At 36.5% G+C, this 138,028-nt stretch overlaps 4 protein-coding genes across 8 annotated transcripts; 3 read left to right on the forward strand and 1 right to left on the reverse strand.

The window, feature by feature from the left end:
- Window positions 1–3,851: 3,851 nt before the first annotated feature.
- tmem167b (transmembrane protein 167B) lies at window positions 3,852–9,066 on the forward strand. Its single transcript, XM_067387499.1, has 3 exons — window positions 3,852–3,973; window positions 5,567–5,698; window positions 7,547–9,066. Exons 1-3 carry the CDS (start codon window positions 3,964–3,966, stop codon window positions 7,627–7,629), a joined length of 225 nt encoding a protein of 74 aa, XP_067243600.1. The 5' UTR covers window positions 3,852–3,963; the 3' UTR covers window positions 7,630–9,066.
- Window positions 9,067–10,583: 1,517 nt separating this feature from the next.
- On the forward strand, window positions 10,584–59,704 carry mapk14b (mitogen-activated protein kinase 14b). Of its 4 annotated transcripts, none has more exons than XM_067388628.1 (12): window positions 10,584–11,105; window positions 26,986–27,115; window positions 34,250–34,308; window positions 41,118–41,229; window positions 41,843–41,872; window positions 42,882–42,929; window positions 43,129–43,243; window positions 44,745–44,816; window positions 51,443–51,522; window positions 55,226–55,304; window positions 57,450–57,623; window positions 57,729–59,704. In XM_067388628.1, the coding sequence occupies exons 1-12, from the start codon at window positions 11,068–11,070 to the stop codon at window positions 57,794–57,796; spliced, it is 1,005 nt and encodes a 334-aa protein (XP_067244729.1). In that variant the 5' UTR covers window positions 10,584–11,067; the 3' UTR covers window positions 57,797–59,704. The 4 variants fall into 4 exon arrangements, with proteins under 4 accessions (XP_067244729.1, XP_067244728.1, XP_067244726.1 ...); XM_067388627.1 differs by having other exon boundaries at window positions 10,590–11,080; window positions 57,450–57,642; XM_067388625.1 differs by lacking the exon at window positions 51,443–51,522 and adding an exon at window positions 52,687–52,766 and having other exon boundaries at window positions 10,633–11,080.
- Window positions 59,705–69,540: 9,836 nt separating this feature from the next.
- Window positions 69,541–130,574, forward strand: srpk1b (SRSF protein kinase 1b). Of its 2 annotated transcripts, XM_067388630.1 has the most exons (16): window positions 69,541–69,642; window positions 72,237–72,291; window positions 107,025–107,140; window positions 110,343–110,451; window positions 110,549–110,636; window positions 110,912–110,999; window positions 111,324–111,430; window positions 111,514–111,679; window positions 114,684–114,709; window positions 114,919–115,135; window positions 116,819–117,226; window positions 120,772–120,872; window positions 121,104–121,211; window positions 122,747–122,816; window positions 128,794–128,886; window positions 129,075–130,571. In XM_067388630.1, exons 1-16 carry the CDS (start codon window positions 69,630–69,632, stop codon window positions 129,257–129,259), a joined length of 1,950 nt encoding a protein of 649 aa, XP_067244731.1. In that variant the 5' UTR covers window positions 69,541–69,629; the 3' UTR covers window positions 129,260–130,571. The 2 variants fall into 2 exon arrangements, with proteins under 2 accessions (XP_067244731.1, XP_067244730.1); XM_067388629.1 differs by lacking the exons at window positions 69,541–69,642; window positions 72,237–72,291 and adding an exon at window positions 92,168–92,273 and having other exon boundaries at window positions 129,075–130,574.
- Window positions 130,575–131,872: 1,298 nt separating this feature from the next.
- On the reverse strand, window positions 131,873–137,661 carry lhfpl5a (LHFPL tetraspan subfamily member 5a). Its single transcript, XM_067387562.1, has 3 exons — window positions 137,250–137,661; window positions 132,840–133,079; window positions 131,873–131,883 (listed from the first exon to the last, which is right to left on the reverse strand). The coding sequence occupies exons 1-3, from the start codon at window positions 137,659–137,661 to the stop codon at window positions 131,873–131,875; spliced, it is 663 nt and encodes a 220-aa protein (XP_067243663.1).
- Window positions 137,662–138,028: the final 367 nt, after the last annotated feature.

Below are 138,028 nucleotides of genomic sequence, written 5' to 3' on the forward strand. Positions count from 1 at the left end.
TCATGAGACATGAGGTCATTTAATGCCGTCTAGAATTGCAGACACTGCTGTTCAGAGGTGTGTTTGTGACTTTTTGTACTGCTGTTGTACAAGAATACAATTGAACAAAAGCCTTTACTATTTATTTTTTTCAATGAAGTGGGGTTTTATTTTGAAAAACATGACACAATATAACATCACGGCTACTTGAAAAGAGCTTTAACTGTTATGAACAATGTTGGGCAAAGTTACTTTGAAAAGTAATGCATAACAATATTGCATTACTCCCTAAAAAAGTATCTAATTGCGTATTTAGCTACTTTTTATGAAAGTAATGTGTTACATTAATTTTGCGTTACTTTTTCCTCACCTGGGCTGGGCTTGCTTGTTTGTTTTTTAATAAAAACAAAAAAGTTCTTTCACACCAAAAGTGAGATGAATAAGCCTCAGGTTGAAGGAAATGCATATTTACGCCTGTACAATAGAGGGCGCAGCTCAAATAATCCTTTCATTTCCTGCCATTCGAGATTAAAGAAGGAAGTTCAACACTCTTATTTCTAAGTCTAATCTAAAGTAATTTTTGCTCATTAATATGGTTCAATTTGATCATTGAAGACATTGGTTAATAAAGTGAGATTAAATACATAAAGTATATTTGTGTAATTTAATATAGTTAATTATTACAGGTTTGCATAAAATTCTGAGATTGCATTTCACTGTTTTTGTTCATTTTGAGGATTACTGAAAGTTTTTGTGCAAGAGAGATGAGTAAATGTATGTTCACATTTAGTCTATATAGAACTACAACAACCATCATGTTCACACAGCGCACACAACACCTCTGCACTTTATTTCTCTGAACATGAGGACAGGAGAGCTGTCAGTCAAAAAATGTGAAAAAGTAACTAAAAAGTAACTTACTTTTAAAAAGTAAAAGTAAGTAAAAGTAATATTTTTTTGTAAATTGAAAAAGTAATGTGTTACTTTACTATTTACTTGAAAAAGTAATCTGATTACGTAATCGAATCCAGTCAATGGTGAAACAGCTGTGTCGTCCTCAGCGCTCGTGCAGCTGTTCTTGATTAGATTGTAATAAAAAAAAAAAAAATTGTTTTTGACTCAGTAGAATACTCTCAAATCACTTGCACGGTACTTTGATGCCATACGTCACAGTCACATGATGGAAGTCTCAAGTCGGACAAAATTTCTAACCGGCATGTCTTTTGGAGGAGGCTTGACATTGGAGACGCTTTGAAGGGAGAGTGGGACCTCATGTTCTCAAAGCTAGCTTTCTATTGCTAGCCTCTCTGAAATTGGCTACCCTACCTTTAAATGATAACTGTGACTGTTTCAACATTTAATATGGTTGACAAAAAAAAGACGAGACTAAAATGTAGTTTAAAAACTTTACCAAAACCTCTCTTTATTTTTGTCAGTATTACAGACAACACAACGCAACCTCTGTGTTATAATACACATTTTTTTGCTGTTTTTTTCATACAAAAATATTAATGCAATTTGGAATTACTATTAGGAATTTCATTGTTTTATTTTTGAGAGAAGTTTCTTGTTTTAATAGTTTTCATAATGTACAGAGTGTGTTAATTTATATGATAAATAGCCTATAATAAATCAGGAAACTAGATGATGTAAAATAAACCATGGGTTGACATTCTCTTGATTTGTGCTTATACTGTAGGTGAAAGTGCAATAATTCTGTTGAAATGTAAAAAATACACTCTAAAAAATGCTGGGTTGAAAATGGACAAACCCAGCAATTTGGTTGTTTTAACCCAGTGGTTGGGTTAAATGTTTGCCCAACGTGCTGGGTAGTTTTATTGAACTCAACTGTTGTATAAAAATTACTGAATTGCTTGCTTAAAATGAACCCAAAATATGCTGGAAATTAACATTTATTAATATGTTTAATAAATGAGCATTTATTAATAAGATAATGAATAATAAACAATAAACATTTATTAAATTGCTTATTAATAAATGTACACCTTTTGATTATTATTGTTGCCTCTAGTAATTATGTGTCTGATTTTTAATTTCTCACCTATTTTGGATTCATTTTAAGCCAGCCATAAAGTCATTTTTAATCAGTAGTTGGGTTAAATAAAACTACCCAGCACGTTAGGCAAACATTTAACCCAACCACTGGGTTAAAACAACCCAATTGCTGGGTTTGTCCATTTTCAACCCAACTTGGGTTGTTTTTAACCAAACATTTTTTAGAGTGATTTCTCAATTTATTATTATTATTGTTATTAAGGAAATAAAACTCTTGTCCTTTTACAAGAGAATTTAGTCAACATTGTCCTGTTTTTGTTTGAAAACAATCATTGTGATTATAATTTTGAACTAAATAATCGTGATTGTCAATTGAACCATTATGCAGGGTGACAGAATTGTGACTAAGTTTGCATTAACTAAACTAGACTAGACCAGACATTTAGTAAACTAAAACTTGACTAAACAAAAACAAGACAATGTTGACTAAATATAACTACATTTGACACAGGACCAAGACTGAGACTAAACTTTAAAAAAGCAGACAAAATTAACACTACTTTGTTGCTTAGAAAAATGAAGCTGCTACACCCTATTGTCTCAATATACAAGCAGAAACGTGTTTATAGCGAATCAAATTTATAGCATGTGGAACAAGATTCATCGATTTTTCTAAAGGTCCACATGAACAATTTTACCATGACGGAAGTTATCTTAATACTAATACTAGTACTAACACCATTCTAATGTGGCACTGATATTAGGATGGACACATACGAATAAAACATGCCAATAGAAAGGCTGCCAAGTGCTGTCAGACGACAGCTGAGCGCACCTTATGGTCTCTTTCTCTTGCCAACTAATGTATTGTCATGGAGAAGAAGACGCTGCCAGGATCTGCAGGATGCCATTAGAGATGTCTTGTGTCAGTGTATATCAGTTGCATTCAGCATTGATTTCACAAGAAGATCACGTTAAAGTATTTAAATCAGTTGAGAATTTAGTAAACAAGCACAACACCTGTGAGTCCTGCTCAAATCATCAGCAGACACACTTATGAGGAGAAGAGAACTGCTCTTTTCACAGTTTTGCTGCATTAATGGTTTGTGATCTTTACTTAGTAGTTGAAAAGAAGATATCTTGAAGAATGTTGGTAACCAAACAGTTGATGGACCTCATTGACTTCCATAGTATGGAGAAGAAGAAGAAAAAAAAAAAAAAAATACTAAGGAAGTTAATGGGGTCCATCAATTGTTTGGTTACTGACATTCTTCAAAATAACTTCCTTTGTGTTCAGCAGAAGAAAGAAACTCATACATGTCTGGAACCACTTGAGGAGGAGTAAATGATGACAGAATTTACATTTTTGAGTGAACTATCCCTTTAACAATATTGAGTTTACAATAAATTGATTTAAAAAACGTATACAATCTATTTATTATTATTTTATCAACATTTATTTTATCCAAACATTATTAATAATAGTAAAAGTTATGTTTTATACATAAAATATAAAATGATGTATATATTAATAATGCTAGTAATAATAATAAAGCTAAATAAAATTACAACAATATATATAAAATATTATATAAACTAAATTTATTTTATATATAATGTTGTAATTTTATTTAGCTTTATTATTAAAAATATAAATATATTATATAAATATATTAAAATAAAAAAAATATATATTAAATAATAGGCTCATAAAAACAAATATGCACGATACATTTTATAACATTATATATCAATATATTTTATTATTACACAGTACTGCAATGAGTTGTAGAGAGAGGGAGAGAGAGAAAAGAGAGCTTTTAATCTGTACGGCGATTTCCCATAGTTCCTGGTACCGGAAACGTATCCGGAAGCCCGTGTTGTCTATGCGGAACTGATGAAGACAGTAAATAAAAAAGCATTGGTAACTTGCGCTTCGTCTCAACACGGGATTTAAAAGCTGCAAAAATGACAAACGGTATGTTAATAAACGCGTTATGAGGTAAACTATCTGCTGCTCTGTTATGCGTCAGATAGCGATGAATGCTGTCAGTCAGCTGAGCTGTGTGTGTGTCTGTGTGTGTGTGTGTGTGTGGACGTGGCTCTTGAAGGGCCGCAGCTGCTTTAATATTTAACATCATTGCAGCATGATATCTTAATGCCGTCTAAATCAAAATGCTTGTATAAATATTATAGTTCACCGGCAGGCTGAGCTCAGCTTTAACAGGTTTATTCAGACATCTCTGTGTGAACATCATTAAATCAGCCATTACATTTACATCTCAACTGCTGTCAGATCTTCACATTCACATAAAATATATCAGCCGTCGTGTTTGTCCACTTTTCCACTACAAACATGCTGCATTATTATACTATGTTGAGGATCTCTGTTTTTATTCTGGATAACTGCATTTGTTGTTTATGAGTGTGTGTGTGTGTGTGTGTGTGTATATGTGTCAGGGGCGTTTCCTTCGAGTAGGCAAGGGTGCCTCCTCAAAAAAAGGAGGAGGCAGTGCCTCCTAAAAAAAAAAAAAAAAAAAAAAAGTGAGAAAATAATCCTTATTACATTTAAAACAACACAATTATTACAAATTACGACATTAAAAAGAGCGCAAGTCACTCGTATTTCTTAAGGAACACTGTCCAACAGCGACACCTGCAGGTGGAGTTACAGCAGGAGTCATGCCTCCCTTTGCTCTCATAGAAAACCATTAGACCCCCGGCGTGCGGTGGGTCTTGTGGGGGGTAATTGAGAAAGAATGGAGGAGGCAGTGTCTCCATCGCACTATAATTGGATGTAATTGGTTATGATTGGATGATTGATTTGTGTTATGTTTACGGAGCATGACTGATGATCCAAAATAGCCAATTGAGTTGACAATTAAAAAGAAAAACATCAATGCACAAATAAAATATATTAAGTTATTACAGCCTTTAGGTATTATTTTGGAATGATTTGTTTTTTTTTTCTTTTTTGATGTAATGTAAAGTAATGTTCATTTAACAAGGAAGATGTGTCAACTTTAAGAGTAATGCACATGAATTTACATTGATTTATAAATAAATAAAAAAAATGTGCCTCATCATTTCAGAGCACCACTGCACACCACTGAAGTGTGTGTGTGTGTGTGTGTATTATATATATATATATATATATAATGCAGTTATAAACATTAAAAATAATAACCAAATTTAAACAAACTATAATGTATTTTATTTATTAATCACTAATTGTTCATTTTTAAAATTATTTGAATTTAGTCATATTTATTATTAAATATGAATATCATGGAGAAAGCTTGTCCATAAGGTCACAGAGAATACGACTGAATGGATAGACTGTATTATTAAATATATACATTTAAATTTGATTAATGTAAAAAAGGATATTATAACCCAGGAGCCAGTTCTATTAGTTTCTGTATTATATTATAAAATGTATTTATTTTTGCTTTTAGTAAGTAAGGTCTAGCTATAAAAGACAATTTAAAAATTAGCCTGCTTTTATTTATTTACTTGTAAATTTAATTGTTAATTAATTGCTTGTTAATTATGTTATCTGTATTCACAGTGTACTCTTTCGACGGCATTCTTGTATTCGGACTTCTTTTCATTTGCACGTGTGCGTACCTGAAGAAAGTCCCTCGTCTTAATAGCTGGCTCTTGTCTGAGAAGAAAGGTGTCTGGGGAGTATTTTACAAAGGTAAGTGATCTGTAGGGTCTGTTAGAGATCAGGATTCTGAACAGACAACTAAACAAAAGAGGTTCTGACGAAAGGTTAATTGCTGCAATCAATTTAAAAATATTCTGAATTATTTAAATTCAGTTTGAATGATTCAATGACTCGCTCATAAATACGTCACTTGTTTCGTTACTGGATGAATCAGTAGTTTTGAACGAATCTCTTGAATTAATGATTCAATGACACATACATTTTATAAAGAGTCACTTGTCTCCACCTGGTGGCGTAATGTTGTAATTGATACAATCATTATTTGAGGCACTAAGTTACTTTCAAAAGCTGATTTTTTTATTTCGATCTCTACTGTAGACATCAGTGTCTATGGTTAAATCATGAATTTTCAATGCTGGAAACTTTCCATGGGAATTAACGGGAATATATGGGAATTAATAGGAATTAATGGGAATAAACAGGGAATTTGCAAAATTACAGGTTAGCCTATAACAGGGTACTTGAAATGTAGTTGAAAAGAACATCTCGCAGCATAATTTTGGTTAAAACAACCATATTTAATTGCAGTTTTAGTTGATTTTTTACCCTGCACATTCCTCAATCACATTCACACAGCACACTACTTACTGCAGTGCTATTGAGGACACACCCCCTGCATGCACTGTGCATTCCCCCAGTCCATTACATGCACATTTGATCAAAAATACAGAAAAAAAACAGTAATATTGTGAAATGTAACTACAGTTTAAAATAATGTTTTTTGTATTTTGATATACATAAAAATATAATTTATTTCTGTGATGCAAAGCTGAATTTGAACATCATTTCTCTAGTCTTCAGTGTCACATGATTCTTCAGAAATCATTCTAACATGCTAATTTGATACTCGAAACAGTTGTGCTGCTTAATATTTTTTATAACCTATGATACTTTTTTCAGGATTCTTTGATGAATACAAATTTAAAGAACAGCTTTTATTTAAAATAGAAATCTTTTGTAACAATATAATTTGGGGGTCAGAAATTTTTCTTTATTTCCTTTTTTGAAAGAAACAAATACTTTTATTCAGCAAGGATGTGTGAAATTCTTTTAAAAAAAGGTGATATTAAAGTGATTTCTATAGAATTCTATTTCTATTCTTTTTAACTTTTTATTAATCAGTGAATCCTGAAAATAGTGTTACAGGTTCCAAAAATATTAAGCAGCACAACTGTTTCCAATAATGATAATAACTGAGTTATCAGCATATTAGAATGATTTCTGAAGGATCACGTGACACTGAAATAAATAACACATAACAATTGCTGCAATAAAAATATATTTATTTGTGTTCATATTTACTAAATTAGAATTAACTGAATGCGAAAAATAAACTGTTATTTCATGCTATGACCAAACAAAATGTTTATATTTGTTTTTACATGATACATTTTATGTAAATATTATATACATTTCCAATGAATTCCCATAAATTCCTGTTAAGTTTCCAAATTGGAATATTTTCAAAATTCCTCAGGTTAAGTTCCCGTGGAAAGTTTCTGGAAATTTACCAGAAACTTTCCGGCCCTTTGCAACTATATGTATGGTTGAAAAGATCATACAGTTTGATACTTAAACATGACAACGGCTCTCTCTGGATCAGCAGCAGCACAAACACAGATTTCCAGTGTGATTTTTTTTTTTGTCAAAAGTATATTAGACACAGGCGAATCGTTGTCATTAGGAAATGAGATTGTGTGGGTGTTTGAATCAAGATCGCGATCTTTTCACGATTAATCGTGCAGCTCTAGGATCTGCATTGAAGATAATTATCTTGCAGTGATTTTCTTGCATATTTTCCCCCTGTGTTCTCTGTAGCTGCGGTGATAGGCACACGGCTTCACATTGCTGTGGCGGCGTCCTGTTTGTGTATGGCGTTTTACCTGATTTTTCTGAAATGACCTGGATGAATCTGTCTCTTGGACACTGGACTAATGAATGCCGATAGAAATGCAGTGCCGGCAGATATCGCCCGCTCCTGGAGAAGATGCACAGAGACCCGACTCCACCTGCACCTGGTTCAGGACCTGCTTTCCATTTTTGTAAATGTTTAACTTAAGATGGGATTTGGGGGGAATTCGGCCGTAGATCAAGGTTAAGCTGTGATTTCTGCCCAAAATGGAGCACCTACTTAGGGACTCAAACTTCACATCTGTTTGTTGTGTTCTTCTCTCAGACATGCACATGTTTTGCTTGGGCTTATAGGGGACCGTAAAGACAGTAGACACAATGTTATCTTGTACAATTATTGAATACAAGTTGTGTTTATAAAAAAAAAAAGTCATGCTTTAGGCTTTTGTTGTTATAATTGGCTTTACTCAAGTTATTGAAAAGAAAACCTAAAAGTCATTTAGTTTAGGAATTGTAATGTATTAGCTTTAACATTATTTTTTGATATCACATATGTGCCTAGGTACATTAATTTTGTAATATATGTAAAAGCTAATCATCTTGAGCCACACCATGTGATTTGATTCTGAGGACGCAACTTGCATAAACATAGACGTAGATGCAGCTCTTTCCTGAATGGACATGTAATAGCAAAATACACTACAATTTAAATCTTTAACATTTATAAGAGGGTTTCAGCCTCCAAACTTGGTCTTATTCGTCCTGTTTAGTAACTGTGATCTTTTAAATTAGGAATTAATCAAGAATTAAGATGAGAGGTTTCTGTAATATAGCCTCAGGATGATAAATGTATAAACTCCCTTTTCATATGCTGGTGCGGTTTTGTCTATTACACAGCACAGAAGTGTACATGCCAAGATGTTCTTTTGTATTTCTGTATTCAGTTGTGTGCCCTAAAGCGTATCCACACCTATCACCAATTATTTAACTATCCTATTTCTCTCAAATCCTTCGTTCAGCCTGTAAATGTACACAGTCGTGCTCTAAAACTGCTCTATACAAAATGATAGCTGTTGGGTGTTCATATTTGTAAACGTGGAACATAATAAATAATTGATATAAAACCCTATGCAACACAATACTAATATGTGTGAAGAGGTTTTGTTTCCATACACTGTTAGATATTGTGATGCTTTTGTTTTGATGATTCCTAATTATATAGTATATGTAACTCTTCTTGTTTTTAATCACAACTCTAAAACAGCGTAGTTCAGAGGTCAAAGTCCTTGTATATAATGTGATGGGTTACATTAGATAAATTCAAATTTCTGTAAAGATAGCCAAAGAACTGATTTTGCACGTTTTTTCATAGATGCAATAAGATATAGGCCATGAATACAATTAAAACATAAATATTGTGTATATTTAAAAATTTGTAAAATACTAAAGCACCCTTAATATGAAATAAATCAAATAAATTACAGTAGCCTCCGAAGCATTTTGTTATTCCATCTGCTTTCTTTTGCATTTACTCGTGTTTGACCAGCAGATGTCCTCAGTGTTTTGAAACAGCGAATCATTGATTAAACTGATTCAAAGATAGAGAAATTGTTCCATTTACTTTCCAAGTGATTTAAATGAAGTTGGGGAATGGTGATCGTTTAGTTGTTGTTCTTTTAATTTTAGTCGTGTAGTTGTTGTTTTGTGTTTTAAATGTGTAGTCAATTAATTTGATCTATTTTATATCTAAGGTCCGGGCGGGAGTGTTTTAAAGGGTTAGTTCACCAAAAAATGAAAATTCTGTCATTTATTACTCACCCTCATGCCGTTCCACACCCGTAACACCTTCATTCATCTTCGAAACACTAATTAAGATATTTTAGTTGAAATCCGATGGCTCCGTGAGGCCTCCATATATAGGGAGCAATGACATTTCCTCTCTCAAGATCCATTAATGTACTAAAAACATATTTAAATCAGTTCATGTGAGTACAGTGGCTCAATATTAATAGACCTATTACAAAGCGATGAGAATATTTTTGGAGTGCCAAAAAACAAAATAACCGCTGATTCGACGCGCTGATTCATTGTGCTCCGAATCTTCCTGAAGCATTGTTTTGAAGTCGGCCATCACTTTATAAGTCGTTATTTTGTTGTTTTTTGGCGCACCAAAAATATTCTCGTTGCTTTATAGGCCTAATATTAATATTGAGCCACTGTACTCACATGAACTGATTTAAATATGTTTTTAGTACATTAATGGATCTTGAGAGAGGAAATGTCATTGCTGGCTATATATGGAGGCCTCACGGAGCCATCGGATTTCAACTAAAATATCTTAATTTGTGTTCTGAAGATGAACGAAGGTCTTATGGGTGTGGAACGACATGAGGGTTAGTAATAAATTACATTATTTAAATTTTTGGGTGAACTAACCCTTTAAGCAGACTGTTTGTGCCGTTAAGATTAAGTTTAACTAACAATTCTATATATTTCTATATATATTTTCACTGTTCACTTTGATTTCAGTGACTAAAAGTCTACCTATAAAGGATTTGTTTATCTCGCGCTCAAATCAACGTCATGTGGTAACTGTTACTTTTCTCAGCGATTTTAAAGGATGACCCAATCATACCGTTTGTGATGATCCCCGTCCTTCCATTTCACCAGCACTAAATGTAACGTTACCTACTATTACTGTTTTGTTTTTTTCTTTTACTATTATTATTAGACTACTTTTGGAAACGCTGTCTTACAAAATGTTTGCATTACCAATAAATGTTTTGTTTTAATGACGACACGATTAGAAAGTATCAAAACAATGCATTTAATATTTACATTTAATCTGCGTTTTTGAACTGGTATCTGAAAATATAATATATTTCAATGTCCAGTCGAAAAGAAAAGGTTAAAAGCATATAATTTTATATATTTATTGAAGTGGCTCCAATCGATTGATGAAGTTTCCCATTTTCTTATATTTTCCTTTTACATTTTTTCTTTTTCTTATTTTATTTTTCACGTAGCATAAACAGTTTGCAGTCTCGCGAGGTTTGGGGTGAAGTCCCGAGAGTTGCCCTCATGCAGTGACGTCACGCGTGTTCGTCAGAGGAGAACCTGTAACAGGAAAAAAAAAAAAGAAAAAGAAAAGAAATCCGCACAAGAAATCTCACGCTTTGCCACCCAGCGACTCCTCAAGGATCAGAGTTGGAGTTCGTGCACGATCTTCAGCGCTCGCGCCTGTGCATGTGACTGATGTCCTCTGATGCACGGGCACAGGACTGTGAACGCGGAGGTTGCGCTTTTGTTTAGTTAGTTTTTTGTTTTTATCAAAGCACTGAGATCAGGAGAGCAGCGCAGAAGTTTCCACTCCTCTACAGGAATGTCCCACAAGGAGAGACCGACTTTCTATCGACAGGAGCTCAATAAGACCATCTGGGAGGTGCCGGAGCGGTACCAGAGTTTATCGCCCGTGGGCTCTGGAGCTTATGGATCCGTATGGTAAATATCTATACTGGACGATATCGTGCGTAAAGCTCTTGCATAACACGATCTGGCCGCTCGGGCCTCTTGCGTTGATCCACAGTGTGTTTCCATGGTCTGTTTGTGGAGAGTCATGTTGCAGCGCTGCAAGTTGAGCCAGAAAACACTCTTTGCAAACCGAGAACGGGCTCGCGCTCTTAATACGATTGCATTGGATTTGCAGAAGTCACCGACGGGTGTATGTTCAGTGCATTGATATATATATATATATATATATATATATATATATATATATATATATATATATATATATATATATATATATATATATTATGATGATATATATATATATTGATATATAATGCATGTGTGAGATACGAGTGGATGCATGAATCAAATGAGCATAAAATGAAAGTGCATTTAGGAGTCTGTCCGGCTGCATTTTTAGACTTCGCAGGCGCCTGGAGCAGTTTTGTGTGTTTTGTGAGGGCGGGAGATTGGTTAATAATAACAGCAATAATAAATTATTCATAATGCATATTCGTTTTTTTTTGTCTTAGTATACTTTTTTAATATATAACCAATATTAAATCTCTATTGTCGATTTTTAAATTTGATATTATAATATATATATATATATATATATATATATATATATATATATATATATATATATATATATATATATATATATATATATATATATATACAGTTGAGTTTTAATAGTAAACTTTATACTAGACACTTAATAACTAATGCAACTTATATAAGTTGCATTAGTTATTAAGTGTTTAGTATAAAAAGGTAATCATACATAAAAGTAGTATATAATAAAATGATTTTTTAAAATAAATTATATAAATTAGTAATGTACAAATAATAATGTAAATAATAGGTGGTTATCAATGTGTACCAAATCAATAAAAATAATTAAAATGTAATTAAAACTCAGTTTTGGATATTTTATTGACCATTTAATATAAAATAGTTAATCGTGCATAAAAATAATCTATAATAAAATATAATTAATAAGTGATATCAATTAAAAATATACATATAATAAACAAAATAATAATAAAATGATTTAAATTTTAATGTGTGTATGTGTGTGTGTATATATATATATATATATATATATTTAATATATATATTTTATGTATTATTTAAACCATTACATAAATGGTTATTGTGTAACAAAAACCAATAAAATAATAAAACTTATTTAACAAAACAAGTATACATAAAAATAATCTATAATAAAAGAGTTATTTCAATAAAAAATGTAAATTAATAATATAGATATAAATAATGAAGTAATATCAGCCATCTCTAATTTTGACTTTGACTATTTAGGTGTAGCCAAAAAATTGAATGAGCCCTGTTTGAGTTTGAATAAAGTTTCAGTGCATGTGAAGTGAAGTCCTGCTGAAGGAGTCTCATCATGAGGACAGAATGAAGTCACTCTCGGCTCTGACTCATTATTCCAGGATTAGGTGGTCTCCTCACTGCTGAGCTGGGTTAGTCATGCATGTGAGGACTCCTGTTAGAAACCTGTGCTAAATATTACATCATTTACATGAGCTCCTCGAGAGGTCTAGATTAGTGGGTTTCCTTCAGAACCCAGATTTTACATTAGTACGTAAGTGTTGGTGACTCAACACAGTTTCAAAACTCTGTAGGAAATGCATTGATTGTGCTTGAGTGTTCATCTAATGCAAGGCTGAATAAGAGAAAAACATTAGGCGTGTGGCTTTTGGGGGGTTTCAAGGAGGGAAAAGTCCAGTGCTTTGGACATCAAAGATGAGCCAAAGGAGGACGATCCATTCTGGTGTATTTCATTTTCCTGGACAGTCCCTAATAATGTGGGCGGATCCTGTCCTAGCGGTGTCCTCTGTCAGGGATATAAATAGCACTCCATTGTGTGTGTTCCCAGGACATTTCAGTCTGGTAAATCAAGCAGTTCAAGTCTGTTCGACGTCAATCATTCCCACTCCTGCTTGAAGCTACAACACCCTTGCCACGTGTTTCTAGGCATACAGGAAGCACTCTGTCTGTCGTACTGAATATAAAGCTGCTTTTTATAACCCTGCCATGAGAACCGTTTAAAGTCGGCATGAAATGGAAGTTGCAATAGTTGTTTCTTCCTTATTGTGACATATATGCATGAGAGAAACGACTTCTCCAACAAGAAAAAATGTAGGTCGGGACTGCTGTTAAATACATTTATATAAAGGGGACCTATTATGTCCCTTTTTACAAGATGTAAAATAAGTCCCCATAATATGTATGTGAACAGATAATTTTTTATAGAATGTTAAAATTGACAAGTTGTGGGGGTGAGCAAAAACATGCCTTTTTTGTGTGTGTCCCTTTACATGCAAATGAGCTGCTGCTCCCGGCACCCTTTCAAGAAGAGGGCAGAGCTTCCAAAGATCTCATTCTCCGGCATACCAGCAACAACAAAACAGGACAATCTCACGCACTGAAAATGTCTGAAACTGTCAGTAGTGGTGTTCGAACCGGAGTCGAATAATAATGATGGAGAGACTCAAGAAGTGACAACATGTAGAATGCAACAAGATTCTGAATGGTTACTTGATGAATTTATGTAGTTGATGTGGAGTTAACTATCTTCAAGTCATCGCTGTACTGGTGCTCATGTGGGATCTGTTGTAAGATGCCTACAGAGCCAGAGAATATATGCTGCATGAAGATAGAACAGGTATAGTTTAGTTTAATTACGGTTGTTGTCATCTTGCTTTGATGACATGCTATTGTGTGTGTTGTGTACATAGACTGCAAAAAAGTATGGACATAGTGTCCGTGACGTCACTCATAGAGTTCTGAACATGAGCAAATGAGGCCGCGGCCATCTTATATTCGCGTCACCGCACGTCACTCCCGGATAACTGAAAATGGGCAAAGAGGCGGGATGTAGTTGGAGCCCATGCGACTTGTTGCTGAAACCACGCCCGCCTAATATATCTATCTTAGATACTATCTAAAATATTAAAGGAACACTCCACTTTTTTTGAAAATAGGCTCATTTTCCAACTCCCCTAGAGTTAAACAGTTGAGTTTTACCGTTTTCGAATCCATTCAGCCGATCTCCAGTTCTGGTGGTACCACTTTTAGCATAGCTTAGCATAGTTCATTGAATCTGATTAGACCGTTAGCATCGCGCTTAAAACTCACCAAAGAGTTTTGATATTTTTCCTATTTAAAACTTGACTCTTCTGTAGTTAAATCGTGTACTAATTATTACGCCTGAACTCTCATTCAGGCGTAATAATCAAGGAACTTTGCTGCCGTATCATGGCTGCAGCAGTGCAATGATATTACGCAGCGTCTCTCACAAACGTCTCCATGGTTGCAAGGCACGTTCCCTGTGCAAGCAGGGGCTCACGGGCGCTGCGTAATATCATTGCACTGCTGCAGCCATGGTACGGCAGCAAAGTTCCTTGATTATTACGCCTGAATGAGAGTATAGTTCCTAGCCATATCAGCCTAGAAAATCACAACTTTTTATTTTCCATCGGTCTTAGTACACGATTTAACTACAGAAGAGTCAAGTTTTAAATAGGAAAAATATCTAAACTCTTTGGTCATTTTTAAGCGCGATGCTAACGGTCTAATCAGTTTCAATGAACTATGCTAAGCTATGCTAAAAGTGGTACCGCCAGAACCGGAGATCGGCTGAATGGATTCGAAAACGGTAAAACTCAACTGTTTAACTCTAGGGGAGTTGGAAAATGAGCCTATTTTCAAAAGAAGTGGAGTGTTCCTTTTAATAAAGATAACAATATCATTAGAAAGTACTAAAGGTTTACTGTCAATCTGCAGTGTTTTTTTAAGATGTGTTTTTTGTGTGGGGTGTGCAAATAACACAAAAAAATCAACTGGGACTTCATACCTTTTAATGAAATAGAGATCGCAAGATGAATCCAATCCGTTGCACTTGTATAACTCTCAAATGTTCTCTCAAACTAATGAGCACGTTTCCAAAGTATAATTTTTCTAAATAGTGCAGCAGTTTTAGTTATATTCAAGCAGTGCTGTCGGAGTTGTACTATATCCTCCTGGTATTGTCATTGTAGTAAATCTCAGGAACAAAACTTTTAGCCAATGCCACGACGATCCAACAACATGTGTTCCGCATGCGAGAACATGTACACAGACTGACATCTGTCTCGAGTGTGCAGCAAGCCATATATTGTATAAAATAATCCAGAAAAAAAGGCACAAATACGACTGAGATGCCAAATTCAGTGGCTGAAATGAGCTGAGGTAACATGACGGCTCACAGACCGCAGCGGCATACCTGTCACTCAAGTGACCACGCCCTTAATTATGCAGAACTTTAAGGCTTAATATAATTTAAACGGATGAGTTATAAAAAAAATTCACCCCCCTCAGAGTTGTCATGAAGGGCAAAATTAGCAGTATAGACCAAAACTCAATTTGAACCAGAGTGTAAGCATGTTTTTTTCTGCTGTAAACTTGGCTGTTTTAACATTATGGTCCATGAGATTCTGCTCCCTTTTACAGCCTGTCCCTAGCGGCCAGTCAATGAATCGCAGTTTAAATTACTTCCGTATTGGCTTCATGAGAAACTGGGGGAGGTTGCCGCTTGGTTATGTACTGTATTGTATCAATGTACCAAGAGGTTATCAATGTAATGTTATTCAGTGAACATTTCTACCTGTTTTGATTGTTAGAGGTGTGTTTTGTTGGAGGGCCAGTGGAATTTCTAGTCTGTGAGATGGACAGAAATTTCATGAAATTCCAGGCTGTGAATGTTTGCAGACGTCCTACATTGTTGAGGTCACAAGTCTTGTTGTTTGAAACGAATAGATCTGGATTCTGACTTTCTTTTTTTAAAATTATTATTATAATTTGAGTGAAGAACAGTGTTGTTTATCATCCAAGTGCATCTTTCAAGAACATGATGTACAACAGCAGAGCAAAAGCACATTGTCAGTTTTGTTCTTCACTCATTCAATCGGAGCTATTTGTGATCTGGTGCAGGGCAGAAGGAACACAGCGGTTGACTGGCGCTCTTGATTGGAAACTCCTTTGGCCTACTTTGGTCCTGTTTTGCTGGGGTTTGTTTTTCTTGCTCTGGCACAATTTCTTCATGATTTAGACAAGGTTGAACTGAAGCCACAACTGTCTCCCTTGCTACTGTGTTAAAAGCACATTCCGGGTTGAGTATGTAAAATAGTTTTCCTCTGTTCATGAAAGTTTACAAAATCCCACTGAAAATGCTTTAATGTAAATATTTTTTTTTCCTTTTAGAAAAAAAAAAAGATAGGATAGATGAGTCAAAACTATTTTTGTTATTTAAAGTCCCCCTGTAGTCAATAATTTTATCCCTAAAACTCATCTTTGATCATAAAAATGACACATTTTAAGTGTTTTCCTGTGAAAACAAATTCTTCATGCCTTAAAGGGGACATCGGATGCCAATTTTCCAAAAGTTAGTATGATTCTTTAGGGTCTTCATGAAAAGTCTATAACATACTTTGAATAAAATTTCTTAACGGTTATGTAAAAAAAAAACACCCTTTTTACCTTGTCAAAAACAGCTCACAGTGAGCAGTTTCGGTGCATGTCCCTTTAAATGATAATGAGCTACTGTTCACCCCACCCCATCTTCCGTGGACGGGCTGTAAACACTATTTGGCAGGTATTGCTTTGAACTCACCATTCTTATTTATGCAGTTATAAATGCTCAAAAACGATAAAAAAACATTTGAATATTACTTGTTCGTAATACTTTATTGTAGTGTTACCATGTTATCTTTACATAAAACGTACAGAGTTTGTAATAAGACAATCATCTTAATGCATCGTTCATTATAAACGTGCAGTTATGAATTACATTGAGAAGGTTCTAAATTGTAATGACGACATATATATTTGCTCGACTGTATTATTTTGATATGAACAAGCTGAGATGTCATGTTTGCAGTGCTTTGTTGTGTGTGCGTGAGGCGCCGGCGCGATCAAACAGCAGTCTTTGCTTGGGACTTGCCTCACTGTCATGGCAACGGTTTGTGGCCAGGTCAGATTACGTCAGAGTTTGTTGGAAAATCATAACACACTGCTCAGACATTCCCCGACCCAACAAACGCCGATTAACCATGTTCAGTCGGGTGACAACAAACTCCGACCAACGGCAACAAGCGCCGATAGGGGTATCGCACTAGCTGCATCTAATTTCGGAGGCTGCGTTCTGAAAACATAAATTTATTAGCGCAGACATAAACGCATATATAGGTAGATCCGGGGGGCGCATTCCCTTCAAAAACCAAATTAATCCACTGCGTCCTCAGCGGCTCAGATGTCAAGAGTAAAGGACGACCGCTATGTTCATTCTTATATCCAATAAGAAAACTCCTCAGTTGCTTTGAAGATATTCTTGTCTACACCTGTGCGGCGGCGAAACAATGGCGGACTGTTTACAGCTCACTCAGGGCGGGTCTATGCTAAAACGGCAGTGTCCGTCAACAGTCGTGGGAGGGGCATGTGCAAATTTACGCCACTTTGCCAAGAATCTGTGAACGGCTTGATCTGACAAAGTGCTTATGATTTGTGGGGATTAAAAAGAAGCACTGGGTGGATTTTTATGATTATAGGGTGGTTGTGTAGACACTGCCAACACACATTTAAGTTCATTGTAAAAGTGAATTTTGCATCCGATGTACCTTTTAAAATAGCTTGAATGTAACTCCACACCCTTGCCTCATTTAATATACATGGATCTATGAATATGCAAATCAGCCCCACCTTACTGTGCAATGGTGTTGACTTATGAATTTGCACATGGTTTGTCTTAAAGCATATTAAAAACACCACATAGACATACAAACAACATTAAAATGCTTTAAAATTGACACTTTTTTTCCCACTAGACCACAACCCAGATTTGATCAGGTGCAAATTATTTTCCAGAAAACACCTTCATTTGTTACAAGCTTGTATAGGAGTCAATAGAATTAATAGTCAAGTTAAGTCACGTCACGTTTATTTATATAGCGGTTTATACAATACAGATTGTTTCAAAGCAGCTTTACAGTGATAACAGGAAAATAATTCATTTCGGCTGTTGTTCAGTTCAGTGATTCGGTTCCATTGTAAAGTTCCACTTATTAAATTAGTTCATTATATCTGCAAAGAAGATATAAGAAAAAAACATGTCATCGTCCAGCTCAGTTCAGTTCTCAGCATCAGAACAGTACAGTATAGGCTGTTCATGGGTTTTGAGTTAATAGGTTAATACAGAGGAAAACCTGTGGCTTCATAATCCTCTCCAAATACTAATCTCTCTGTCCAGTATGATCGAGAAATGGGACTTTTCCTGCGCATTGTGGTGGTTTCCCATGTTTCACAATCAGCACAGAGTCATCGGCTTGACTCTCTCTCTTTAGTACTGCTAGATCTTTCTTTTGGATTAGACCCAGCATGCATGTAGAACACCGATCCTGTACCTGTGTGCTGTCTAGCGTGCAGCTGTCTTCCGTTTCAGCAGAACGACATAGCTGTTGTATATCACTGGCTAACTGTTCTGTCTGTAGCCGTCTGTTCACAATGCTTGTAAGTAGATATCTCCCATAAACACCACACCCATTAGCGTCTGTTCGTTATGTAAGAGAAGAGAAACATTAGTGCAAGACTCAACAATAAAGCTGCACGGATTTTGACCTCACTGTTGGCATTGTGTGTCCGTCAAAACTGTGTCTGAGCGTGATTTATCTTAGTAAGTCCTATCAATACTTTTGCATCACACACATTTGCATGTGTTCCTGTGTGGCCTCACATTTTTTCCAAGGGTGTGATCTGATGGTACAGTCAGTTCGAGCAAAATGCATAATATAAATAATTTTAAATTGTTATAATAGTTTACAATATTTTTTTTTTAAATGTTTAGAACTTTTTTTAAATGTATTTTTGATCAAATAACTACAACCTTTGTGAACAAACATTAAAAAAACTTATATAGCCTGTATTTATTTATCTATCAGTGTTGTTTTAGTTTGATTATCATGGAAGCCCGTTTCCGCAGCTAAAAAAAAAAAAATATTAATTGCGAGCTTATATCTCACAATTGCGTAATAAAAGTCAGAATTCTGAGATATAAAGTCGCAATTGCGAGTTATAAAGTCAGAATTCTGAGATATAAAGTCGCAATTGCGTTATGTCAGAATTCTGAGATATAAAGTCGCAATTGCGTGATATAAATTCAGAATTCTGAGATATAAAGTCGCAACTGCATGATATAAAGTCAGAATTCTGAGATATAAAGTCGCAATTGCGTTATGTCAGAATTCTGAGATATAAAGTCGCAATTGCATGATATAAAGTCAGAATTCTGAGATATAAAGTCGCAATTGCGAGTTATAAAGTCAGAATTCTGAGATATAAAGTCGCAATTGTGTTATGTCAGAATTCTGAGATATAAAGTCGCAATTGCGTGATATAAATTCAGAATTCTGAGATATAAAGTCGCAACTGCATGATATAAAGTCAGAATTCTGAGATATAAAGTCGCAATTGCGAGTTATAAAGTCAGAATTCTGAGATATAAAGTCGCAATTGCGTTATGTCAGAATTCTGAGATATAAAGTCGCAATTGCGTGATATAAATTCAGAATTCTGAGATATAAAGTCGCAATTGCGAGTTATAAAGTCAGAATTCTGAGATATAAAGTCGCAATTGCGTTATGTCAGAATTCTGAGATATAAAGTCGCAATTGCATGATATAAAGTCAGAATTCTGAGATATAAAGTCGCAATTGCGAGTTATAAAGTCAGAATTCTGAGATATAAAGTCGCAATTGCGTTATGTCAGAATTCTGAGATATAAAGTCGCAATTGCGTGATATAAATTCAGAATTCTGAGATATAAAGTCGCAATTGCGAGTTATAAAGTCAGAATTCTGAGATATAAAGTCGCAATTGCGTGATATAAATTCAGAATTCTGAGATATAAAGTCGCAATTGCGAGTTATAAAGTCAGAATTCTGAGATATAAAGTCGCAATTGCGAGTTATAAAGTCAGAATTCTGAGATATAAAGTCGCAATTGCGAGTTATAAAGTCAGAATTCTGAGATATAAAGTCGCAATTGCGAGTTATAAAGTCAGAATTCTGAGATATAAAGTCGCAATTGCGTGATATAAATTCAGAATTCTGAGATATAAAGTCGCAACTGCATGATATAAAGTCAGAATTCTGAGATATAAAGTCGCAATTGCGTGATATAAATTCAGAATTCTGAGATATAAAGTCGCAATTGCATGATATAAAGTCAGAATTCTGAGATATAAAGTCGCAATTGCGAGTTATAAAGTCAGAATTCTGAGATATAAAGTCGCAATTGCGTTATGTCAGAATTCTGAGATATAAAGTCGCAATTGCGTTATGTCAGAATTCTGAGATATAAAGTCGCAATTGCGTGATATAAAGTCAGAATTCTGAGATATAAAGTCGCAATTGCATGATATAAAGTCAGAATTCTGAGATATAAAGTCGCAATTGCGTTATGTCAGAATTCTGAGATATAAAGTCGCAATTGCGTTATGTCAGAATTCTGAGATATAAAGTCGCAATTGCGAGTTATAAAGTCAGAATTCTGAGATATAAAGTCGCAATTGCGTTATGTCAGAATTCTGAGATATAAAGTCGCAATTGCGTGATATAAAGTCAGAATTCTGAGATATAAAGTCGCAATTGCGTGATATAAAGTCAGAATTCTGAGATAAAGGTTTTTTTTTTTTTTTTTTTTATTGGCAGAAACGGGCTTCCATAGATTATAGTTTTTCTGATATTTTGAATTGGCTTTTATTTTTATATTTTTACTTAATATATTTAATTTTACCTCAGTGCTTTGTAATTTATGTGCCGTTGTCATTTTATATTATTTTTTTAACAAATACTGCTGTTTTTGCTCATGGTTTCAATTTATTTTTAATTCAGTTTTATTTATTTATTTATTTATTTTACAGTTAATAATTTTAGTGCATCAACTTAATCATATTTCAGTTTATTGCCAAGGCATCACTTTTAATTTTTAAGTTTTTTAACTTTATATATATATATATTATTTTTTTTTTTTTTTCAGTTTTAATTCAATAAACAAATGTTTTAAATAGTTTTAATTTTTAGTTAACAATAATAAACCTGGTGTGTATTTTGTATGTATATTATGCATATACAAAAGTTTTACTACCGGTTTCATATTAGAATGATTTCTGAAGGATCATGTGACACGGAAGACTGCTGAAAATTCAGCATTTGATCACAGGAATAAATTACATATATTCAAACAGACAACAGTTATTTTAAATAATAAATTAAAATTATAATAATATTTCACAATATTACTGGTATTATTTTGTATTTTTGATCAAATAAATACAGCCTTGTTGAGCATAAGAAGCTTCTTTAAAAACATTAAAAATCGTAATTTTTCCAAAAGTTTGACGGAAGCGTGCATACATAATGTGGGCTGTAATCCTAGCTGATTAATTTTAGAGTGCATGTTTGTCGTTCTGTAAATGGCTTGTCTGTCCATTGTGGTGTCTTGTGGGTTTGTCTGTGACAGTGTGTTATTATTTGTCTGGGCCGGCAGACGCTTTGGCGAGGTGTGTTCTTTGGAGAATGCTAATAGTGCAAGAAACTTAGGCTGCTTCCATCTGCGAGACTGGCCTACTTACACTTCCTGGAAAGCCTGTTGGCTCTCCTGACCGCAGCAGCCTGGGCCGCCATGGTTACTGCACTTCCATTGTTCCAAAGCTTATGTGGAAAACAGAATTGGGGCTGGAGGCTGTTTGGTATGATGACCATTTTCTTACCCATGTTTTGTGAATTGAGCAGATCTTTGTAATGTAGATGACTTTTTGTGGTTAAAATTGTAAATAAGGATTATCCTACATGTTACAAGTACATGAATATTCTGATATTAAAGGGGACTCTAGAGCCCCTTCCACACAGAGATTCCGGAAAATCATCCAGTGCCAGTGATTTTCTGGAATCGGTGCGTGTGTTCACACACGTCCCATAAAGAGTTGTGAATTAATTGGGGTGTGACAAGACAGGTAGCGCACGAGAATGAGACGAGACAAGATTTTTACACTGTATTTTTTAAGAAATCCTCAATGATGAAATACATGACAAGAAAAATAGTCTGCAGGTGCATTTGAGATGGTTACAACTACACAGCCCAGCCTAATATCATATTGGGAGATATTTGCATGCATCAGGGAACTGCTTTCAAAATGCAGGGTATTGAAATCTCATTTGAATGTGCGCTTGTGTTTCACTTTCGTGATCGTACGTGCTCTGTGAATAGGGAGTGGCGGTCCTGAGCACACTTTCTGTAAGATAAGACATTTTTCAGGCACTTAAGCCCTGTTCACACCACCAGCGACAAAGCGACAGGATCCCATTCATTTCAGTGGAGCGCTGGCGACTTCCGGCGACAAGATTGGCGACGGTGACCATTGGCGACAGAATGTAGGCGTGTCAAGCGACGGGAGACATGCAACAAAAGTTCATATGTTTCAACTTTATGCAAATCAGGAGCGAATTTCATGAGTGACAACCAATAGGAGTGAAGGCTATCTGGAGCTCACATTGTCTCGAGTGCAGGCAAGACAGACAGGAATAGTTCCAGAGCGATTTCACCGTTTTATATGATTTGACTGTACATACATGGATATAATAAAATGATGGGGCTTTAGGCTCTGTTGTGCAGCGAATACTCCTCCATGGTCTTGTCAGTCATCTCGTCACTTACTCTCATCATGTGATTAGTGAACTCTGATTCCTGCTACACTGTGTACGACTCTGCAGCGTGTGTTGAATGAGCTGGATGGAATTGAAGCGACCTTTATCCAACTGAATTAATTCGTTTTTATTTCTATAAAAAGCTAAACGACAGTGGAGGCATAATGTAAACATAGCAGTGCCATATCCTGTCGTAATTTCACCCTCACACTCCGTCATGCCAATATCGCGAGACAGATTTTGACCTCAACGAGACATCTCGTCACATTTTAATCTCGCGAGATCTCAAGGCACGACATCTTATTACTAGGGTTGTAACAAACTATTATTTTGATAATCGATTAATCTACCGATTATTGGAGCGATTAATCGACTAATTATCGATTATTATACTGGTTAATCAGAATGCTTTGTTTGATTATTCCACTAGCAATTAGTTAAAATACTGAGTTATACTTTAACTAATAATTAAAACAAGGAAATCACTTATTTTTAATGAATTTGTTAAAGGGAAAATGTGATGTTTATCTGCTTACCCCCAGTGCATTCAAGATGTAGATGCCTTTGTTTCTTCAGTAGAACACAAATGATGATTTTTAACTCCAACCGTTGCGGTCTGTCAGTCAAATAATGCGAGTCAATGGGAACTCTATCAATAAGAGTTGAGAAAACTTGCATAGACAAATCCAAATTAAACCCTGTGGCTCGTGATGACACATTGATGTCCTAAGACACGATGACAAAATGTCCAACTGCGTTCAGCACTCGGTTAGTGACGTCTGATCGCGCTCTGACAACGGCAGTGATGTCTCGCGCTTATACTTCAATGAGTGCTAGACATCACTGCCGTTGTTAGAGCGCGATCAGACCTTCCTAACCGAGTGCTGAATGCAGTTGGACATAGTGGTGTATTAGAGGTAAAAAATGATATAAATACTGATACAAACTGATCGTTTCATGTCTTAGGACATTGATGTGTCGTCACGAGCCGCAGGGTTTAATTTGGATTTGTCTGTGCATATTTTTTGGACTCTTATAGATTGTGTTCCCATTGACATGCATTATATGACTGACAGACTGCAACAGTTGGAGTTAAAAATCATCATTTGTGTTATACTGAAGAAACAGTCACCTACATCTTGGATGCGCTGGGGGTAAGCAGATAAACACCACATTTTCATTTTTGGGTGAACTATCCCTTTAAAAATGCTGTTAAAATTACAGGTACTGAGTTTTTATTAAGTCTGGGAATTGTAATATCTTTTTAATAAGAGTAAAAATATGAATATGTAATATTGTGCAAAAATTTCTGAAAAAAATCTCCTCTCTAGATTTCTTCTTTTTTTCTTTTTACTAACTATCGAGTTTATGGTCACTGAATGGCTTTCCTGAGGTAAATGTAACATTTTGTGACATTTGTTTGCAAGCTGTTTCATTGACGTCTTTCTGCGATTGAAACTCTGATTAAGTGATTACATTAGAGCTGGATTCATTTCAGTAAATTGTACTGTATCTTTCAGCATACTTTTTGATGTTCATTCATGCTTATTTTGTGCTGTAATAGCAGAAAAGAGGAAGAGATAATAGTTTAACGTGCCGCTTGACCTGAGGTGTAACAGCGATCTGTCACTCCACATTAAAGCAGGAGCACAACAAAGCCGACGGTCGGCCGTCGGGCAGTTTTTGTTGGTCCGCCAACTAAGTTTTCTCAGTGTGTTCTGCATCGTCGGATGAAGTTGGTCCTCATCGGCTTTTTTCCGGCCGATTCGACATGTGGAATCGGCGTCGGTCCGTCAGGCCCTCTGATCATTCTGATTGGCTGTTCAGCTACTGCCACCTGCTGGTACGGAAAGGCATTTCATCTCATGCAGGCACAGAATGGACGTGCTACTTGGCCGTTGGCTGTCGAGCGTCGGTTTGGTGTGTCAGGCCAACTTTGAACACAGACTCTGCTGACGTGAGCCAACCCCACAGTCTGCTTTCATCACCACTCGTTCGTCGGCATCGGTTTGGTGTATTTCTGCCTTCAAAGAGCGCTAAAACCACATGTATTGTTTGAATCCCGTCGTAAAATTGACAGAATTTAAAAGTTAAGACTTTGTTTTCAAAAGTAACCTGATCTGTCTTACCTGTCGGCGCGTTGTCTGTGTCCTTTCACTGCGTGAGAAAATGGACGTGTGGCAAACAGTGAGTTTGAATGAGAGTTGGTGGCCCTGCATGACAGCATTTTTTTTGTAGTTATGCTAAACGCTATGTTTTATGCTATGTTAAACTCCCACATTTACGGGTTCGACTTCGTTTGCAATATGCACTCTTCTTATTCTTCTTAGTTTTATGGCAGATTGCAACCATGGCTTATCAGGTGCATACCGCCACCTACTGTATCGGAGTATGTAGCATGGATATGAATCTACTTTAATCTAAATTCTATCTAAATCCTATAATACATCCCTGTATCCTTCAAATATTCCACGACAGCATCCTGCGTTTTTCTTAACCCCTTCTCCTGTTGTTCCCAAAACACCTTCAAGGTTCCATTTCCTTCCAATCTGAATTATCTTTTGTTTTAATCTGTTCCTCTCTTCCCTTTATTTCCTACAATGTAACAGTATATGTTCTGCATTTTCTGTGATTTTACATTCTATACATTCATCTGATTTACATTTACCTATCAAAAACAATGTTTTATTTAACCCTGTATGGTCTAACCTCAGTCTGGTTAAAACAGACTCCATTAATACCCTGTGCATTTATACATTTCTGTATACTATAATATTTCACTATGCACACCGAAGTCGTCTTCTATTGGATTCAATCCGGGAGGGCTGCATTAGAGTATTGCGCTACAGCGCCCCACTGGTCAAACTGCGTTATTGCAGGCCCTTCAAATAGGTCAGATCAAACGACTATTCGACAGCAAAAATCATTTCAGCCCTAATGACGAACAATCTCAGCTTCAGCGCCATCACTACAACACACCCCTTATGGCATTGGTCTTGCTTTCTGTTCACACAGGGCGCATTCCGGGACTGATTCCGGCAATGTTACAAGATCCAGGGATGGATCTATTTTAAAGCTTCGTTCACACTGCCAGTGACTTTATTGCTGCATGTCACCAGCAGCTGGAGGTTAAGGTCGCTTGTGGTTAACCCCACTACTGGTTGCCTAGTAACGTTTATGAATGACATTCACGGATGTCATTACATTGGATGTCTGCCAACAACAATCAGTTTTCTTGTAAGGTTAAATTTATTCTCTATATGGTTTCATTTGCTGTTCAACCCAAATGATTTAATATTTAACTTTACAGGCTATTCGTTGATTTAAACCCACCTGGAATCTCAGATACACCTTTCCACACACCTTTTTTTTTTTTTTTTTTTCTCCAAATATGTCCCTACACGTGGGCAGAGGCATATCATATAAAATTGGAAAATTGCTGACAGCGAGTATCAGTCTTTCCACCATCTTTCCGTCACCGCAAGAGCTGAGAGGAGAAGAATCACATGAGCTCTGCTGTCTTCTCTTATATTGGCTGTCGCTCCTGAAAGTCGCTTTTCATTTGTGTAAAGTTAAACATTTGTCAACTTTGTCACGTCACACGACTCGCTGTCGCTGGAAGTCGCCAGCTCACCATTAAATGGGATCATATGGTTTTGTCGCTGTGTGACACTGGGTTTAGACAGAACTGTTAAAGACTGTATACTAATGAGAACAGGAGTTCATGCCTGTCTGTGCTCAGGGTTCTCATTACTGTTAAGTATTGTAAGCAGGACTTTTATTTTATCAGCTAAACAAGAAAAACGTATTGGCCAGTGCTGATATTTAAAAACCACTAATAAGGCTTTCCAAACAAAGCTGTTATTAGATCTAGATGGTTGTGAAAAGTGACGTTTTTGGAGGAGGGAGGTATATGAGAATCTAGTTTGCATATGATAATTTTGTTCTTACCACTTTTATTATGGTAATGGAGCATTTGATGCTTTTGAAAGAAACCATTTATTCCATTTCAGATTCTTAGTTTTTTTTAATAATGTTTCTTTTAACAAAACTTTCCTACAATATAATTTTTCCTTGGAGTGCTTGTGAAACTAGGAGTCTCCAGTAATCTTGTGGTCTTTTTTTCCACAGCTCCGCGTTAGACTCAAAGTCAGGCCTGAGGGTCGCAGTCAAGAAGCTGTCCCGGCCCTTCCAGTCCATCATCCACGCCAAGCGCACATACAGAGAACTGCGGCTGCTGAAACACATGAAACACGAGAATGTAAGAGAGATGTTTTACCTGCGCTTCCGCAGCTCTTTTTTCCACCTTCATATACAGTATGAATCATCTTTTGACAGGGTTGTGCTTACTGTATTACTAAACTTCTCACAGAAACTGTAAGCGGCTCTTTTCTTTTCCTTTTCTTTTCTCTCCTTCCACTTTCATGACTATTAAAGCAACCTCACATGCTCTGCCAGCCCAGATCCCAGTGGGGGGTTCATCTGTGCATTATGAAACCTTATTGATCGCTGTCTGCAAACTAATGAGGGAGTGGGGAGAGATTATGCACTATTAAAGGGAACCTATTATGCCCCTTTTGTCAAGATGTAATATAAGTCTCTGGTGTCCCCAGAATGTGTCTGTGAAGTTTCAGCTCAAAATACCCCACAGATCATTTATTGTACCATGTTGTAAATGCTCATTTTTGAGTGGAAGGAAATACATGTATACATGTATCCTTAAATGCAAATGAGCTGCTGCTGCCGGCCCCCTGTCCAGAATATTGCTTCCTTCATTCACAGCTCCTGTCTGCGTCAGAAACTCTGCCAAAAACTAACAAAACATCTGCTTGGTTTTGATTATCATCTCTATCGTGATCACACTCACAGACATTGCAGTTCTTCTTCATCGTAAAAGTTTATTAACTGCATGCATTTTAAAGCTATATCAGTTTAAACTTCTAATTTATAATTTTCTGAGCGCACGCATATAAAGCACGTGCTCAGAAAGCTGGCTGTCAGATGGTGAGTATTAAGCTAAGTTCTCTTTCACATCTTAGGGGCCGTTCACACCGAACGCGTCTTTGCGTCTAAAAACGTGAGACGCAGCGCTCAGGAGTGGTTTTAAAAAAAGCGCAGCGTAGAACGCGAGGGTCTCGAGACGCGCTTTTGAGACGTGAGGCAATAACGACAATAACGGAAATAATAGAAATAGGCAAACAGCAGAATTGACAGATACAAGTTTTGACTTGGAAAAAAAGAAAATAAGATAATAATGAGCGCCCCCCCTCCGCCATGTTGGCGTCATATAAAACAGTTGTCATGCCAACTTGCTACTGTAAACAGAAGCTTGCAACATTTGCTCCGCCTCCGAGTTCTTCTGATTGGTCCACTGCTTTGGAACTGACATTGATGAGCGGCGCTGCGTGTAAAGGTTTAAATGCTTTTTAACTTGACACGGCGTCTTAAAAACGCGGCGCTGCAAAAGACGCGAGACGCGAGCGTAACGGTCATGCACGTCCGTCAAGCGCGTGTTTACATAGAAAAACAATGGGAAAGTAGCGCATTGGAATAGAAAAACGCGTTCTGTGTGAACGGCCCCTTATTGTGTTTAAACTGTCAAACACACAAGGTTCAAACAAACACAGCCGGGCGGGTCTATGCAAATACGGCAGTGTCCATCAGCAGTTGTGGGCAGGGCCTGTACAATGTGACATCACATTGAACAGGAAATGAAAATTGCTTGTTCTCAGGGTTCCTATGCAGTTTGAAAAAGTATGGAATTTGATTTGACTAATTTTCAGGTCTGGAAAAATATAGAAAAAAGAAAGCAGAGTATGGAAAAATATTTGCATTTCCAGACTATTGCCCCTATTTAGAAAATTAAGAATTTAATGAAAATAAATGTATCATGTAAGAAGTGTGTTTTCATGGCAGCTGTTTAGTGATGCTTTAGTGATTGTCAAACACGACACGACAAAAATGCAGGTTAAAAGCGTTTTGGGTTTCTCTTAGCACTGTATCACAGAGCCTCTAAAAGGACCTTTGCGAAAAATAAAAAATATACAGACTTTCGTATGCGCATGAGAAACCATTACATTTAGCATGTAGGATACTGAGCCACCTATTGTACTATCAGGCCTTTTCATGGTGTTGTTTCTTGGCCGCCACAGAGTATGCATTAAAGCAGACCTAAGGCCTTGAAATATGACGTACTGCCCTAACGAAAGCCAATTTTTTTTTTTTTTTTTACAGTACCAGTCTTTTTTTATTGATCCACGCAGCCGTATTGTGCCATCAGCCCATTTCGTTGCATGATTTCTCTGCCACCACAGAGGATGTGTTAAATTGGACATTAGGGTAGTACCTCTAATATCAAGGCCTAAGGAAAGCAACATTTTGAGCAAATAGATCTGTATTAAAGGTGTGGTTTATTGCAATTTCACTTTAACTTTAGTTAGTGTGTAATGTTGCTGCTTGAGCATAAACAGAATCTGCAAAGTTACAGTGCTGAAAGTTCAATGCACACAGAGATATTGTCTTTTGAAGTTATGGCAGTTTAATGCCTATAAAAACGACCGGTTTGGACTAAAACAAGCTTCTTGACATCATAAACTCTCCAATTAACATAAACCCTGCCCACGAGAACACGCGGCAAAGTGGGTGAGGCCATGTCGTGCGGCATTATGGAAGCGGAAGAGTTGTGTACACCGGATGCAAGCGACGCGTCAAAAGATAACAGAACCCATTATAATAATCAGTGATATTGTCTACACTGGATGTGGCGCTGAAGACAGCTTCCAGAATATACACAAGTTCAATACTGGATTTGCACAAAGGCTATTACTGAAAGATGAAGCAGGTCCCACTTTAAAAGCAGAAACTGCTGTTAATGGGCCCCAACCTGTCAGTATGTTTTATTGTTTTTACATGTCTTTTAAATGCATTATGTTGCTATTTGTTGGTTGCATCAAGGATGTAAACAAAGAGAAGTATCCAATAGATAAATTCTATTGCACACTTCTCCAACAAACACCAACAAACTTATATGTTCATAGACAAACAATTTTTCATGCTATAAATTAAACGATACCTTTACAAAAATGCTACTACTCAGTCATGTATTCAACTACAGTAAAGCTTTAATCAGGATAAAACCGCTAACAGCAGTAACATTTACAAGTGACAACATATCTAAACACTTTAACACAAATACAAAAGGAAATACTCACCATTTATAAACGTCCTTTAAAAACCGTGCTTGCAGAGGTTCTGCTTGACCCTCTTCATCATTACTGCTATCTGGGTCTGATTCGGGCTCAATTTGATAATATAGACGCCATTATTTACATTATTACCGAAGCACATGTAACAACTAATGGTAAGGGGTGTGTCGTTTCTGGACTCTTCAGCAAATCACAATACACTGGGCCAACTAACCAATGTGAGCACATTGTGCATTTCGGAGGGAGTGGTATCATAGAACCAGGAAGTCAAATCGGCCGTTCAAATGACAATGGAAACAGCAGTGTAGAATAAAGGTAAAGTATATGAAAAATGCAGCATTTTTTTTTTAAACGAAGCATTAAGACATGTTAAACTGCACCCCATAAACACAATCAAGCCTAGGAAAAAAAAACAGTGAACCACCCCTTTAATTCATGTGCATTCATGCTCTTGTTTTCTACATAGTAAGATGGCAGTGATGTACAAAGGAAATGGGTTATAGTATATATAAAACTAGAAATTGTAATGTGTAAGCACGCAAAAAATTCCTATGTGCATGTGAATAGTTTCTCGAGGGCACAAAAAAGTTTCTTGTGGGCATGAAAAAGTCTGTATATTTTCTAATTTTTTAGTTTTAGGGATGTCTCTGTATGCTGTCATCAAAAACCCTGAGAAAATACAAATATTTACAGATGACTGTACTATGTACCAAATATTAAGCTTGTATGAACAATTTATGTTAAAGGGTTAGTTCACACAAAAATGAAAATTCTGTCATTTATTACTCACGTTCATGCCGTTCCACACCCGTAAGACCTTCATTAATCTTCGGAACACAAATTAAGATATTTTTGTTGAAATCCGATGGCTCAGTGAGTCCTGCATAGGGAGCAATGACATTTCCTCTCTCAAGATCCATAAAGGTACTAAAAACATATTTAAATCAGTTCATGTGAGTACAGTGGTTCAATAATAATATTATAAAGCGACAAAAATATTTTTGGTGCACCAAAAAAAACCAGATTGGCCGATTTCAAAACACTGCTTCATGAAGCATCAGAGCATTATGAATCAGTGTATCGAATCATGATTCAAATCGCGTGTCAAACTGCCAAACAGCTGAAATCACGTGACTTTGGCGTGCCGAACAGCAGATTCGATACTGATTCATAACTTTATGATGCTTCCTGAATCAGTGTTTTGAAATCGGCCATCACTAAATAAGTCATTATTTAGTTTTTTTTTTTGGTGCACCAAAAATTTTCTCGTCACTTTATAATATTAATATTAAGCCACTGTACTCACATGAATGATTTAAATATGTTTTTAGTACATTAATGGATTTTGAGAGAGGAAAGTCATTACTCCTTATGGAGGCCTCACTGAGCCATTGGATTTCAGAAGATTCGAAGATTGTTTCAAAGATGAACAAAGGTCTTACAGGTGTGGAACGATATGAGGGTGAGTAATAAATGACAGAATTTTCATTTTTGGGTGAACTAACCCTTTAAATATGGTCTGATGATCTAGGTTTAGAAATTTGAGTCTGAAAAAGTATGGAATTTTGAAATGGAAAATGTGTAGGAACCCTGTATGAGACTGTTGAGGTTTTATAGGGATTAAAAAAAGGAGTGGGTTGTTTTTTTTTTGTTTTGTTTTTTTTATCATAATAGGGTGGTTGTGTACACACACTGCCAACACACATGGATTAAAAAAATAGATTTTACACAATAGGTCGCCTTAATGTATAAATAGTGCAAAATCATAACATATAATGTACGTGTTGTTTTCCACATTTCTCATTATTTTTATTTAATTAATATTTGTTTTTTAAAGAGTTTTGTGACAGATATCTCTTAATTCTTTGTTCAAAATGCCTAGGTCAAAGGTCAAATGTGCATTTAAGAGCTGCTTGTTGTGTTTTTCAGCAGGCATGCAGTAGTTCCAATGCGATGTGCAGATGTTCTAATTTGCCTGCTGTCGTCAAGGCACTCACCATGTTTTTGCATAGAAAAAAACGCCCTTAATTTTTTTGCCTTCTGGCCAGAGTCCATGAATCTGTGCTGCCTCTGTTTGAGCGTGGGTGAAACTCTATGCTGGATCACAGCCACCTACTCGCTCTCTATTTCTCTCTCCCTCCCTCCACTTTCCTGCATGCACGCACATTTTGGTTCCCTGGCATTGTCTGTTAGTCCGTCTTACAGATGTTAATGTTTAATAACACTCAAATCCCTGAACAGATCGGCTCTTCAAACATCAATCACCCTTTTTCATATTGCGGCGACTGGCACACTGCATCCAAGCTGCGAGTTTTGGTTCTTAGCCCATTTTTTTTCTGTGTGCAGCGAAATATGATCAAAATGAACTGTAAACCTATTTATCGACACTGTCTTTTGCAATATAGGCTTTTATGAACAACATAAAAAGACTTACATGTTAAAAAGACAAAAGACTTACACACTAACAACATTTTCTCAGTAAATCTGACTGAATCCAGATGATGATGAGCAGTTTATTGTGACACTTAGGGGATTTTGGTACCGTTCCATGTAGATTAATACTTACCATTTGGATATAAGTATGACCCACCTCCGCATGTAAATTGATTTCATTAAGATCAAGTTTGTGATTAAATCTCAATCACTCACTCCTGATGAAAACCTGTTTTGTTTTTTTTTTGTTTGTTTTTACATTTATTTAAACATTAATGATATATTATATTGTATTTCCTATTTTTTAAAAATTATATGTATATTTTGTATAATGTAATTTTATATTTCATAATATGTATTTACAAATACACTACCATGTTTGCAGCTTGGGGTCACTAAAATTCTTGCTTTTTTTGAAAGAAACTAATACTTTTATTCAGCAAAGACACATTAAATTGGTCAAAAGGGACAGTAAATACATCTATAATATTACAGAATACTGTCAGCCAGCGATGGCCAAGTTACACGAATGTTACCGTGGGCAGAAGTGCATCAGCAGTTTAACCAGTATGAAATGCACCTCCTCCTCCTCCTCCTGCAGAGAGAGAGAGATGAAGGTGATGCCCACACAAAATATAAACGAGTTTCACAGAGGATGTTCATGAGTGGAAGCATCACATCTCGCTCTGTGTGCTGTTTCCTTTGAGGGGAACCGCAATGGGCCGCGTGCTTACCAACAGCAAGAAAACAACTTCAGTCATGACAGATGATGAAGTACAGCTTACTTTCTTGTATAATGCATTTATGATACAACCTCCACTTGAAGTGTACATTCAATGAATAGAGCAAAAACACTTGATTTAAAGAAGTCTTTAAAAGGGTTAGTTCACCCAAAAATGAAAATTCTGTCATTTATTACTCACCCTCATGTCGTTCCACACCCGTAAGACCTTCGTTCATCTTCGGAACACAAATTAAGATATTTTTGACGAAATCTGAAAGGTTTTTTTATATCCCCAATAGAAAGCAACCATCATTCAAGGTCCAGAGAAGTACTAAAGACATCATTAAAATAGTCCTACAGTGACTACAGTGGTTCAACCTTAATGTTATGAAGCGACAAGAATACTTTTTGTGCGCAAAAAAATAAAACAACAATTTCTTCTCTACCCTGTCATTCTCCTATGCTGTTTACGTTGCAGTGATTCCATGTTTATGTCTGAATGCCGAATCAGGTCAATGCTGTTCGTGTGAACAGCACAACGCATGTATGTGATGCTAACGCAGGAGATGACCAATAATGAGTCGCCGTTCGGACATAAACACTGTAGATCTGAACTGCGTTAATTGTGTAGAAGACGAGACGAAGATTGTTGAATAAAATCGTTGTTGCTTTTGTTTTTGCGCTCAAAGAGTATTCTCGTCTCTTCATAACATTAAGGTTGAACCACTGTAGTCACATGGACTATTTTAACGATGTATTTACTACTTTTCTGGACCCTGAATGTGGTAATTTTGTTGCTTTCTATGGGATATAAACCTCTCGGATTTGATCAAAAACATCTTAATTTGTGTTCCGAAGATGAACGACGGTCTTGCGGGTTTGGAACAACATTAGGGTGAATAATAAATGACAGAAATTTCATTTTTAGGTCAACTAACCCTTTAAGTCCATAGTCTTTATATGATTTGACCTTTAATCTTCTATTGTTGCCATGATTCAGACTAATTATCTATGACTCTTGTGCTTGTTACAGGTAATTGGGCTTCTAGATGTTTTCTCGCCCGCTACCAGTCTAGAAGAATTCAATGACGTGTGAGTATTTGGTTCATTTCTAGATGGTGGCCTCACTTGTACCTGATGAGGATTTAATATGAACCTATTTCATCCTATCAGGCATATTTCAGGCCACCTTGCATGTATCTGTGAGTACTTGCCATCACGGCACTTCTGAAACATGCAAAAACAGTTTTGCAAATCATCGCAGGCTCTTCAGAATATAGTTGACAACTTCTTTGAGTCCATCCCTGCATCCAGAATATCGACTCTTTCCCTCTCCTCTGTGCTAGTTTCTAGAACAAGTTGAAAGGGCATGTTCTGTGTGGCATTATGGGTTACAGCTCTGTGGATTCTGAGCCATACCGAGAAAAAGAATTACAGAGTACATAGTGGCACGCTGCAGCAATTACTCAGGCGTAGCTGCCACACCTCAGTTGTGTGCGGCCCCATCTAATTACTCCATGTGTAGGTGTCTCCACTGCACAACCCTGCATTGCTCAATAAAAGCTTAATTAGATGTAGCCCTGATGATGCGGTGTGCCTGCTGTGTGTTGAAGGGCCTGTTAAATCCAGTAATGTTCCAGCACTTTGCATCCAGTTGTCGATAATCAGACAGCGACACCTGTTACTTCCTGTCGAGTTCTGCTCCAGGAAAAGAACATCGTGGCTGTGTACATGTTGGGAATATCCTTTGTTACCATGGCAACATGGCTTCATCCGCTAAGCATAATTTCCTCGTGGCACACAGGCAATAACCTGCAAACTGTTATCGCTTCATATAGTTTCCTCTAAAAATTATCAACACAAAAGAATAATCACTCATCCAGGGAATAGGTAGAAATTGATTGCCTTGGAAAGAGTTTCATATGACTGAGCTGTTGCAATTATGGAATTTTGGCTAATTAATTGTCATACTAATAATTACAATGAATGTGTCACTTGCTTTGTACACTGTAAACCCAGATAAGTTCTACTAACTCAAAAAATTTGAGGCAACTGATTGCCTCTATTTTTGTAAGTTTGCAAACATAAATATCATCAGTAAGCATAGCTAGTTTAAAAAAAAAATACAAATAAACATTAATTTAAATCAAAATATATAGTGTTTTGTTCATCTTAATTTAATGCAACTCAAAGATTTAAGTTCACTGTAAACCCGAATAAGTTGGTGAGACTTAAAAAGAAAAAAAAAAGTTAAGAAATTCCGTTTAAGTAAGCAGAACTGGCAGATTTTTATTTTGTACTACTCATACATACCATGATGGTAACTCTCCAAAAACCCACATTAACAGAAACTCTTCTAGCATAACAAAACATTAATCACTACTAAATCTCCCACTTAACATTAATCTTGCACAAAAAAACATTATATTACACTTAATTTAGCATTTACTCTCCCATTCGAGTTTAATGGGCAATGCATGCTGGGAAATGGAAATCCCAGCCCAGTTTCAGTTAAACATAAGTTTGTCTAAATTAAAAGAGATAAGTTCATGAAACTCAAAACAACAAAACAGCTCAGTTAACTTAAAATATATCAGTTCTGTGAACTTGAAAGAAAAAGATGGTTCTAAATACACATAAAAGTTAATTTGACTGAACTAATTTGTTTAATTTAAGTTTGTCCTACTCAAACCAATTAATTATTTTGAGCGTTAGGGTTTACAGTGTAAGCTTAATGCACACATGTACCTTTTAACATGCATAATCTTGGGGGGAATATAATGATTAATTATCACTAGTTATTAATAAGTAAATAATGATTATGAATCATACAAGTAATTATTATTGTTGTAAATATTACAATATAATACATTTTTGAAATATTTCTCATTTGATTACTTTAGTTCACTTTTCACTCATGCTGGAGCTCAACCTGAATATTTTATGGTAATTTTATCATTTAAAGGGGTGGTTCCGGGTGTGTCTCATATGTCCTGAAAAGTGAAGCTGCGTGCTCTCTGGATCGCCCCCTGGAGGCTGGATGCAGTACAGGTCATAAACCCCGCCCGCTCAATGCAGACGAATGAGACTTAAGTTAAAACATAAAAATAAATTATGCTTCAAATAAAATTTTCCGAAAGATGGTTTTGGTCATTTAAGGTAGTTGTTATCACGCTGATTTATATTCAGTTGTTCGTTTTTGTGATAAGTTTGTTTTTAGCTAGCAGTCTGGGTAAATGCCACTTCAGAAGTGCTTCTGTGCCACCTGTGCAGTGTAAATTTGGCAATGGTTTACAGAACCAAAGTGAAATCTTGAAACCTGGCTCTCCTTGATTACTAGCCACACAGTTTCCATCACCCTATTTTAATGCGAATTTTGACATATTGCGTCAGAAACGAGTGATGGAAGTGCCAAATTTCAAATTCAGAATCCCTTAATTTGCTAAATATTTTTGCACTTGCTTGTGGTTGTTTTTGACTTGTGCAAAAAAGTTAATGCGAATAATGGGAAATTCAAACGCATTTTCCGAATACATTCTGATGTAGCGAATATTAAATCCACGTGACTAATCGGCTGTTTCCGCTGATGGTGTTGTAACAGACTTTTTTGATTCTGTTCTGATGCATTAATTCAGGATGTACTGGTGCTCGTCGTATATGTGTGTGCAATGCATTTTCCCCTCAGGGCTTGCCGTAGATAGGCAAGGGTCATGCGCACTTTTGTACTGGAGTGTCGCAGGTTGTTCAGGGTTGTCCTTTCACGTGTGTGAAGCTTAAAGTCAAGAAGAGTTCAGATGGCTCTCGTTTATTAAGTGTTAAGTGTTTAGGCGAACCCTTCACAAATATTCACAAAGGCTCTGTCACAAATATTTATTTACTGTTAGTTACTAGGTTACCAATACCACCGTCATTAGCTCAAAAAACTTGATGGAAACGCACCTAATTCGCATTTCTTTTTTTGCAGACCTTGAAAAGATTCACTTCACAACCCAAATAGTTGTGAAACATGGAACAAGACAATCCCGGGTGTAACACCCATGGCCTGGCTTGCATAGAAAACTTTGCATGTCCAATGTAAAATCTAGGTCATTGATGCAAAGACACTAGAACATAGATGCATCGAAGCTAATCAACATAAAAGTCCCATTTTAATCTCAGGGGTTCTTTAAGGACTGCACTTGTACATGTCCCATGTGCTGTCCAAATGTTGAGATCAGTCTCAGTACAGTTCATTTATGTCGGTTGAGAGCCATCTGAGGTCACGACTGCAGGGAGAGAGGAGGAAGCGCACCGCGAGTTTCCCTGGAACAAGAGCACCAGTGTGAGTTGTGTTTGGCTGCAAGGAGAGTGGGAACAGGAGCTAGGACTTCTACACACATACACTGAAGGAAGGGGCTCACTGTGCTCTTTATTTGCATCGAGCGCTTGCACAAGCTCTGCAAGATGCATGGAAACAAGAGCTAAGAATACTATAATATACTCCTATAAATACCCTGTCCCCAAAATCTCATCGAGAATGAGTGTGAGAGCAGAGCTCGGGGCAAGAAGGAGGAGCATGTTTGGCAAGAGATATTTCTGAACCACATGTATCCATATACTAGAGTTTCTGCTATGCAAAGCTCTCTGCAGAAGTGCTCGCCATTAATGGAAGACATTTTCACTACAGTCAGGTTGTTTCTCCCGATGTGCTTAAGGTTAATGATAGGGCTCATGGCCGGGTCAAATGAGAGCCTCTTGGATTGCTTTCACAGTTCAGCAGAGCTTTCAGCAGGCAACCCTGAGCCCAGCTGGCTCCGCACCAGACGCATTCCACTGTTCCCCTCTGCTGGATGTCGATCTTGACTTTTCCCCTTTAGATGCTGGTTGGTTGTTCTGAGTCAATGCTGTACAAATGTAATGATGTTTATTTCCCAGTTGTGTGGTTATAATAGTGTTGTCAAAAATATTGATATTTTGATGTGTATCTCTACTGAAATATCTGAAACGGTTCCGATACTCCTTTTGTGCAGTATCAATACACCAATAGCAGCTGCGCATTCTCACTCTCTCTTCACTCCGACAGCGAATTGACACACACCCGCCTCCTCTCACTTGTCTCATTTGCTCTGGGTCAATAGTGCTTGTATTGCACATAATTTTAGTCATTCCTGCAGGTTTCATGCTCACATCAAAAGCATGCACACCACTGATATATATAAGTGGCGTTCTCATAAAGCTGCCTCTCAAACAGCTCGCGAGTACCAAATTGAGCCCTTTTTCGTGGCTTTTTGCGCTTAAATGGGCAAATGCGTAAATTATGTCAAAAATACCTGTCTTGCTGAGTATTCAGGTAAATACATTCAGTTTTTGAACGTAAATAGATGAGAGAAAACGCATGTTGTGTAACAGTATATTGCATCCGTGCATTAGCTCTTAAAGCGATAGTTAACCCCCAAAAAATAAATTCTGTCATCACTTACTCATCCTCAAGTTGTTCCAAACCTGTATGAGTTTCTTTCTTCTGCTGAACATGAAAGTATTTTGAAGAATGTTGGTAGCCAGACAGTTTCTGGTCCCCATTGACTCCCATAGTATTTTTCTTTTCCTACTATGGAAGTTAATGGGGACCATCAACTGTTTGGTTACCAACATTCTTCAAAATACCTTCTTCTTCTACCTTCTGAAAACTTATGAGATAATAACAGATTATTTGTATGGCTGTATATATGGCAATTTTTCCGATGGCATTGAAAATGGTATCGAATATCGAATATGGTATCGAATATTTTCAAGGTATCGTATCGAAGGCTGTAGGTTTTAAGGATTGATTGAGTGTGAAAACTGGAAAAAGATGAAATTCAGTTGTCTTTCAGCTAGAGTTGCACCCACACAATCTCATTCCTAAATGACAACTATTCGGCCATGTCTATTTAAGCTTTGGCAAAATCACACCGGAATATTCAAATATGCGTTGGCGCTGCTTCTGAACCAGAAAAAGCAGTTTGGCTTTCTAGGTACGAAACAGCTTCACAAACATATTTCCGTGTTACAAATATGCAAATGATCACAGAAGTACTGGGATAAAAGTTTATAGTTCAGAAATAAACACTGATGTCTATGGTAGTCACCTTTTGAAAGTAACTTGGCGAGAAACCTCAGCATGCGGAACTGGATTTGGCTGGACAAATATGAAGCACAAGCTGTTTCCCTCAGCATGTTACTTGCAAAACGTCTGATTTTACAACATTGGATGTCATTGTTTGTTAGTTTAATTGTTCGATTTCTTTTGTTTTGTTTTATTGTCCCTGTCATATTAGTGTGTAACCACCATATGTAAGGAATGGTATTATAAAAAATGTATAAAATGGGGGGGGTAACTTGGTGCTTCAAATAATGATTGCATCGATTACTTCGTTACACCAGTAGGTGGCGACAAGTGACTGTTAAAAATTGTTTGTCACTGAATCATTCATTCATGAGATTTGTTCAGAAATGCTGATTCATACAGTAATGAAACAAGTGAAGTCATAATGAGTGAGTCATTGGGCCCTATAATACACCCGGCGCAATGCGACGCAAGGCGCAGCGCAAGTGTGTTTGCTAGTTTGCGTCCAGCGCCCTTCGCGTTTTCCCGTTCAGCGCCACGTCCTTAAATTAGTAAATGCATTTGTGCCAGTTAGTGCGCCCATGGGCGTGCTGGTCTAAAAAATAAGTGTGTGTTCAGGGGCGTTGCCGGCGCATTGCTATTTTAAGGAGCTGAAAATAGACTGCGCCATAGACCAACTCAAACCTGGTCTAAACTCTAAAGTCAATGGTGCAATATTTTTCTGTTAGAGAGTGTTGGTAGAAACTGCACCTCTTGGCGCGCGTTGACTTTGCTTATTACACACAGGGATGCGCATCACACAAACATGCCAAATATTAAAAACAAAAGGATTACAGTGTAAAAGAATATTATTGTGTAGCCTACATAAATATAAAAATGTAATGATGAATAGACATTGCGTGTATTAGAATTAGGATACCTATTTTCAATTCAGCCTATTACTACTTATAATGATGAACGAAACTGGCTAATTAATTGAACAATAGTGCCAATACACACACATATATATTAACTGACTCATTGTGCGGAGCTATTTGAAAGCCTGCATTTGCAAGCCCGCTTTAACTTCATGCACGAGCAGATCGCTTTCTTCGCTTGAAAAGCGTTCAGCTTTTCCGCCAACAAATTCCACCATGTAAATAGCAATCCGCCATGGCGCGAGCGCATCTCGCTCTTAAAGTGAATGGGAGATGACACTCTGATTGGTTTATTGAACGTTACGCCCATTACTCATTAAGAGAATAGGGACAACCCATTTCAAAAATGCGCCCCGGCGCACGGACCGTTTTTCCGTCGTTAAAATAGCAAAAGTGGATTTGGACACGCCCTGAATGCACCTGCGCCGTGCGCTTTACACTTTGCGTTTAGATCGTTAAAATAGGGCCCATTGAATCATTCATTCAAACTGATTTTTTTAAATAATTTTTTCTTTTAAGTTTAATTAAATATTTTAAATAGACTACAGCAAATAACAAACGAATTGGTCAAAACTGTGGTGATGTGGTCTATGGAAACTATTTGCACTTCATGGTTATTGAAAGAGGTTGGAGTTAATTGTTGGAAAAAGCAAACCCCAGTATACTCAAATTTTTCCCAAATTGTTTAGTCAAGGATTTTGCATTGAGTCCTCAGAGTTAAAATAATATTTCTGCCTTTCCCTGCTATAAGCAACCCATGTCATCTTGTGAAAATTCCTGTCTTCAAAGCGTAATATGTATCACAGGAAAATTATTGTGCAGCCCTAATTCACACTACTCCTTAGTCTTCAGTGTCATGATCTGTGAAGTTGCTGTGTCATGATGACTGTGTTTAACAGGTATCTGGTGACTCACCTGATGGGAGCAGACCTCAACAATATCGTTAAGTGCCAGAAGCTGACAGATGACCACGTCCAGTTCCTCATTTATCAGATCCTTCGAGGATTAAAGGTTAGGCCCCTGTTACTTTGCCGTAATTGCTCACTGTAATAGGAGCTTAAAGGAATATTCTGGGTTATTGACAGTATCTGTGGCAAACCATTGAGTAGGGCAGACAGTACTCTGCTGTACTGTTTATACTGTGGTATATATACATGGCATGATTTAAAAAATCTCAATAGTGTGGCAGACAGACAAAGTATAGACAGCTTTATTGACTATAATGGGAATGATGTTTTGATTTATTGTTCAGTTACCAAGCATTGCAACTTCACACATAATATTCTTATATATCCACACATGATAGATACATACATACATACATACATACATACATATATAGATACATGCATACATACATACTGTACATTGTGACTCTAGTTTTCCTTTATCTCTGATGTTTAATATCCTGTCCAGTGGACAATTGCTATGATTCACTCTCTAAAGTTATTTTAAAAGATAACCGTGTAAGGTTCTTCTAGTGTAATACTTCAAGAGTATGAAAGACTGTTGATGTAAAGTGTGCTTCACTCAGATGTTTAGCCTGCAGGTACACTAATTGCTTCTTATTGATCACTGTATTCGGTTAAAGTAAATCCATCTGTCTTTTCTTTTCTCCCCACAGTACATTCACTCAGCAGACATCATCCACAGAGTGAGTAGACCACACTTTCTGACCATAACACCATTTATTTATGGCTGTGTGTGTGTGTGTGTGTGTGTGTGTGTGTGTGTATGATATATACATATAATAAATTGATCAAAAGGGACAGTAAAGATATTTATAGTGTTACAGATTGATGCTGTTCTTTCTGTTAACTTTGTATTCATCATATGATCTTGAAGAAAAAAAAAAGATCACTGTTTCCACAAAAATATGAAGCAGCACAGCCGTTTTCAACATTGATAATCAGAAATGTTTCTTCAGCAGTGCATCATCATATTAGAATGATTTCTGAAGGATCATGTGACACTGAAGACTGGAGTAATGATGCTGGAAATTCAGCTCTGACCCACCGGAATAAATTACATTTTAAATGTATACATTTTATGTATTCAAATAATTGGCTAATAATTTTAAATATTGCTCAATATTGCTGTTTTTTACAGTGTTTTTGATCAAATAAATGCAGCCTTGGTGAACATAAGACATTTAATCATTAAAATACCTTACCAGCTAAAGTTTTAGAATATATATTTATATAATATATATTTATATTTATATTTATATATATATATATATATATATATATATATATATATATATATATATATATATATATATATATATATATATAATATATATATATATATATAATATATATATATATATATATATATATTCTAAAACTTTAGAAATACAATTCAGAAATAAATTTTTTCCAGTTTAATTCAAACATACAGCTGTCTGTACGGAGTTTTTCTCATTAGTATGGAACGTAAGTTTTATTGCAGATTTGCAGAGGTAAACTGATTTGGTTTTAGGGCTTCATCTGCACCACTGCTTGTGTAAACACCTTTATGGTTCATAATTAATTTTGACTGACTGATTTTAGCTGCCAGGATGATGTTTATTAGTTCATGAAAGCGTAGTAAAACATGATGCAAATTCAAAGCGATTCCCACTTATTCAGTCTATCTGCTCACCTTTTTCTTTCGTACAGGATCTTAAACCCAGTAACTTGGCTGTAAATGAAGACTGTGAACTTAAGGTGAGACCGTGCTCTGTTTGCCAAGATCTCTGCCATCATAATCATCATCTGATGCTTTTTCCACTGTCACATCTGTTATTATTATCCTCTGTTGACCAACAGTGAGTTTATAGTCGGGCAAACACCGAGGCACACAGGGTAATATGAGCGGTGATAAGTCTAGTTTATGACTAATGCTTATTCTGATACCTATGCTCAGATTTTGGACTTTGGTCTGGCCAGGCTGACTGACGATGAGATGACGGGATATGTTGCCACCCGATGGTACCGTGCCCCAGAGATCATGCTCAACTGGATGCACTACAACATGACAGGTCAGGATTACCCAGAATCCTTGCTTGTGTATTGATGAATAAAATATAATTCATTACATTTTGTAACTGAAGACAACATGAAACGGCATTCACAACGGCATTAACTTTCATGTTGTGTATTATTTCTGGCTGAAACAGAATATTCAGCTGGAAATAATGGTGATGAGATGGGATTTATATCATCCATGAGAATTTGATCGAATGTTAAAAAGTGGGCAATGTTATTGGTTAATATAATTTTCCCCTGCCACATAATTAGCAAAAATGCCTATACTTGATTTTGGATAAATTCTTGATTCATATTGGTTGACACACACATTTATTAAGTTTCTTCACAGCTACAGTTGCAGATCACCTCTTTACCTTCTTTTTGACTAGTTTAAAAGTTTGGGCTAATTGGTTTTGTTTGGGATGAAAATCTAAAATGTTTCCTAAAATAATATTTGTGTTGACTGTATAAAATAATAAAGGAAATAATTAACTCCTCACCTCCAGTGTTGCTATTGTAAGCTAAAACTATTGAAATTGTTTTTAATGCTAAAATAAAATATAAATATATTAGTTGAAAAACTTAATCCTAAAATTCTTTCTGATAACTTTGTGAAAAATTAGAAATGTTGCTTTAAAATTAAAACTGAAATAAAAAATTAAAGCTACATCAAAATAAATTAATAAACATGAAAAGGGAACATAATAAATTGATTACAACTATAATACTATAATAGTATGTAAGTAATACTAAAATAACACTGCGTGCCACTGAATTATTGAAAATGAATGCGCATTGCAGCTGATTCACCACAAATCAGTCATTCCTTATTTAATGAAATATAAGACAAACATTTATTTTTCAGTAGAATAACGTGCACTGAGGAGTTTTATGCCCTTGGTATTAAGAAGCATTTTCGTCAATCCAGTCACAAGTGGACGAAACTAAATACAGGTGTAAAACGTTTTGAGTCCATTTTCAACCACTTCCAGAGGTAGTCGAAAACTCATTGCTTCCGTAGTGTAGATGCTCAAATGTGTTCGAACAGCCACTAAAGACCTTCCACTCTCCACCAAACAAAACGTACCAAGCACAATGTTGTCTCGCCATTTCGGATTTCTAACACGCACTCACCAGTGTTCAGCGTGGTCTCGCATCTATCAGAGCAGAAACCAAAGCTGATGCTCTCCGTGTTTTTCCATTGTCTCCTTTCGCGCACATTTGTAGATTGCATCCATTAAATCGAACGGTCTGAAAAAGCCCACCCTCCTCTTGAAGAAATCAGGACAGAAGTGGTCAAAACAAAAGTGGACAAAAGAGACTCCAGGTATAAACTGGTGTTTCTCCCTCGTCTACTTGTGATCCGATCGACCAAAACTCCTCTTAATACCAGGTGGAAACGGGGCCTTAAACAATTTATTAACTGAAAAGTTCAAGTTAATATCGTGTTGTCTTTAACAGAATGTATTTTGTTTCCACGAATGAGAACAGGGTTTTTGTTTTGTGTTGTAGTGGACATCTGGTCGGTGGGCTGCATAATGGCTGAGCTCCTCACAGGACGGACCCTGTTTCCCGGCACTGATCGTATCCTTCCCCCTTCATTCATCCCCTGCACAAAATCTCTCTTACTGGAAATACCCCTTTAGCGATGTGACATTTTTGGCATGTATTGCCCTAGCCCCCCTCCCTATCTGTAAGTGTGAAAAAACACCTACGCGTGTCAGCCGGTTCTAATTCATAGAGAGAGGCAGTGATCCTGAGGGGAATGAGTCAGCTGGTGTCGGCCCGCTGCCTCCCAGTGAGTCACACTGCCTGATGGTCCTGTTGACAAAAAACATGAACTCTGCTCAGTCTTAAAGCACAAAGATTCTAGCGCAGTGTGTGGAATCTTAATGCAGTGCTGCCTCACGAGGTCGTTGAATCAAACCCCCTGTGAAAAGTACAAAACACTGACACATTTGGGCCACATTAATGGGGTCTTGGCCTTTCTAGAAAGGAAGTGTGATCTGCATTTCAAGGAAGTCTGCAAAAGAATAGATTAGGATAAAGTAGTGGTTATTTGGTTGCCAAAACATGCAGATAAATCTGCTATCTGTGTGCATTTGTCTTTTAGTGTGTATATGATCATTTCTCCAACTTGGGTTTAGATGTGTAAAATAGCATAAATGAAGTGTCAGGTTATACATTCATAAATAACAGATATATTACAGAAATAGTTAAATAGTTTGGGCAGAAATAAACGTATTATTCGTTTACTCACCCCATGTCGTTCCAAACCGTGTGTGTGTATAATATATATATATATATATATATTTTTTATATATATATATATATTTTTATATATATAATATATTTTTATATATATATATATATATATATATATATATATATATATATATATATATATTTTATATATATATATATATATATATATATATATATATATATATATATATATATATATATATATATATTTTTATATATATATATATATTTTTATATATATATATATATTTTTATATATATATATATATTTTTATATATATATATATATTTTTATATATATATATATATTTTTATATATATATATATATATATATTTATATATATATATATATATATATATATATATATATATATATATATATATATATTTATATATATATATATATATATATATATATATATATATAAAAATATATATATATATAAGCAAACATGTATACAATCATCATTAATATTCAACTTTGTGTGGCAGCTTTTCGGTGAATAACAATTTGAACTTTACTCTGTTTCTCACACAAACATGACTTCAGAAGACTTGATATATATAGCACAAATCATATGGACCCCTTTTATAGTGTGTTTTTGTTTATTGAGCCCAATATTTACTTTGATTGTAAGAAAAAGTACAACGTTCTCCAAAATATCTCCTTTTGTGTTGTGCGAAAGAAAGTCACAGAGGTTTGAAGCAACATGCGGGTGTGTAAATGATCATTTTAATTTTTTGCTAAACTACTCCTTTAAATCCACACACACACAAACAGTTTAAAGTACACAATACACACGTGGGGTTTGATGCATTAAAGCTTGCGTGTGTGAGCTGCATGTTGACTTGCTGCGTTTGTTCTTGTTTCTAACTGGACTGCATTAATGAACTGCCCCGATCGGCAATCTACTTGCTTGCAAACACCTTTCAGTCTTCAAACAATGATACCTTTCTACCTCAAATTTTCACTTACCTTCTGACGGTTGTATGTGCTGTTCAGTAACATCCACCTGTGCCAGATTTGAATAGAAGTCAGTGTGGATCTGGACGTGTGTAGAATTAGTCCACTTTACTGTAGCTCACACCTGTTTCTCACACTCAGTTGTTAAACATATTCACACGCTCTCAGTGACTGCATTTACATGCATAAGAATATTCCCATATCAAGAAGAATTTGGTCATATTCCAATTATGTAAGCAACCATTTTTGATAATGTAAGAATATTCTGATTTTGTAAAATTCATCTAAACGCATTTACCACAACCAAATTAAGACAATATTCTGGTTTAAGGACACATTAAATTGATCAAAAGTGACAGTTAAGACATTTATAATGTTAAAATATATTTGTTTCAAATAAATGCTGTTTTTATGAACGTTCTGTTTGAACCCTTAAAAAAATCTTGTATCACAGTTTCCATTACTATAAATTACTAATATTATAAAAATACATAGTTATATTACTTTGAATTACTGAAATGAAACCTACATTAGCCCTAAAAAGGTCAAGAGCATAAAGAGACATCAGAAAATTAATTCTTCTTAGGACACCAGTAATACAATTTCATGAGGTATGTATGTATGTATATATATATTTAACATGACTTTTATTTTTTATTTTAATGTTTGTATCTCCCAGGATACGTTGCCCATTTTGGGCTATAAATTAAGGTAAAATGAAAAAAGAAAGGTAATGCATGTTACAACATTTTAGCCACGTTTTTAAAACCATTTATGCTCTCATAACTTCAACTAAACATTCTTTGTAAAATTCTGTTGAACAATAGGTATAATGCCTATTCATGAAATCTTTAATGATTTTTATAAAGTAAATGTAAGATAAACATTTATTGTACTGAAGCAACTTAGATTTACTTTATTATTCATACACCATTTTTTAATGTTAAAAATGAAAACTTCCTTTGACATTTTTTTTTATGTCCATGTAACTGTCAAACAGACTTTTGGAGAACATCTCCCAATTTGCAATAAATTGCATATATGTGCCATAAAAGCCTGATGTATAAATATAATACTCAAACATATGCATGCATACAGTATATATATAAGTTTGCATGTTTTTTTTTGTTGTTGTTGTTGAGTACACACACACACACAAACACAGAGATTTGTTTGGCTATCAGAGGCATAATTTTACCTAAAGCCTGCCTGTTCAGACCATAATACACAAATGTGATTGTCCACATTCAAGCATTTCATACAATGCGCTTTAACAGCTTGCACATTTTGTGACCTAAACATGATGTTCATTACAATAATAATTCCTAAAATTCAGCATTAGTAACTTAATTTTCGCACTCAGTCGCATACTCAAGCTCCGAGGAACTACTGTTCTTGGCTCATTTTGAGTCAGACCTGTGAATGCAGTGAGTCTTTAACTGGAGACTCACTTTGACCGGATCATTTGAATCAGTGAGTGGTTGATCGAGAACAGATGTAATCGGATCGTGTACAGTGGTCCGTAAAGCTCTTTGATGGCACTTTAGACTTCTTTGATTGTGTAGTACATTCAGGGTCATTGCATCCCATCACAAAGCATAAAGCCTGACATGCTGTTGCATTAACTCATATTTTGTGTGCCGCTTAATGCAAGTGTAATTCAGCAGTGTTGGGAAAAGGAATGTGTTACAATGTTGCGTTACTCCCTAAAAAAAGTAACTAATTGTGTTATTTTTATGGAAAGTAATGCGTTTTGTTACTTTTGCGTTACTTTTTCTTACCTGGGCTGGGCTTGCTTGCTTGTTTTTAATAACAAAACAACAACAACAACAACAACAACAACAAAAGTTCTATTTTTAGTAAATGTTAAGGCTTTTTCACACTAAAGGCCCTATCATACACCCGGCACAATGCGACACCAGACGTGATGCAAGCATTTTTTGCTAGTTTCAGCCTGACACAAATGCACTCAAGCCCATCTGTTCACCTGCGGATGTGCTGGTCTGAAAGCGAGGTGTGTTCAGGGGCCAGTTGCACCAGCTGTGCGCAAGTTACAACGTAGACTAGTTTTGACGTAAATGGGCACTAAGTTACAACTTACGCACTACTAAATATTTTTGTGTTGCACCATTAAACTTAGTTGAAGCGTAACTCTACGTATACACTAAATATTTACGGAAACCTCCTATCAGGAGTAACGGTTGGAATAAAATAGCAGACTGACTGAACTGCATCAATAAGCTCTTGTTTTACCTGACAGACTTCATTCTTTACACATATATGATGCTGCTGACATTTACACTCTCTTAAATTTAAAGAGAGAGAACATCATGTGAAAAGATTACTTTGTTAGACACTCTTCAACACGAACCCGTTAAACAGCGCGCCGCTGTGTGCATCGGTCCTATCACTCCGTGTTGTGCATGTCAAATAAAATCAGTCATAATCAATAAATGTAATTTCTTATGTTTTTGTTGTTGTTTCAGTATTTATTTATTGATCCTTATTAATTTCGTTTCAAATACAGTTTCTGAATGTTATTTACATATAAAAACATTTATGATTAAGTAGTAGGCTATTATATTTAATGGGAACTTATTTTTACTGTTAGCTACGTGAGGCAAAATAAGTCAGAATGAAGGATAAACTGAAATTCACAGAATTTCAACAACTTCCGCTCCTGTATTTGAAGGATAACTGAAGGTAAACGTCATATTATGCGACTACGCATTACTTTACGGAGACCTTACAAGCTACTAGCTACGTTCTGCCTTAAGAACAAATGGTGCAACCGAATAAAGTACAGAGTTAGTTACAAACTAGCTAGTAGTTACTAAGCCACTAGTGTGGACTTTACGTTCCAATTTAAGAAAGAACTTACAAACGGCTGGTGCAACCCTACCCAGGTGCATTGTTGGCGTGTTGCTATTTTGAGCCAACTGAAAACAACTGCACCATTGACCAACAAAAACCTGGTCTAAAGGCAATGGCACAGTATTTATTTTATTTATTTTTTGTTATTTATGACACACACAGGGATGCGCAGCAGCACACAAACATGACAAATATTAAAAATAAAAGGATTCCTCTCTGGAGAAGTGTTCAGTCTTTCCACTTGCAAATTCCGCCATGTAAATAGCAATCTTCCATGGTGCAAGTGCATGTGGCTTTTAAAGGGAATGGGAGATGACACTCTGATTGGTTTATTGCACATTACACCCGAAACACACCCATGACTCATTAAGAGACTAGGTAAAACACTTGGACCATGCGCCAGGCGCTCCGACCATTTTTTCCGTCATTAAACCAGCAAAAGTGGATTCGGACACGCCCTAAGTGCACCTGCACCATGCACTTCAGACCATGTGCTTAGATCATTAAAATAGAGCCCTAAACGTGAAATGAATAAGCCTCAGGCTGAAGGAAATGCAAAATCATGTCTATGGGCAGCGCAAACAAACCTTTCAGCTGTGCTTTCAGATGTTTAACTAACAACATTTTTGGTTATTAGTATGATTGATTGGATCATCAGCAGTATAAAGTGAGATTAAATACATAAAGTATATTTGTGTAATTTAACATGTAGTTAGTGTAATATTCTGAATTTGCATTTTAGTGTTTTTATTCATTCTGAGGAATACTAATTCTGTTTTTTGTGCAAGTGAGATGAGTAAATGCCTGCTATAACCATCATGTTCACAGCGCACACAACTGCTCTGTACTTACTTCCGATTTCTCTCAACATGGGGACAGGAGAGCTGTCAGTCAATAAATTAGGAAACAAAGTAACTTTTGTAACTCCGATATTATGTTGTGAATTTAAAAGCAATGCATTGCTTTACTAGTTACTTGAAAAAAGTAATCTGATTACGTAACTCATGTTACTTTTACTGCGTTACCCCCAACACTTTAATTCAGTCAGGTAAGTGTGCTAGCTTAGTTCTGCTATGCTGACTTACTCAATGAAACAAATGAAGTAATGAATCAATGAAACAATTTAACTTAAAATGTTAGTTCACCCAAAAATGAAAATTCTGCCATTTATTACTCCCACTCGTGTCGTTCTACACCCGTAAGACCTTCATTCATCTTCAGAACACAAATTAAGATATTTTTGATTCAATCCGATGGCTCTGTGAGGCCTTTATAGACATCAATGGTACTTTCTCTCTGAAGATCCATAAAGGTACATATTTAAATCAGTTCATGTGAGTACAGTGGTTCAATATTAATATTATAAAGTGATGAGAATATTTTTTGTGCCCCAAAAAAAATAATGACTTTTTAACAATATCTAGTGATGGCCGATTGTAAAACACTGCTTCATGAAGCTTCGGAGCTTTGCGAATCAAATCAGTAGATCGGAGCACCAGAGTCACGTGATTTCAGCAGTTTGGCGGTTTGATATGCGATCTGAATCACTGATTTGACTCAAAAGATTCATAACGCTTCGAAGCTTCCTGAAGCAGTGTTTTGAAATCGGTCATCACTAGATATTGTGAAATAGAAAGGTCTTTTTTTGCACACAAAAAATATTCTCGTCGCTTTATAATATTAATATTGAGCCACTGTACTCACATGAACTGATTTAAATATGTTTTTAGTACCTTTCTGGATCTTGAGAGAGAAAATGTCACTGCTGTCTATGCAGGCCTCACTGAGCCATCGGATTTCAACTAAAATATCTAAATGTCTTACGGGTGTGGAACGACATGAGGGTGAGTAATTAATGATATTATTTTCATTTTTGGGTGAACTAACCCTTTAATGAAACTTGTAAGCTCCATACATTATTGCAGAATGCATGTTGGCTTTGAACCAATCATGGCTCAGTTTTATTTATTTCTTTATCCCATTTTCCTGTGCAGTTTTTATTCTTTATTTTAAAAATTCTTTTTATTATTATTTTTTTTTTTCCCTCCAGTCCCTGCTTTCATAGTCACCCCATTCCCTGCATTTTCCTTTATTTTGCTCTTAAAGATATTGATCAGTTGAAGCTTATCTTGATGCTCGTCGGAACCCCAGGGCCAGAGCTCTTGATGAAAATCTCTTCGGAGTCTGTGAGTTTTTCTGTTCTGCCTGAGTTTGACTCCCTCTGTTTCGCAATGATGGCCTGACGGTCTGTTCTGCTTGCTTCATTCACCCTGATCACACTTCATGAATGTTTCGTCATTTTTTTCCCAATTTTTCACTGGCATGAACCACTAGTTATGCAATCACCTTAAAATAGTCAGCAGTAGTCAGACAGCTGGCAGATGAATTTGTGAAATCAACCCATGATTACGAGTGTGTATGAATGGCTTTCTCAATTCTCGCTCTCCTGTTTCCTGCACTTCCTACTGTATTTCCTGTCTGTCTTAATCCTGATTAACATGGGGAGCATGCACTGCAAAAAAATTAATTTTTGTCTTGTTTTCCAGTACAAATATCTAAACAGTCTCTAATCACGATACATTTACTTGAGAAGCAATGTACCTGAATAAATCAAGCTTTTGCATAAAACGAGAAAACATCTGCCAATGGGGTAAAAAAACAACTTTTTTCCCATTCAAATTAAGTTTAATTTTCAGACCCCATTGACAGATATTGTTTTAAGCACATTTTGACTCATGTGACAATAAGTCACGGCATGAAATGGAAGTTGCGTTTACTGTGACGTATATATCCGAGTAAAGCGGCATCTTAAATAAAAACAAATGTAGGACGGGGCTTGATTTTGTCTGTGAGGAACTGATTGGATGGTTGTGGTTTGCTATTGGTGGATCTCATGTGAGTGACAGGTTGCCCCGTCCTCATCATCAGATAAGAGATGTCGCTGCAAGAGTAGGGGAAGTGATTTTGATTAAGAGGCACATGAATTTTATAAAAATAATGACAAACATGTATAAATCATTTACAATAAATACTGCAATATTTTATAAAAATTAAGAATTGCCAATTTTGATTTCATGGTGAGCATGTCATTTTGCTTTTCAAGCAAATTAATCATGATTCAGATACTTGAACAAGACGAAAATTGTAACTAAGAAAATTAATTTCTAATCTAATATGGCATGCATTTGTTTCTCCCCTCCTCTTCTTCCTGTCCTGTTTTTACCCTCTCAAATGATCAAGCTGCAACATAAAGCAACCGAAGATCGCAGAAGCGGCGTTGTTATTCTGTTTTTTCCACTCATGTTTGTGAGCGCATTTTAACCGTACACCCCTTGACCTGGGTTCCCAAGATATAAACCAGCTTCAGCAGATAATGCGACTGACAGGAACCCCGCCGGCCTCTCTAATAAGCAGGATGCCGAGCCACGAGGTGAGCACGGACCCCCTCCGAACTCGTCAACGGCTGGCCGTAGAATGTCGCAGAAAATCCTTCAGACCTGGCCGCTCTGGAATGAGTGACTAAGTTTCCCCATGTGACTCTTTTCTATTTGCCCTGGGTCATTTTTAATTTTCCAAACCACTCCCAACTTTCCCAACTACTTCCTGCTTTTCATTTTTTATACCCAACTTTTCATATATACCTAATTTCTGCCCACAGCACTGAGCTTTTAGGCGAATGCCGCCTCTCATTTTAAACCCAGGCATGCTTTAGACTGCTCTAACATAAAATGTCGAATGTTCCATGTAGTCAACAATAGATGCAGTGTTTGTTTAACATGCAGTAGCGCTGGTCTGTATTGTCTGAGGTCCACTGGAAAACACCAGGTCCTGATCGAGATTTCAACCGAAATATTATGTGTTTGTGGCCTCTGGCTTCTAGAACAACAGAAAATGGCACCAAAAAGTATTCAGGCATTTAAGCCACACTTAAAAATGTCTGACTGTCATCGCATTAGATATAAAATATCAGTAGCCGGGTTTCCATTACAAATTTGTACAAATCTTTTGCAATATTTTCTAAATGTTGATAAAAAAACTTCCAAGTTTCCATTAACTGATGTTATGCGACTTGAGCATAATTTTTTCCTCTTGCAATAAGTCATTCCAAAACAGATGTTAGTAGGTTTAAGTACATCGCAGTCGCTGCACTAGCCATTATTTTGAATCGAAGGAGACGCAGGCGTGTTACCCAAGCTTTAATGGCAAGGAAAGCCCCTTATACTTGGGAGCGGCCACATATGAGGTGTTTCCAGGTGTTTCTTCCTCATATCTGCTTCAAGATCTTGATAAATTGTGGCATTTCTTTGTTGTTTAGAATACAGTTTTCCTGTAATTCTTTTGTCTTGATGAGTTTAACAAAGAACTTCTGTACAAAACATACTGCGCCATCTTTAAAGAATGACTGACTTGTACATACATCAGGTGACCTGTAAAGGCAAAAAACTGTTTCCATTGCAGTTTTGCGAAATATTCCTTTTTCGAATTGCCTGAAAAACCACCTCATGTGAGTGTAAACATTTTTGCGATATATGGGAGTTTTTGCGAAATTCACGTTTCCATTGGCCGTATTTTCAATTTGAAGTTTGAATTTGCGCAATTTCAAGGGTAATGGAAACACAGCTAGTGACATTTATGTATTTTTGGTGTGGCTTAATTGTGTGCAAAATATTTTAGAGCAAATGTATATTAAGATAATTCTTATTCTTAGTAGAGCGCTGTAGTGATTATGTATTTTTGTAGGCAAGTTTGCATCACCCTGGTTTCCACCACAAAAAAAAAAAAAAAATAGGTTTTGGATTTTTGCAGATAAGCTCTGTGACCAACAAAAGTTCATAATTGCGTTTTGTTCACCATGAGAAGGAACACAACTTGAATTTTGAAGCCTAAATACAATCGGCAGAAATAAAAACGTAGGCTATAAATGAACGCCTTCACTAAGCTTCCGTCAACTCTTTTTTTTTTTTTTTTTTTTTTTTTAAAACATTTTCCCTGAAAGTTCAAGTTAAAATAGTTGCAAGAGTGTGATTATAAACGCAAAGAGGCTGTGAAAGCGACTAGTGAGTAGATGAGTTAACCTGTTTGGCTGATGACTGTTAATGTCCCAGACAACCTGTGTGGTCCCATTTAGTTTAGTTTAGCAATCTCCTTTTTCAAGACAAGTAAAAGCTTTAAAAAGCTTTTAGTGATATATTTTATGTTGTAAAATAAAACATGAAAATATCTTGAGCTTGTGTTCATCACAGACCTTATTTCAGGCATTTAACCAAAAACCTATTGACTTCAGGATGATGGGACTGGAACTGCTAAAATGCAACTTTTGGCCTTCAAAAATACATTTTTCCTGCAACACTCTTATGTTCTCATGCTCTTTTCTTAGCCATTTGTTTGCTTTACTTCATCCTCCTTATTATTGCCCTTAATTTGACTCTTTACTAAAGGGATAGTTCACCCAAAAATTAAAATGTGATGTTTATCTGCTTACCCCCAGCGCATCCAAGATGTAGGTGACTTTGTTTCTTCAGTAGAACACAAATGATGATTTTTAACTCCAACCGTTGCCGTCTGTCAGTCATATAATGCATGTCAATGGGAACACAATCTATAGGAGTCAAAAAACATGCAAAGACAAATCCAAATTAAACCCTGTGGCTCGTGACGACACATTGATGTCCTAAGACACGAAACGATCGGTTTGTGTGAGAAACCGAACAGTATTAATATCATACTCTTATAGATAGCGTTCCCATTCACATTATATGACCGACAGACTGCAACAGTTGGAGTTAAAAATCATCATTTGTGTTCTACTGAAGAAACGGTCACCTACATCTTGGATTTCCCTTTAATAATTCTGTAATCCTTTTAATGTTTTTATTTTTTTATCAACAGGCAAGGAACTACATCAATTCCCTTCCTCATATGCCCAAAAGGAACTTCGCAGATGTGTTTATTGGTGCAAATCCATTAGGTAACAATTCTGCCTTTCTATACCAATTTTGGCCTGACGAAAACTGAAACTCATCTGGGAGATATCCACACATCTTTCAGAACCGGCCCACATGACTTGAGCACCGAACAATAGGGGTCTCATTGGGGTGCTAGGGGATCCCTGGAACATGTATGAAATGTATTTTTAAGCAAAGGCGTAATTTGTGGGTGGACGTCCCCACCACTTTTTGAAACATCTCATGGCATGGATGTATCAAAGGAAGCATCTTCAGCTGACTATCAGAGTATTCATTTAGTTTGTTTGTTAAATAAGAGGCAATCTGGCGCTGGAATGTGGTGCTTTTGAAATCATGCTGAGCGCTTGTTGCTATTATCAGTGGTGGAAGACAACAGTGTTCTCTTGTGGCTTGTGCACAGACTCCACACAGATGAGTGCTTCAGTCTATTACTTAATGCCGTTGCGGAAATCACAAACAAATTGCACACAAACGTGTCCATTCCATAGACTGTAAAACGTATGGACGTAGTGTCCGTGACGTCACCCATAGAGTTCTGAACAGCAGTTTTGAAGCGAAAATGAGGCCGCTGCCATCTTAGCTGCGCGTCACTCCCGGATAACTGAAAATGGGCAAAGAGGCGGGATGTAGTTGGAGCCCATGCGACTTGTTGCTGAAACCACGCCCGCCTAATATATCTTAGATACTATCTAAAATATTAATAAAGATAACAATATCATTAGAAAGTACTAAAGGTTTACTGTCAATCTACAGTGTTTTTAAGATAACATTATAGATGCTCTAACACCAGTAGGCTAATTAATTTGTGTGGGATGTGCAAATAACACAAAAAAATCAACTGGGATTTCATACCTTTAATGAAATGATGAATCCAATCCATTTCACTTGGGTAAAATGTCCATTTCAAAACATTAAAAAAACTAATTTTTGTTCATGAAAGCGTTAAATCCATGAAATCTTTATATATTATCCATCGTTTGCATTACATATCGTCGGAATGATTTGCTCTCCATCATCGTTCTTCAAGAAAGGATGCAATCTGAGCATCGTTTATAATGTAAGACTCTATACGCACATATATAACTTAGGTAACTTACCAGATATCTGTATAACTCTCAAATGTTCTCTCAAACTAATGAGCATGTTTCCAAAGTATAATTTTTCAAAAATAGTGTCACAGCATTAGTTATATCCAAGCAGTGCTGTCGGAGTTGTACTATATCCTCCTGGTATTGTCATTGTTGTAAATCTCAGGGACAAAACTTTTAGCCAATGCCACGACGATCCAACAACGTGTGTTCCGCATGCGAGAACATGTACACAGACGCACATGTCTGAAGTATGCAGCAAGCCATATATTGTATAAAATAATCCAGAAAAAAGGCACAAATACGACTGAGATGCCAAATTCAGTGGCTGAAATGAGCTGAGGTAACATGACGGCTCACAGACCGCAGCGCCAATCCACCTGTCACTCAAGTGACCACGCCCTTAATTATGCAGAACTTTAAGGCTTAATATAATTTAAACGGATGAGTTATAAAAAAATTCACCCCCCTCAGAGTTGTCATGAAGGGCAAAATTAGCAGTATAGACCAAAACTCAATTTGAACCAGAGTGTAAGCATGTTTCTGCTCTAAACTTGGCTGTTTTAACATTATGGTCCATGAGATTCTGCTCCCTTTTGCAGCCTGTCCCTAGCGGCCAGTCAATGAATCGCAGTTTAAGTTACTTCTGTATTGGCTTCACGAGAAACTGGGGGAGGTTGCCGCTTGGTCCATTCTCTTGTTATAAAATCACTGATGAACATCATTGGTTTTAATGAGAAAAAAAATTAAATAAACTATACGAGGGTGGATTAGAACCCAGAACCTCTGACACGCTTAACAAAAGTTCTACCACCGGACCATTAGGGCACACGTGCCTTGTTTGCGGATCTATGTATTTGTTCACTGATGTGAAGAATCTTGGGACTAAAAACATTGTATTATTTAGATGTATGGATGAAACTATCATATTAAACGAGTTCTATGTTGATAAATTAAGCTTGGTGTACTCTTGAAATTGATTTCTGGATATTTTAATGTTGTTTTTATCAGCAATTGTTATTGTACATGATACAGAACTTGTCGTACTTTGTGTTTCAGCTGTGGACCTGCTGGAGAAGATGCTGGTTCTAGACACGGATAAACGGATCACTGCGTCACAGGCTCTCGCGCACCCGTACTTCGCCCAGTATCACGACCCAGATGACGAGCCCGAGGCTGACCCGTACGACCAGAGCTTTGAGAGTCGCGATCTAGAGATCGAAGAATGGAAACGTAAGCCTGCGCATTAAATGTACTAGTTTTACTGCCTGATCTCTCCATAATGAAACGGTTGTTCTTGTTGCTAGCGCTTTCAACGGTACGTGTCTTTGCCCGCAGGACTCACGTACGAGGAGGTGGTCAGCTTCGAGCCTCCCATGTTTGATGGAGACGAGATGGAGTCGTGAGGAGAATCAGGACCTACAGGACCTTCATCCGTACAGGAAAATGACATTCAAGTGCCTGCCATCATCAAGTGCTGGCTTCCCCGTGTTCTTATCCATGCCTTCATACACACTCAAAATAAGAGATGCAATCTTTCCATAAGGACACGGAGAAAGTAATGTTTTAATCCCCAGTAAAATGAACTACTTTTTTGGCCAGAACACTTAAAATTAGAGAGAAATGTGCATTCTCATATCAAATTCATATCAGCGATTTAAGCTCACAGTTGCATTTATTATTCTTTCACTGGGGAAGCGAAACATTTACCTCCAAACTCCGCTTGTAGCCTATACAATATATAAAGGCCAGAAAAACTCTGTACTGTCAGAATACTAAGTTTTAGATATGTAAATAAAATGGCACAGCTGTACATAAATGATAATAATGTGCACCGACAGTTTTATTTAGTATTTGCAGCAAAGCACACATCTCAGAATGTGACCTGCATTATAAATAGCAAATGAACGAACTAAAGAGTGAACACATAAAGAGAATGTAATTACTATTTAGTGCTGTGTGTCGAATGTAAACACAAAAGTGTTCAACTGCATCAATAACAGATGACAGGAACAGTGATAAATATGAATACATGCAGACGTGCTTGTTCTGAAATGCATACTGGAAAATATTTAGAAAAAACACATGTGGTGCTCAGTGCGAATGTAAAATTCCTCACGATTTTTTACATTACAAATGTTATTGGCAAATCTCATGAATCCTCTCTAGAACGTGTCACCCCAAAATCAGAAGAAAAAAAGTTAAGTATATAAGAAAACAAAGGCTATTTTGAGAATTAATATATATTATTACCATAATGCAAAATTTTTCCCAATTTTCATTGCTGCAATGCAGTGAAAAAATTGTGATTTATTATTTCAATGGAATTATTTTATTTTTTTTTAGTCCATCATGATAATATTTGTTATAATGGTTTTATTTAATAAAATGAGAAATTTCTGTAATACTGTATTACAGTAATGAGACCCGGCATTGAGAATAATGTATTATTATTATTTTTAAATCGCGAAAATCATGTCAGAATGCAAAAGGTTTTAAACATATGCTTCCTTTTTATATATTAAAAATGTATTTTAATTTTATTTTTGGGTGAAATGTGATTTGGACGTGTTTGACTGGTTTTATGCGATCCATCTTTTTTATAAGCCTGATTTTTCCCAGAGTTAACACCATGTTAAAGGGCAGCTGATCCTCTGGCTAGACTAGAGCGTAGTTTCTCCCCTCATTCTTTCACCGCTATTTCATTCATTTATTATTTGTGTAAATTGAGAGAAATGGGTTTAAAAGGTGTTAACTGTAAGTGTATGTCAACAGAAATACTCTACGAGCGAGAGACGGTTGCATCATGGTCCACAATGAAATAATTCCCCTTTATTTTTGCTTGCCCTGGGAAAGACATACAGTACAGCCTGGAAGTTCATGTTTGCAAAAATGAAAAAGCCTGAGCCAATATCTTAATTTTACAGCCCATACTAGAAGACTGTCATCAGGAACGTGTTTTCTCAAGCACAGCCGGAATCTAACTTATTGTATAAGATTATTTTTAAGGTGTTTTCTTTTTCACTGTATATTATCACTTAATTTTATTCAGCAATATTTCCTCTGTTGTGTTGAGCATGTGTTGTTATATGTGAGGGGCGTGTGTTTGTTTCTGAAGAGTGGAGAATCACTAAACGTGTCATTCAGTGGTGAATCGAGCAGCAAAATCCATTAAACGTCGCATGGAAACGTTTTACATAGAAAAGAGATCATTGTATCACTTTTTTTGTGCATATAACCAGTTTTTCTTTAGTCACCCATAAGTTATGTGGTCTGTGAACAACCACTGCTATTCAGAAATAAAGGCAAATATTTTTCACAACACTCATTCTTTTGAATTTCTTTTGCACATAACGGTGAGTTCATGTTTTATATTTTAAAACAATATTTAAATACATCCCAGGTAATTACTATAGTGTTTTTGAAGCATACTATAGTACAGTGTAGTATACTGTATATATTATAGTATTTACAACACTTTGTTAATAAATGCTACTACAGAATACTGTAATATTAATTATAGTGAACTGATCAACTGTAATAAATACTGTAGTATACTTTAGTTTTTACTACAGTAAACTGTAGTGTAATATACCCTATAGTTGTAGAAAACTTACAGTATTGTGTAACATAATTTGTTTTTATTACTATAGTTATATATTATCATAGCAACTATAGAATCACCACAATAAATGAATTCAAGTACTTTACTATAGTGTAGTTCAAAAACACTATAAATTACTATAGTATTTTTTCACCTGGGATCATTTTAAAGAGGAATAATGTAGAGTTGCATCAGTGCAAACTAATTTTTTTTTTTTTTTAAATACTGCCACCAAGTGGTAATTTTTCATGGTACACAATTAAAGCTTTTAGTGATATATTTTATGTTGTAAAATAAAACATGAAAATATCTTGAGCTTGTGTTTATCACAGACCTTATTTCAGGCATTAAACCAAAAACCTATTGACTTCAGGATGATGCTAAAATGCAACTTGTTTCTGGGTTTTGGCCTTCAAAGATACATTTTTCCTGCAACACTCTTAAGTTCTCATGTTTTTTTGTTTTTTTTCCTTAGCCATTTGTTTGCTTTACTTCATCCTCCTTATTTTTGCCCTTAATTTGACTCTTTATTAAAGGGATAGTCCACCCAAAAATGAAAATGTGATGTTTATCTGCTTACCCCCAGCGCATCCAAGATGTAGGTGACTTTGTTTCTTCAGTAGAACACAAATTATGATTTTTAAATGTCTGTGAGGTGTGGAATACAGTTACATAATAAATCTGTATTGAAGATTACCACAAACCATTTACTCTTTTCACATTTCCGGGTTTCTCAGAAGCGGAAGTCGTCATAGTTGGGTAAACTTCTATAAATATATTTTTTCGAGTTCCTATTTGATCAAATGGCAAAAGAAAAACTCCACAATAGTGTTTTCACAACTTTCAAAAGAGGAAAAAAATAGAGAGAGATTGATAACGGCAATCAACTTTACCATTACTCCCACAGCTGCTGTGAACACCGTCACAGCAGCTTTAACTAGTTTTTTAGTTTTTTTTTTTTTTTTTGATGCAAAGGTAATATAATACACTAATGTATAATGTATAAATGTACATACTTTTTGTTAAAAAACAAAACAAAAAAAAACCCTGCAGGATTTATGAAGCTGATGACCGTTAAAACGCGTCATCACACTTGGTGAAAAAGGACACTTTTTAACCTCTGGTGACACCAAAAGTAAACTCAAAAATTGAGTAAAATAAGGTGATGAGAGTACTGAGTAAAAATGTATGCAGAATACAAATTGTGTTTAAAGTCTTTGCTACGAAAACCATTTTCTCGCTGCTGTAGCCCAGGAAAAAAAGGTTTTTTTTAATGAAAATAGAACAATTTACAAACAGAGCATAACATAAGACAGTGCAATACAAAGTGTGACATTAATTAGTAACAGGGGATCCGAAAATAAAATCATAATATTTTAAGCATGTTTTTTTTTTTTTAACAATTTCATAGAAGATATAAAACAATCAAATTCCACTGAAAATACCTTAAATATTGGGGATGAATTTAAGCATTTTTTGTTTATATAAAATTTTGCCAGCAATAAGTTAACAATGTATTCAAGACCTTTGTTAACATTGTTTTCATAGAACACAATAATATCCTTTAAAGAAAAACTGTATCTATCTACTAGATCTACTAGATTAAAAATAAATTATGCCATTTCCTTCCAAAAATGTTGGGTAATTTTACAATCAAAAAACAAATGTGTTAACACTTCTTTCTCATTTTTGCAAAAGGAGCATAAATCATCAATATCAGAGTATCTTGAAATTATTGATTTAACAGGGTAGATGGTATGCAAAATTTTAAAATGTATTTCTTTAGTTTTGTTTTTGATACAATATTGCCCAGGAAAAAAGGTACAATTAACCGAACACATTTGTGACAACATTCATGTGGGGTAAGTTGTCACAAAGGATTTTTATCTGAATTATGAAATACTTTGTAATTTTTTTTCCACAACATATCTGTGTTTAAAGGATTAGTTCACTTTCAAATTCAAATTTCCTGATAATTTACTCACCCCTATGTCATCCAAGATGTCCATGTCCTTCTCTCTTCAGTTGAAAAGAAATGAAGGTTTTTGATGAAAACATTCCAGGATTTTTCTCCTTATAGTGGACTTCAATGGAGCCCAAACGGTTGAAGGTCAAAATTACAGTTTCATTGCAGCTTCAAGCATTCTACACGATCCCAGACGAGGAATAAGAGTCTTAACTAGAGAAACCATCACTCATTTTCTAAAATAAATTTTTAAATTATATATGTTTTAACCATAAATGCTTATCTTGAACTAGCTCTCTTCTTCTCTATTAGAATTCCAGCAGTGTAGACGCTGCTAATTGTTATATACTTGCACTAGCATATTGAATAGACCTTTTTCACAAGAATCGGAAATCACGTGACGCAGGGTAAAGTTAGTTCCGCTATGCGTCTACGGCTATTACATTGATATGCTCTTTTCTCAAATATCGCTTCTTACCTTTTCTGTTTTGTCTGTTTTCCAAATAGCTTTTGTATAATCTACAAATAAATTATTTTCTACTTGTTTGTAGCTTATACAGCCACTCAGACCGTTGATTGAATTTACCGGAAGATGGATTTATATCACCAGCTGTCATACAGCAAAGGCTATGCAGCTACGCATTCAGCAATTTCCCAGATCGTATTACGTACTACGAACATTTATATAATTTATTAATTAAAAAAATTAACTCCCAATATATACTTTAATGTGGGATATAAAGTCGTGAGATACATAATATTGTCGTGAGTTTAATAGCTACGTTTTAAAAAAAATATATAGCATGTCTCATATGGCATCACATCCCACATTGCAAGCATATGTTATAATTAATCCTGATCGATTAAAATGATTAAACTAAGACATAATTTCCAAAACCACACTGTACACAACTATCAGTCTTTGCATGTTGCAATAGTACAACAATGCTGCGCATAATACACACTTTAAGATGATGATGACAGGAAAATGAGTGAGAGATGACTGAAGTGTTTATATCCAGAAATATCATGGTGCGAGCAGTCCTGCTTCACGAATCAGAGGATCAGTGCCCGGTTGCATAAAGCACCTTAAGTTTTTCCCTTAAGTATGACACTTAAGGCGTGATTTCCCCTTAACTAAGGGAATGACTTAAGGGTGTTGCATATAATCTCTTAAACTGTTCTCTTAGGTAAGGGAAACCGTTAAGTGTTTAACAACAGCATCCCAGGTTTTGCCGTTAAAAAATCTACTGTTGCCATGGACACGTTATTTGTTAATACGTATCGTGGTAAGTTTTCACAGAAAACAACATAATATGGATAAGGAAAACAAAAAAAGAAAACCAAATATGAAAGAGACGAGAAACTCAAATTGATTGTTTACTCAAAATTGAGATTTCTGCCGTCATTCACTCACCCTGACACCCTCATGTCTTCCAAACCCATAAGACTTTCATTCATCTTTGGATAACAAATAAAGATATTTTTAATATTCTCTCATCATTTATGTCCATTTATTGAAAGACATCCATATGATTACGGCTGTGTCGGAAGCTCAAATGTGCGCGCAAGAACCAATGAGGTTTGTTTTTGCGTGTGATGCACGCACGTTTGCGCTTCCGTTGACCATATAAGATATGTTATAAGATATGTTATATTTCATCAATGTTATGTGAATAAACCGCTAAAGTACAATTTGTCTATCATATAAAGCGGCCGATCGTGGCACCTTAAGGCCGGAACACACCAAGCCGACGGCGACGAACTAGTGGCGACGAAAGCAGACTGCGGGGTCGGCTGGCGTCGGCTGGCGTCGGCAGCGTCTGGGTCCAAAGTTGCCCTGACACACCAAGCCGACGTTCGACAGCCGACGGCCAAATAGCACGTCCGTTCTGCGCCTGCGTGAGATGAAATGCCTTTCCATGCCAGCAGGTGGCAGTAGTTTGTGTTCGTTGCTATGGTTCGTTGCTAGGGAGACCGGAAGAGCTACAGGGATACAAAACATAAACAAAGGTGCATGAAAAACCAGTTCTCGCTCATCACATACGGATTCGTGTTATTTCAAAAATGTCCGACACGTTGCAAATGGCACTGGCTTTGTCAGCCCTTGGTCTTTTGCTTGTGGAAGAGGAAAAGAAGAAGCGGATGAGAAAAATACGGAGAAAGCGCACTAAATGGGTGAAACCATGGATACTCCAGAGACAGGCCCAAGGTGCTTTTCCCGAACCTGTGTCGAGAGCTCGAGTTACAGGAAACTTGTGGTTTTAAAAATTTCGCTCGGCTTTTTCCCACTCAATTTCACATGTTAAAAGAACTTATTAGTCCAATCATACAGAGAACAAACACGAACTACCGGGATTGTATCTCCGTGGGGGAACGTCTGATGATTACACTACGGTTCTTGGCAACAGGTAAGGTTATTCGTTGTTTGAACATTTCATTAAAACACCTTTTCAGTTGTGTTTATTTTGGTGTATTATGAAGCATTATAAAAGTGAAAAGAATTTTATTATTTTGTATCCAGTTGTAGCCTACTTTAAAAAGACACAATGTATAAAACATTATTATGGTTGTTTGTAGCACAATGTCTTTAATAACTGATAAAAAAAATATTTGCTTTAATGTAGTGTAGTACAAATGCATTAAAAGTGTTAGATTTGACTCTGTAAAAGGTGTGGAAAATTAATAGTGGAGTTATGTGTTTGTAATCTTTGCAGGAGAAAGCTTCAAGAGCCTTTCTTACCAATTCCGGGTGGGAATGTCCACAATTCAGCAATTTGTTCCTGAAACCTGTGCAGCAATCTACCAAGTCTTAAAAGAGAAATACCTAAAGGTATACATGTATCTGTTTAATGTTTTTTGTTTTAGCCCAAAAATGAGCAATTTTTTTGATCTCTCAGATATTGTTTTAGGAGGCCTCTGATGTAGAAATTAAAGATTTTTCAGTTTTTTTACATTTTAATAAGGGTAATTTTAGGGTCTTATATTGTAGTAGATAAACTGAAAGAATAGACAGGATGGTAGACCATGTGTCGAGGGCAGAGATCTAAGTATTATCCATCAAATTATAATTTCAATGCAAATAAAATTCCACTACTACATTCAAACAATACAGTCTGGCTGGCCTATTATGCTCTCTACTTATCATACTAAAAGAACACATTCATCCCCCCAGAGCACTTACAGGTTCATATTCAAGACCATTCATACCTGTCCCTGAACAATGCAACAGGCATCTCCCCCCAAAATCCAAAACATAAAGAGCCTAATGCTGACCTATAAACACTTCTTCAACCCAATAGCATTGTGAGGACGAACAATAGAACCCATTAACTATGTAAATGTGATCTTGAGAGAAAAAAACATTTGCAGGCATTTTTTTTTAAATTTTTGAAAGTGATGTTGTAATTCTGCAGAAGTGGGCTTTGCAGGGTTAATTCAAGAATGTCAAAATCACTGAGTTATTAATGGTCTGACGAGTTAAACTAATTTCTTTTAATTATATTGTTTTTTAGTGCCCAGACACAGTGGAAGAGTGGCAGCAAGTAGCCGTTGGATTCCAGAATCAGTGGCATTTCCCAAATTGCCTGGGTGCTCTGGATGGAAAGCACATTAACATTCGTCCCCCTCCAGGATCTGGATCTAAATTCTTCAACTACAAGCATACATTCTCAATAGTGCTTATGGCACTGGTAGACAGCAACTACAGATTTCTGTATGTTGATGTGGGCTGCAACGGGCGCATTTCAGATGGTGGAGTGTTTGGGGATGCTCATTGCAGGATGCCTTGGAGAAAAGAACATCCAACATTCCTGCACCTGCACCACTTCCTGAATCAGACCAGCTGGCCCCTTACTGCATTGTGGCTGATGAGGCATTCCCCTTAAAGGAATACCTCATGAAGCCATACCCGAACCGCAAGCTGTCTGTAGAGCAACGCATATTCAATTACAGACTTTCGCAGCTCGAAGGGTGGTTGAAAATGCATTTGGCATCCTGGCAAATCGTTTTCGCGTCCTACTAACCACCATTAATATTCAAAGCACTGCCAAAGTGGAGGACATTGTTTTGTCTTGCTGTGCTCTGCACAACTTTCTGCGCAAAGAGTGCTGTGAAGTGTACATGGCAGGAATCGACCAGGAAGAACAAGATCATGACACTGTCCCTGGAAGATGGAGAGAAGACCCTGGCCTACAGCAGGCCTCTCTGCCACGCACAACCAACAGTACAACACACGCCAAACAGCTCAGGGATAAACTGTGCCAGTACTTTAATTCGGACACCGGTGCAGTGCCCTTTCAGTGGGGCAAAATATAAGCATGTAGCAAACTTGTTTCTTTCCCCCTTGACCTTGGTTTATGTTTTATAACAATGGTGTGAATTTGCAAAATAAAGTTTATATTTTTACATCATTGTGTTTTGTGATTTTTTTTACATAAAGAACAGTGAAGTACCTTTTACACAAAGTCAGTGTTTTATTTTCAAATGTGCAAAAATAGCATTAAGGTAATTTACAGAAAAATATCAACAGTTGGTATTTAAAATAAATAAAATGTACAGAAATATAAACTTTGCATAAGTACTCTAATATAACGTACAACTAAGCGTGACATATTTACTAAATGCTACAATATCTGTTTACAATTTTGCTACATAAAAAATTACAAGTGTGTATACTGATTGGAAGATGCATCCAGTGCATGGTTGTGGCCCACTGAATATTTGAAAATGCAATTATCAACCTCATGCTGGAAATGTGGCAGTAGATGTGGTGGCAAATTCCGCATTCTGTGTTCAAGATTTTTGCAGTAAGCTGAGATGGCATCATTGGTGTTTTCCTGTGATGCCAACTTTTCCAGAGTTTTGCCGATGGTGCGCATCAAGTTTGTGGATTCCTCGCTGGAGGATTCGTCTTGCATCTTCCTGCGCTTCCCTGGAGGCTTTGGTTTTATGTTGGAGCTTTGCAAATGGTCCTTTCTCATGGCTGTGGACTCAGTTCCACAGATGGTGGATTCAGCCAAGGGTGTACTTGACCGTAGGTCAGCATCACTGAAGCTGGGGTCTTCATGGGTGCCAGTCCAGGTGTCACTGTTGGTACCATCTGAGGGTGAACAGGAATCACTATCAGCCGCAGGTTCCTTAAAAAACATAAGATACAAATGTGACAAGTTAATGTAATGGCTTGACTTAATATGCGGAGTTACTTGTGAATAGACTCTTTTAAAGAAGCACTTGCCATCTTACAAAAAGCAAAATGTTTATTTTATTCTGAAATTAAACAATAAATAAATAAATAAATATAAATATATTTGTTTATTTACCATGATCATTAGATTTGAAGTGCACTCCTTCCTTTTTGTGTGAGGTTTCTAGAAACTTCAGGCGGTTCAGGATCCATTGCTGCCTGCCAGTCTTCTGAGCTCCAGAACTTCCTGAGGGTCCTTGTTTCTTATAACGCATGTATTGGGTTCGCAATGAATCCCACCGCTTCTTGAGCTCTTTTTCTGAGGGACAAAGTAAAATTTTGTAAGCATTAAGTGTTATGGCTGCTTATTTTGTCACTTTAATGAGTATTTGTTATGCCAACAAATGTTACTTTTTGCTGTATTGTTAATTATATTATTAACAATTTGATTAACTTTAATATTATTATGAAATATGAGATGCTAGCACAGCACATATTAATTACTGTCTGTTTCCATAAACAAACTTAGTTTGGTACACACAAAACACTAAAATGGTTATATTAGTTTTACTATGGACTATTGAACAATTACAAACAAGCTTTCTCAATTGCCAAAAAGGAAATCTTACCTGATATGACGAGTTTATTTTCGATCTCACGCCACAGTTCAGCTTTCAGCACACGGTTGACATAACATTTTTCCGTAATGTCATACAAACCCGGCCTTTCCTGGATCATGTTGATCAATTCGTCTTCACTTGCCTCGTTCCAGATAGCCATGTCTTTCACGTACCTAAGGTAAACAATGTGTGTTCCCTCTTGACTTCGTCGTTTACTTGCTTCGTCACTTCCGTTTTTCTTTTCTCATGCACTGGTTCGCTAGCTGAACAGCCAATCAGAATGATCATATGGCCCGACGGCCCGACGAGGTCCAACGCCGATTCAACATTTCGAATCGGCCGAAACAAAGCCGACGAGGACCAACTTCAGCCGACGGTGCAGAACACACCGAGGAAACTTAGTCGGCCGACGAAGAAAAACTGCCCGACGGCCGACCGTCGGCTTGGTGTGTTCCGGCCTTTATACGACTTGGATTGAACCTGCTCACTCTGTGTAACACTTAAGGTGAAGTTTTACGAACCTTACGATATACTTAAGGAAATGAAGGTTAAGGGGCTTTATGCAACACTTACGCATTACTTAAGTGAAAAATATATACTTAAGGGAAATTCTTAAGGGTTTATGACGTTTCGCCTAAAGAAACCCTTAAGTAACACTTAACGGTTATTTTCTGCAACACCCTTAAGTTTAAGGGAAACATAAGGGCGATCTTAAGGGAAAATTACACTTAAGGTGCTTTATGCAACCGGGCACAGGCTTGTGTGATAAGGGATCTACCAGTCGATCATTTCCCCAGCACGTCGCTAAAAACACTCTATACATCTCATTATGTGCATACTATCCACCCAAATAGTACTGAATATTAATAATGTCACATAGTATGCACGTTTAGACACAGACACTGTCTTTACAGCACATGGAGAGCGATAATGCACAGCCGCGCCAAACATACACGAAGAATATAACCAGTTTAACCACCATCACTTCAAATTATTTATTAAATTTAGCTCTTAATGCGAGCTCTGTAGTCTCACCAATAATTCACCAAGACCGTTCAAACATTTTCAAGACATTTAATTCGTAAAACGACTTTGATTCCCGAACTGGTTCTGATCGAGGCTATCTATCACTGTAACCGGAAAATCTTTTACACTGCGTGGCTCATTCCGGAAGCCAAAAACCCGGAAGTGTGAAAAAGGTCTATTGAATATGACAATTTAGTTCAAACTTTGACCTGTGGAGGGCAGTAATACTCTTAGCAGCGTCTACACTGCTGTAATTCTACTAGAGAAGGAGAGAGCTAGTTCAAGATGAGCATTTATGGTTAAAACGTTTATAATTTTATTTATTTTTTTTTTAGAAAATGAGTCATGGTTTCTCTAGATAAGACTCTTATTCATTGTCTGCTATCCTTTAAAGCCCTTTGAAGCTGCACTGAAACTGTAATTTTGACCTTCAACCGTTTGGGGGCCATTGAAGTCCACTATATGGAGAAAAATACTGGAATGTTTTCATCAAAAACCTTCATTTCTTTTCAACTGAAGAAAGAAAGACATGAACAACTTGGATGACATGGGGCTAATTAAATGATCAGGAAATTTTAATTTGAAAGTGAACTAATCCTTTAAAATGTGTTGTTTACTATTTAATGGCTTTAAACAACAACAACAGCTATTAGAAACCTAACTCGATTTTGGACTCAAAACCTTGTGACAGCTTCTCTATGCGCCACTTGTGTCGTGTGTACATGTTGTGGGTGTGATACTGTACTGTTGTTCGCTTCAGTTGTTGTTTGGCAAGTTTTGTGCGCATGCGCGGACCGTTGCATGTGGGTGAATCTGAGCCCTTAGCCGCCGGTACAGCATGGAAAGGAAAGGTGAGCATCAAAACGACTTAACTACTGTCTTCCAAATCAGTCTGTACCAACAGCACGCATATAAATATATATAAACATCGCACAAGCCTGAATCATATCCGTGTTGTGAACAGGCGCGCTCTGAGAGGTGCTAGTGTGTGCTGACAGAGACAAAAGCCCATGTGTGTTTAGCTGCTGCTAATATAACAGTACTGCAGCTTTACATGAACATCTGCTCATATTAGACCGAATATCAGGACCGTGGACGCCTGTTGACTAGTTAGGGATATTTGTAGCGTGTTTCTGATTGTAGTTGCTGTTTGGTGTAGTTATTATATCCGTGTGTTTTCTTGCAGCCTCGTTCGTGTGAGCTTCTGCTAGCTGAACTTTCTTGTTTTGGCTCGACTTAAAAAAAAATTACGATATGTTTATGGTAAATATGTTCATTTTAATGACAGTAAATCAGTGGTGTGATATTGAAAACTCGTTTTGATGTTGTTTGTGTCAACAAAATGCTAACAGCACAAACTGATAAAGCCGTCAAAACTTACATATGAATCAATTAAAATATTTTGCTAATCGTGGTTACTGCCTTAGAACTAAACTATTGACTACTGTTAAACTGCAATGAAATATTAGGGAATATGGTATGCTTTTCAAATATGTTTTTTTTATCATGTATTGTTGATGACAGTTTTGCCTCATATGAAGTTAGTCATCACTGTATTATCTGTAAGTTAGTAGTGTTTATCTTGAAAACCAGGTAACACTTTATTTTCGATGACCCACTTTTGACTTTCTACTAACTATAAGTAATTTTGCAACTACATTCGCAACTCGCAGTCATTAGAGTTTTAGTAGACTGTCTCATAAAAGGTGCAATATGTAAGATTTTTGCAGTAAAATATCCAAAAACCACTAGGCCAGTGTTATATATTTTGTTCACTTGAGTACTTACGATATCCCAAATGTTTCCAACTATTTGTAAATCGTAAGAAATTTGCAATTTTAACCAAGGCTCCGGGACATGTGAGGAGTCGCCTGTCAATGGCGTCATACCCGCGTTACCCTCGGTTTCCGGTTTTATTTTGTAGAAACCATGGACACACCAAAGACGCTTTAATATATTACACATTTTAATAGACAAGTGAACAACTGTTTTGATATATTTATAGACGGAAAACTAATTGTTGTTATATAGCTCAACGTGTTTAGTCTTATTGTTTAAATCTAATTTTCTTGATTTTTTGCGAGTACCATGCTTTACCACGCCTCAGAGAAAAACACTATTTTGTGAAGTAACTAACATAGCATAATCAGATGCAGCTTTATTTTTTGGAACAGTAATACTGCATTTTCTCCATCATACAATACGTTTTAAAATTAATTGCATGCCATTTATCAACACAAGCCATCCAGCATTTATTAATATGATATTCTAATCGATCGATCTATCTTACTGCAGTGTGTAACAGTGTCTCACAGCAGCCGCCGAGCGAACGCACAGAGTAACGTTATAACATCATTTTCAACACTCTCAAATGTATCTAATATGATAAACAGAGCTGCGTTACCTCATTCTCATGACTGGAAAAGGGGAAGTGGCGCTGGCGACTGCGGCATAATAAAAGTCCCGCTGCTCGTGAGGAGTGTGTTTCGCAATCGCTCCAGCTCCTCGTTCAGCTCCACAACACTCGGTCCTGCTCTGCTTCATACTACAGTAACGTTAATAATCTCATCCATTAACATGATTTCTGCCCGAGTCCTATCCCGATTCTTTTGCACCGTCCGTTGAGGTGGAGACCACAGATTACGCTCTAAAACTTGGCGTCATCAAGCTACGCCTTTGTTTTGAATAGGCCTCTAGCGACCTCTAGCACATGGAATTCCTACATATTGCACCTTTAATATCTGCGAACACTTTATTTTGATGCTCCTCAACAAATATTCACTGACTGTAAGTAACTTTGCAACTACGTCAACTTATTCTACTAACCCAAACCATAACAGTGTAGTAATACTGTAATTAGAGTAGTTACGAATTAATGAGAGTTATTATTTGAAAAGTTACTCGCAGTCTAAAGTGGACTATCAAAATAAAGTGTAAACGAAAACTATGATTACTACGTTTTGGTAATGGTTTTGTGGCGACTGGTCTAATTAGGGCTGGGCGATATATCGCATGCGATTGTCACGCGCATTTCGTCAGTAAAGCCGGTTCCCTGATTACCGCTAAATCGCCATCACCTGCTTTCAAATGGAGCGCCATTTAATAGACAGAGCTGTAGTTCACTGACAAGCCACGCAATATCACGTTCATTATCGCAGATGTATCGCCTTTGATAATGAATGCGATATTGCATGGCTTATCAGTGAACTACGGCTCTGTCTATTAAATGTCGCTCCATTTGAAAGCAGGTGATGGCGATTTAGCAGTAATCAGGGAACCGGCTTTACTGACGAAATGCGCGTGACAATCGCATGCTATATATCGCCCAGCCCTAGGTCTAATTACATAAAAGATCATTTCAGCTGTAATATACATAGAAGACTAACATGTTTACTTGCAGAAATGTTTGAAAAGTGCTCAAATAAATTCTTCTGTTCTCTGACAGTACTTGCACTTCAGGCGAGGAAGAAAAGGACCAAAACCAAGAAACCCAGCAAAAAGTGAGTAAATCGAGTTTGGACTGGGTATATTGTTCAATATTAGGTCATGAAAGGACTCCAAGGAGGTCTGAACATGATTCAGAAACATCAGTGGGTAGTGGTGGAAAGAATTATAATAATTTTAATGAATTTACAAAGACTTTTTAAATTTGTTAAGAATCTGAATCACTTTATTCAAAATGCTCACTCCAAGTTTAGCTAAAAAAAAAATGTATAACACATCCAGATTACAACAAGGTGACAAAGGCCGTTCTGTTTGAAGTCAACGGAGATGCTTTCTTAGAAATTGGGCCGACCCCAGTCAACTCTATATACCATTTAAAAGCACATGTAAGATACAAAAACCACTAGAACACTGGTATATATTTTGTTGACTTGTGTACTTGCATTACCCAAATGTTTCCAACAATGTTTAAATCCAGAGAAATCAGTAATTTTAACCATTTTTAGTCATGTCAATGATGTTATATCCGCGTTACTTTTGATTTCCAGTTTTAATTTCGTAGAAATCATGACGCTTTAATATATTTCGTTTTATTAGACAGGTGAGCATCTGTTTGGATACCTTTATTGGCAGAAACTAATCATTGTTATATAGTTCAACACGGTTAGTCTTATTTTTTGAATTTCTTGTTTTCTTGATTTATCATGAATACCATGTTTGTACCATGTCTCCGAGACAATGCTTTTTTGTCAAGTGGCTAACAGCATAAACAGAAAGACTTTTATTTGTAGTAACAGTAATACAGCATTTTCTCCACTATACAATACATTTTAAAATGAACTGCATGCCATTTAACAACAAAAGTCATCCAGCTTTTATTAATATGATATTCTAATATCAATCTGCAACAAGTGTCTCATACCAGCCACCGAGTGAATGCACATTACACAGTAACGTTAACATAACTTTCAACACCCTCAAATGTATTTTAGTTTTGAACAAGTCAAACAGCACTGTTATCCCACAGGTTTAACTCAACAGATAAAGTGTCCTGTATGAGTAGTAATGGACTATATGCACAGAGTGTTCTTTAGAACTTCCACAATTGATATAAGCTCAAAAACTTCCAGTGAAGTCATTTGCTGGCGTGTTGAGCATCAGTAGTGTAATACTTAGTCTATAATCAGAATATAGTCACATAAATAGTCAGGCATAGCATTAATTTAGTTATTCAAATATAAGACAGCATAAAAAATAAATAAATAAAGACTTACCTCAGTGTTCCTTCTCGGCTAAATTCAATTTGACAATCAGTTTTCACACTTTTATGTGGAAAAAAAGCTTCAAAAATTAAATATTTATTGTGCACTTTAGTTAGATACAGTGAATAAAATGTGTTTTACAAGTGTGCTGAAATCATTGATCTTGCGCTGCTGTGATTACAACGGGAGGGCACAGTGCTTGCTTTCTGTGTCATTCATTCACAAGAAAAGTTGCTTTTCTTAAGATTTTTTGAGTATTTCATACTTCACATTGATAAAATGTATTTTTAAACCTAGTTATTTTATAATGTTTAATCGTTTTTCACTTCATTTTTGAGGAAATGGCTGATGTATACGCAAAAATAAATGCTACTTTGCCGCCACCTGCTGGTTAAAGTGGTAATTATTGTCTTTTTTATTTTTAAATAAGTGTTTTCTATCAAATGTTGAATTTCCTACATTTTTAAATGTTCGGTTTTACAGTGATGACAATCTCAGAAGGATGAACAAATAATATCTCATTAAAAATAACATTTGAAATGCTGGGGAAAAAAATGTGTGTGCGTGTCTAATTACAGACATGGCATTTTAAACACTCCCAATAGCTTTGTCTTGTATTGCAATCAATAAAACTGGTTTATTGGTAAATTAGGTTAATGTGATAACTGCATTAAAATATGAACACAACGTAAAAAAGTCAGCCATTGATGGTTTTGTGTTGATGTACAGTGAGTACAGAATGAACAGCTAAGAGTTCACCAGAAATGCCCGAGCTGGCTTAACGACAACCAGGAAGTAACCATGCATATAGCCTGTAGTCCTTAAACATACATGATTATTTCACCACACGGTGTCAGTGCTCGTCTAAACTAGTAACGCAATGCTGCAGTGTGTGTGAGACTTGATGAATGAGATCAGAATGAACATATTTATTAATTTGAATTAAATATTTTTGTCATTATTCTGCATCATTTTTCATTGAAAATCATTTCACTTTATGCAATTCACAACAGTCACGCTGTCAACGCATTTCTGATATAATACAGATTACTTAACACATCATTAAATTTCTTTAAGGCAGTTAAGGCATATTCACCCATCTTTTTATATACTGCTCTTATGAAAATCAACCATGATTTTACCACAAGTAAAACCAAAAATCAAAAACCAAAAAAAACCCAAACATGGTTACTACATTTAATTAAAAAAAAAAAAGTTTAATGTTTGTAAGGGAGTTCGTCAGTCAAATTCATTTAAAAATTTAAATTTAACAGGTATGAAATACAATCAGTAAGAGAAATATAGATATATATATATATTTAGAACAGTTTATCTCCCTTATACACTACCAGTCAAAAGTTTGGAAACATTACTATTTTTAATGTAGTCTCTTATGCTCATTAAGGCTGCATTTATTTCATAATAAATACAGAAAAAACTATAATATTGTGAAATATTATTACAATTTTAAATTATAGTTTTCTATTTTAATTGAAAATTTAAATAGATTAATGTATTCATCAAGGATTCATTGATGAATAAAAGGTTAAAAAGAACAGCATTTATTCAAAATATAAATCTTTTCTAACAATATAAATCTTTATTATAACTTTTTATCAATTTAACACATCCATGCTGAATAAAAGTATTAATTTCTTTCAAAAAAAAAAGAAAGAAAAAAAATTACTGACCCCAAACTTTTGAACGGCAGTGTATATTGTTACAAAAGATTTCTATTTTAACCCTTATAGGGTCATTGGTCTTTTTGTCCAAATGACATGAAACTTTATACAGTTGTTGACACTTTCTAGATCTACAAAGAAAAGTGATATCTTGTTTTATGTTAGTGTAAAAAAAAAAGGGTCACACTCAGGGTGTTCGTGGTCTCCACAGACCCCAGGCAACAAAATGTAATTTTGTAACAGACATCTTTTTGACAAGTATTTTTCAGAAGGATTCATATCTAAATATTCTGAAATCACAATTATAACAATAAAGTCTACTTTTTGTCAAAGTTTAGTATTTTTTGTACTGAAAAAATAAGTTTTTCAAAAATGTTGATTTTGAGGATGAATTTTGTCCATTTTCTAAGTGGAGTCTCATAATGTAACAATATTGAAAAACTGATTTTTTTTTTCATTACAAAAAATAGTAAACTTTGACCAAAAGTAGCCTTTATTGTTATAATTGGGATTATAGAATATTTAGATATGAATCCAACTGAAAAATACTTGTGAAAAGATGTCTTTCAGTCAGTCAAATAACACATAGCAAATAGCGGAGCTCTGCAGCCATCTACTGGTAAAAATGATACTATTTTTTTACTTTTATAACTACATTTTCCAAAAGATGGGCAAAAATCTTACACTAAACCATGTCAAATCCTCCATGTTATCCCCATGAATGAAATTTAGTAATGTGGGTCTTTTATAAAGTGAATTTTACATAAAAAAGCTGTTTTTGTATAAAAACCTATTTAAAAATATATTTTTAAATTTATTTATATAAATAAAATAAAAAAAAGAGAAATCCTCCAAAAACTGCACAAACATGGAGTAAAAAAAATTAATAAACAGAATAAAATTACAGTTGTTTAAAAAAAAAAAAAGAAGTATTTTGTTACAAAATTGCATTTTGTTGCCTGAGGTCTGTAGAGACCCCGAAGACCCTGAGTGTACTTCCCAAACGAAGACCGCACAAGGGTTAAATAAATGCTGATATTTTTTATCTTTTTATTCATCAAAGAATCCTGAAAAAGTAACACAACATTGATGGCAGCAGGTTTGTTATATTAAGACACATCAGATTTTTCCCCCTAACTGTTTACGTTCACTTAAGACAAAACTGACAAGACTCTGTGTGTATCTGATTGTTCAAGCACAATATGCCGCTAAAGAGAACTGAATTGGGCATCACATTTGGTGCATCATTAAAAATAATGTGTATGTTAGGTTTTTGTCAATTTGTAGCTTGCACATTTAAAAATATAGCGACTAAAAAGGCATTGATTGTTTTTATTTAAAATTCAAATATCATTATTTATACTTTGTAGATGGAGTGTTTGAGCCCTACTAGGGCTGGGCGATATATCACATGCGATTGTAATGCGCATTTCGTCAGTAAAGCCGGTTCCCTGATTCCCTATGGCTTTGTCGGTATTTTATGTGTTTTGGACAATTGTTCTGAAATATGTTTGTCTGAACAAATTTCAATTAGGCCTTTTACTTCATCTTTGCTCCAGGTTACCCCATGATTCACTTTGAGAGCCATTAACAAAAAGCACTGCTGCTTTTCACGCAACGTACGTAATGACCCATCCTACATTGTGATACAGCCTGGTCCATTGGGTCAGATTGCTTTGTCACAGCAAGTGAACCGTTCCTGAGTTCATTTTCAAGTGGGCCAAGACCACCACATTCTGGAGATCTCAGACCAATTTTTCTTTTTGTGCTTTCTAGTGGTTCAACGGATCACAAAATTCACGTTATGATCGCATCACAGTTATGAAGTCACGGATCTGATCATATTTCGGATCAGCACAACTTTGAAATTTATTACAAACTTAACTTTGTAATAAAAATTTATTCAGCACTTAACTTTGAATTTATTACTTAGCCCACTTTAACAACTCCGATACGACAGCAGAAACTACTAGCCTAACTAATGCATTATTAACCCTCTGGAGTCTGAGGCTGATTTGGGGCTTGGAGAAGTTTTGACATGCCCTGACATTTGTGCTTTTTTCAGTTGTTCATAAACCTATAAATGACAAAAGTGTCATTACACTGTATTCAGCACAAACTAGGCTACAATAATATGTGAGGAACATGTATGTACATGTTTGTGTTTTTGAAGGAATAACATTTATGCGTGGTTATTGAAAAAACAAAAAACTTAAGTCACTGAAATAAGGCCAAAAAAAGTATATTAAATCTGTGTTCACAAGACTTCTGGTTATTGGAGGTTGTAGACTATAGAGTTTTTGCTTCAGAATTATGTAAAAATTATGCTGACTACTCTTTCATATACATTTTTAAAAAAGAATATAAGAAATATAAAAGAAATGTGGCATTTCATATAGGCTTTTAGCTTAAAAGCATGCACATTTGGAGAAATATTGATGGATTCTTATATATTTATGTCAATTTTCTATACTGAGAAGTAATATTTATTGTCATCACTATGAGTGCTGGATACTGTGTTTTTAATTCATTCAGCCGGAGGGCGCTCTCTGTGCACATTTAGTCCACAAATTATTCTAAAGAGGAGGACAGTTCAGGAATGGTGTTTTTAATTCATACTTGCAGCCGGAGGGCGCTCTCTGTACACCTTTAGGCCACAAATTCATATAAAGAAAAGGAACTAGGAACTAACGGCATGTCTTCTACAGATTGCTAACCATGGCTTTACCATCCAAATAAACACTTTTCAAGACAATAAATACACGATTGAGACGATGAATGCATGTATTGCCTCTGAATTTGCGTCTGAATAGCGCTGGCTCCATGGGTGTGGCTGCATTAGCGGATAATGAGCTGAATCACGAACTTCTGACATGGCTCTCTTTTCATACAGATTACATAAACACAGAATGTTTGTTTTTGATTTGACTTACACGATTTAAAACCTGACATTTCAGCGTTTCTTTAGACATAAGTGTCTTTTTTTTGTCATTAGTATTCACTAAGTTACAGTTCATTTTCTGAGAACTATCAGATTGGAGTTCGTTCAGAGGGAGACGAGAGATCACGCATCATGTTAGTTTTCTTTTTTTTACAAAAAGCACAACATTGTGTTTTTACTCTGAGTGTACACAAATAAAAGAAGACATTCTATAGTTTCAATTGATATATTACTTATGTCTCTATGACAAGAAATGACGGAGTATTTTAAGTCTGTTTTGCTGCAATGTGAAACGTGCCGGCGCATTTTCAGACCTCAGGGAGTTAAAGGCAAGTGAACAGACTGTAAAAAGGACAAAAACTGTACACCAATTACAAGCATAGATAAATACAACATAAAATTACAAATAAAGTATAAGGTCTAACTGTAGTATTAATTTTCGTCTACAGAAATGTAATAATTAAATGTAAAATGACACTGTTTCCTGTATGAATTTAATATAGATTAATCTTTGTTAAAGCTGTGTTCTGTTGTTTGATTTTCATGACAGACAACAGCAGGTATTTATAGGTTGCTGTCACTTTAAGAGTAAGACTCCATGCAGGCACACATCCGATAGATACACAATTCAAATTCTCACTTCGTTCAATTAAGACATAACCGAATGTGTTTATGAGAATACTTGCCGAGAGGGGTATTTTGACTGACATAATGCGTGCATGTGTCCATCCAAGTGCACTGAGGACACGAAAGAGAAATCAATTTAGAGTTCGCGAGCTATCTGAAACGCGCCTCTTTGTGTGTGCGCGTGAGCTTTGTATGTATGTGAGTCTGTGCGCACCGATAACAGAGCTGCGTGAGATACCGAATTAAATCCTCCTTTAGCGCTGGAATGGTTTTATATCTATTTAATGCGTAAACTAGCAAGACAAAACACTTTCAAATGATAACCTTTCATTCTGTTGCGGTTAAACTTGCAATTGATCCGCAAATCACATGCGTCCCGAACCGTGGGACTTGGTCCGTACGGATAACGGATCAACAACGATCCGTTTAACCACAAGTGCTTTCAAATGTGGAGTGTCACAGGGAATTGTGGGAATGTCAGTTTACTGTTTGACTGTAAATTATATGTTGATTTGTGCTCTTTTTCTTCTAAAAACTGTAAAATTACATTAATTTTCTGGTTAGAGCTTTTTACAGTTTTTCCCTGTGTAGTACAGGAAATTACTGTTAACCTATAAAAGTTTTTTTTTTCCATAGCGTTTTTTCAATATTTTACATTCATTTTTGGGGGCAGATGATGATCATGTAAACTGAAGAAATACAGAGTTTGTGTGTTCCTCTGTTAAATACCGGACGACTGCACGCCTGCCCTGAAGAGAGCTGTTACATAACAGTGCTTTGTGACAGCCATCAAGCCTGATGCATTTTATTCTCTTATTCTCTCTCTCACACACACACACTTTCATTTACTGAATGCTCAGGTGAAGCACGAGCAGAAGGGAACATGCCCTCTGGGGTCTGCTTGTGTCCTCAAAATACGACATGTCAGACCGACAGAACCTTCGGCCCGGCCATTCTGCAGGAGAGAGGCGGGGTATGTGACTGTTCTCCCTGAGCCTCCACAAAGGCTGTCATCGATGTCCCCTCTCCTCCTGCACTGCGTTTATGCTACACCGTGTTAGGCGAGAGTGAGTTTTCACTCACTTATCACCCTCCTCCTCTGCTCTTGTTTCTCTTGCCCTTCCCCTCCCTCCTGTGCTGCCTTGTTTTCCAGCTCACTAGTGTCGGATCAGTAGTGTTGAGTCGGCCAGTGAGCGGAGAGCAGGCAGGCGCACTCTGGGAGATAGAAAGTCACATCTGTGGTTCAACTGTGGCTCGCACAATACCATCCTGCCCCGCGCTGTCCTCCTCTGCCATGTGGCTCCTGGACTGGATCGTTTCGCTCAACACAGCTGTGGTGAAACTCGCCAGCGGTCTGAGGTGCAAGTGAGTGCAACTGAGTGTGTGTATGGGGACAGGAAAGACTGGAAGCTGAGGTGGCACTGCTGACTTATTGATGTTGGATTCATTTTTAATCAGACAGCTGATGCGCTCGGGCAAGGTACGGGTTAGATTAGTCTTTTGGGACTCTTTGGGGTGTGTGAGGCCATTGTGCACTGAGGAAGTGGGACAGGTTTGCAGGACTAATATGGGGGTTGGATCCTCCTCGCTGGCGTGACGGATGCATGCGTGCATGCAACTTCGCTGACCACCTGCTTTTTTGGGATTCGACTCTTGTGTCTTGCACCCTTGTGTTCCCTCAGTTGGACTTTAGTCTTTCCAGGTGTACACTCCCTGTCTGTCACTGTGTGCAAGTTCTGGTGCAGTGCTGGAAAACTTAAAGGGCTGGTGTCACAGTTCTGTCTGCAGTCAACTGTGCTGGGATTTGCCTAGCAGTGTGGATGCTCATTATGTAAGCTGTATCCTCCACGACTGCAGCACAGGGGGTCTGGAAGACTGCAGATTACAGAGCATGTGGCTCTCCGCACGGGCTGCTTGAAATCAAATCAGGTCACAATTTTGGGGAGCTGAGTGCCATGCAGATGCTGCACTGGCCTCTTTAGCAGCAGGGCGGTTCCTGTTTCGAGTTATTTGACCAACCAACTCTATAAACTCTTGAGATTGTCAAATCTGTATTTGAGGAGTTCCATTGCAAAAACCTCTAAGTCCATCTGACATCTTTTCTTTTAAATGAGCATTTTTATCAGGCTCCTGTTTTTGTTTACTAATTTCACTTTAATGGCAATGAAAAGGTGGTTAGTCAGTTATTGAAATGCCTTATTTTAAAAAATATCACTTTAGTCAGTTCATGGTATTTATTTAACTTTTTATTTTTTTCCAAAAACCTCTATGTCCAACTCTTTGGACAACAAGACATTAGTTAAATGTCCCTTTCTGTCAGTTTTACATCAGCAAAAGGAACACTGTTGTCATTGCCACTGTAACGATGGAAAAAACTTGCAGCTCTGCAATTGAAAGCCGCCTCATACACACACTGTAATTTATCTTGAAATCATATGATTTGATTTGCTTCTTCTTTGGACTTAGGGGTGCGTTCACACTTGCCATGTATGGTTCGATTAAAACAATCCCTGGTGCTATTGCTCGGTTAGTGCGGTTCATTTGAAAATGTGCGAACGCTGCCATCCAAACCCTGGTGTGCACCAAACAAGCGGACCAAGACCGCTGAAAAGATGGGTCTCGGTCCGCTTCCAAACGAACTCTGGTGCGGTTCGAATGATATATGAACGCAACATGGAACAAATATATGTAAACGGACCAAAAACAGGAGGATGAGACCCTAAAAAGGACAGAATCCTCACGCATGTCGGTTTTTCTTGTCGTAGTCGCGAGTTTGCACAGGTGAGTTTTGCACAGGCATCAGATGCACGCCTCTACGCAGCAGATCGTTTGTGTGTGTGACGGATGGATTCCCGCCCCTTTTTTGACTACTTTACACATTTTATAAGCTCTTCACGAGTTCCCAGCTGGCCAAAATACCATTACATGCAGGCTACAAACACAAACAAGCTCATTTACCTCAGCACACAGCATTGTTTTGGATGTTTGGTAAGTTCCGCCTTAAAATAGGCAATACGTCATTAAATCCGACCAATCACTATCTTGCCAATCTGAACGCTAATCGGACCAGGACTAAATGTTTTTTTTCTTCATTGGTCCGGACCAAATGAACTGAACTACAAGTGTGAACGCACCCTTAGAGGCTTTTGTCTACAAAGGGAAGTGTCGTTTAGTGGCTTTTGCCGACGAACCGGTATTTAGCGGATTTGAAGCAAAAGTATTTGATGAACGTATACAATGCACTAAGAGCATTCGCTCAATATCATCATCTCATTTTTGACAGAGGTGGTGTTTAGCGGCTTTTGCATCTGCAACTCTTCATTTGAAAATGCCAGGGTACTTAGTGGGGCTTTCTAATCATCACTGTTACTATTGCTTTGGGTCAGGGATTTGAAGGAACACTACCCTTAATGGGATAGTTCACCCAAACATTCCATGATTTACTCACCCTCAAGCCATCCTAGGTGTATATGACTATCTTCTTTCAGACGAATACAGTCTTCCAAGGCGTAGTACGTAATGTTGTTGTGTAGAACATCATGGCATTGTGTACTACATTGTGGACGTTAACGCTTTTTGGACATACGTCGAATGAGTATGAGTCGCACCAGAAGCTCATTATTTTACTTTCTAAAGTTTTTTAAATAAGGACACTTGTCTTACACAAACACATCGATTCGCCCCAGAAGGCCTTTATTAACCCCCTGGAGTCGTATGGATTATTTTTTTATTTTTTTGTCTTCAGAATTTGGGCAGAAATTCACAACCAATATAAACCTTGGAGGACTAAGGATATTTTTAAATACTGATTGTGTTTGTCTGAAAGAAGATAGTCATACACCTAGGATGGCTTGAGGGTGAGTAAATCATGGGATAATTTTCATTTTTGGGTGAACTATCCCTTTAAGTATTAAAGCATGGTGTGTAACTTGTCCTGCACATTTGTGGAATAGACGTGAATCATACCTCAAGCAGCTTGTTGAGCAGAGGTGTTCTAGTACTTTTCTGTGCAACCATTCTTACAATTTTGTCCAGTAAACTGGTAAAGAATTGAAGGGGGTAGCAGAACATCTTAGAAAAACCATGTTGTGCTCTTGGAGGGCCACCTTCCTGCAGAGCTTAGCTTTAGATTAGGCCGATAGACCTGCCTTCGAGTGATCCTAAAGACCTTTATTAACTGGTTCATGTGTGGCTAATTAGGAGCTACACTCTGCAGGTTGGTGACCCTCCAGGAACAGGATTGGACCTGGTCATAGACTTGAAAGGATAGTTCAAAAATTAAAATTCTGTCATCATTTACCAACCCTGTACAGACACACTGATTTTTGTAGTGTCTTTTGTTTGATTAACAGTAAAAACACAGACAGCGGCAAGAATATTAGGCTCTTGTCACTGATCCAATATTAGGCTGCTGATCCAATATACATGCTGCAAACACACAATAGTTTTAGTCATAGTCTTTTGACTAAAATGCCATTTAGTTTGTATTTTAGTCATCGGAAATTGTTTTAGTTTTAGTCTAGTTTTAGTCAACTAAATACCATAAGATTTTAGTCGACTAAAATTTTATTTAGTTAAATTGTAATGCATGAAGCATTTCTTTAACAATACATAGATCCTATGCATTGATATAGGTAGGCCTATATATTCCCCAAACTGTTTGTTCACCCAACTGTACTTTGCTCGCCAAATAGGATGTTTTTTGACCGTTCAAGTGCAAAAAGACACGAAAGAGCAAAATTCTGTACTTTTCAGGGATTGACACACTTATCATTGAGGTACTATTATAGTTTTCGTTTAAAATTTTGATTAGATTTGATTTTTAGTTTCTCTGTTTTCATTGTAATTTTAGTTAAAAGTTTTAGTAATTTTTAGTTTGTGTTTTAGTATTTTCTTTTAAATGTCTATAAGTTTTTATTTCTGTTTGTTATTTTAATACCTCAGGTTAAGCTAAAGCTTAGACTTCACATTTTTTTTATATATTTATTTTTTATTTCAGTTAACGTTTACTTCAATTAATGAAGATTTCTTTGGTTTTAGGTTTAGTTAACCCTTATACTTGCAAAATATATTGATTAATGTGTCAAATAATGTTCTTAGTCTTTCCTTCCTGTGACAGAAGATACAGTAGTTTACTATGAATTGAATAGAAATTAAACTGTAATTAAATACAGTTTGTGTAAACAAAATAACAATGACCAGGAAAAAATCATTATAAACCATCCCATAATACACCATGACTCTTATTCTGAAATGTCTGCAGTCTGCACTGTAGCAGGCTGCTCATGAGGGTGATATGCATTCTTACAACCGCCTAAAACATACTACCATATAAACGTTGTGTAGTAAACACTGTCATAATTCATCAACATTAGCCTCAACTCTCAGCTCTGCATGGTCACTAAAGTTTATCATTTGCACGCTTTTTCAAGCCTTGCCAATTTAAGCATTAAAGCAAAAGAGAACTTGTACGTGCTGTGAGAAGTTTAGTGTTTGCAGCACACAAACCCGTAGCACTCACAGCTGCACGTCTCAGACAGTGTGCAAATAAAATTAATTATCTTCCAAGTCTCCTTGCGCCTAAACAGACAAATTTCTCAAAATGCCTGCCCTTGTAAGTATCCAAGTAAACATAGTCAGTTATTGTTATGGCTATGGTAAGCAGTAGAGAAAGAACGCATGTGTATCATTCATTATTGTATCCGTGCATTAGTCTTAAAGTGACAGCAACCTAATATTCCTGCAGCTGTCTGTTTTTAATGTTAATCAAACTGCAAAAGACAAAGAGAAAATCATTCCCTGCTCTTCACTGTATAATGTTTTTGTAACTAATAAGGATAAACATTTATTTTATTTGTAGGCCTACAGTGAAGATTATTTGCAGTGTTGTTTTACATGATTACTTCATTCAATTTCTGTACCTGAAATCTGTTAGACCTGCCTGAAAAAACCTGAAAAGCACCAATTATTTCATTTGTATCTTCATTCTATTGTATTTATTTGTGCTATTGCTTGTAGTTTAATTATTTGTTCTTTTTATTAATGACTGTTTACTTGTCTTTAATAATCGTTTAAATTTATATTAGTAGTTTTAGCTGTGGAATTGAGAATTGGTAAAGGTGCCCTAGAACCAGTTTTTACAAGATGTAATATAAGTCTAAGGTGTCCCCTGAATGTGTATGTGAAGTTTCAGCTCAAAATACCCCATAGATTTTTTTTAATACATTTTTTTAACTGCCTATTTTGGGGCATAATTAAATATGTGCCGATTCAGGTTGTGGCCCCTTTAAATCGTGCACTCCCTGCCCCCCGAGCTCTCGACTATATTACAGTGCATTTACAAAGTTTACACAGCTAATATAACCCTCAAATGGATCTTTACAAGATGTTCGTCATGCATACTGCATGCATGCGTCGGGTCATGTGAGTATAATATTTATTTGGATGTTTACATTTGATTCTGAATGAGTTTGAGGCTGTGCTTCGTGGCTAAAGCTAACATTACACACTGTTGGAGAGATTTATAAAGAATGAAGTTGCTTTTATGCATTATACAGACTGCAAGTGTTTAATAATGAAAATAGCGACGATTCTTGTCTCCGTGAATACAGTAAGAAACAATGGTAACTTTAACCACATTTAACAGTACATTATTATAGACGATTTACAAATATCACTAAAAATATCATGATATCATGGATCATGTCAGTTATTATCGCTCCATCTGCCATTTTTTGCTATTGTTCTTTCTTGCTTACCTAGTCTGTTGATTCAGCTGTGCACAGATCCAGACTTTAATACTGGCTGCCCTTGTCTAATGCCTTGAACATGAGCTGGCATATGCAAATATTGGTCGTACATATTAATGATCTGTTATGTTACATAACAGTCGGTGTTATGTTGAGATTCGCCTGTTTTTCGGAGGTCTTTTAAACAAATGAGATTTACACAAGAAGGAGGAAACAATGGTTTTTGAGACTCACTGTATGTCATTTCCATGTACTGAACTCTTGTTATTCAACTATGCCAAGGTAAATTAAATTTTTGATTGTAGGGCACATTTACATTTCCCTGGTATCTAAAATATTGGGTATAATAACCTTATTTATTACAATACGAGAATACAAGAGTAAAAAAAAAAACAAAAACAATAACTGTTTTATTCATTTATTACTTTTTTGGTGGGGCCAGTGAAAATTTAATCATTGAATCAATTGTGTAGTTCAGAAACCCTCGGATTTCTTCAAAAAATATCTGCATTTGTGTTCAGAAGATGAATAAAGGTCTTACTGGTTTGGGATGCCATGAGGGTGAGTAATTAATGACAGAAATGTATTTTTTGGGTGAACTAACACTTTAAGTGGCTGTTCACTCAGAAATGCTAATTGCGTTTAAAAAAAAAACGTTGCGGGCAGTGGAATGGGAAAAAAAGCAAAGTTATTAGATGTGAGTTGAATTTTTTTTAACTTGAGTACCACGTTTATAGAATGCTATTTCATGGGTGAAACGCTGCAAAAGATGCGACACGAGTGCAACATCCAAACACATCTGACAAACTTAAAAACAATAGGGAAAATAGCACAAAAATCTGTAAAGAACTACTACTGTATGTTTGATATTTTATGCTTGCATGATGGTGACAGGCTGAAAGCTGCTGTTATTTTCTGTTTTTACAAAACATTTGCTGTTAATAATAGCCTATCACTGGTGTTATTTATTACTATTACTTTTTTGGCTAAGAAATATTTAGCATTTTTTTTTTTTTATCTTATTTCTGAGTATATAAGATATTTTTAATATAAGTTTGTACAATATTTGCCTTCAAATTTCATGCATATTTTCATGAAAAATATTTAACTAATAACAAGTCATTTTGTTTTACATTTACACCATGTGGATCACTTCATGTGTGGTGCACTTTATTGAATGGTTAAGTAAAGAGAATGTTATCATATTGTAGTTATGTTTTTAAGTTGACTAGTGAAACATTAAAAAAATCTAAATTGTGAATCGGTCAATCATTCTGAAAAAATATGTATTAGTAGCATGCATTTTATTTATTTTTTGCCATATCGTTCACCTTAGAGTCATGTTTGTAACGTTTGCTTGGGAAATATGCACAAGGAACAGAGTTTTCAGTTCAGGTGGGGCTACCTGGTGCAACTCCACAGAAATGGAAACCAGGTGTCCGTCTTTGTGCAGTGTCGCTGTTGCAGCTGGTTAGAACAAGGTGTTAGAGTTATGAAATGCATGTAATGTAAAACACACACTCACTGAATCAGCAGAGACTGATGTGCTGTCATCATGCCCTATGATAATCTCTCTCTCTGGTTGGTACAGATTGCATAACACAGCAGGTTTAATCTAGCATGCCCAATGATGCTCAGTTAACTGCAGCTCTCAGACCGCAAGCTAATTTCATCAGTCCTAATATGACAACCTCTCATTGTCCAATAAAGCTTGACTGGAAAAAAAAACTGCTTGGTTACTTGTTTAGCATACTGCAAAGTGCGCAGTACAGTACAGACACAGTATGCAGTTTTGTATTATACTGCATTTTAAGAGATGATTTCTCTCATGCATTTACCCAAACATAACGTAAAGACCGCTTAGGGCTCACCAAGATTTAAATATGTGGTCGGGGGCAAACTTAAGTATAATTGGCATTCATTGGTTAATTAACTGTAAATGCTGAGCTGCCTGTTTTGTAGTGGAACATAATAAAGCATGTGGTTGGGAGTCATAATAGCATTTTCTAATGTCAAACTACATTGAAGTCAGTTGCAAGTTAAATCTCTCAAATGGAATGCTATTTGTGTGCTGTTCATAGAGAGTTCAAAATGAGTCCCTTAGAATGTTCTATTGTGAGGTTGAGTTGTATATAGCAAATATGGTAACACTTTATTTTAGGGTCTTTTAACTAGTTGCTTATTAGCATGCATACATATTAATGCATGACCTATTTCTACATTCTTAATCCTACCCAATACCTAAACTTAACAACTACCTTACTAACTATTAATAAGCAGTAAATTAGGAGTTTATTGAGGGAAAAGTTGTAGTTAAAAGGAATATGTTTTCCCTATACTAAAGTGTTACCTCAAATATTTAAGTTTAAACCCAAAGTATACTTCAGTTTTGACACGAACGCTTAGCGTGTACGTACAGTCGAACGCGCAGCCTTTCAAAATGCACTCCAATTGGTAATGTACAAGCACAGGTGGTCGACAATGAGCGCTAAAAAGTTTCATTGTTGTCCAGTTGAAACTAAAAAGTTTCAGATTTGTCCTAGGGATGGCATTTTTCAAAAAAAATTGTATTTGAATATTTGCGCTCATACAAAAAAAAAAAAAAAAATCAGAAAATCTGTGTATTTTCTTTAATTTTTCTGTTTTTAATTTTTCCAGTTTTATGATTTAATACAAATGTATCATTAAATACAGTGCTAATCAAATGAAAGCATAAACCATTAACAGTTTAATCAGTCTTTTAAAATGTAATCAAATTAAACAATTCCTTTTATTTTTGAGCAAACAGTGCTGCACAACGGAGGTTTACTGTTAAAATTAAAACATGCAAGAATATTGTGATTATTCCTTTAAAATGAAAGGGATAGTTCACCAAAAAATGTAAATTCTGTTATCATTTACTCCCCCTCAAGTAGTTCCAAACCTATATAAATGTATTTTTGCTGAACACAAAGAAAGGTATGTAAAAGAATGTCAGTAATTGAGCAGATCTCGCCCTCCATTGACTACCATAGTTGGAAAAGTAAATACTATGGCAGACAGTGGAGGGCGAGATCTGTTTGGTTACTGACATTTTTCCAAATATCTTCCTTTGTGTTCAGCAGAACAAAGAAATGTATATAGGTTTGGAACTACTTGAGGGTGAGTAAATGATGACCGAATTTTCCTTTTTGTGTGACCTATCCCTTTAAGTTTTAATAAATTTATTATCGAGGTACATTCTGTACAGTAGTAATATATTTCTGTCACAGTTTCTTCAAGTTAAACTGAACCTTTATTTTGACGAGTTGATGAGTTTTTGTGTGTACATGACAACATTTTTATTTATTTTTTTCTCAAACAAAGCCCAAAATACAGGCAAATCCATGAGGAGAGCCTCTTTAAGCTAACCAAAGATCTGTATATAGGGAGAAGATTTGATTTCCACATTGAACACATTGAACCAAAGCACTTGACGGAAAACTCTAAAGGGCCATTAAGTTCCTTTAAAAACAATGAAAGAAAAAATAAAATGAATGTTTTGGCAGTTTTTGTTAATAGATTGTGCAGGAATGAGAAGACAGGAAATGAGTTCGAAAAATGTCACACTTGTGTCGCCCACCATGCCTCAGTGTGTCAGTGTGTGCTATTAAGCCAATATGCAAATCGTTTTTTGATACATAAATGTGTTGATTGTGTAATCGAGAGGGTAAATTATCTCTTTCGCAAATTGTCTAATTTATTCATGACTGTAAAAGGAACAATGTCAAGAATCCAAAGCAGTGAAGTGCATACTTGCTGAAGTACCAACACACAAACGCTTATATAAATGTATCAACACCATAAAAGGCTTGTTAATTGCATAATGATAAATTATGCAATGGTCGTGGCAAAGTGTTTTATAGCCCTGTCAGTCACAGAGACCCTACCTTTCTTCTATTGCCAAAGGTTTTGTGTTGCTAAGAAACTAGAAGACTATTAAATGAATTTTATCTAATGACGTGTCCTACTGTAGGACTAAGGGCATTATTACTTTTAGGAGTTCTGCATGCTGCACATTTTTTTAGCTTTTAGTTTGTACATTTGCATATGATTTTATTTGTCTGTACATCTCTGGATTTTAATGGACAGCTCCTTATCAGTCTAGGTTGTTTTGTTTTTTTTCAATTCATTGTGGAGATTTTCATGTCTTTTCATATTATATTTGTTCACACCTGCATCCTCCACTCAAGTCTCTCCATCTATTAGAAAAGCACTTGACGAGTGGAGAGAGTGTGTAATTATGTTCTGTTCGTTAGTACCTGAGTTCAGTTCAATTGGCCGCTGTGCTCTCATCTGGAGCACTGTTATGGACAGAGTTCATTCTCAGTCTGACCTCTACTGAAGTGAATATTATGAAATAAAATAATTGTATTTCTTTCCCCCATTGGGTTTTGCGTCTAGTATACTATCTATTTTACTTCATTAAAAACATAGTGTGACCAGTATAGTCCAAATGATTCCTGAACAAATTATTTGTATGAGCCAGTTCTTTTTTTACTGAATCAAAAACATACAACACAAGCAGTGTAGCTCAAACAATTCCTGAACGAATGACTCTTATGAGCATATTTTTTTTATAACTCAATCCAAAACATACTGCGGAACCAGTGTGGTTGAACAGGTTCTTCAACAAATGAAACTTAAAGTGTAGATCAGCTTTTTTTGTGCAGCAGAAGCTATTTCACAATTAGTGGAAAAGAGACTTGAGTCTGATTGGCTTTTTCTATCCAAGTTCAATAATTTTTCCCTATTCTGAAAGCTAGAGCTGCAATATTAATCATTAAAAGATCGCAATCTCGATTTAAACACAGATCTGATCATATTCCTAAATGTCAATGCTTTGGTTATGTCTATTAAATCTTTGACAAGTAGATGACCTTGAGGGTCCTTGAGGGCTAGGTGACCTTGAGGATCCTGAAAGATGCCTAAGAAATAAGTATTATTATATGTATTATTATTATTATTATATGATCGCAGCGAACAATAGGGGCTTTCACACTGGAGGAACCTTTTCATAGTTCCTAGAACAATGGGCTGAAGTACCCAGATTTTACCATGTTCGCACCGCAGGAACTAGGAAAATTTTTTTCACCACAGGAACTAGGAACTAAATTTGCTCCTACTTCAGAGTACTGTCTAACCCAGCACTAGTGATGTAAGTATACGTTGATTGTCCAAATACATGTCAAACACTGGCACCCGGCGGAAAACGGTGATAATGGCATTTACCTGTTGTCTGAGGGGTTGTTCTTTTCTCAGCCTCAATGATATGTAATACTGCAAGTTGTCATACGATGTTTCATCTCTTAACCCCATTTTTTTTGCTCTTTCAATCACATAAATTATGTGTTTACATTCCATCTCCGTTATCACGAAACCCACCACACACAACAAATGCAACTCTGATCACGGAATCCTCCATCCACCGGTTTTTAACGTTTGTAAATGCAGTGATTGAGTCAGTGATTACTGAGTTCTTAGAACTAGCTGGTGCGAAAGCCCCTATTCAAATCTGCACTGATGTTGCCACTGTAGCAGATGTCATGAATAGGTATACATCAGCTTCACAAACAGTCTCTTCAACCACACATTATCATTATTTCTGTGTTACAGTAATTTAAACTATCACAGACGTACTGGGATAAAAGTTTGTAGTTCGGATATAAACACTAATGTATGAGGTAGCGATCAAATTAGTAACTGGACACTTCAAATAAAGATCGCATTGATTATGTCATTACACCAGTAGGTGGCGACAAGAAACTGTTAAAAATGTATTTGTCATTGAATCATTCCTTCATGAGATTCGTTCAAAAACACTGATTCATCCAGTAATGAAACAAGTGAAGTCTTTATAAGTGAGTCGTTGAATCAGTCGTTCAAACCAATCTTTTTTTTAAATTCAAGTTAATTAAATAGTTTTTACATTGATTGCAGCCTCTAGTAAATTACATGTTTTTATGTTTAGTTGTCTATTCAGAATCATGGGAGAATTGTGAGCTCTATTTAAAAAAAAAAAAAAAAAAAAAATGTGATTCTCAATTTATCCAGAATCATGAAATTCTACTGAAAGCTGTTTCGTGTTTTAGTTGCAGTAGATACTATAAAATTATTGAAATGATAGATTGGGGTCTTTCATTTTAGATTATGCTCAGTCAAGTAGCTCTTATGTAGTTGTGTGCATCTCAGAGGGTGAGAGATGAGAGTAATTGATGTGTTGAGTGCCCTCTTACATAGCCCCTCTCTCTCCCTGCCATGACTCAGTGCTGCTTACCTGCCACCACTAATAAGGTTGTAAAGAGGCTTGTTGGACTGACTACTCACTGAGACACTGATCTTATAAGCAAGAGTGTCTAGCTCGCCTTCTTCTGAACCGGCTGCCTTTTTCTGCTGTAATTAAAGAGAGAGAGCAGATGGGATTGAGTGACGGCAAAACGCAGCGCGTTATGAAGGAGAAATGAGGAGGCGGCAGTGTTTTTTACCTGCAATGCAGTGCTGGCTTTCCCCAGCCAATCAGAGCGCATGGCACAGAGGGAAGGGTGGGCTCTTGTTGCTGACGGCAGCAGAGAGAGCGGGAGAAGGAGGGAGCGAGAGAGTGAACGGACGGCTCCGGCTCCTCAGCATTCAGCCTCACTGTGCATCTGTGTGCACTGAGGTGGCCATCCTCTGCCTCTGGTACATGGCTCTGTCTCTGGCCTGCCAGCCCCTGTTGCCTTCATTAGCACTGTCTCTCATGGGCATCCGCGCGTCCTGTAGGTAAGAAGCAAACTTGCACCCCTGTTTGTGTCTGCAGTGTCTCAAAAGCGTGTGTTTGCTTTACCATGTGTTTGAAAGCTTTGATTTGATTTGTGATTGACAATTTGATTTAATATAATTGTTGCTTGTGTCAAGTTAATTTCCTTCATTTTCAGAGTATTTCTCCTTTTGCATGTTAAGGGAAATATAATGGAAGGACTCTTTTAAAATTAGTTTTAGTTTAGGAAACTGTTTGTTAGTTATATAAAATGAGCTATTAGGGCTATATTTTCCAATTAGGAAATATTATGCGTGAGAACACTTTTTCTGCTGATATGTATTTGTATAATGAGAAAAAATATATGGTCTTTCAATGTTGTATTTGTGTAATATAAGGAAATCATTTTATATATGTAATAGATTTCATCATACAAATATTTAATGGCAAAACTGCAATTCAAAATTATATTCTTGCAGTTTATTCATAAAATGCATATAATTTTTCCTGGGTCAAAAATGGTCTTCTGTGGTGGCGGATGAACACGGTCATCTACACACACACAGTACAAAGTACCCTACCATTGTAAACTGTGAACCCAATACTGATAATGAATCCAAAACAAATGCAAAGAAACTTATCCTGCTTATTCATGAAATAAAAATAATCACTGTCAGGACAGATCATAAAACAAAGTGCTTAGAAGTGCTGTAAATTAATATTTTAAAATTCACTGAGTGACACTGTTGATCATTTTATTACTAACTTTTCAAATCAAAGTACACATTACATGGAAAAAGTGGCAGGTCTGTTATATTGCATTTACACTCACACTTTACAGACTTAATGCACAGATAATTTGACATACAATATCAGATTGTTTTGATCTGTCCATTGCTCTGGTTATCACTGTCAATCGCTCATTTAAATACAGTTGTTATTCCAGAAACTTTGCAATTTGTAGTTAGCAACATGGGAAATGTGTATTATTATGTACAGAAAGCCAGAAAAGAATTGCTGCCATTTTAATCAATGAGGCTGTCCATTATAACATGAGATACATGCTGCACTCTTGCAAAAACTCCTGTTATAATCATTGAAGCTATCTACACAATGCAGTGAATTGATTAACATCTTGTTTATACTTTGTTGATTATAATGAAAGGATTCATGAACATGCAGCTTTCTGAACAAATACTATGCCATTTTGAGTGGTGTTGAGCGGATTCTGACTGACTTAAACACATCTGATTGGCCATTTCGTTCATGCGTTCAACAGATATGTCTGTGATTGGCTACAAAGCTCAACGCTGCAAAAAGTTGTAAACAGAAACCTTTGACTCTCTTCACTGAGATCTTACACAAACCCTCATTGGAGCTTTTTAAAACACTTCAAAGCAGACAGCTATCAGCGTGTAAAAACCCTGTTATTCAGAAATGCATGGTGGACACATACATGGTGGATCTGTGTGAAGTTTTCAGATTAAATCCAGCCTTCTTAAAGCGTCTGACTGGAATAAATTGTGGCAGAAGGGGAGTTGAAAGTGAGGGAGACGTGTTGAATGCCGCTGTGTTGTAACAGTCTGGGTGGGAGCCTTGCGATCAGTGATCAGCCCATTGCTGTTTTGTGCATCATCACCTTTGTTGAGATTTGTATGGGGTCGAGCTGGATCCCAATTTGCACATTATTGGAAAGCCGCTGCAATGGAGGGGTTTGAAGTTGCCAAGTTCCTCTACTGGCGGCAACATCAATGCAATCAGGAGATTGTTACTAGAGCAAAACCACAGGTGGTAAAGGCCACATGGGGCAGGTTTTGCACTACATGAAATCGATTTAAACAACCTTCTTTTGCTTTGGGCTCCTGATACTGCAATGCAGTCCGCAATCCCTGAAAACAATGGTAGCACTTTTCAGAGCTGGGCATTTCTGTTACTGGAAGAGCAGATTGTTTTGATGTATGCGTGAGTACTCTGACACAAGACAAGAGAATGTCAGGCGTGTTGTGTTTTGTTGTGTGGGCTGGAGAAGTTCTGAAGGCTGAGCTCTGTATTACGAGTGAATTTAACTCTCTGTGCGCCAAACGTTTCTCCTCCCACTCACGACGCTCACACGGACCAGCAATCATGCAAAAACACACACAGCCCCCTTGTTTTTCTCTTGCCGAATGTGTTATGAAGGATGCTATGCATCAAGAGGCTAGGGAGGTGAAGTTTTTGGTTCAGATGAATAGTCCAGGCTGGTTGCTAAGGCTTGAGGCTTTTAATAGATTCCTCCCTCACTGAAAAACAACTTAAAGTAATGGAGGGAATTATGGAAATGTGATTCATAGACTGGATCTGGAAGAGGCGATAAGAAAATGCCCTCTTTGATGCAACCTCTCTGACCACCTGTCACCTGTGATGTAGTTACAATTGAGAAGCCTGGTTTTATAGTAAAACAGATTTACTCTACACAAGCAACTGGTTCTTCCTTTGCAGTGCTCAATGTACCAACCTGATACCTTGTAAACATTGCCTTGTTTCCAGATGGTTCGATAAAACCCTGCACGCACCAATAAAAAAATAGCACAAAATTCTATTTTCAAAAAATATAAAATTAAAAGAAATATATTTCTGTCATGACAATTCTCTGAGTGTTTGGCATAGTAATGGGAATGACAATGTTGATATGTTTGGTATTGGCAGAATAGATCTGCTACGCTGCTGTTGCTTTTATTGCTGCTGCTGCTGCTGCTGTTGATTATTGCTGCTGCAGAGCAAGTACAGGACTTGTTACTGCCAATACATACACGACACGCTGCTGTGAGCAAGTAGGACATGCTGCTGCTGCACAATATAGCGTACATGAATTACCCATAGCAGATCTATAGAGGTGGAGCTGGGGAAGGTGGGGGGTTTCTGAAAGCGTGCTGCACTGCTAAGGCAAATGCTGCTCATGTATTTGAAGATTGAGCATGTGAGCTCATTGGCTACTAATACAGCAGGAACCAATCATTGTGTCATATAAATAATGATGTGATTACGAGCAGGTTGGTTAAGGACCTATTAGCCTGCGCATCTAAAGTTTCATGACAGAACTTTGTATATATATTTAAAAAATGACAAGAAAGAGATGACATTTTTTCACATCATTAATTTTTACAAAGATTTCATAACGGTTAAAAGCACACTTTCCCTTCAAATTCATACAACTGTTATGCAAAAAAAAAAGAGCGAAAAATCATAATACTGTAATCAAAATAAAGTATGACCCAGATGCCAGATGTTTCTTGGTGGTTTTCATGGAATTCATTATGATTTTGAAAGCTCTTGTCTCTTTTGTATGCAGCATGCATCAGACTGTCTGTAGGCGTGCTGTCTGAGGCTAAAAACAATACACTGTAGACTTGAGATTAAGCAGAATTTAAGTGGCGTGTATAACAGTAGATTACATCCCCCTCCTGCTGATCCTCTTTTGCTTCCTGCCAGCTTAAACAATCAGATGAATTATTACTCACTTTAATTTTTATTATTGTTTCTTTAAAGGATCAATGAGTTAAGTACTGGTCCTGGAGAATCCAAAATGTGCAGTTTTGGGTTACTCCAGGACAACAACTGAGAACCACTGAATTAGAGGATTTAGTTGTCTGATGTTTCTGATAACCTTTCTTGACCGAAGAATCAATGTCAGACATGCAGGCCCTCTGTGACAGACTTTCTGTATACCAGCCAAAAAGTTTCGTCTTGTCCTCCTAACTCTGTAGATATCCATGAATTTGCCTCTTGCATTCTAAGCAGGAGCTGTCACAGAACAAACAAACCCCAACTCACCTCGATGTCTTGAATCTTCAGCCTAAATCGCTGTCACTGCAGAGAGTCCTGCAACCTCTGGGACTGTCCATCATTCAGAGAAACTGTTAACCTGTTAATGATGGTCTGCTGGTGATTAACCTGGTTTAATGACATTTTAAACAGCTGTTGCATTGGGATTTTAAATCAGTGTCTTTGTCATTTCGATTTTTTAAATGCTTAAAGGTGCTACAGAGGATCTTTTCGTCGACTGAGAAACCAAAGACTGTTAGTGAGTTTTTGAAATGAGTGCATGCGTAAGAACAACCCCCCTCCTTCACAGCTCATTTCAAGGGAACGCCTCCCAAAACTCGTGCACGAGTATTGGAACACGAGTGTTTACCACCAGCATTCGCTGTTTCATGTTTTTTGGATTCATTATGTCGGACTCACCGCAGGTAACTCATAATCTGCAGTTTTCACTCCTGTCTCCTGACAAAAACATTGCATGCGGTGCCTGTGGAGTGTGGAAAGTTACTGGAGCGCGCAGCCGCGCACGTCTCACAAGGAACGTCATGGCAGTGATTGACAAGCCAGAGGGCCAATCGTTTACACAATGATCGCGTAAGCGATTGGCTGATGTTTTTAAGGCCCTACCTCGTGCACAGATGGTGTATATTAATTTTATTCCTTTCAGTGCACCTAATAAATAGTCTTTTATCAGTTAGTAAAGACAGTTTCAAGTAATATTGCAAAAATGTATAAAACAAAACATCCTCTGTAGCACCTTTGACTTTGCATGAGCATCTTATATTATGACCATATAATACAAGAGTAAATTCCTGACCTGAATCCATCTTCATGCATGGCAATCCAATGGTCAAATCCCAATTTGTACTGGAGTGTTGTAAAGATTGTGCTGTGTTGAGTAAAGCTGCGCTCAAACTACCAGCGACTTTGTCGCTGCTTGTCGCCAGTGGCTGGCGGTTGAGGTTGCTTAGTGGGCATTCCCACTACCTGTAGCCTAGTAATGTTTATGAATGACATTCACGGATGTTACTCCATGTTGAAGACAACGGATCGGTTTTCTAGTCGGAAATCGCCAGCTCACAGTAGAAATGAATAGATTTGTGATGCTTTGACGCTAAGGAGAAACCCCATGTATCTCCAGGGCAAACTGTTCTTTGTATCCACTCTTTTCTTGAAATGACTAATTGCAGGAGCCAGTTATTCTTTTCTGGTCAGATTATTTTTATATCTGTGTATAAGAATATATATGGCAAGTCAGCATGGAATTAAATTCATGCTTTATTTTAAAAAATGCATGTTATTGATCTAAGTGAATGATTAATCCATGCAAATGTTTCTTTAAAAAAAAAATTGGACTTTGTAATTTTTAATTAAAATGTCATAATTTGATCTTCCAATCTTCTCCAATCATTTAGTCCACTTAAACCCAATTGACAAAGCTCGCATTCAGATCTGCCTCCATCCAATCAACAACCACTGGATATACGTCACAATATAAGATCTGTGCGCGTGTCCGTTAAGTCCACAAGACCGTAGGGCTTCCCATTTGTCATTTTAGGTTTCAGAAGTGTGCAGAGCCCACACTGAAACAAGCTCCACAGCAGACTTCTTCCCGACAGTCAAAGCGTCATGAAAGTATGGACTCGGAGGAAGATCGTTAGGGCTTAGTGTGCCATTTGGGAAAGAGTGAGTTGGGGGTGCGAATATATGTATGTATATTATATGTCCCACCAATGCAAAAGTTAAAAGTACTCTGAGTGAACGCTACAAAAAATCCACAGAATTACTTTAATCATACATGCAGTGTTTATCGGTGTTGGTTGTGGTAAATATTTGCTCTTTGAATGAATAGGCCTTAGTTCATCAATATGACAGACAAAAATAACAATAACCAATGTCCTATACACACAGCACTGAAAGGGCAAGCGGATATTTAGACTGACACCAGTGAAATGCAAGGCATGCTGGTATTTCGACTACTTTGTGCTGTGTAAGCTGACAACAGTAGAAAATAGGACCACCCACAATCTCTCCAGACGTTTGGGTTTCACATCTTAAGCAAAATTTTGTCTTCTTCTGTCCCTCTCATTACAGATCTGTTATCTGAAGACAGAACACATTTTCATGGTTTCCACAAAAAACAATAGTTCTTATGCAAAGAGTTTTATTTTATTTATTTTTATATGAAGAACTTGATTTGACTTTTGAACTTGACTTTTATTTTGACAGGATCGTGAAGATGGTTGACTTCCTGTGTATATGATATGACAAAAGTCGATAGTTTTCTCAAATTAAACAGTGAAATGTTCATAAAGTGACTAAGAGCAGCTCTGCAGATGAAGTTCATGTATAGTGAGTGAGACAGCAGACACTGAAATCATCGCAAGCATCATGCATGCTTCAGTATGTGTAGTAGTAGATGATAATGCGATGCCCATTCATACAGATTTCTGATGTCAATAGCAGTTATTTTCAGCTTTAATATTCACAGAACCTAGTCTGTATCGATACCTGATTCATTGTACAGACATACTTTTGATTTATTCATCCAAAAATGGCCAAATTCTGTGACGTTCTGCTTTATCAATTTGTGACTGGATTCCGTGATTTCATCCGTGATTTTGAAAAATACATATCGGTCTCAAAATTGAAACCAGTATACCACATTAACCGGTATACTGCTCAGCACTTCTCTTAAAGGGTTAGTTCACCAAAAATTTTTTAAATTTTTCCATGATTTACTCACCCTCAAGCCATCCTAGGTGTATATGAATATCTTCTTTCAGACTAAAACAATCGGAGATGTATTAAAAATATCTTGGCTTTATAATGGTTGTGAATGGGGGCCAGATTTTGAAAAAAAAAAAAAAAAAAAAAAATGCATCAATTCATCTCATATAAGTAATCCATACAGTTCCAGGGGGTTAATAAAGGCCTTCTGAAGCGAAGCGATGGGTTTTTGTCAGAAAAATAGATTTATTAATATATAGATATTCATATTTAAAACTTTATTAACTATAATAACTAGCTTCCAGCAGACAGCCGTATGCATTGATTTACAGCGTAAGAGTGACCACTGATCTGACGCATGACGAACACGGAAGCACAGAGGATAGAGCAAAACAAAACACCGGTCACAAATTAGTCTAAAGCAAGAAATTTGAAAGAAAAATGTCAGATAATTTAGATATAAGAGAAGAAGAGCTTGAGTTTGTTGCCCAGCCCTATTTGTCATACATCGCGTCAGAGGATTACTCATTTGGCGCAAGTTGACTTGCGCAGTATGCGTACGGTCGTCTACAGGAAACTAGTTATTTGAATTTATCAAGTATTAAATGTGGATATTTTTGGGGGGCTTCAAAATCTGGCCCCTCCTTCACTACCATTATAAAGCTTGCAAGAGCAAAGATATTTTTAAATATATCTCCGATTGTGTTTGTCTGAAAGAAAGATAGTCATATACACTCGACGTGCCAGTATAGGCTAATACGATACACCACGATAATGAATATGTACAATTTTGATATCGTGGGCACTTCAAAAATACTGTGAATAATTGTTTATTATGAATTATTCGATTTATAGAATGAATTTTAATACTTTACCAATCAACCATTTAAAATGCACAAAAATGCTGCATTCTGCATCAAAGAGGCACACACCGATGCAAACAAACCCAACACGCATGAGCAGCATGGCAGAACGAAAATGCACGTTCACTCTCTGACAGAAGATGACGCTGGTGGAACAGCAGAAATTCGTTACCCCGGTATCCCCGTATACAAAGCAGTTGCTAAACAACCATTCAGATTTTTGTATTCTTAATGGTGTTCATCGTAGCACCAAATACTTAGACGTAAAGCTTTTTATTTTCAAACTCAGGGCTACAACATGCCCAAGATATTGCATATGTTCTGATTTTGTTTAGTCACAATTTACAATAAGGTTTTCATTAGATAACATAAACTGACAATGAAAAATACTTCTAAAGCATGTATTAATCTTAATGTTAATTTTAACATTTAATAACACATTATTAAAATCAAAAGTTGTAACTGTATTATTTAATGGACCTGAGCTAACATGAACTAAAAGTTGCATTCTTTATCTTAGTTAATGTCTTAACTACTGTAACATTTATTGTGAAGTGATACCTATTGTTCTTTGTAATTCTTTTACATGTTAATCTGTTTGAAACATTTGTTTACTTTGAATATTTAAATACAAAAACGCAATGCACAAAAATTTTGTTTTAAAGGTTATTACACCTGTTATAGTATGACTGCTTTTTTGCAAATTATTTCAATATGGTGATAATACCATATAACATGATAAAAACTTCAGCAATTATCGAAACATGAAAATTTGATACCGTCACATGCCCATTATACACCTAGGATGGCTTGAGGGTGAATAAATAATGGGATAGTTTTCATTTTAGGCTGAACTATCCCTTTAAGGAGGATGTACTCCCTATTAATGCCCATGATTTTGAACTCCAAACCCAAATGTGTCTCAACAAGCACAGATGGGTGTGGTGTCAGGGTGGGCATGTAGTGCACATTCACCCGTGACTGCACATCACTTCAGTTCTGCTTTACTGCAGTAAGTTACGACATTGCTTGGCATTAGCAAATAACTAAACTTCGAATCACGTTGTTCCTATCAAAACTACTTAATAACAAGTCCTTCCTTGTTTGAGAAATGTCTTTTCACATCACTCCATGTAAGGTCCACTGATTGCCACAAATATATATCCACCGTGGTATCAAGGTGCAGCAGAATCTCTACTGGTTGATGCATTTCTTTCATGCAGAGTATATACCACTTGGAAACACGCAGCCTTAATGATGTGGTGATGTCTTTAACTTGCGTTTTAATTCAGTGACTTGTCTCATTAACTACTGTGCAGAGAGATGTTATGTCTGCAGTGATCTCTCAGCATTAATTACTGTCGGCTCTCAGATTGGCGTTCCTGTCATTATCTTTTAATGAATGCGTCTATATTTGAATTGTTTGAACTTACTGAACGATAATATAAGAACTTTTTATATAAGAGAGGTTTTTATTACACTCTTTCTAAAAGGAAAAAACTTGATTATTCCACCCAGAGCTTGCATTAGCCAAAAATTTTCTGTCATTAAATTGTGACGGAAAAACCCGTTGATCAGTGGGATACGTCTCAAGTTGGGCCGGCACGATACGAAAAATAACATGGAACTTAAACGTGATTCTTAGTGTGATTTTATGAAATCACAAAGGCTGCGATTTGCTAATCCATCTGAAAGCACTGCAAGTTTGAGTCGCTTATAATGTACATTTGAAAAAGCAACACACAAACATCTTTCCAGACATGAGAAGCATTTATTAACATCTTGTCCAACAAAAGACAACATTTAATAACATTTTTTATTCCAAACTAACTTCATAACGACAGCTGAGCATCTTTCTGTGAGATGATGAGGCTTCTTACACACAATAAGGCAGTCGTGTGTTTATTAGTCATGTTTAATCAATCAAAGTGTTTTATTCTTCTGTTTATTCAGCAACAGCTTAGTATGATGCTCATAGGGATTTCCTGGAATGAAGTGTGTTAGCTACTTCTGCTGCAGGGCATTTGGAGTTTCTGTGCAAGAGCGTCCTCTGGCTTTCAGATGGAGAAGCATTTGCTACTGATCACAGAGCCGTAGAGCTCTGACAAGCTGTGCATAAAATAATCGCAGCCTTTGCCAAATTGCGATAAGTCGTGCAGCCCTAGTCTTAAGTGAACATAAACAGTTGAGAAAAAAATCAGATGTGTATCATTATATTGCATCTGTGCATTCACTCTTAAAGTGAAAGTCAAGTTAAGCCACCTTTATTTATATAGCACTTTTTACAATGCAGATTGTATCAAAGCAGCTTCACATAGAAAAGAAAATGGTGTCATTGTCCTGCTTAAGTAAATTCAGTATTAATTAATTCCATTGTAAACACCTCTATAAATACCTGCTGTTGTTCATGTTATTAATTTTAATCAAACCACTAACATTGTTACCTTGCAAGGCTACATTTTGAAAATAGGGAGATTAGTTTGTATTGTTTAGTGTCTGCAAAATAGTCTTAAAGGTGCCATAGAATTGAAAATTGAATTTACCTTGGCATAGTTGAATAACAAGAGTTCAGTACATGGAAATGACATACAGTGAGTCTCAAACATCATTGTTTCCTCCTCCTTATATAAATCTCATTTGTTTAAAAGACCTCCGAAGAACAGGCAAATCTCAACATAACACCGACTGTTACGTAACAGTCGGCTCATTAATATGTACACCCCCAATATTTACATATGCCAGCCCATGTTCAAGGCATTAGACAAGCCAGTATTAACATCTACAGCAGCACAGCTGAATCAATAGACTTTATACAAGGATAACAGCGAAAAATGGCAGATGGAGCAATAACAACTGACATGATCCATGATTACATGATATTTTTAGTGATATTTGTAAATTGTCTTTCTAAATGTTTAGTTAGCATGTTGCTAATGTACTGTTAAATGTGGTTAAAGTTACCATACTGTATTCACGGAGACAAGAGCCGTCACTATTTTCATTTTTAAACACTTGCAGTCTGTATAATTCATAAACACAACTTCATTCTTTATAAATCTCTCCAACAGTGTGTAATGTTAGCTTTAGCCATGCAGCACTATCAAACTCATTCAGAATCAAATTTAAACATCCAAATAAATATATACTTACATGATCTGATAGGTTGCATGACGAACATTTTATAAAGATCCATTTTGAGGGTTATATTAGCTGTGTAAACTTTGTTTATGCAATGTATTATAGAATCGCGGGCTCGGGGGCGGGGAGCGCGAGGATTTAAAGGGGAAGCATGCTGAATCGGCGCATTTATAATGATGCCCCAAAATAGGCAGTTAAAAAAATTTATTTAAAAAAATCTATGGGGTATTTTGAGCTGAAACTTCACAGACACATTCAAGGGACACCCTAGACTTATATTACATCTTGTGAAAAAGCATTCTATGGCACCTTTAAAAACCAACATTAAAAAGAATTATAAAATTGTGGATCATGAACCTGCCTGAAAAAAAAAAATTGTGATATGATATCTTTGCCATTTCTCCCACCCCTAGTGAGAGATTTATTTTGAAACATCTTTTCAATTGGAGTAACCATCCTTGCAACCATTCAGATCAAGACCAATCAGATATCTGAATTGATTCACTGTTACAGACAGTTTGAACTGATTCATGGAGATGAATGGAACGTACCAGTTCTAAAGCTGCTTTTGCTTTCGAAGCTTACAATAGATAACTCTGCAAAACTGGACTGGGTCCTGAAAGTCCTTAAAAATCTTCAATTCAGTTTGATTTGAGTTTAAGGCCAAAAAAGTCTTAAATATTTTAAATGGGATAAGAAAAGTTTTAATAATTTAATCATTTTATCAGGTCTTAAATGGTTAGTACTCACCCTTAAGATCCGTAAGACATTCATTCATCTTGAGAACACAAATTAAGATATTTTTGATTAAATCCAAGAGGTTTATCTCCTATTGAAAGCAACATAATTACTCTTTCAAGGTTCAGAAAAATAGTAAAGACATCGTTAAAATAGTCAACGTAACTGCAGTGGTTCAGCCTTAATGTTATGAAGCGACAAGAATACTTTTTGTGCGCAAAAACAAAATAAAAATAATGACTTTATTTAAAATTAATCTCTCCCATACGCTGTTTATGTTCAGCACTTCCAGGTTCTACATCAGAATGGTGGTGTTTGAGTTAAGACTATGATGTAATTAAAATGCTTAATTTGCTTAATTTGATTTTTCCAGCAAAATCGTAACAAATATATTGAATATTAACTATATTGCCTTGCCCTGTATGCAAGAACTCTCTTTAGGAGTTTAGATTAAAGCAGTAGGGCTGGGCAGGGCTGCTGTGCTTCAACATCTGCTCTGAGCCAGGAGCACGTGTGTGTGTGTGTGTGTGTGTGTGTGTGTGTGTGTGTGTGTGTGTGTGTGTGTGTGTGTGTGTGTGTGTGTGTGTGTGTGTGTGTGTGTGTGTGTGTGTGTGTGTGTGTGTGTGTGTGTGTGTGTGTGTGTGTGTGTGTGTGTGTGTGTGTGTGTGTGTGTGTGTGTGTGAGAGTACATACAGTACATACGAGCTTCCCCTCTGACCAGCATAGCATTCATGCATACTTCCGTTAATTAACTCCCACTAGCACAGCCTCTAATTATCTGGGATCTGGCTAAATTAATTATTTTCTGGTGTAACACGCACCATGTTTCAGCCCTTAGCACACAACTACACAATCGTTTTGGACTAACAATATGTTCATTAGAATACATGTACTGTTTTTTTTTTTTTGTTTTTTTTTTTGCTAACTACAAAGTTTGCTTGCTTCAATCAAAAACTAATCAAGTGATAAGAGCAGAATTTGTAAATCCCTGGGATCTGAAGTAGATGTTTGCCATGTATTTGTTGCTGGTGGCACCTTCATTATTGAAATACCCATTGATGCACGAAGCACAAAATTGATTCGGTTGGCAAGCAGACAGAGAGAACTGTTTCTCAGTTAAAAAATTTCATGTCTATGAGAACAATCTGTGATGTTGCCTGGGATTTGTGGTGGGAAAAGTGCCTGGGATTTGTGGAAAAAGCGTTTCTCTGCTCTGGCTGTTCTGTTTAACTGCATTTATTATTCATAATTCTTGCACGTTTTTAATTCCCTCTCACCCTGTTTAGTTTGGGTCGATCTTGATGTATAGCTTCACATTTTAAAACTTACAGAAATAAGCCTGATGTGCGATCTTCACTGCATTTAATCCACTGCTTCAGACATTAATTGCGCATTGTTCATATGCCATATCAAGAATGACTAATTCAGAAAGTGTCCTTGTAAAGGCTTATGCTATTTTGGACTTGTTTCGAACTTCCAAGCCGCATTTGAAAGCCTGGTTTAGGATGCAGAAAATTACCAATTGCTTGAGAGAGATTACGCTATGCAGCGAGGCTAGCTCATCAGCGGGAACGCCACAAAGCTGCGTATCTAATCGCATTAATGCCCACTGCTGGTGCAGTCAACCATTAGAAATAACACAGCAAGTAGCATAACGTTGAAAAGGTCAACGAGATATTTAGTTATGCAGGTAGAATTAATGAATCACAAGTCTGTGATTAAAACAATCAGATTGGCAAAATTGTATAGTGTCTGGTCTCATCTTTCGCTTTGAATCTTGGCACAAGCCCCCCCCTTTTTTTTTTTTTGGCTAAAATCCTTAATTGACCCTCATCATGACATGGTGACAGGATATCTACGATTAAAATGCTCAGTCCATGTAAACGCACATTTAATTGTACACTTTGTCTTTATTGCAATTACAAAACAGGCATAGAAAATGATTAGTAATTGATATGGTATGTTTAAAGGGGTGGTTGATTGATTTCAATTTTTTAACTTTAGTTAAAGGAACACTCCACTTTTTTTGAAAATATGCTAATTTTCCAACTCCCCTAGAGTTGGAAAATTAGTAAAACAGTTGAGTTTTACCGTTTTCGAATCCATTCAGCCGATCTCCGGTTCTGCCGGTACCACTTTTAGCATAGCTTAGCATAGTTCATTGAATCTGATTAGACCGTTAGCATCGCGCTTAAAAATGACCAAAGAGTTTTGATATTTTTCCTATTTAAAACTTGACTCTTCTGTAGTTAAATCGTGTACTAAGACCGACGGAAAATGAAAAGTTGCGATTTTCTAGGCTGATATGGCTAGGAACTATACTCTCATTCAGGCGTAATAATCAAGGAACTTTGCTGCCGTTCCATGGCTGCAGCAGTGCAATGATATTACGCAGCGCCTGTGAGCCCCTGCTTGCACAGGGAACACGATTTAACTACAGAAGAGTCAAGTTTTAAATAGGAAAAATATCAAAACTCTTTGGTCATTTTTAAGCGCGATGCTAACGGTCTAATCAGATTCAATGAACTATGCTAAGCTATGCTAAAAGTGGTACCGCCAGAACCGGAGATCGGCTGAATGGATTCGAAAACGGTAAAACTCAACTGTTTAACTCTAGGGGAGTTGGAAAATGAGCCTATTTTCAAAAAAAGTGGAGTGTTCCTTTAAGGCTGTTACTGACAATCCTCATTTTGGCTGCGTGAGATTCTCCAGCTTTGTTGTTGTTGAGCAACCGAAGCACGAGCTGTTAAAGCTCCGCCCTCTTCTGGAAAGGGGTCAAAGCAGCAGTCCATTTGCATTTAAAGGGACACACACAAAAATAGCGTATTTTTGCTCACACCCAAATGGAGCAATTTTGACAAGCTATAATAAATGATCTGTGGGGTATTTTGAGCTGAAATGTTATATGCTTAAAAGGATAGCTCACCCGAATATTACTTTCTTTCTTCTGTGGACAAGAAAATTAAACAAGTGTACAAAGAAACTTTCTTTCGTATATAAAATATTATTCTTTAAAATATCATCTTTTGTGTTCCACATGAGAAAGAAAGGTATGGAATGACATGATGGTGAGTAAATGACAGAATTTTAATTTTTGCATGAACTATCGCTTGGTGCAGCAGCTCAAAAAGACTGACTGCTTTATGATCTCGCTCAGCTTGACAGCTCTTAAGATTTCCTTCACGGCTCCCGCTGAGCTACAGTGAACCAGCGAAGACCGACTCTAACTCTGCAATATCCTTACAGTCCCTTCGGTTTGCACCTGCACTGATTTATAGGTTTAATAAATAATAAATAATAGTGGTAATAAATTTTAATGCAGCAAACCCCACAAAGGATTTTCAGTTATCCCCAATAACAGCATTTTAAAGGCATTGGATAATATTTTCTGCCGCCTTGTAACTAGCGCATCTAGAATGAGATGTGTGAAGACGTTTGGCCGGAGGTGGTGGTTGCTACTCGGCCGTTGTTGCATCTGTTTTCTAATGATAAGCTCTCGTTCTCCAGGCCTGATCCCCACCCGAGGGGAGCCGCGCAGCAGCCTGACTCACTGCAGGAGCAAGATGAGGAGATCTTGGGTTCAGATGATGAGGAGCAAGAGGACCCTAATGATTACTGCAAGGGTAAGAATTTTGTGCTCCTAGTACTGGGAGAGATTAATGTGTACAGTGAAAGCCAAATTTGGATGTAGGGCTGAGCAGTTAATCAAAATATTGTTAATGAAAATCATGATATGGTTTTGAACGATTGGCAATGGCTGGAATTTAATAAAATTAATATATACGCTGCAATCATGATTCAGTGTTTTCAGTGGTTTGGTTCCTTGGAGCCAATTTCAACAGATTTGTAATGAGAATCATTTATAAACCTGTTGGCTGCTCTGTTCCCTGTGTTTTTCAGCCAAAATAAAAGCTTGCTGGTTAAAAAAAATTAAGACATAAATATTATTAAGTTTACAGTTGTACTGTAAAAAAATATATATTTTAAAAAAAATAGAATTGTCATTTAAAAATTACAATTGGTGTTTATTATATTATTTTTTATTTTACAATGAAATAATATTACTACATAATCATCATAATGATAATTATCATAATTTATAGTCATATTGATAATTACAAAATTATTTTATTGCTAAATAAAATGCATGACCCTCAAACAAGCACAAGAAAACTGGAACTTAAAACACATAAACACAATAAAACACACACATTAAATCACAATTTTCATCCCAAAATGGTGAATGAATAATCCTCAGCCATAAATAAATAAGGTCACCCTTTAGTTTAGGGTCCAATTCACCCTATTAACTAACAATTAACTATGACTTTTGCTTCAATAAACTCCTAATTACTGCTTATTAATAGTTAGGTAGTTGTTAAAGGGTTAGTTCACCCAAAATGACATTTCTGTCATTAATTACTCATCCTCATGTCGTTCCAAACCCATAAGACTTCATCTTCAGAACATAAATTAAGATATTTTTGATGAAATCCAAGAGGTTTTTTATCTCCCATTGAAAGCAACGAAATGACCACATTCAGCGTCCACAGAAGTAGTAAAGACATTGTTAAAATAGTCCATGTGACTACAGTTGTTCAACCTTAACTCCCTGAGGTCCGAAAACGCGCCGGCGCGTTTTGCAGGATTTTTTTCACATTGCAGCAAAACAGACTTAAAATACTCCGTCATTTCTTGTCATAGAGACATAAGTAATATATCAATTGAAACTATAGAATGTCTTCTTTTATTTGTGTACATTCAGAGTAGAACACAATGTTGTGCTTTTTGTAAAATAAAGAAAACTAACATGATGCGTGATCTCTCCTCTCTCTCTGAACGAAGTCCAATCTGATAGTTCTCAGAAAATGAACTGTAACTTAGTGAATACTAATGACAAAAAAAAGACATTTATGTCTAAAGAAACATTGAAATGTCAGGTTTTAAATCGTGCAAGTGCAAGTCGAAAACAAACATTCTGTGTTTATGTAATCTGTATGAAAAGAGAGCCATGTCAGAAGTCTGTGATTCAGCTCATTATCCGCTAATGCGGCCACACCCATGGAGCCAGCGCTATTCAGACGCAAATTCAGAGTCAATACATGCATTCATCGTCTCAATCGTGTATTTATTGTCTTGAAAAGTGTTTATTTGGATTATAAAGCCATGGTTAGCGATCTCTAGAGGACATGCAGTTAGTGCCGATTTACTTTTCTTCTTTATATGAATTTGTGGCCTAAAGGTGTACAGAGCGCCCTCCGGCTGCAAGTATGAATTGAAAACACAGTATCCAGCACTCATAGTGATGACAATAAATATTAGTTCTCAGTAGAAAATTGACATAAACATATACGATGATTTATTTATAAGACGATTCATACCTCCACGCATACTGTGTTTCTTGACAAAAAGTGTCTTACAAAAACTAAATCAATATATTGTTTTATATGAAGCAGACAGCATCATTTTTACATAATTCTGAAGCAAAAACTCTAGTCTACAACCTCCAATACCAAGAAGTCTTGTGAACACAGATTTAATATACTTTTTTGCCCTTATTTCAGTGACTTAAGTTTTTTGTTTTTTCAATAACCACGCAAAAACATTATTCCTTCAAAAATACAAACATGTGCATACACATTCCTCACATATTATTGTAGCCTAGTTTGTGCTGAATACATTGTAATGACACTTTTGTCATTTATATGGTTATGAACAACTGAAAAAAGCACAAATGTCAGGGCATGTCAAAACTTCTCCAAGCCCCAAATCAGCCTCAGACTCCAGAGGGTTAATGTTATGAAGAGACTAGAATACTTTTTGTGCGTTCTATGGGAGATTAAAAAAAAAAAAAACATTGGATTTCATCAAAATTATCTTAATTTGTGTTCCGAAGATGAATGGTGTCATTGTCTTACAGGTGTGGAACGACATGTGGATGAGTACTTAATGACAGAAATGCAATTTTTGGGTGGACTAACCCTTTAAGTTTAAGTATTAGGAAGGATTAAGGGATGTATGATCATGCAGAATAAGGCATTAATAGGTGCTTTATAAATACTAATAAACAGCCAATATCCTAGTAATATGTATGCTAATAAGCAACTAATTAATAGTGAGAATTGGACCATAAACTAAAGTGTTAACTTCTTTTGATGTACAAATGATATCAGTGATCTTTAAAGGGTTAGTTCACCCAAAAATGAAAATTGTCATTAATGACTCACCCTCATGTTGTTCCAAACCCGTAAGACCTCCGTTCATCTTCAGAACACAGTTTAAGATATTTTAGATTTAGTCCGAGAGCTTTCTGTCCCTCCATTGAAAATGTATGTACGGTATACTGTCCGTGTCCAGAAAGATAATAAAAACATCATCAAAGTAGTCCATGTGACATCAGTGGGTTAGTTAGAAATTTTTGAAGCATTGAAAATACATTCTGGTCCAAAAATAACAAAAACTACGACTTTATTCAGCATTGTCTTCTCTTCCGGAATCCTCTTGATGTCACATGGACTACTTTGATGATGTTTTTATTATCTTTCTGGACATGGACAGTATACCGTACATACATTTTCAATGGAGGGACAGAAAGCTCTCGGACTAAATCTAAAATATCTTAATGACATCATTTTCATTTTTGGGTGAACTAACCCTTTAATTAATTTGCATGACATTTAACAACCTGAATAACCCTGACTTGTTCATAAAAATCAAGCCCTCTTTATAATATAATTTTCCTGGTTTATATTTTGTACCCTGTTTTTCAAAAAATTGCAGATGTTGTTTCTAGCAGTGTTTTCTAATAGCGCCAACATTTTCTAGGTGGATATCACCATGTGAAAATAGGCGACCTGTTCAATGGACGGTACCATGTTATCCGCAAGCTGGGATGGGGTCATTTTTCCACTGTCTGGCTTGCTTGGGACACACAGTACGTTCACTAACCTGATGGTTTTCCTCTTCCTGTAGTACCATTTATTGTATTTCAAGTATGTGTACTTGGAGATAATTTATTGTTTTGGTTGCAGAGGGAAGCGTTTTGTGGCCATGAAAGTGGTTAAGAGCGCAGAGCACTACACAGAAACAGCACTCGATGAGATCAAGCTCCTGAGAGCGGTGAGTTACCCCGACACCTGCGCTGCCATAGAAACCATTACGATGAATTATTCGCAAGACCATTTAGTGTCAGACGAATTTGAGAGTATGCCACACTGCGGTGGGAAAGTAATAAAAGTCAGTTGTAGCCACATGGCCTCAGGAAAGTGATTTCAACGAACGAGAGTGCGGTTTATTTTGTAATAAACCAAAGAAAATGGTTTTGAAATGTTGAGCGTCTAGCCTGTAAAACTGTCTGAGAGCTATTTTCTCCAATCCCCATCTGGTGGATTCAGGTCAGGAACACAGACCAGAATGATCCCAGCAGGGAGAAAGTGGTGCAGTTATTGGACGACTTCAAGATCTCGGGTGTCAACGGGACCCGTATCCTTTTCAGTACTGCTGAAACACAGAACTGAGAACATCGCTTAAAGCTTGCATAAATCATTTTGTGAGAGATCCACAGGTGTTTTCCTAGTGTACTCTGTATTCACTTCTGTACAGGGAGCAGTTTTCAGCTGCCGCTCAATCTCTTGATCCACAGCTGTGAGACTCTGCGCTTAGCCCAGATTCAGCCCAGATCTCTCTTTTATTTGTGGAGAACAGCTTGTAATGAGCTGGAGCTTTTGGCTTGTGTTCTCTGAGGAGCTGGATGTTTGTTCTCCAGGGATACTTTCAGCATCATTTCCCTTTAACATATGCTGTCAGATGTGTGTATGGTGTTTGAAGTTCTCGGCCACCATCTGCTCAAGTGGATTATTAAGTCCAACTACCAAGGCCTGCCGCTGCCGTGTGTCAAGAGCATTATTCGACAGGTGCGTATTTTTCCGTTCATTGTCATTTAGTTTGGTTGTGCGGCAAGTCAAATGCAATTCACAGCTGTTTTTCATCTCTACAGGTTTTGCAAGGCCTGGACTACCTGCACACCAAGTGTAAGATCATTCACACTGATATAAAGCCAGAGAACATCCTGATGGATGTGAATGAGGCGTATGTCAAGAGACTGGCCGCGGAGGCCACAGAGTGGCAGAAATCTGGAGCTCCACCTCCTTCTGGATCCGCAGGTGACGCCAAGCTCTCCTCTCAGATATGCGAGAGAAACAGAACGTTTAGATTATGTATTATTAGATTATTATTTTTTAGAGTTCCTACTAGGGTCAGTAATCAAGCAAAAATGCTGCCAAAAGGTATAAAAAAAAAATACCCCAAAACATTGAAGGAGTCATAAAATGCAGTTTCAGATTTTTTGCAGTGTTAAAATGTATTTGATAGAGACTTGTTCAAAAACAACCCTTCGTTCATTAATTTCATTTTGTCAGAACTTCATGTAAATTACATAATTTTTTTATTTTAGTTGTCTAATTTTGTTTTCAGAATCGTGGGAGAACAGTGATCTGTATTTAAAAAAAAAAATGGGATGTCTCGCATCTTTGTCACCTTTTTCACTCCTGATGAGTTTGAATCCCTGAAGAAGGTTCAGTATTTATAAAAATGATAATTTTCCATCCTCATTTTCACTCTCTGTGGAAAACGCTCGATTTCAAGGGGTGTTACCTTTTGCAGAAACAGAATTTTAAACACCCATTGCTATGTTTGGCTAACTTCATCCACACCCTCCTTTACAGCATGTTGAGTTTTGATACTTGAGATGGCAAACTCTGTGATTGAGCCGTATATATTTGAGCCTGAGCCAGCAACACTCAAACACTGTGTCAACACCGGATGCGAGCGATGCAACACAATAAAAGACAATAGAGCTCATTATGAGTAGTGATGTTGTTTATGCTGGATGCGGCACGACACCACATGACAAATCCTTGACAGTGAACTGATGCTCTGTTCTATTACTGAAGTACTCCGAGTGCTTGCGCTACTTCTGATATGAAGGACAGAACATTTGCTTTGTCACGTCCAGTGTAGACATGGTGAGATTAAAAATAAATGTATTTACCTGCATTGCCTCTGAAGACAAAATGCTTGGCACTGACTCTGACATATTTAAAAAAAAAAAACTGGCAGCATGTTGAGAAAAATTCATAAAACAGTAAAGGACAAACAAGAACCATTACTTTCAGTGAGGTATGTCATTAAGAATAAACTGCAGCCATGCATTTGTAATGCTCGGATCTTAAGGAAGGCGTTTTCGGAGGTGCAGTTTCTTTAGTTTTAGAGTCAGTTTTGAGATCTGAAACCTCTTAATTGTGTAAATGTCAAGAACATTTTGAGTCTCCATTTCATGACCTCTTTAAAAATGTGGTTGCAAAAATGTCCCTGTCAAGAAATCATTGTTTTCATCTATTATTTTATCTGTTATGTAATTTAATAATGTTATGTCTATGTAGTTTAGTGTGGGGTTTAGTGCAGACAGACCTCTATGGGACCTGTAGCTATGTGCAGTTAAGTTGTTTTTGAAGGAAAAACTAAATTAAGTAAAAACAAAACCACTAAAAAGACCTCCACTGTCAAGAAAACACTCACACCGACTCCAAAACAGGAATCGGTGATTACATAAAAATCTACGATTATGGTAGACACTAGAGAGCCGTACAGTCTTGATATAGCAACTGGCCAGTTATTAAAAATGTATTCTAACAGAGTGTTCATTGGGATGTTGTATCTTTTTCATTATACATAAATAGTGTATTTGATTTATTCAAAGACCATAACTATTTTAAAAAAAAAAATGTTCTGGGAGTTGATATTTCTACACAAACGCACACAAAATTCTGATGTTGGTTCCAACAGTCATAGAACAAACTAGAAATATCACATGATACAGTATATTGTAATATGATAAATATATATATTACAAGTACCATTTCAAAGTTTGGGTAGGTAAGTTATTTTCTTTTCAAGAAAGAAAGAAAAGATTTAATTCAGCAAGGACTTGATCAATTAAATTGAAGTGACAATAAATCAATTTTTAATGTTACAAAAGATTTCTATTTTAAATAAATGCTGTTCTTTATATTAATCAAAGAACCCCTGAAAAAATGTATCATATTTCCACAAAACAGCACAAATGTTTTTACATTGATAATAATCAGAAATGTTTCTTGAGCATCAAATCATCATATTAGAATGATTTCTGAAGGATCATGTGACACTGAAGACTAGAGTAATGATGCTGAAAATTCAGCTTTGATCACAGGAATAAATTACATTTTAAGTGCTCATTCGCACAGAACTAATTTTTGCTTTGAAAAAAGTGAGATGCAGGCAATTTAATGGGGAAAGATGCAATGTCTCGAGATGCGTTTTTTTTTTTTTTTTTTAGTTTAACTGATTATAACTTGGGCTCTGCATTTTTAGAATGCCATGTCATGTGCTAGACGCTGCAAAAGATGCAAGACGTGAGCGCAACAGTTTCGCATATGTCCGTCTAGCTTGTTTACATAGAAAAACAATGGAAAAATGTTATTGCATTGTAATGGAAAAACACATTCTGTGTGAATGGCCCCTAAAACTTATTTCAAAAAAGAAAAAACTTACTGCCCCCAAACTGAATGGTACAGAATAAGAATATCTAGTTATTCTTAAAATCTTTTTTTTTTTTTTTTTTTTTTTTCTTCTTTTTTTTAAGCTAGAAATCACAAATACCTGGAAAGGTTGTGGAAATGTATTGGTCGAAAACCTCACATTTAACATTTCAACTAGGTCAGGGAGTTTATGAATGTTCTTTTACATACAATATGTTCTTATTGATCTGATTCTTAACATGAAATTGTTGTAGTACTGATATCAGAGACAATCTGCAGTTTTATTTAGCTGTAACTGAGTAACTTCACATCCATTCATCTCCTCTGAGAGCTCAGCATAGAACATCTCCATTGATACATTATGCAGAGTGACGTAAAGTCTGCGGGATGTTTCTAAATGAAGAGCAGTGACTCATGTGCTCCTCTAAACAACTGAAGGATGACAAATTCCCATAGTTTGAATGTCTGGAGAAGCTCATGTGCACTACTTTTGCAATATCCAGCTGATTGATTGACTTTGATTGACATTGATTGTGCGCAACAAGATACTGATGTTGTGTTCTCTTTTTATCTTCTTCCTACGCTGCAGTGAGTACAGCTCCAGCCCCAAAACAAGTAAGTGTTCCTCTGAGAAGTTTTGGAGCGTGTTTATCAGCAGCAGATTCACACACAAATGGCTGTGAAATCGCCAGATTTAACTTGTAACTGTGCCACATCTTTTATTCATAAAAACAACTGCTTTTGTACACTCAAACCCTTCTTGCATTGTTTGTCTCACTGGATTATTTAGAAGATTAGAAAAGTCAAAAGATTCTCTCCTTCAGATGGCTAAAATGTCCAAGAACAAGAAGAAAAAGATGAAGAAGAAACAGAAGCGTCAGGCTGAACTCTTGGAGAAGAGGATTCTGGAGATCGAGGGACTGGAGAAAGGCCCTGATGGAGGAGAGGAGGAAGAGGAGGATGAAACGGAGACGCCCGACAGCACCCCATCAGTCCCCAGCAGTCACACACTGCATGACATCACAGCTGAGGCCACACTGGGTGAGTGATGAGGAACTCAAACACTTGATTATTAGTACTGTTAGAGCAAGGCATCACTTGACTTGGGCCAGAACCTTGAACACTTTTCCTGATTCGATTCTGATTCACAAGCTCTCTATTTGATTCTGAATTTGACTTGATTCTGAATCATTTAGGTGTAATTTGCTTACTCTTTAAAGAGATTCTCTCAGAGTTAACGCTGCAAATTATACAGGGCAATTAACATTACAACTTAGTACAATATATATATATATATATATATATATATATATATATATATATATATATATATATATATATATATATATATATATATATATATAATCCGTATTTATAATTCATTGCTCAGCAGCCACTGTGGCTAGTGGTTTTCCAAAGTTACTATCCACTCAGCATTTTCACTGGCCACAATTTCGATATCAATACCATGAGGAAAAACTTCCATATAGATATTTTTAAGCAGGTATATTAGGTTGCTGTCACTTTTAAGAAGCACAAATCCATTATACTATTCTTTCTCAGTTGTTTACATTCACTTAAAACAACTGTGTTTACATGAATACTTGACAAGACTGGCATTTTGACATTTGTGTGCATTTGACTGTTTAAGTGCAATAAGCAGCAAAAAACAACTCAATTTAGTATTTTTATGTGCTGCACTTTGGGTGTGAGCACACAATCTGTGGTAATGAGTCAAATTATGTGCAATACATGTAATGTCACACCGAAATTCAAGCTCTGTAACACCAACAATATTAATCTGGAGCAAATGAAACAAGTGAGTGAAGGGAGGTGGGTTTGTGTGTCGACTCGCTTTTGGAGAGATGTGAGAGAGAGAGAAAGATCAGCTGGTATTGTGTATCTATTCTGTGGAAAATTAGTATTGGAAGCGAAAATAGAGTATCGAAAAATCTATTTTTGACAACACTAAATTGCACTTAATTTATTATTTCCGATGCCCTCTTAAAAGATTACAATTGAAAAATATATAGCCTATAAAATTCAACCCTCCAGAGTGGCTAGAAATCCGCCCACATTTGGCTGGTTGGAGGGTGAGAACTTGATGTTGATTCAGTAACTGCAATGACTGAAGCAAACTTCTGACTTTGCAAGTCTTTCTTAAAAACCATATACAAATGAGTGGCTCAAAAGAGTAATTTGTTCATGCACTGAATAATTTGGATTCACTAAACAGAACCGGTTCATAAGAGAAATTTGTGAATTGAATTACAATGGCTGAGATTTTAAGAGTGTTAGATTGTTCAAATAAAGATTGCTGTTAGTAGAAAAACAATATTTTTACCTAGCCTTAGTAAGCCAGCACCTAGCAACCGCAGATCAGAGCACCTTAGCAACCACTTAGCAATGCTCTGACATCAGCAACACCTTAGCATGATATCGTCAAGCACAGGCAAACACTGCAGTTGTTAATGCAGTTAATTACATCATTGTTAACTGCCACAGTAGATGTAGATATCTGTGCGATATCTGTACTGTTGCAGAATCTCTGCTGCTCTTCTCTGAATGTAGCCACATCCCAGTCGTTATGAAAAAAACATGCTTCTAGCTACTGTCTTTATCAATTATGACTGGTGTTGCTGTGTTTTAGAGTCTTGTCATGATGTATCAGTGTTTCAACTCAGAGATTGAAATCAAAACTTTTTTAACTTTTATCCACTCCAGATGGTGTCTCAGATGGTTGGTCTCAGCTCAGAGGCACGGTCAACGGCCACAGCCCAGGCCTTGAGGATGAGCAGACCCTCGATCTCCAGCAGCAGATGAAGGACGACACCCCCGTGAACCCTTACGACAGCGGCACCGAGGGATCCGACCTTACTAACCCTTATCCAGCATGCAACGGCACCGAAGAGAAAGAGCCCAGTCCTCCGTCCCCTGCCGCCACAGACGGTAATCGACCTTTGATTTGTGGCATGGTTGAGTCACAGTGCCCTAGGGTGCAGGATCAAGAGAGCCCCACGGCGGAGCTGAACGGCTCCGGCTCTGTTGAGGGCCCCAGAGCGGAGATGGGCCTCACCATGGAGGTGGACCCCAGCGCGCAGGCGGTCACAGAGGAGGAGAGCCTGAAGGACGGTCAGTGTGGAGCCCTCGTTGGAGGAACGTCCCTCCCTTTGATCCTCTGTTTGCTCCTTACTAACTCCCTCCCTCCTCTCTCCGCCTCTGTGTGTTTTCCTAGAGAGTTTTCTAACACTGTCAGCTGAACCGGTTTTGCTAACATATAAAACAGCATGGTTTTGCAGTGTTTGATAGCAGTATTTAGCCAGGAGAGGGACAGTTCACATTACAACACGCTTTTGATGAAATAAATTGATTAAAAAGATGGAACTAACAGAATTCCAATCATGGAAGTCTGAAAATTATTTAATGAATTAGTCTGGACAGATCATTAATTATACCTCAATAAAGTAACTAAAAAATGAAAATGACCAGTTTCCTTATCAATTAGTTGGATATGTGCATGAAAAAATGCTTTACTTTGGAAAAGAGGCAAAATAGCAAAGCCTTTAGAGCAAACCCTGCAGAAAAAGTACATGACCCAAGCTGTCCAAGCTCGGGAGCAGTTTATTAAACATGTCAAGATGGCTGCTGTGTCAGCTGCTGTGACAGATTTCTTGTTCTGTTTAATGAGGTTGAGATGTTTTTCCCCTGCCACAAAAGTGTTTGTTCTTATCTGTAAGTGTTAGAAAAGCATAGTCAAGAGAGTAGTTCCATTTCACAAAACATTGTGTCACTGCAAGATAAACTCCAGTACTCCAGTGAGCAAGCATACAGTACATGCACATAAAGGCAGGCTACAAAAAAGGATGTGTAGTCATTTTGTTTGACTAAGACAGTATTTCTTGAACAACTACATTTAGGTTTAAATTGAACAATATACTGCCAAATGTTTTGGGACGCCTGCCTTTACATGCACATGAACTTTAATGACATCCCATTCTTAATCCATAGGGTTTAATATGGAGTTGGCCCACCCTTTGCAGCCATAACAGCCTCAACTCTTCTAGGAAGGCTTTCCACAAGGTTTAGGAGTGTGTTTATGGGAATTTTTGACCATTCTTCTAGAAGTGTATTCGTGAGGTCAGGCAGTGATGTTGGATGAGAAAGCCTGGCTCAGTCTCCACTCTAATTCATCCCAAAGGTGTTCTGTCGGGTTGAGGTCAGGACTCTGTGCAGGCCAGTCAAGTTCCTCCACACCAAACTCACTCATCCATGTCTTTATGGACCTTGCTTTGTGCACTGGTGTGCAGTCATGTTGGAAAAGGAAGGGGCCATCCCCAAACTGTTCCCACAAAGTTGGGAGCATGAAATTGTCCAAAATGTCTTGGTATGCTGAAGCATTAAGAGTTCCTTTCACTGGAACTAAGGGTTCAAGCCCAACCCCTGAAAAACAACCCCATACCATAATCCCCCTCCACCAAACTTTACACTCGGCACAATGCAGTCAGGCAAGTACCGTTCTCCTGACAACCACCAAACCCAGACTCGTCCATCAGATTGCCAGACAGAGAAGTGTGATTCGTCACTCCAGAGAATAAGTCTCCTCTGCTCTAGAGTCCAGTGGCGGAGTGCTTTACACCACTGCATCCGTCGCTTTGCATTGCACTTGATGTAAGGCTTGTATGCAGCTGCTCGGCCATGGAAACCCATTCCATGAAGCTCTCTACACACTGTTCTTGAGCTAATCTGAAGGCCACATGAAGTTTGGAGGTCTGTATCTATTGACTCTGCAGAAAGTTGGCGACTTCTGCGTACTGTGAGCCTCAGCATGCGCTGACCCCGCTCTGTGATTTTACGTGGCCTACCACTTCATGGCTGAGTTGCTGTTGTTCCCAATTGCTTCCACTTTGTTATGATACCACTAACAGTTGACCGTGGAATATTTAGTAGTGAGGAAATTTCAGGAATGGACTTATTGCACAGGTGGCAAACTATCACGGTACCACGCTTGACTTCACTGAACTCCTGAGAGCGAACCATTCTTTCACAAATGTTTGTAGAAGCAGTCTGCATGCTTAGGTGCTTGATTTTATACACCTGTGGCCATGGAAGTGATTGGAACACCTGAATTCAATGATTTGGTGGGGTGTCCCAATACTTTTGGCAATATAGTGTATAATGGAAATCTGTCTATTTGTCTGTCTATCTATGTATCTATCTATCTACAGTTGCAAGAATAAGTATGTGAACCACTTGCAGAATGTGAAAATGTGCAAAATTTTAACAAAATAAGAGAGATCATACAAAATGCATGTTATTTTTTTAGTACTGTCCTGAGTAAGATATTTTACATAAAAGATGTTTACATATAATTCATACAAACAAAAAAATAGCTGAATTTATTAATATGACCCAGTTCAAAAGTTTTTGAAACATTGGTTCTCAATACTGTGTGTGGTTACCTGGATGATCTATGACTGTTTTTTTTTTTTTTTTTTGTTGGTTGTTCATGAGTCCCTTGTTTATTCTGAGCAGTTAAACTGAGCTCTGTTCTTCAGAAAAAAATTATATTTTTAGTGATAATTTGTAAATTGTCTTTCTAAATGTTTCGTTAGCATGTTGATAATGTACTGTTAAATGTGGTTCAAGTTACCATCGTTTCTTACTGTATTCACGGAGACAAGACTGTTATTTTCATTTTTTAAACACTTGCAGTCTGTATAATTCATAAACTTCATTCTTTATAAATCTCTCCAACAGTGTGTAATGTTAGCTTTAGCCACGGAGCATTATCAAACTCATTCAGAATCAAATGTAAACATCCAAATAAATACTATACTTACGTGATTAGACATGTTGCATGACAAACCCTTTGTAAAGATCCATTTTGGGGGTTATATTAGCTGTGTGAACTTTGTTTATGCTGTTTAAGGCAGTCATGAGCTCGGGGGCGGGAAGCACGAGAATTTAAAGGGGCTGCAGCCTGAATCGGTGCATATTTAATGATGCCCCAAAATAGGCAGTTAAAAAAATGAATAAAAAAAAAATCTATGGGGTATCTTGAACTGAAACTTCAGACACATTCAGGGGACACCTTAGACTTATATTACATTTTTTGAAAACACGTTCTACGGCACCTTTAAGAATCAATGGTTCACAAACTTTTGAACTGGGTCATATTAATAAATTCAGCCATTTTTTTTTGTCCTGTGGATTATATGTAAACATCTTTTATGTAAAATATCTTACTCAGGACAGTACTAAATAAAAAATAACATGCATTTTGGATTATCTCCCTTATTTTGTTAAAACTATTAACATTTTCACAGATTCTGCAAGTGGTTCATACTTTTTCTTGCAACTTTATATCTATCTATCTTATCTATCTTATCTATCTTATCTATCTTATCTATCTTATCTATCTTATCTATCTATCTATCTATCTATCTGTGAGTGTGTAACCGCAGGTGTTCACCTGTTAGCGGTGCTCTAGTGTCTTTATTCTGTTGCTTTCATTTTTCATGGCTGAAATTGATTAATAGAGAGGCACTGTATTAGACTCAACATCCCACACAGGGCTTTATAAATCAGCAAACACACTGAACCTCACAAGAGCCAATCCAGATTGTGTGCGTTATTGACTCTGAAACCGTCTTTCTCATGCTTCTGTTGTACTGCAGCTAAGATTGCTGCGGGAAACCTGCTGCTCAACCCCCTGGAGCCGCTAAACGCTGATAAGATCCAGGTGAAAATAGCTGACCTGGGCAACGCCTGCTGGGTGGTGAGTCTGGAGTTTTCTTTGCATGTATAGCAAAAAAAAAAAACGGCTCAATCAGAGAGTTAAAGGGATAGTCCACCCAAAAACGAAGATTCTGTCATCATTTACATTTAGTCTGGTAAATAGATACATTCACTGAACTGACCGATTGAGATGCTGATATCCTCATGTGTATTCATGTCTCACCTCTGTGTCAGTGGTTTGTTCATCGTAACTCTTGTTTTTCATCATCAGCATAAGCACTTCACAGATGATATTCAGACGCGGCAGTATCGCTCTCTGGAGGTGTTGATTGGTTCAGGATACGGCACCCCAGCTGACATCTGGAGCACAGCATGCATGGTGCGTTTAAAGACTTTTTTGATTCTAAGAATAATTTTTTTTTTTATTGATATATTGAATAAAACTCCACTGGTGAAGTGTGCCGTTACAAAACATCAAGGTTTTGAGTCTCTTTTGCAAAACCAACTGAGCTGCCTTGCTGTGAACCGCCTTCTAAAGCAGCATCCTAACAATGCACTCTATACAGGCAGCAACTTTGCAGGACACAAATAGCTTTCCACATGGAGACAAGACTTAGAATTCATTCTAATAAGTTGCGTCCCAAATGACGCACTATACACTATGTACTTGTTCACTGTGCACTCATACATGTAGTGCGTGAATTGTAAAAGGTTATTTTGTCATTTAACAACAGAGTCCAATCCTCCCTTCCCTTCCACTACATAATTAAAGCTGTGACAGTTGAGTGCACGAAGTGTCCAACATTCCACACTTCGTTTTTTCCGTTAATTTAGTGCATCATCCGGGTATTTAAAGTGTACTTTTTCTTTTTGGAATTTTCTGTGTGAACGCACTACTCACACTATTTATACATAAAAGCGTCATAGAATAGTGCATAAGTACGCAAATTGGGACGCACCTATAGAGTTTGATGTTAGCATGTCGCTAGGGTAATGACTCAATACTTCAGAGTGATTTCAAGAGATTTTTGCTAACATGTTGCTTAAGTAATGACCCGATACTAAAGTTTGATTCCAGTAGAGTTTTGCAATAGCATGTTGTTAAATTAATGACTCAATAATCAAATTTTATTCCACAATTTGAGATTTGCTTTAACATTAAGATGATTTCATGCTTAAAACTGATACTAGTAATTTCCAGTTAGCATGTTGCTTAAGTAATGACCCAATACTCAAATTTGATTCCAATAGAGTTTACATTAGCATGTCGCTAAGATAATATCACGATTCTCTAAGTAACAAGATACACTGCATGCACAAATATTTGGTGAAATAGTTTGGTTTTATTTACATTGAATTGTTATCTATGAAAATAAACTGACATTTTCATTGTCTTGTCAACAATATCAGATTTTTGTTCATCGAGGGGGATGTATTCAATGTTGCTTTAGAATATGGCTAAAAGAAGATGTCTTATATTTTAAAACAGCTTTTGCCAGAAACATATACTGTATGGTGCTGTCTTTTGCATTAAAATGCTGTCTGGGTTGGCAGCTCAGCAGGTTTTGGATCAGAGCTAATATCTTGTCAAAGCTGAAGTCACAGGTCTCTTTCATTGACTTCTGCTCTCAGAGTGTTTCATTGAGTGCTGGTCACTTGGCCTGTGTCCCACTCTGCAATGCACAGCCTTGGCACCTTTTTTTAAATAGTAAGGCCAGTCCCACAGAGAGAGGTTAAACTCCATCTGTATGAGCGTTTCAGGCCCGCTGCGTAATAAAAGAGTCTTGCATGCTGCACTCTTGTCACGTTATGGCGGCTTTAGGTCGGGCAGCCTAGCACCTAGAGAATTGGATACTAGGATCTCTGTGTCTGGGAACACATACATTCGTCTTCTCAAAGTGTGTCTCTCCCTAGGCATTTGAGCTGGCGACAGGGGATTACCTGTTTGAGCCTCACTCCGGAGAAGAATATTCCAGAGATGAAGGTAATTATTCTTCCACAGGTTGGCAGTTTTCACACACATTTTTACCAATACATGTACATGACGTTTCCATGACTTTTGAGGCAATATATGACCTAATGTTCCATGAAAGTCTATGTTTACATGCAAAATAAGAATAAAAATCCATGTTCAAATTTATTGTTGCATATCTTAACTAAAATCAATGACTATTAATGCTGTTTGATTGCTTGCTATTTGTTTTAAATAGAAGATTAAATAGAGATTTATCTCACCTAAAGCCTAGATGTTTGCTCACTCTGTGTATTTTTACATTGGGGCAATTTTTGCGCATTAGTTTACACAACACAAGGAAGCTTGATTTCAAATTCTGAATTGAATTTACAGCCAGTAAACATTCAGTAAAATAAGAACAAAGAAATTGCAAGCAGCAGCACAAATAAATACAATACAGTGCTCATCATTAACGCTTGTCTGGGACAAGTGGATTTTTTTGAAGGGGCAAGTGATGGAGAATTGTAAAAATAACTAGGAAGTCACCAAAATGCGAGAATGACTGATTTTATTTAATTTTAGTGTAAGTGGTGATTGATAGTGGATAATTATTTATAATGTACATATTATGATGTATTGACGGTAACAAGGTTTTGCTGTTGAGGTTCGCGCAGCCTCTCGAGGAGAAATGGAAACAAATGAGCACAGTACACACAAACTCGGTTAACATACTGCAGTAAAAATTCAAAATATGAAGTTTTTATATTTATGACACATAATACAGCAACATAACACGACCACGAGTGCTGTCTTCCTGAATACTATCACGATTGAAAATGTGACACTTATTTTATACAACAGTTCAATAAACAAGTAATTAAAATTAAGTAACTTAAATTGACTGTTTTTGTTCTGTTTCAGCAGCGAAAATAGTTCTAAACACAGCAGAACACAGCAGAACCGTAGCACATCTCACCGAAACACTTTACTGAATGATTCAGCGTTTTGAACGAAATGGTTGAGTCAAAGATTCAATGATTCATTCATAAACAACCGCCTCATTCTTGAATGAGTTTGAACGAATCGTTTGAATGAATGACTTGATGACTCACTCATTACGATGGTCACCTGCCGCCACCTACTGGCGGTTTAGTTTCATGTTTATTCTTTGCAACATTTCCTATTTGTAAATAAAAATTTTAAAAAAAGGCTCATAACATTATTTAATGCAGTTGTGTAAAGTGTAAATGATTGGTAATGGCCCCGGCCATTTGAATTAAACTCGGGAGAAGATATGCAGAATTACATATGTCAAAGCTGAAAGAACACTAATGAGAATATTGCTTCAGAATAAATTATATTTACAGCACAAAAATCCTATTTTTTACTCAGACAAGTGAATGACCGATTTACTCATATGAAGGACAAGCACATGACAAGGCTTATTGTCGAGCCCTTCAATAGAATAAAGATACAAATGAAAGTTTTTTAGGTAGCTCTAAGAGTAGTATTCAGCTACAGAAATTGAATAAAGGTCTTCATTGTGAATTAAAAACATTCACTTAAGACAGAACTGGTGAGGATACTCACCAAGACAGGCATTTTGAGATAATTTTTGTGTTTTTGGCCATTTAAGTGCAATAATCCTCGAAAATGAAAGTAATTTGGTGCTCATGAGCTGTTTGCAAGGTGGCTTTATGTGACTGAGAGTGCACAGAAAACCGTCTCTGACAGTTTGCGAGTACTGAATCGCTTGAATGTTTAAATTGACAAGACTTAAAAAGATGTGCAAACAATAAGTTTTTCTGACGATGAAACACCGATTGGGCAAGTGACAATACCGTCAACTGTCCTGAAATGCGACCGAAAGTCTTGTATCGCAGCGCGAAGCTCGTTTGTAGTACAAACGCAGTGTGCTGATGTGAAGTCATTTGTGTCATGAAAAGCGAGAGAGCGTAAGGGAGAGAGATATGGTGCTGCTGAATCACGTGCTCTGTTTTCAGTTACTGATTTGATCTGATATTCTGTGTGGATTCATTTACTCATCTAATCCTACATGCAATGTTGAATAAATGTTTGTGGGAATTTCCTGCATTATAAGCGCAAAATCTGCGGGAATGAGTAAGACTATGCGCAATACCTGCGCTGAAATCCAGGCCCTGATTAAGCATATATTCTATTATTTTTCTGGGTTTATTTTTTCAGGCCTGGAAATTGCTATTTTCAAAATATGACACTTCCAGGTTTTTCATGACCGTACGAACCCCCGGTTGGGATTCCACCCACACAACTTCCCCAGACCTGCAGTGAATCAAAAACAGTCACAACTGGAGAACAAATCACACTATGCCTGTTAATTAGCACTTGAACGAGAGCCATTGCAAGTATCATAATGATGCCCAGTGCATCCATTTCTCAGCCGCAGTGTAATATGTGAGCTGTCATTACGGCGGTGACACCGAGCAGTTGAGTTTCTGGAGAGGTTGCGGCTTCTAAGCTGTTTTAGGCTGTGTTCACAGTCAGCAAAAACCAGATTTTTTTGCATATCTAGATTTTATACAGATGCGTTTTTGAGTCTGGACAGCAAAAACAACAACAACAGCAAAATGACATGATCTGATTTTTCAAATCTGATTCAGTTCACATTTAGAGGTGATTTGAAATGTGATGTGTATCAGTCAGGATGCTCTGTCGTTCTACACCCGTAAGACCTTCGTTCATCTTCAGAACACAAATTAAGATATTTTTGATTAAATCCGATGGCTCAGTGAGGCCTCCATTCACAGCAATGGTACTTCCTCTCTACTAAAAACATATTGAAATGAGTTCATGGGAGTTCAGTAGTTCTATCTTAATATTATAAAGCGGCTAGAATACTTTTTGTGCGCCAAAAAGTATTCTCAACAATATTCAACAACAATATTTTCAACAATATCTAGTGATGGGCTGATTTCAAAACACTGCTTCGGAGCTTTACGAATCGAATCAGTGATTCGGATCTTGTATCAAACGGCTAAACTGATGAAATCACGTGACACTGGCGCTCTGAATCACTGATTGATTTGTAAAGCTCCGAAGCAGTGTTTTGAAATCGGCCCATCACTATATTGTTGAAAATTTCCTTTTTTTTGGTGTATTCTTGGCAAAAAAGTATTCTTGTCGCTTTATAATATTAATATTGAACCACTGTACTCACAGGAACTGATTTAAATATGTTTTTAGTACCTTTAAGGATCTTGAGAGAGAAAGTACCATTGCTGTGAATGCAGGCCTCACTGAGCCATCGGATTTAATCAAAAATATCTTAATTTATGTTCTGAAGAGGAAAGAAGGTCTTACGGGTGTGGAACGACATGAGGGTGAGTAATTAATGACAGAAGCTTAATTTTTGGGTGAACTAACCTTTTCAGAATGAATCTGGAAATAAAGCAAAATAACTGAAAAAAATTAGAATTAGTCCTCAGATGCCATGTCTGTAATTTATAGCAAAAAATCTAGCATTAATTTGATCTCAAAGGTATTGATTTAAAGAAGTTAATACTTCATCACCTGTGTGACATCATTAACCAACGAGGCTGAAACAGTCATGACTAGCTAGTTGATTTGTTCAACGATGTGTTGTACTATAGTAGAGAATCAGTGAGTTATACGCTTGTTAGGTCGTGACGTAAGGAACGCCGTTTCCGGGTCCAAGCCTCAACTCGTTTCACTGGCAAATGCCATTGACGGCCATTTATGAGCGATATTTATTCAAATTAAAGATCAATCATTTTGAAAAGTTAAACATTTTAAATACTTACAGTCTACACAACAGTCTCCGTGCTCACAGTGTCAGAGTTATTAATATTTTAACGATTTATAAAAGATGAATCTTTGTCTGGCCATCTGGAATATTGGTATGGAGATAAAGGTTATGATTATATATGTTTTTGTAGTATTACGTGTGTATATTAGCACCATTTGTTGTTTTCTTGTGGTATGAGATAGAGCGTTTGGACCCGGAAGTGCTGTCGCGACAGCACTTGACAGACTTAACAACCGGATATCGTTGTACGGGAAACACACCCCAGAGCGTTACTGACCGACTGGGAAGAGTGGAGCTGCAACAGTGGAGAATATGGGGAAAATAATGCGTTTTTTGAAAAATCAAGCATGAAAACCTGTTCTAATAACCTCTAAAAATCAAAATCAAGACTTTGTAAAAGGGAACAATATGCCCTCTTTATTACTGGATATTTATTGTGCATGCTTACTTTCATTTTTACATTTGTTACATTCACCCTCTCAGACTCTCTTAAAGTAAATGGGTAACACTTCAGTTTACGGTTCAATTCTCACTTTTAACTAGTTGCTTATTAACTTGTATATTACTAGTATGTTGGTTGTTTATTAGTACTTATAAAGCACATATTCCTCATGAACATATTCTACATCCCTTAATCTTACCCAATACCTAAACTTAAATGTTACAAAAACTACCTTACTAACTATTAATAAGCAGTAAATTAAGAGTCAATCAAGGCAAAAGTTGTAGTTAATAGTGAATAAGTGTTCCCTATACTGTTACCAGTAAGTCTTTAAAGGGTTAGTTCACCCAGAAATGAAAATTCTGTCATTTATTACTCACCCTCATGCCGTTCCACACCCGTAAGACCTTTAATCTTCAGAACACAAATTAAGATATTTTAGTTGAAATCTGTTGGCTCTGTGAGGCCTTCGTAGGGAGCAATGACATTTCCTCTCTCAAGATCCATTAATGTACTAAAAACATATTTAAATCAGTTCATGTGAGTACAGTGGTTCAATATTAATATTATAAAGTGACGATAATATTTTTGGAGTGCCAAAAAAACAAAATAACGACTTATTTAGTGATGGACGATTTCAAAACACTGCTTCATGAAGCTTCAGAGCGTGTCGAATCTTATGTGTCCAATCATGATTCAGATTGCGTGTCAAACTGCCAACGGCTGAAGTCACGTGACTTTGGTGCTCCGAACAGCTGATTCGATACAGTGATTCATCTGAAGCAGTGTTTTGAAATCGTCCATCACTATATAAGTCGTTATTTTAGTTTTTTTGGTGCTCCAAAAATATTCTTGTGGCTTTATAATATTAATATTGAGCCACTGTACTCACATGAACTGATTTAAATATGTTTTTAGTACCTTTATGGATCTTGAGAGAGGAAATGTCATTGCTGGCTATGCAGGCGTCACGGAGCCATCGGATTTTAACTAAAATATCTTAATTTGTGTTCTGAAGATGAATGAAGGTCTTACGGGTGTGGAATGACATGAAGGTGAGTAATAAATGACATTATTTTCATTTTTGGGTGAACGAACCCTTTAAAAACACTAATAATTTAATAACTTTATTTGATAAATCACAGTTAAATGCAATCATGCAATAAATCTTTAACAAATATCTATTTTTCATACTGTACATTATAATGTTGTGACGCCTAAATGTACGGTTGATTTTTGTTTTTTTTGTATTTTATTTAAACAAAATAGTATAGACTTTTCATTGATTTCATCTAGCAGTTATCAGCTATAACATAATAAGTTTTAATAATAAATAATTATCGGTTTATTATATCAACCAGAATTTTAATAACACATCCCTAATAGTAAGAGCTAGGCCAAATGTATGAAATAATTTTAAGAAAGTATTTTTAAAAAATTGTCTGAAAATGATTATTACATTGTTATAAAAGCAGTAATGAGGTAGCCACTGCGAATTGGTGCATGGTAATCTTTTTTTTTTTTTTTATAATGGCAGCTGTAAACGACCCTTCTTTAATATACAAGTACATTAGGACTTGGCAATGTATGGTCTCAAAAAAACATATTCACTAAAATCAAGGACAGACATAAATTGGTGGGACCACAAATGACATTTTTTTTTTTTTTTTTAGACCAGTTCAAGAGTTTTTAATAATTCTAATGCATGTTGTAAATGGCAGAGATTTTATTGCAATCTTTTCTGTTTCTTTTGTAACCAGATCACATCGCATTGATTATCGAGCTGCTGGGGAAGATTCCTCGTAAACTCGTCATGAACGGCAAATATTCCAAGGAATTTTTCACCAAGAAAGGTACATCTGTCAATGAACTCGTCACACGAGTAATGTGTGTTTCACTTACTTGATAAACTTGCTCCCAGTGTTCTTTGTGTGAATGTCATAGATTGATTGATGAGGAACGTGGGCACTCCCATTAATGGTATGGCCATACATTTTTTGTTCGACTTTTGACTGGATGTGTCCATGTGTTTGTGTGCTAGGTGACCTGAGGCACATTACTAAGCTGAAACCGTGGGGTTTGCAGGACGTGCTGGTCGAAAAGTACGAGTGGTCCCGAGAGGAAGCTCTGAATTTCTCAGACTTCCTCCTCCCGATGTTGGACCTCATCCCAGAGAAAAGAGCCACGGCTGCCGAGTGCCTCCGTCACTCCTGGATCGCCTCCTAGTGGCTGAAAACCTCCAAACCACACACACACTCACACACACACACACTTCTTTGAACTCATGAATGCTCACCACTGACAGACGCTGTCTTAAGAGCCATTCCTGGTGTCATGGCAGATATAAGCCGCAAGGATGAGAAGGTCCAGTCAAGCAGATGTAATCTGAATCCAGTTTTCAAGTCGTCGTTGCTCTTTTACGTAATGGGTATAATTTGAGTGTACCGTCATTTCAGTGGTTTGTGCTCTTGCTGATTTATCTAACAATCACTTTTCTATCAGTTTCCGTCATATCACAGGATGGTTTCAAACACGTCAGGATCGATTTATCTTCTCAAGAGGTTGGACTTTGTCAACTTACAGTGTCCGTTTTCTTAAAAGCAAGAATGTTTGGAATAAATCGGACTCAGTAGCTGATTGTAGTGTTTCTTCACTGTATTAAGAAACCATTGCTAATCACAACTTCCTTCAAACTGTTTTCCATATCTTCACCAAGGGTTTTACATGAATGTCTGAATGAAGGGAACATGAATGGACATTTTTGAAGTTCTGAGTGTCTTCAGATTGAATGTGAGCTACTATACAGTGCAGGAGGAACACACCCATGTATTTTTATCACAAAGGGCAAAAGGAAAAATCAAAGCGGAGAAATTCTAACTTTCTTGGTTAAAATAACAGTAATAATGACGTTTAATAATGAATGCCAGGGACGAGTTTTGGGATCAAGGTTATTTCACTTACAAAATCTAAAATCAGTGAGAACATTTGAAATTTTGTACATAATCATACCAAAGAGTTGGTTCGTCACACGATCAGTGTTGTACAGTCTTAAGTCCCATTATTTGTGTACAGTTTTGTTATGAATGAATGGCTTAAGGAAAATGTTTAAGAATCACTGATTCAGAGATGCCTTGAAATGAATCCACAATGATCTGTGCATCTTTTTATGTTTTTTTTCCCCTCCGTGGTGTTGCTTCAAGCAATAGTAGTTTTTGTCTCTGGATGAAGTGAACAGTCCTAGTTTAACTTTGAAAGGCCTTTGCCAGTTTTCTTTGACCTTTTACAGCATCACAAACATCATCTGCTTCTCTGCTCTCTCCTTTTTCATGAATGTCTCTCTGCTTTTGCTTGTTCAGCACTGAACTATAATTGTTTCTGTAGTAACTTCAAATAAAGTTTTTGAAAATGGCTTTTGGGACTTTGTAGCATTTGTAGTTTTGATAACTGGGAACACTACAATAAGGTTTCATTTGTTAAATTTGTTAACTTTAGCGAACATGAGACCTTAATATAAAGTGTTACCTGATTATTATTATTATTATTTATTAAGTTTTGATTCATGTCGCAAAATAACAGCGTGTCCCATTTCATTTCTGAATGAATCAGGCGCACATTCATTTCAATTCACGGAAGACTCTATATTGTAAAGCAAGTGAGTGCTTTCATGTCATCACAGAATGATTAAAAGCTTAGCTTTTTATTATTATTAATGCCATTCATAAGAACAAAGCAAATAGCATTCCTGCAAAGACACATTTCATTGGATGGACACTGAACGTTCACAGAAGTGTTTTGTGAGCAGCGCTGAAAGAAGGTTCTCATAAGTGAACAAAGATGGATCTGTTTTGTTGTTATTGTGGGGGAAAATGTTATGATGTTTAACATTTCTTGGAGTCTCTTAGTAGACATGAAATTGAAATTAAAGACCAAAAGACTTGATTCAATCATGAACTACTGACTTTTTAAGCTAATTGGTTGAGTGAGTAATTCAATGATTCACTCGTAACACAGAGGGTGCTTCTCGGTTGGAAGGCTGCATAGTAAGGCTATCCAATTCATTCCTAAAGAGCCTACTGTGTTTTGAATTATGGCTGGCACTTCCGGTTTGGGGAACTTCCATTCAAAACGACTGAAATGAATCATTTCAAATCAGAAGATTGCCATACAAATAAAGCTTCTGTAAGTTTGGCTGAATGAGCTGTCAAATTTCCATCATGTTTTATTTTCAGACATCGTGAGAACACTTCGTTTGACATCCTTCATTCATCAAGTGTATCCTTCGCGTTCACCAATCACCCACAATCCTTTTCACACATTCCAATTTGCAAAAAAAAAAAAATAGCAGAAAATGAATATCCGCTGAGTTTGTCCAATTTCACTACGTAATGCAAGACAAAAAAAAAAAAGTGATTTTGGATATAAAGCCATTGTTCTCCAGCATTTTCATTCTTTTAGGTGAACAAATTATAATATTTGAGTCACTGCTACGAATGAAAGTCCCCACCACAGGGTGGAGCAGTATTTTGGACCAATGAGATTCACTGTGGGCATGATGACATATAATTAGAAATCAGCTGTTCTTTCTAGTTTACTAAACTCAAAAGTCATTTTTTAAAACACACTTAACAAAATACCTCAATTTGGCCTTAGTCTCAAAATATAAAACATTTTTATACAGTTTATATATTTATATAACCTCAAATGTGGTATTTAACTTCTACAGACACAAATGTAAAATTAAAAGGATTATTGTCCTTCATATTTCAGAGATGGACAGAAAGTGGTCTGTATCCGCATAAACCCACAGGGTCCATTGCGCTTGATGATGAGCAGAAGTCTTCATGCTTCCTCTAAAGAGAGAGAGAAAAAAAAAAGTTATATTAGTTTATCAACAGTTTTCACATTATTATATGAGGAATATGAGAACAGGAATGACATGACAAATAGTGTTTTGCTGAGTTGTGCAAGTGAATAAGCTAGCTAATGAAAGGTGCACGTTATGGATGATAAACTTCTTTTACTACTGCTGCACTCTTGAAGTGTGTTCTGTGAGCAGAGCAAAAAGGAATCCTGGATGGACATGTAGTACGTCTCTTTGGGCATTGTTATTTCAACACAGCAGATGATAAGTGAGCCTTTTCTTTCAAAAAGAAGCAACATAAGTTACCTGCTTTAGTTAGATCGAAGAACTATAAAAAGTAACAAAAGACCCTCTGCCCATCTCCTATGTTATTTAAGTTCACCAAACAAAAGAAATCGTCTTTATTTACTCCCACCCCACCGATGCTATTCTTAAAGGGTTAGTTCACCCAAAAATAAAAATAACAAAATTATTTCATAACACTGCTTCTTGAAGCTTCGGAGCTTTGCGAATCAAATCAGTGGATCGGAGCACCAAAGTCTCGTGATTTCAGCAGTTTGGCGGTTTGATACGCGATCCGAATCACTGATTCGACTCAAAAGATTCATAATGCTCTGTTTTGAAATCGGCCATCATTAGATATTGTTAAAAAGTCGTTTTTGGTGCACAAAAAATATTCTTGACGCTTTATAATATTAAGATAGAACCAATGAACTCACATGAACTGATTTAAATATGTTTTAGTACCTTTATGGATCTTGAGAGAGGAAGTACCATTGCTGTGAATGCAGGCTGAAGATGAATGAAGGTCTTACGGGTGTGGAACGACATGAGGGTGAGTAATAAATGACAGAAGCTTCATTTTTGGGTGAACGAACCCTTTAACCCCTGCTGCTCATTTCTACAGTTAATCATATGGTAACATGTACAAGTTTCATGGCATACCTTTGTTCTCCCCCACCTGGAAGTCTTCTGGCAGCAGTTTATCTTGCCGGTTACCCAGTACAAAGGCTAGGAAGGATAATATGAGGGAGTCCATGATGCTGATAATGGCTAGGATATACGCCCAGCGCACCGTGCAGTTTCCCAGCGTGTATTTATCCGTCCGCTGACCGCACATCCTCTTCACCTCCTCAGAGTCCCAGCCGTCTGGATAGATCATACAACCTACGACCATGCAAGTTGCTGAAGACGAAAAAGATACCCAGTCAGATAAAGATTAAACGATTTTTTTGTGTTTTCGAATTGTTGTACTGTTTAAATAAATCTCTCTGGTTTCATTAAAATATCTTCATTTGGATTCTGAAGATGAATAAAAGGTTTGATGAGATAATACGTATTAACAAATAACGTGTCCATGGTAACAGTAGAATTTTTTTAACGGCAAAACCTGGGATGCTGTCGTTAAACACTTAACGGTTTCCCTTACCTAAGAAAACAGTTTAAGAGATTATATGCAACACCCTTAAGTCATTCCCTTAGTTAAGGGGAAATCACGCCTTAAGTGTCATACTTAAGGGAAAAACTTAAGGTGCTTTATGCAACCGGGCACTGAAATATGGTTTTCTGAGCGCACACATCTGAAGCACGCGCACAGAAAGCTGCCTGTCAGATGACGCGTCCTGTGAGTATTAAAGATGCCCTAGAACCAGTTTTTACAAGATGTAATATAAGTCTAAGGTGTCCCCTGAATGTGTGTGTCAAAATACCCCATAGATTTTTTTTAATTCATTTTTTTAACTGCCTATTTTGGGGCATCATTAACTATGCACCGATTCATGCTGCGGCCCCTTTAAATCTCATGCTCCCCGCCCCTGAGTTCTCGACTATAATAAAGTGCATTTACAAAGTTCACACAGCTAATATAACCCTCAAATGGATCTTTACAAGATGTTTGTCATGCATACTGCATGTATGCGTCGGGTCATGTGAGTATAGTATTTATTTGGATGTTTACATTTGATTCTGAATGAGTTTGATAGTGCTCCGTGGCTAAAGCTAACATTACACACTGTTGGTGAGATTTATAAAGAATGAAGTTGTGTTTATGAATTATACAGACTGCACATGTTTAATAATGAAAATAGTGACGGCTCTTGTCTCCGTGAATACAGTAATAAACTATGGTAACTTTAACCACATTTAACAGTACATTAGCAACATGCTAACGAAACATTTAGAAAGACAATTTACAAATATCACTAAAAATATCATGTTATCATGGATCATGTCAGTTATTATTGCTCCATGTGCCATTTTTCGCTGTTGTTCTTGCTTGCTTATCTAGTCTGATGATTCAGCTGTGCACAGATCCAGATGTTAATACTGGCTGCCCTAGTGTAATGCCTTGAACATGGGCTGGCATATGCAAATATTGGGGGCGTACATATTAATGATCTGTTACGTAACAGTCGGTATTATGTTGAGATTCGCCTGTTTTTCGAAGGTCTTTTAAACAAATGAGATTTATATAAGAAGAAGGAAACAATGGAGTTTCATTTCCATGTACTGAACTCTTGATATTCAACTATGCCAATAGGCTCATTTTCCAACCACCCTAGAGTAAACAGTTGAGTTTTACCGTTTTCGAATCCATTCAGCCGATCTCCGGGTCTGGCGGTACCATTTTTAGCATAGCTTAGCATAGTTCAATGAATCTGATTAGACCGTTAGCACCTTGCTCAAAAATCAAGGAATTTGCACCTCTCACAAATGTCTCCATGGTTGCAAGGCACACTCCCTGTGCAAGCAGGGGCTCACAGGTGCTGCGTAATATCATTGCACTGCTGCACCCATGGTACGGCAGCAAAGTTCCTTGATTATTACGCCTGAATGAGAGTATAGTTCCTAGCCATATCAGCCTAGAAAATCATAACTTTTCATTTTCCGTCGGTCTTAGTACACAAGGTAACTACAGAAGAGTCGAGTTTTAAATAGGAAAAATATCAAAACTCTAACGGTCTAATCAGATTCTATGAACTATGCAAAGCTATGCTAAAAGTGGTACCGCCAGAACTGGAGATCAGCTGAATGGATTCGAAAACAGTAAAACTCAACTGTTTAACTCTAGGGGAGTTGGAAAATGAGCCTATTTTCAAAAAAAGTGGAGTGTTCCTTTAAACTAAGTTCTCTTTTATATCGTATTACCCTTAAACTATGAAATACACACAGGCTTATGTCAAAAACACACAAAGTTCACATAAACAAACACAGTTGGTTATGTCTGTGAACTTAAACAGCAGGGAAAGAAACCGCATGTGTATATTAGATCTGTGTATTAAAGTGAAGGCAGCATAATATACAGTAATTACTGCTATATGTGCGGTTAATATGAATCAAACAACAAAAGAAAAACAGAAGATCACTCACTGCTCTTGATTAAATAACTTTAGTAGCTTTAATAAGAAAACATTTCTTACTTGATTGCTGCTGTTTAATACTCTGGCGAGGAGATGAACATGGCGGACTGTGTACATGTTTATTATTATAGCATGGTTGTGAACACGCACTGCCTACACACATTTATGTTCAAATATAATTTGCATAATATGTCCTATTTAAATATATGTTCAGTAATTTTTGTATATGTTAATGTTTAAGTCTATATTATTTAAAAAGTCTATATTATTTAAAAAATAAACCCACCCTGAGAAATATTCACTGGAGCCAAAGCGCACACACAGACAGAGAGACCTTGGCTTCCCTTTTATCGTTGTCAAAAATACTCTTTGCTACCAGAAATACTTTGCATTGGGACTGTTGCCTGGCAACTTCAGCCACACTTAAGTCATCATTTATTATTCATATGACAATACACTCTCTGCAGGGCAGCTGGTGCTGCTGTGGATATTGCTTTACACACACTCTCTCTCACTCACTTTCACACTCATTTTCTTTTAATGAGTATGCATTGCAAATGCACTGTTATGTAATATGGTGTGATGGGAGGGATATCTGTGTCCTCTCTGATAACTTCATTAGATAGGACAAGACTTAGAGCATTATATTTCGCAACACAGTACAAACATATTCCATTTATACACTGTAAAGCAGCGTACCCAGTCATGAAGATGTGGAACTCTCCAGGGTGCTGAAGTCTTGAGTAACCTCATGCTTTTTAGGACTAACATAACGCTGTTTAATTCAGCCTCAAAAATGTGACTGAACTTTTGAAGCATTTCTTTAGGTGACGTAGCTGCACATTACTGTATGTAGTTACTAGTAATAACAGTAAATTATGCATAATTACAAGTAACCCTAAACCAAACCCTAACCGTAACTCTATAGTAAGTAAATGTAATTAATTAATATTACTTAGTACTTATTTAAATACAATGAAACTATGTCACCTTAAAATAAAGTGTAACTTTCAGAAGACATTAACACACATTATATTGTTATTGATAGACTAAAACTAAATCTATCAAAGATTTGTGTTTTTGGTAATTGAAAGAAAGTTTATTAAATAATAAATTAATAAAAAACATAAAAACCTTCAACCAAAAATCTGAAATGTTGCTTTGGCAACTAACTGAAATAAGTTGAAGTACTAAAAAAAATAAATAAAACTGAAATAAAAAATAAAACTGAAATATGAAAACAAAGGCTAGTTATATATATATATATATATATATATATATATATATATATATATATATATATATATATATATGCTCACCAAGGCTACATTTATTTAATTAAAAATACAGTAAAAAAAAAACAGTAATATTGTGAAATTTGACAAAGTAATTTATTCCTGTGATGGCAATTACTCCAGTCTTCAGTGTCACATGATCCTTCAGAAATCATTCTAATATGATGATCTGCTGCTCAAGAAACATTTAATGTGTACAATTGTACAAAATATTTGTGTACAATATTTTTTTTTCAGGATTATTTGATGAATAGAAAGTTCAAAAGAACAGTGTTTATCTGAAATCTAATCTTTTGTAACATTATAAATGTCTTTACTGCCACTTTTGATTGATTTAATGCATCCTTGCTGAATAAAAGTATTCAGTTCTTTTAAATTGTAATAATATTTCACAATATTACTGTTTTTACTGTATTTTTAATTAAATAAATGTAGCCTTGGTGAGCAGACGAAACTTCTTTTAAAAACATTAAAAATCTTAGTGGTTCCAAACTTTTGGACTGTACTGTATATCTGAAAACAAATATTTGTATATAACACTTGGTTTATATAATAAAAATAAAAGATTTTTTAAAGAAAATACATAATATAATATAATATAATATAATAATTTTTACATTGATAGTTTAATATTATTAGTCTATTATTATCCATGTTTATGTGATAAAAAAACTCAAATTCAGGAAAATGGTTCCACTCACCAGCTGCCAGCTGCATCCATGCACAGATCTTGTACACGCTGCCGGAGTTGCAGAAGAAGAACAAACTAAAGCAAACGATAGTCCCCACGATCAGCAGCAGAGAGATCCCAACGAAGAACATGGCGGTTTTGAAGGCACCTGAAGGGATGGATCCAAAGTCGAGGGCACTGCCCTTACACACCAGCTCTCCTGTGATGGGGTTCCCGATGCAGTAGTGAAAAAGCCCAAAGTATCCTGACTGAGGGGTGTCAACACTGTCTCCAATCCAATACGGCTGAATGAAGACCACCACACAGATGATGGCGAAGCAGATGGTGAAGATGGTCCAGAGAACGCCAACGGCCCTCGAGTTTCTTACGTAATTTGTGTGATAGATCTTAGCAGCCTCCTGCGCAGATAACATTTTAGTCATGTTTGCTGGAGATGATGGTCCACCCGAAGGTGCGTGTTAGCTGAATGTTCAGACAGAAGGGATGTGAGAAACGCGGTCAACTTCAAGTCTTGTTTGGTAGTCACATGCAGAATTGATTGTCAAGCAGCCAAAAGTCTTGAATCAAAAAATTAAAAGACAAAAATTATGATGAACATCTCCATACTGAAGGAACTCTACAGCTCTGGGCCCTGAGAGATACATTAGATAAAGTAACCCAGGATTACTGTAACCTGAGTCTGCATCTGCAGGCCAACAGTGGTCAGATGTATCCTTCAACTGTGTGCATTAGATCCGAATGATGAGAAAGTTTGGAAGCAGATGAAAGTGCTCTCTTCATTCAGACAAA

The sequence above is a fragment of the Chanodichthys erythropterus genome, chromosome 6 (genome assembly GCF_024489055.1).
Source record: "Chanodichthys erythropterus isolate Z2021 chromosome 6, ASM2448905v1, whole genome shotgun sequence".
Classification (NCBI taxonomy): Eukaryota; Metazoa; Chordata; class Actinopteri; order Cypriniformes; family Xenocyprididae; genus Chanodichthys; species Chanodichthys erythropterus.

Bases quoted from the DNA above. Each gene is read 5' to 3' on its own strand.
- lhfpl5a (XM_067387562.1), bottom strand. From the start codon at position 137,661: ATGACTAAAATGTTATCTGCGCAGGAGGCTGCTAAGATCTATCACACA. The intron at 133,080-137,249 runs GTGAGTGGAACC...TTTCGTCTTCAG, and splicing joins ATGGATGCAGCTGGCAGCTG to CAACTTGCATGGTCGTAGGT.
- tmem167b (XM_067387499.1), top strand. The intron at 5,699-7,546 runs GTAAGTGATCTG...TGTTCTCTGTAG, and splicing joins CTGGGGAGTATTTTACAAAG to CTGCGGTGATAGGCACACGG.
- srpk1b (XM_067388629.1), top strand. From the start codon at position 92,197: ATGGCTCTGTCTCTGGCCTGCCAGCCCCTGTTGCCTTCATTAGCACTG. The intron at 115,136-116,818 runs GTGAGTGATGAG...TATCCACTCCAG, and splicing joins CACAGCTGAGGCCACACTGG to ATGGTGTCTCAGATGGTTGG. The intron at 120,873-121,103 runs GTGAGTCTGGAG...TTTCATCATCAG, and splicing joins TGGGCAACGCCTGCTGGGTG to CATAAGCACTTCACAGATGA.
- mapk14b (XM_067388625.1), top strand. From the start codon at position 10,962: ATGTCCCACAAGGAGAGACCGACTTTCTATCGACAGGAGCTCAATAAG. The intron at 42,930-43,128 runs GTGAGACCGTGC...ACCTATGCTCAG, and splicing joins ATGAAGACTGTGAACTTAAG to ATTTTGGACTTTGGTCTGGC. The intron at 55,305-57,449 runs GTAACAATTCTG...TTTGTGTTTCAG, and splicing joins TATTGGTGCAAATCCATTAG to CTGTGGACCTGCTGGAGAAG.